Source organism: Budorcas taxicolor, chromosome X, assembly GCF_023091745.1.
Source record: "Budorcas taxicolor isolate Tak-1 chromosome X, Takin1.1, whole genome shotgun sequence".
Classification (NCBI taxonomy): domain Eukaryota; kingdom Metazoa; phylum Chordata; class Mammalia; order Artiodactyla; family Bovidae; genus Budorcas; species Budorcas taxicolor.
This window is the reverse complement of record NC_068935.1, coordinates 125,767,951-125,894,584: the sequence shown is the minus strand read 5'-3', so window position 1 is coordinate 125,894,584 and position 126,634 is coordinate 125,767,951. Positions and strand designations below refer to the sequence as shown.

At 44.6% G+C, this 126,634-nt stretch overlaps 1 protein-coding gene across 1 annotated transcript; it reads right to left on the bottom strand.

The window, feature by feature from the left end:
* Nucleotides 1–30,719: 30,719 nt before the first annotated feature.
* PHKA2 (phosphorylase kinase regulatory subunit alpha 2) lies at nucleotides 30,720–122,474 on the bottom strand. The gene is made up of 33 exons (XM_052663180.1): nucleotides 122,397–122,474; nucleotides 93,717–93,875; nucleotides 90,464–90,511; nucleotides 89,106–89,274; nucleotides 84,269–84,351; nucleotides 81,951–82,031; nucleotides 80,751–80,849; nucleotides 78,832–78,978; nucleotides 77,147–77,200; nucleotides 76,454–76,576; nucleotides 71,620–71,715; nucleotides 67,030–67,137; nucleotides 65,148–65,226; nucleotides 62,634–62,768; nucleotides 61,864–61,973; nucleotides 60,589–60,733; nucleotides 60,252–60,330; nucleotides 55,453–55,622; nucleotides 54,386–54,559; nucleotides 44,927–45,015; nucleotides 43,833–43,966; nucleotides 43,266–43,422; nucleotides 42,484–42,563; nucleotides 42,210–42,288; nucleotides 41,996–42,125; nucleotides 41,792–41,893; nucleotides 37,393–37,511; nucleotides 36,655–36,684; nucleotides 35,560–35,613; nucleotides 33,944–34,114; nucleotides 32,695–32,748; nucleotides 31,632–31,832; nucleotides 30,720–31,269 (listed from the first exon to the last, which is right to left on the bottom strand). The coding sequence occupies exons 1-33, from the start codon at nucleotides 122,472–122,474 to the stop codon at nucleotides 31,099–31,101; spliced, it is 3,708 nt and encodes a 1,235-aa protein (XP_052519140.1). The 3' UTR covers nucleotides 30,720–31,098.
* Between the last annotated feature and the right edge of the window lie 4,160 nt (nucleotides 122,475–126,634).

The following is a 126,634-nucleotide window of genomic DNA, read 5'->3' as shown; positions in this document are numbered from 1 at the left end:
TCCATTACTCTGGGAGGTGGGTCATAGAGGATCTTGCTATGATTTATGTCAGAGAGTGTTCTGCCTATGTTTTCCTCTTGGAGTTTTATAGTTTCTGGTCTTACAATTAAATCTTTAATCCATTTTGAGTTTATTTTTGTGTATGGTGTTAGAAAGTGATTTAGTTTCATTCTTTTACAGGTGGTTGACCAGTTTTCCCAGCAGCACTTGTTAAAGAGATTGTCTTTCCTCCATTGTATATTTTTGCCTCCTTTGTCAAAGATAAGGTGTCCATAGGTGCATGGATTTATCTCTGGGCTTTTTATTTTGTGCCATTGATCTATATGTCTGTCTTTGTGCCAGTACCACACTGTCTTGATGACTGTAGCTTTGTAGTATAGTCTGAAGTCAGGCAGGTTGATTCCTTCAGTTCCGTTTTTCTTTCTCAAGATTGCTTTGGCTATTCAAGGCTTTTGTGTTTCCATACAAATTGTGAACTTAGTTTTCTAGTTCTGTGAAAAATACTGTTGATAGCTTGATAGGGATTGCATTGAATCTGTAGATTGCTTTGGGTAGTTTATTCATTTTCACTATATTGATTCTTCCAATACATGAACATGGTATATTTCTCCATCTATTTGTGTCATCTTTGGTTTCTTTCATCAGTGTTTATAGTTTTCTATATATAGGTCTTTTGTTTCTATAGGTAAATTTATTCCTATTTTATTCTTTTCGTTACAATGGTGAATGGGATTGTTTCCTTAATTTATCTTTCTGTTTTCTGATTATTATTGTATAGGAATACAAGGGATTTCTGTGTGTTGATTTTATATCCTGGAACTTTACTGTATTCATTGATTAGCTCTAGTAATTTTCTGGTGATATCTTTAGGGTTTTCTATGTAGAGGATCATGTCATCTGCAAACAGGGAGTGTTTTACTTCTTCTTTTCCAATCTGGATTCCTTTTATTTCTTTTTCTTCTCATTGCTGTGGCTAGGACTTCCAAAACTATGTTGAATAGTGGTGGTGAAAGTGGGCACTCTTGTCTCATTCCTGATTTTTAGAGGAAATGCTTTCAGTTTTTCACCATTGAGGATAATGTTTGTTGTGAGTTTGTTGTATATGGCTTCATTTTCTCCTTACCTCTGCTATTCCTGCTTTTTTCTTTTTTGTATTTCTGTGATATGTTTTTGGCATTTTGTTTTCAATCTTTGTCATTTTATTTTGTTTTTCCTTTAAGTGGCATATACCTGCATTTTAATTTTTAACTCTTTTATTGGGTGAATTCAGTGTAATTAACTTTGGTGAACTGTTAGACTAGATTTTACTTTACTCATCCTACTTTGTGTTTATTTATTAAATTGTTTTATTCTTTTTTCTAATTTAAGTTGCCACTCATTGCATTTTCCCCCTTATTGATACTTACTATGGATAAATAGACTGTTATATATTTATTTATTTATTTTTGGTTGTGCTGGGTCTTTGTTGATTTGTGTGGGCTTTTCTCTAGTTGGAGTGAGGCTTCTCCTGTTGTGGAGCATGAGCTCTAGGACACTCAGGCGTTAGTAGTTGCGGCTCTTGGGCTCCTGAATGTAGTCTCATTAGTTGTGGCTCACTGACTCAGTTGCCCCACAGCATGCAGAATCTTCCTGGATCAGGGATTGAACTGGTGTCCCTCGCATTGCAAAATAGATTCTTTACCACGGGACCACTAGGAGCCTGGTAAATGGACTTTCAATGGAACTTAGAGGTGTATAAATTTTATCTTATTTTTAAGTCTTTCAGAGAGTTTCAAGTGACAAAGTAGCAGAGATAAATTCCATATGATGTCCTTTTGACTCTAATCCAAGTGATCTTTCCACAATACCAGAGATTTAGAGCAAAGCCAAGAATTTGTAACTGAATAAACATGGCTTATACTTAGGTCAGCTTAGAGTCAGGGTCTGTTCATCTCTTTTAGGGTACATCTGTGAGGTATGTGCATGTCTAATGAGTGAGAACTGAACATCCTGAGTGGGAAGGGTGGCTCCACAGGCTTGGTATGGTGAGAACTGCAGGCCTGTTGGCTGTGTTCTCCAGGAGGATCCTTAGGAGGGCTCTGGATTTCCTCCCCTGAGACCCTGAGCATCTTAGGGCAGGGCAGAGCTTTGGCCTGTATGTCTAAAGGTCTAGGAAGATGATATTCTAGTCCCTATATTGCTTTGGCTTGTCACCAAGGGGCGAGGGCCCCAAGTTATCAGAGTGGGTAGTCTGCCTTGGGCATAGGCCAGAGGCCCTAACCCCAGCAGCAGCTATTAGGTCCCTTCCTCTTCTTCAGCAGTGTCACCTCCTTGGGTCCTTATCCAACCATTACCGCCGGGGGGCGGGCTTAGACTGTCATGGTGGGATTGGAGCCTGTGGCTCCCCTCCTGGGGTCTTTGGACCGCTTGGGAGGGCAGTCATCATAACAGGAGTCCATGAGATGTTGTCATTTTATAAAGCCTTCCCGAGACTGTTCTTGGAGCTCTGATAAGTCATCTTGGGCCAGTAAAAATGTCACATTTCTTTGCTTTTGGCAAGAATCCCAGCTCCTCAGCTTGGGAACACTATTTATTTCTTGCTGCACAGAAACTCCATTTGGCCATTATGTTGGTCTCCAATTAATAAATTAGAGGAGAACAAATTAATTTATCACTTGCAGCATGGTAGATAATATCTTTAAAAGCATAGGGAACATGAGGTACATGTTGGGTCTCAGTGGATGAAACAGCTCTTCATTCAAAAGCACCCAGGGAATCCACAGAGTGGGGCACCCTCCCTCCCTGGCCCCAAGGCCCCTGTGTTTGGTGTGAGGATCTGAATGAGGTGACAGTGCTGGAGCTTGCAGCGTGAATGTGAGCTGAGTGATGAGGGTGGTTGCCTCGTGGTGAGGGAACTCTGCCCCCAGCCTGGTGTGGCTCAAAGTGGCAGATAGTCCCTCTTCGCCTGGTGCACTGCAAATCTCCCAGCAGGTACAACCTGCTTCCCTCTCCAACAGAGTCAGTGTGGCAGGGCCTTCAGGGAGTGCAGGGAAGAGCACCCAATGGGGAGCCAGAAGGGGGCTCTGCCCCATTTGGTTGCTCACATTCGTGAGATGCATTTCCTCACCTGCAGCCATCTTGGCTGCACAGGATGCACGGCAGGCCTGCAGGCTCCCCAGTCTGTGCATCCTGCCTCTGCCAGGTTTCTGGCCTGTGGCCATCTGTACAGCCTGGGTGGCCCTGCTCCTGGCTCCTGGCAGTGCCCCCAGGTCCGCTGCTGGTGGTGGCATTGAAAGGTCACACATTAGCATTTCCGCTGAGCCAAGTGCTAAGCACTTCACACATATTACCTCATGAATCTTCACAGCCACCCTAGAGGGAAATATTATTCTCATCACTACTATTTCATAGACACAGAGAGATGAAGCCAGTCAACTCGGGTCCCATGGTAAGTTGGTAGTGGGTGGAAAGGGCTGTGAGCACCTGCTGGGCCTGGGGTGTGGAGGCAGGTCTGTGTGTGCTCACTGGGTTGCACTTAGTGCTACCTGTTCTGGAGGCTCAGTTAACCAAAACCTGCACAAGGACCTGGCAAGTCCATTTTAACCTGGAGTTTCAACCTCTTGACAAACTTCACTTTAAACAATTGAAATGTTAACACTTGTCGAAATGGCCAGATTTCCCCTCCTTTTTTTTCATGGTGGCCCGGGACATCCACCCCTGGGGTGGGTCTGCTGTCCTTCCTGGCTGCCCAGTTGTACCCTTAGCAGGCTCGAGGCTTTCCCCCAATGAGGGGGAATCAATGTGAGGGATTTGTCAGGGGATCCTGAGCCAAAGTATAAAGACCCCAAATAACCCTAAGATAAATGGGGATTCTGAAGCTGTGTGATGCACTTCCACATCATGACTCATGCTCAGCCAAGGTTTCCGCGAACAATATGTTCACAGTCTGATTTAATTATAGCCTCGCCTCCTGGCTGCCTCGCCAAGTCCCTGGAGCGCAGAAATGGTTTCCACAGGGGCTGTGTGTCACATCCTGCACGGGGACAGCTCTTGAGGGGACATGGGCAAGGAGGGCGCCTCCTCCAACAAGCCTGCAAAGCTTTGTGCAGGGTTTGCATCTCGGGCTTCCCTTTCATGCAGAGGCTGGAGTTGAGATTCGCAAGCGTTAGAGCAGAGGTGTCTGGGGTGATCGATGGAAGGAGAGAAACAAGATTTAGACAAAGCTCCCCCGCGCCGGGGTGGTGGGAAACCCGAGGCTGCCCGCCTCGTGTGGTGCCGCCTCCTCCCCCCCACGTGACTCTGGAGCTTCTGCCTTGGAAGGGGATCCGCTCAGCTCACACAAGGGGATGAGGCCCCCCCGCCACACCCAGTTACATCTTCGATAGCAGACAAAACCAGTAATTCCCATACCCCTGCAAAGTGGGAAAGCAGTAGAGTGCATTTCAGTGGAAAATGGGACATCTGCCTCCACTACTGAGCATTCGGCATAATTCACATGAACTGGCGAACTGCCGTCTGTTTCTTAAGTAACTAATGGTGGCAGAGGGACCTGATACTGGGGCTTCAGTGTTGCCTGATAAAACACAGAGCACCTGATTAAATTTGAATCCCAGAAGACAAATAATTTTTTAATATAAGCATGTCCCAGATATTAGCCTGGGGCATGCGTGTACTGAAAATTGATCCATTGTTTACCTGAAGTTCAAATTTAACTGTCATTCCGTGCTTTTATTTGCTAACTTTAGCAACCCTACTTAGCACTTGGCAGTCACACAATTTCTGCTCCTCTGTCCCTCTACCACTAAGGAGTTCTGAAACTGGGAAAAATGACTTGAGCTTCTATTTCTCTTCATGGAAAATGAAAGTAAGAGCAGCAAGGATGGTGCAGGTGAAAGAGAAGCTGAGCACCTGGTACGAATAGGTTGGGGAAGCAAGGAGCACAGTGCCACTCACATCCCCGTCACCAGGGCACCTGTGTCCCACCCCCTTACCCCTCCCCACTCCATCACTAAATAGAGCTGCTTGCCTGTCCTGTCCCCTGAATTGCCCCAGGCTGATGGAGGTCCCCACCTCCCACCTGCAGCAGCCAGGCACTTGACTTTAGGAGATGCCTGAATGATGTTTCTAAGGTCTCTATGGCCTGTCCCCGGGTCCTTTTAGTTTCAGGCTAAAACTGCCCTCTCAGGAATCCTCTCTTCCTTCATTAGTTTGTATCAGGGAAGGTCCAGACAGAATCCTCAGGGGCTCCTGGTTCCTGTCAGAATCAGGCGCTGATCTCAGCTGCTCTGTGTGCCCAGCAGTGGCTCACTTTCCTTGTTTCCTCACCTGCTCAGCAGTGTCAACTCTGTCTGTCCCCTACATTGTGTGGAAGAACAGTGATGTTGGTTGCCAACTCAGTACCTGTTCTGCCACCACCTTTTTTCCGGTCGACCTGCTCGCATCATTGGTTGGGTATGGCCTGCTCCTCTTTATTTAATTAATCAATTATTTATTTATTTATTTTTTGTAACAAATTCAATAAAGACTTTTTTTTTGATTCATAAATTTTGTGTTTATTTTTTTGCCGCTTTTATTTTTTTATTTTTTATTTTTTTTTAATTTTAAAATCTTTAATTCTTACATGTGTTCCCAAACATGAACCCCCCTCCCACCTCCCTCCCCATAACATCTCTGTGGGTCTAGCTAGCTATTTTTAACCATAAGCACATGCAAACCCACTACCCCAAACAAAAGTCAGGACCCCAACACTAACTAAAACCTCGTCACATGGTCCTCAACCCCATCCCATGCCCATCTTAGCAACTGACAGAATCTTACGAAGCCCAAATGCTTTGTTGCTCTCTCCTTTGCGTTTCTAAAGTTTCATATGCATCTGTTCCTAAAATGTGTGTGTTGAATATTTTAAGAAGAGTGTCATGCTGTTTGTAATCTTTTGGATGTCCTGCTATTTTGTGAAGATTCGTTTACGTCACTGCATCACACATTCATTCATTCTGAATCCTTTCATTCATTCTGAATCCCTCTGAAAATCCCACCACAAGAAGCTATTCTTACGACAGGCAGGTGAAGCCCTTGCAGGCATCTGCCTTCATGATGAGTGTGCCACAGGCATTGCCAACACTTCTTTTCTCACTTTGAAAATTACTGCCATATTGAATTTGCTAGTATCGTTTATTATCTTTGTATTCACATTTAGTTTTTCTGTACTCATGTCCCCCTTTTCATAATACTTTTTATGTTTCTTCTCTTGTGCAAACTAGATGAACGTTTAACTATTTCATTGTCGTTCAGTTGCTCAGTCATGTCCGACTCTTTGCGACCCCATGGACTGCAGCACGCTAGGCTTCCCTGTCCAGCACCAATTCCCGGAGCACGCTCAAGTAAACTCATGTCCATCAAGTCGGTAATGCCATCCAACCATCTCATCCTCTGTCGTCCCTTTCTCCTCTTGCCCTCAATCTTTCCCAACATCAAGGTCTTTTCCAGTGAGTCATCTCTTTGTATCAGGTGGCCAAAATATTGGAGCTTCAGCTTCAGCATCAGTCCTTCCAATGAATATTCAGGGTTGATTTCCTTTAGGATTGACTGGTTTGATCTCCTTGCTGTCCAAGGGACTCAAGAGTTTTCTCCAGCACCACAGTTTGAAAGTATCCATTTTTTGGCACTCAGCCTTCATTGTGGTCCAGCTCTCACATCCGTACATGACTACTGGAAAAACCATAGCTCTGACTATACAGAGCTTTGTCGGCAAAGTGATGTCTCTGCTTTTTAATGTGCCGTCTACCTTTGTCATAGCTTTCCTTCCAAGGAGCAAGTGTCTTTTAATTTCATGGCTGTAGCCACCATCCACGGTGATATTGGAGCCAAGAAAATGGAATCTGTCACTGTTTCCATTGTTTCCCCATCTATTTACCATGAAGCGATGGGACCAGATGCAATGATCTTAGTTTTTGGAATGTTGAGTTTTAAGCCAGCATTTTCACTCTCTTGTACCTTCATCAAGAGGCTCTTTAGTTCCTCTTTACTTTCTGCCTTTAGAGTGGTATATGTGCATATCTGAGGTGGTTGATATTTTTGCCAGCAATCTTGATACCAGCTTGTGATTCATCCAACCCTGCATTTCACATGATGTACTCTTGTCGGCATAGATGTTAAACAAGCAGGGTGACAATATACAGCCTTGATGTACTCCTTTCCCAATTTTGAACCAGTCTGTTGTTCCATGTCCAGTTCTAATTGTTGCTTCTCATCCTGCATACAGGTTTCTCAGAAGACAGGTAAGGTGGTCTGGAACTCCCATTTCTTTAGAAAAATTTTCACAGTTCGTTGTCCACACAGTCAAAGGCTTTAGTGTAGTCAGTGAAGCAGAGGTAAACTCTTTTTTTTGGAATTCCCTTGCTTTTTCTTGCCTGGAGAATCCCATGGACGGAGGAGCTTGGTGGGCTAGAGTCCACGGGTCACAAAGAGTTGGATACGACTGAGCGACTTCACTTTCTTTCACTTTCACTTTGCTTTTTCTATGATCCAGTGAATGTTCACAGTTTGATCTCTGGTTCCTCTGCCTTTTCTAAATCCAGCTTGTATATCTGCAAGTTCTTGGATTTGATTTAGTTCATACCTGAATGGTCTAATGGTTTTTCCTACTTTTTTCAATTTAAGCCTGAATTTTACAATAAGGAGCTCATGATCTCAGCCACAGTCAGCTCCAGGTGTTGTTATTGCTGACTGTATAGAGCTTCTCCATCTTTGGCTGCAAAGAATATAATCAATCTCATTTCAGTATTGACCATCTGGTGATGACCATGTGTAGAGTCTTCTCTTTTGTTGTTGGAAAAGGGTGTTTGCTATGACCAGTGCGTTCTCTTGGCAAAACTCTGTTAGCCTTTGCCCTGCTTCATTTTGTACTCCAAGGCCAGACTTGCCCTGGAGTCTGGGTAACTCTGGGTATCCCCTAACTTCCTACTTTTGCATTCCAGTCCCCTATGGTGAAAAGAATATCTTTTTTGGGGTGTTAGTTCTAGAAGGTCTTGCAGGTCTTCATTGAACCATTCAAATTCAGTTTCTTCAGCATTAGTTGTTGGGGCATAGACTTAGATTACTGTGATTTTGAATGGCTTGCCCTGGAAATGAACTGAGGTTATTCTGAAGTTTTTGAGATTGTACCCAGGTACTGCATTTTGGACTCTTCTGTTGACTGTGAGGGCTAATCCATTTCTTCTAAGGGATTCTTGCTCACAACAGTAGATATAATGGTTATCTGAATTAAATTTGCCCATTCTCTTCCACTTTAGTTCACTGATTCCTAAAATGTTGATGTTCACTCTTGCCACCTCCTGCTTGACCATGTCCAATTTAGCATGATTCATGTGCTTAACATTCCAGGTTACTGTGCAGTATTGTTCTTCACCAAAGCAGAAACAGTGCTCAGTTGAGGATGTGTCTGGTGGTGAATGTAAAGTCCAGTGCTGTAAAGAACAATATTGCATAATAACCTGTTTTGTTACTTTTCCTACAAAGGTCGCTTTTGGCTTTGTTGATCTTTTGAGTATTGATACTGTTGTCTTCTGTTTCAGTACTGTATACTTATTTCATTATCTTTGGTTTTTCATTCTCTAATTTCTTAAAATGAAAACCTAGCTCATCAATCTTGATGTTCTTATTGTATCTTTTTCTATCTTTGTTTGGCTGTACCAGGTCTTAGTTGCAGCATGAGAACCCCTAGTTGTGGCATGTGGGATCTAGTTCCCTGACCAGGGATCGAACCCAGGCCCCTTGCATTGAGAGCAGGAAGTCTTAGCCACTGGACCACTAGGGAAGTCCTTCATTTTTTCTTTTTAATTGGAGTATAATTGCTTTACAATGTTAGTTTCTGCGTATAACACAGTGAATCAAGCATAGGAACACATATATCCCATCCCTCTTGAACCTTCCTTCCCGCCCTCCATCCCCCCGATCTTGGTCATCACAGAGCACCAGCTGAGCTCCCTGCGCTGTACAGCAGCTTCCCACTAGCTCTCTGTGTTACACATGGTGGTGTGTGTATGCCAGTGCTACTCTCTCAGTTCATCCCACGCTCTCCTTCCCCCATGTGTCCACAGTCTGTTCTCTACATCTGCACCTCTTTTCTTGCCCTGTAAATAGATTCCTCAGTACCATTTTTCTAGATTCCTTATATATACATTAATATGATATTTGTTTTTCTCTTTCTGACTTCAGTCTGTATGACAGACTCTAGGTTCATCCATATCACTACAAATGACCCAGTTTCATTCCTTTTTATAGCTAATATTCCATTGTATATATGTAGTACATCTTCTTTATCCATCCGTCAATGGATATTTTGGTAGCTTCCATGTTCTGGCTATCGTAAATAGTGCTGCAGTGAACATTGGGGTTCACTTCAGTTCAGTCACTCAGTTGTGTCGGACTCTTGGCGATGCCATGAATTGCAGCACGCCAGGCCTCCCTGTCCATCACCACCTCCTGGAGTTCACTCAAACTCATATCCATCGAGTCAGTGATGCCATCCAGCCATCTCGTCCTCAGTCGTCCCCCTCTCCTCCTGCCCCCAATCCCTCCCAGCATCAGAGTCTTTTCCAGTGAGTCAACTCTTTGCATGAGATGGCCAAAGTATTGGAGTTTCAGCTTTAGCATCAGTCCTTCCAAAGAAATCCCAGGACTGATCTCCTTTAGAATGGACTGGTTGGATCTCCTTGCAGTCCAAGGGACTCTCAAGAGTCTTCTCCAACACCACAGTTCAAAAGCATCAATTCTTCAGTGCTCAGCCTTCTTCACAGTCCAACTCTCACATCCATACATGACCACAGGAAAAACCATAGCCTTGACTAGACGGACCTTTGTTGGTAAAGTAATGTCTCTGCTTTTGAATATGCTATCTAGGTTGGTCATAACTTTTCTTCTAAGGAGTAAGCATCTTTTAATTTCATGGCTGCAGTCACCATCTGCAGTGATTTTGGAGCCCCCCAAAATACAGTCTGACACTGTTTCCACTGTTTCCCCATCAAGTGATGGAACCAGATGCCATGATCTTCGTTTTCTGAATGTTGAGCTTTAAGCCAACTTTTTCACTCTCCACTTTCACTTTCACCAAGAGGCTTTTTAGTTCCTCTTCACTTTCTGCCATAAGGGTGGTGTCATCTGCATATCTGAGGTTATTGATACTTCTCCCGGCAATCTTGATTCCAGCTTGTGCTTCTTCCAGCCCAGCATTTCTCATGATGTACTCTGCATAGAAGTTAAATAAGCAGGGTGACAATATACAGCCTTGACATACTCCTTCTCCTATTTGGAACCAGTCTGTTGTTCCATGTCCAGTTCTAACTGTTGCTTCCTGACCTGTATATAGGTTTCTCAAGAGGCAGGTGAGGTGGTCTGGGATTCCCATCTCTTTCAGAATTTTCCACAGTTTATTGTGATCCACACAGTCAAAGGCTTTGGCATAATCAATAAAGCAGAAATAGATGTTTTTCTGGAACTCTCTTGCTTTTGCCATGATCCAGCAGATGTTGGCAATTTGATCTCTGGTTCTTCTGCCTTTTCTAAAACCAGCTTGAACATCAGGAAGTTCACGGTTCACATATTGCTGAAGCCTGGCTTGGAGAATTTTTAGCATTGCTTTATTAGCATGTGAGATGAGTGCAATTGCACCGTAGTTTGAACATTCTTTGGCATTGCCTTTCTTTGGGACTGGAATGAAAACTAACATTTTTCCAGTCCTGTGGCCACTGCTGAGTTTTCCAAATTTGCTGGCATATTGAGGGCAGCACTTTCACAGCATCATCTTTCAGGATTTGAAATAGCTCGACTGGAATTCCATCACCTCCACTAGCTTTGTTTGTAGTGATGCTTTCTAAGGCCCACTTGACTTCACATTCCAGGATGTCTGGCTCTAGGTGAGTGATCACACCATTGTGATTATCTTGGTTGTGAAGATCTTTTTTGTACAGTTCTTCTGTGTATTCTTGCCACCTCTTCTTAATAGCTTCTGCTTCTGTTAGGTCCATACCATTTCTGTCCTTTATTGAGCCCATCTTTGCATGAAATGTTCCCTTGGTATCTCTCATTTTCTTGGAAGAGATCTCTAGTCTTTCCCATTCTGTTCTTTTCCTCTATTTCTTTGCATTGATCGCTGAGGAAGGCTTTCTTATCTCTTCTTGCTATTCTTTGGAACTCTGCATTCAGATTCTTATATCTTTCCTTTTCTCCTTTGCTTTTCACTTGTCTTCTTTTCATAGCTCTTTGTAAGGCCTCCCCAGACAGCCATTTTACTCTTTTGCATTTCTTTTCCATGGGGTACATATGTCTTTTTGAATTGTGGTTTTCTCAGGGTATACACCCTGGTTTTGCTGGGTCATATGGTAGTTCTATGTTTAGTTTTTGAAGAAACCTCCATACTGTTTTCCATAATGGCTGTATCAGTTTACATTCCCATCAACAGTGCAAGATTTCCCTTTTTTCCACATCCTCTCAAGCATTTGTTGGTTGTAGACATTTTAATGATGGTCATCTGACCAGTGAGAGGTTATACCTCACTGTGGTTTTGATTTGCATTTCTCTAATAATTTTTGATATTGAGCATTTTTTCATGTGTGTTAGTCATCTGTATGTCTTCCTTGGAGAAATGTCTGTTTAGGTCTTTTGCCTGCTTTTTGATTGGGTTGTTTGTATCTTTGGTACTGAGCTGCATGAGCTGCTTATAGATTTTGCAGATTAACCCTTTGTCAGTTGTTTCATTGGCAAATATTTTGTACCATTCTGAGGGTTGTCTTTTCATCTTGTTTGTGGTTTCCTTTGCTGTGCAAAGCTTTTAAGTTTAATTAGGTTCCATTTATTTTTGTTTTACTTTCATTACTCTAGGAGGTGGTTCAGAAAGGATCTTACTGCGATTTATGTCAGTGTTCTGCTGTGTTTTCTTGAGGTTTTCATATTTTCTAATACAAGTATTTAGGGTATAAATTTCACTCAAAGCATTGTTTTTTCTGTATGTCACAAGATTTGATATGCACCATTTTCATTTACTTCTGGATATTTTGAAGCTGTCATTTGAATTCCTCTTTTGCCTGTGAGTTACTTAGCCATTTTAAAAGACTTGCTACGTCTTGGGATTATTTACATTTTGAAAGGTCAAGGATTGTGGTCTCTAAAGTTATTATAAAATATTGGCTATATTTCCTGTACTGTACAGTATATCCTTGTTGCTTATCTAGTATGTAGTTTTTTGACTGTGGTGGGTCTTCGTTGCTGCGTGTGGGCTTTGTCCACTCTTTGCTGTGCATGGCTTCTCACTGTCGTGGTCTCTCTCTCCACGGAGCAGAGCTCTAGGGCGCCCGGTCTTCAGTAATTGCAGCACGTGGGCTCAGTAGTTGTGACTTACAAGCCCTAGAGTGCTGGTTCAGTAGGTGGTGGTACATGAGCTTAGTTGCCCTGCAGCACAGCACGTGGGATCCTCCTGGACCAGGGATCAAGCTGGAGTCCCCTGCATTGCAAGGCAGACTCCCAACCACTGAATCACCAGGGAAGCCCTGTTTATTTTTATATATAGTACTTGATGCCTGTTCATTGCTTACCCCATCTTGGCCCTCCCCTTTCCCTCTCCCTACTAGTAACCACTAATTACTTCTCTGTATTTGTGAATCTCTGTTTTTTTATATAGATTTATTTTATTTTTTAGATTCCACATATAAATGATTACATAGAGTATTTGTCTCTTTCAGTCGGACTTATTCCGCTAAGCATAATGCTCTCTAGGTTCATCCATACTGTTGCAAATGGCAGAAGTCCGTTCTTTTTACAGCTGAGTAGTCCATTGTGTGTGTGTATTTACCACATCTTCACCCCTTCATCTGTTGATGGAAACTTGGGTTGCTTCCATATCTTGGCTATCGTAAATAATGCTGCTTAGAACATTGGGGTGCATGTATTTTTTGAATTAATGTTTCATTTTCTTTGAATGTATACCCAGGAGTGGGATGGGGCATGGGATGGGGTGGGGACCACGTGACAAGGATCACATCATGGTTCTATTTTTAATTTCTTTGAAGAACCTCCATACTCTTCCAGTGTCTATACCAACTGCTGTTCCTATCAACAGTGTACAAGGGTTCCCTTTTCTTTACATCCTTGTCAGCATTTGTTATTTGTGGTTTTTTAATCTTTATTTTTTATTGGAGTATAGTTGACTTATAACATTGTGTTAGTTTCAGGAGTACAACAGAGTGAATCAGCTATACATATATCCTTATTCAGATTCTTTTCCCATATAGGTTATTACAGAGTACAGAGTAGAGTTCCCTGTATCTGTGTTCTTTTTGATAATAGCCATTCTCACAGGTGTGAAGTGGTATCTCGTGATTTTGGTTTGCGTGTCTCTGATTAGCAATGTTGAGAATCTTTTCATGTGCCTATTGATCATCTGTATGTCTTCTTTGGATAAATGTCTGTTCAGGTGTTCTGCCCATTAAAATTTTTTTTAATATTGAGTTATATGAGCTGTTTATATATTTTGGATATTAACCTCTTACTGGTCATATCATTTGCAAATATTTTCTCTCATTTAGTAGATTGTCTTCTCATTTGGTTGATGGTTTCTTTTGCTGTGCCAAAGGTTCTAAGTTTAATTTGGTCTCACTTGTTCATTTTTGGTTTTGTTTCCTTTGCCTTACAAAATAGATCAAAAATACATTGTTACAATTTATGTCAGAGTGTTCTGCCTATGTTTTCTTCTGGAAGTTTTGTGTTTTCTGATCTTATATTTAGGTCTTTAAGCCATTTTAAATTTATTTATATATATGGTGTAAGAAAATGTTCTAATTTCCTTTTACATGTTGCTGTCCAATTATCCCAATACCATGTTTTTTAATTTTTTAAATAATTTATTTTTAATTGGAGGATAATTGCTTTACAACTCAGTTCAGTTCAGTCGCTCAGTCATGTCCAACTCTTTGCGACCCCATGAATTGTAGCACACCAGGCCTCCCTGTCCATCACCAACTCCCCAGAGTTCACTCAAACTCATGTCTATCTAGTCGGTGATGCCATCCAGCCATCTCATCCTCTGTCGTCCCCTTCTCCTCCTGCCCCCAATCCCTCCCAGCATGAGTCTTCTCCAAAGAGTCAACTCTTTGCATGAGGTGGCCAAAGTACTGGAGTTTCAGCTTTAGCATCAGTCCTTCCAGTGAACACCAAGGACTGATCTCCTTTAGGATGGACTGGTCGGATCTCCTTGCAGTCCAAGGGACTCTCAAGAGTCTTCTCCAACACCACAGTTCAAAAACATCAATTCTTTGATGCTCAACTTTCTTCACAGTTGATTTCTGCCAAACATCAACATGAATCAGCTATAGGTATATATATGTGCCCTCACTCTTGAAGCTCCTTCCCACCTGCCACCCCATCCCACCCCTCTAGGTTGTCACAAAGCACCAGGTTGGGCTCCCTATGTCATGCAGCAAATTCCCACTGGCTCTCTATCTATGGTAATGTATGTGTTTCAATACCACTTTCTCAATTTGTCCCACCCTCTTCTTCCCCTGCTGTGTGTAAAAGTCTGTTCTCTATGTCTGCATCTCTGTTACTTCCCTGCAAATAGGTTCATCAGTGCCATCTTTCTAGATTCCATATATATGCATTAATACTGTTATTCTTCATTCTCTCAGTTATATCCGACTCTGTGACCCCATGGACTGCGGCACGCCAGGCTTCCCTGTCCTTCACCAATTCCTGGAGCTTGCTCAAACTCATGTCCATTGAGTTGGTGATGCCATCCAACCATCTCATCCTGTCGTCCCCTTCTCCTTCGGCCTTCTATCTTTCCCAGCATCCAGGTCTTTTCCAATGAGTTAGCTCTTAGATCAGGTGACCAAAGTATTGGAGCTTCAGCATCAGTCCTTCCAATGAATATTCAGGATTGATTTCCTTTGGGATTGACTGGTTTGATTTGCCTTGTGGTCCAAGGTACTCTCAAGAGTCTTCTCCAACACCACAGTTCAAAGGCATCAATTTTTCGGCTCTCAGCCTTGTTTATGGTCCAACTCTCACATCCATACCTGACTACTGGAAAACCATAGCTTTGACTATATAGGCCTTTGTTGGAAAAGTAATGTCTCTGCTTTTTAATATGCTATCTAGGTTTAGCATAGCTTTCCTTCCAAGGAGCAAGCATATTTTAATTTCATGATTATAGTCACCATCTGCAGTGATTTTGGAGTCCAAGAAAATAAAGTCTGTCACTGTTTCCATTGTTTCCCCATCTGTTTGCCTTGAAGTGATGGGACTGGATGCCATGATCTTTGTTTTTTGAATGTCGAGTTTTAAGCCAGCTTTTTCACTCTCCTCTTTCACCTTCATCAAGAAGCTCTTTAGACTCTCTTTGCTGTCTGCCATAAGGGTGGTGGCATCTGCATATCTGAGGTTATTGCTGTTTCTCCTGGCAGTCTTGATTCCAGCATGTGCTTCATCCATACTGGCATTTCACATGATGTACTCAGCTTATAAGATAAATAAGCAGGGTGACAATATACTGCCTTGATGTACTCCTTTCCCAATTTTGAATTAGTCTGTTGTTCCATGTCTGGTTCTAACTGTTGCTTCTTGACCTGCATACAGGTTTCTCAAGAGGCAGGTGAGGTGGTCTGGTATTCCCATCTCTTTAAGAATTTTCCAGTTTGTTGTGATCCACACAGTCAAGGCTTTAGTGTAGTCAATGAAGCAGAAGTAGATGTTTTTTCTGGATTTCTCTTGCTTTTCCTATGATCCAACAGGTGTTGGCATTTTGATCTCTGGTTCCTCTGTCCTTTCTAAATCCAGCTTGAACATCTGCAACTTCTCAGTTCACGTACTGCTGAAGCCTGGCTTGGAGAATTTTGATCATTACTTTGCTAGCATGTGAAATGTGTGCAATTGCACAGTAGTTTGAACATTCTTTGGCATTGCCTTTCTTTGGGACTGGAATGAAAACTAACATTTTTCCAGTCCTGTGGCCATTGCTGAGTTTTGCAAATTTGCAGGCATATTGAGTGCAGTACTTTAACAGCATCATCTTTTAGGATTTGAAATAGTTCAGCTGGAATTCCATCATGTCCACTAGCTTTGTATATATGTGTACATATACATGTTTGTATATATTTTTATATATGTATATATATATAATGTATATATTCATTGTATTCATTGTATATATAATATAATTCATTAATACATGATTTTTATCTTTCTGACTTCACTCTGTATAACAGGTTCTAGGTTCATCCATCTCACTAGAACTGACTCAAATTCATTCCTTTTTATGGCTTAGTAATATTCCGTTGTATGTATGTACCACAGCCTTTTCATCTATTCATCTGCTGATGGACATCTAGGTTGCTTCCATGTTCTGGCTGTTATAAACAGTGCTGCGATGAACATTGGGGTACACGTGTCTTTCAGTTTTGGTTTCTTCAGGGTATATGCTTAGAAGTGGGATTACTGGGTCATGTGGTGATTTTTATTCCTAGTTTTTTAAGGAATCTCCATACTGTTCTCCATAGTGGTTTTATCAGTTTATATTCACACCAACAGTACAAGAGCATTCCCTTTTCTCCACCTCCTCTTCAGCATATATTGTTTATAGATTTTTGTGTGTCTGTGTTGCAACAGAATTTCATAGAAAAGCCTAGACTATGGTCATTGCACCTTCTGAATTCTGAAATAAATACCCTAATAGTCCAAACTGTGACCATTCTGCTAAGGACCACCTATCCTTTCTCCTGTTCCCAACAGGAACCATTTTCAATCCTGCTTATTGGAGACCATGGATAAAATTGTTGTTTAGTTGCTAAGTTGTGTCCAACTCTTTTGCAACCCTGTGGACTGTAGTCCACTAGTCTCCTCTGTCCATGAAATGTTGCAGGTCAAGACTACTGGGGTAGGTTGCCATTTCCTTCTCCAGATATATTTTTTGGTGATAGCCACTCTGACTGGTGTGACATGATACCTCATTGTAGTTTGGATTTGCATTTATCTAATCATAAGCGATGTGAAGCCTTTTTTCATATGTTTATTAGCCACCTGCATGTCTTCTTTGGAGAAATGTCTGTTTAGGTCTTCTGACGACTTTTTAATGGGTTTGTTTATTTTTCTGATACTGAGCTGCATGCGTGCATGTGCATGCTAAGTTGCTTTAGTTGTGTCTGACTTTTTGCAACACCAAGAACTATAGCTCGCCAGGCTCCTCTGTCCCTGGGATTCTCCAGGCAAGAATACTGCACTGAGTTTCCATGCCCTCCTCCAGGGGATCTTCCCAACCCAGGGATCAAACCCGAGTCTCTTACATCTCCTGCATTGGCAGGCAGGTTCTTTACCACTAGCACTACCTGGGAAGCCTGCTGTATGAGCTGCTTTTATTAATAGATTTTGGAGATTAATCCTGTCAGTTGTTTTGTTGGCAAATACTGCCTACCATTCTGAGGGTTCTCTTTTCATCTTGTTTATGGTTTCCTACGTTGTGCAAAAGTTCTTAAGTTTAATTAGGTCCCACTTATTTTTGGTTTTGTTTCCATTAGTCTATGAGGTGGGTCATAGAGGATCTTGCTGTGATTTATGGTCATACAGTGTTCTGCCTATGTTTTCCTCTAAGAGTTTTACAGTTTCTGGTCTTACATTTAGGTCTCTAATCCATTTAAAGTTTATCTCTGTGTACGGTGTTCTAATTTCATTCTTTTACAGGTATCTGTCCAGTTTTCCCAGCACCACTTACTGAAGAGACTACCTTTTCTCCATTGTGTATTGTTGTCTCTTTTGTCAAAGATAAGGTGCCCTTAGGTGTGCGGGTTTATCTTTGGGCATTCTGTCTTGTTCCATTGGTATATATGTCTGTTTTGTGCCAGTACCATCCTGTCTTGATGACTATAGCTTTTTAGTATAGTCTGAAGTCAGGAAGGTTGATTCCTCCAGCTCCATTCTTCTTTCTCAAGATTGCTGTCACTATATGAGTATTTTGTGTTCCCATATGAATTGATGAAAGTGAAAGAGGAGAGTGAAAAAGTTGGCTTAAAGCTCAACATTCAGAAAACGAAGATCATGGCATCCAGTCCCATCACTTCATGGCAAATAGATGGGGAAACAGTGGAAACAGTGTCAGACTTTATTTTGGGGGGCTCCAAAATCACTGCAGATGGTGACTGCAGCCATGAAATTAAAAGACGTTTACTCCTTGGAAGAAAAGTTATGACCAACCTAGATAGTATATTCAAAAGCAGAGACGTTACTTTGCCGACTAAGGTCCATCTAGTCAAGGCTATGGTTTTTCCTGTGGTCATGTATGGATGTGAGAGTTGGACTGTGAAGAAAGCTGAGCGATGAAGAATTGATGCTTTTGAACTGTGGTGTTGGAGAAGACTCCTGAGAGTCCCTTGGACTGCAAGGAGATCCAACCAGTCCATTCTGAAGGAGATCAGCCCTGGGATTTCTTTGCAAGGAATGATGCTAAAGCTGAAGCCTCAGTGCTTTGGCCATCTCATGCGAAGAGTTGACTCATTGGAAAAGACCCTGATGCTGGGAGGGATTGGGGGCAGAAGGAGAAGGGGACAACAGAGGATGAGATGGCTGGATGGCATCACTGACTTGATGGACATGAGTCTGAGTGAACTCCGGGAGTTAGTGATGGACAGGGAGGCCTGGCATGGTGCGATTCATGGGGTTGCAAAGAGTCGGACACGACTGAGTGACTGAACTGAACTGAACTGGTATGAATTGTGAAATTCTTTGTTTTAGTTCTGTGAAAAATGCCATCAGTGATTTGATAGGGATTGGATTGAATCTGTCTTCTTTGGGTAGTGTAGTCATTTTCATAATATTGATTCTTCCAATCCAAGTACATGGTATATCTCTCCATCTGTTTGTGTTACCTTTGATTTTTTTCATGAGTGTCTTATAATTTTCTGCATACAAGTCTTCTGTCTCCTTAGGTAGATTTATTCCTAAGGATTTTATTCTTTTGGTTGCAATAGTGAATGGGATTGATTCCTTAATATTTTTTTCTGATTTTTTGTCTTAGTGTGTAGGAATGCAAGGGATTTCTGTGTATTGATTTTGTATTCTGCAACTTTACAAAATTCACTGATTAGCTCTAGAAATTTTCTGATCCTATCTTTAGGGTTTTCTATCTATAGTATCATGTCATCTGCAATCAGTGCAAGTTTTATTTTTTCTTTTCCAATCTGGATTCCTTTTACTTCTGTATCTTTGATTGCCACAGCTAGGAGTTCCAAAACTATGTTGAATAATAGTGGCGAGAGTGGGCACCCTCATCTTGTTCCTGATCTTGAAATGCTTTCAGTTTTTCACCATTGAGAATAATGTTTGCTGTGGGGCTTATCATATATATAGCCTTTATTATGTTGAGGTAATTTCCTTCTCTGCCCATTTTCTGAAAAGTTTTTATGATAAACGGGTGCTGAATTTTATCAAAAGCTTTATCTACATCTGTTGAGATTATCATAATTTTAACTTTTAACTTGTTAATATGGTGTATCACATTAATTTGTATATATTGAATATTTGCATCCCTGGGATAAAGTCCACTTGATCATGATGTATGATCTTTTTAAGGTGTTGTTGGATTCTGTTTGCTAAAAGTTTGTTGAGAAATTTTGCATCTGTGTTCATCAGTGATGTTGGCCTGTCATTTTCTTTTTTGTGGTGTCTTTGGTCTTGGTATCAGGGTGATGGTGGACTCATAGAATAAGTTTGGAAGTATTCCTTCCTCTGCAATTTTTTGGAAGAGTTTGAGAAGGATAGGCATTCAGTTCAGTTCAGTTCAGTTCAGTCACTCAGTCGTGTCCGACTCTTTGCGACCCCATGAATCGCAGCACGCCAGGCCTCCCTGTCCATCACCAACTCCCGGAGTTCACTCAGACTCACGTCTATCGAGTCAGTGATGCCATCCAGCCATCTCATCCTCTGTCGTCCCCTTCTCCTCCTGCCAACTTTTTCACTCTCCACTTTCACTTTCATCAAGAGGCTTTTTAGTTCCTCTTCACTTTCTGCCATAAGGGTGGTGTCATCTGCATATCTGAGGTTATTGATATTTCTCCCTGCAGTCTTGGTTCCAGCTTGTGTTTCTTCCAGTCCAGTGTTTCTCATGATGTACTCTCCCTTCTCTAGACATTTGCTAGAGTTCACCTATGAAGCCATTATTTGTTTTTTGCGGAGATTTTTGAGCACAGTTTTGATTTCAGTGTTTGTAATTGCCTTGTTCATAATTTATATTTCTTCCTGGTTCAGTCTTGAAAGGTTGAACTTTTCTAAGAATCTGTCCATTTCTTCCAGGTTGTCTATTTTATTGGCATATAATTGCTTGTAATAGTCTCTTACGATCCTTTATATTTCTGTGTTGTCTGTTGTAACTTCTTCTTTCTCATTTCTTATTTTGTTAATTTGAATCTTCTCCCTTTTTTTTACTTGATGAGTCTGGCTAATGGTGTGTCAATTTTGTTTATCTTTTCAAAGAACCAACTTTTAGTTTTATTGATCTTTGCTATTGTTTCCTTCATTTTTTTACAATTTATTTCTGCTTTGATCTTTATGATTTCTTTCCTTCCCCTAAATTTAGAGTTTTTTCCTTCTTCTTTTTCCAGTTGCTTTAGGCCAACATCACTTTTTGAAGAGACTGTCTTTTCTCCTTTATATATTCTTGCCTCATTTGTCCTAGATTAATTGGTTGTAAGGTTTATTTATTGACTCTATTCTGTTCCATTGACCTATGTATCTGTTTTTGTGCCTATATCATACTCTTTTGATGACTGTAGTTTTGTAGTGTAGTCTGTGAAGTCAGGGAGCCTGATTCCTCCAGCTTTTTTTTTAAATTAGTGTTTTTCTTAATGGCTTAGTATATAATCAAAATTTTAATGCTCCACATGTTCATGGAGATCCCAGTGTGTATTCTCACTGTTCTATCAACTTGTCTATCTGTCCCTCTTATCAAGGTTAATTGTGTCATTTGGTCTTCTGTCCTTGATATTTTATTATGCTGTGCTTGTCAGTAGTCAAGATATATGTTGAAATCTTGCACTAGGAAGATTGATTTATTGATTCCTCTTTGTAGTTCTATCAATGATTCCTTCATATATTTTGGAGTTCCTAATATTTTGTTGGGTATATACATGTTTAACATGGAAATATCTTCTTGGTGAATTTGCTCTTTTATCATCACATAGTCACCTTTTTCATCCTTAATACTTAAAATTTTTGTACTGAAATCTATTTTACCTGATATGAGCACAGTGATAGTAGCTCTCTTTCTGTTAATATTTGCCCAACACATCCTTTTTCATCCTTTTCCTTTAAATCTTTCAAGTCCATATGCTTAATAAAGAGCACATCTCTCCATAGTAACCCGATTTTTCAACATTTGTCTTTTAACTGGTGAGTCTGGAACATCTGATCATGATTCTCTTGTAGATCTTTTTCTAACACCTTCACCTGTATTGTGGTTTGTCTCATCTTGTCTATGTTTCTGCTTTAACCTCCCATGTGGGGAAGTAGGAAGATAGGGGGATGGTTTCAGTTTCAGGCCAGGCTCCAAGTTGCCCGTCCAGCAACCATCCCTCTCCTTCCTTGTTAATAGGACCCAAGTTTATGTCGGGCATTTGGCAGGTGATGTCTCAGAAAATGGCTCCTTCCCCCAGGGCCACAAATGCTTGTTTATTCTCTCATACAGTAGCTCTAAAGCTATCCTGTTAATCCTTATTGTCTTTGCCAGTGATCAGTCTAAAACAGGCATGTGACTCAGTTCTGGCCAATTATGGGAAAGTCTATGAGGGGGCTTGTGGGAAAGATTTCCCTGCCTGGAATGGGTTGAGGGAGAGAGAAAGAGGGTGGGAAAGAGAGAGACTGACTCATGGTGGGATGTTGTCTTTTAAGTGTGTGGTGCTTGGTGCTGTGGCAGCCATCCTGTAACCAGGAGAAGAGGAAGCAACACATTCTGAGGATGATAGAAAAGGAAGATAGAAAGGCATGGATCATTCATGACATTATTGAGCCACCAAATCAACCCTGCAACCTCCTGGCTCCAGACTTCTTGTTAAATGAGGTGATGATTATTGTTTAAGCCACTAATAGTTGGGTAGTCTATGATGTATAGCTGAAAGTATCCTGAGAGATTATGGAGGAATCTGTCCACTTGTACCATCCTGACTTTTATTTGGCTTGTTCTGTTTTTTTATATTTATGTATTTGGCTGTACTGGGTCTTAGTTGTGACATGCAGGATCTTCCTTGTGGCATGCAGGATCTTTAGTTGTGGCATGCAAACTTAGTTGTGACATGTGGGATCTAGTTCCCTGACCAGGGATCGAAACTTGCCCCCTTGCATTGAGTGTGTGGAGTCTTAGCCACTGGACCACCAGAGAAGTCCTTGTCCTGCTTTTTAGAGTTCTGGGAACAGACAGGTCTTCAGAGGACACCACCTGCGCACCCTAGTGCCAGTCCATACTTAAGCAGAAACCATGACAGGTGGGGGTTGAAGGCCTTTTACTCTCCCATCTCTTTTCGTCTTTCACTCTGCATCACACTGTCAAGCTCAGAGGCTGAAAATTCCACAAGTTGTTGTTTTCACTGAGGCTAAATGTGATTTGTGAAAGGTAAATACCCCTGAAAGGGCTGGGAATGACCAATGACCATTAAGGCTTATTTCCTCTAACACTCATTTCTGCAACATGGACCCTCTCAGAGGAAACAAAAGACTGGCTGGAGTGAGGACAGTGGCGGGGAGAAGGCATCTGGGGGCTGATTTTACACAGGAATTTATTGAACGTTTGCTAGTTTCCAGGAGCTTTATCCTCACTATCTGATTTTTTAGAAAAAAGTCAAACATTTACTTAGTACTTACTGTGGTACCAAGTGATAGCCAAGCACTGTAAGAAGTAATGCATTTAGTCCTTGTAACAATCATAGAAGGTGGAGGTGTTCCCATGAGGTTCACTTCTCAGAGGTGTTGGACCAGGTACATGGGTGCCAGCTCTGAGTGGGTGCCAGCTCCGAGGCGGGGCTCTGAACCATTCACGAGCCAGGCATCTCTCATGGTCTTGGCAAAACAACACCATGTCCTGCCAGCTCCCTGGATTAGCCCCAAAGTGCCAACCCCCCTTCCTGCCTCTATCTGCCTGGCTCGCTTGTTGGTCCACAGAGAGCCCTGCCAGGGCAGAGCAGAGGGCAGTGACCTCTATAGAGTATGAGTAACACCTGAATTGGGCTTAACCCAAGATTTGCCAACTTGCGGCCCTGATGGATCTTCTTTTAAAAAGTTTTTAATTCCTATTATCTAATTTTTAATGGTCCTTTGAATCCTTTCATGAGGAAAGGTGGCTCAGTGGAAGGACTTGCTGTCCACAGGCATGCAGCTAAAAACCTTGTCTGAATTGACAGTCCACATTCAAAAGCACTGGGCTGCCTCCCATGGGGACTGAGAGTCTGCAGGCCTCGGTGGGGGACTCCAGGGGGAGGTGTCTAAGCCACTGTCTACTGAGCCTTTGCTACGTGCCAGTGGCTTACACGCATTATCATATGACATTATTGTATGTACATGAAGACGATTATTACATACATTTTCCGTCTAATCTCTGGAACTTCCCAGTGAGGACAGTTTATATAATCCCCATCCTATCTCACAGAGAAGAAAACTGAGAGGCACCAAGAGACTATGTACAGTCCAAGGATGCCCACCTCCAAGCAGCAATGTGGGGATCTGACTTCTTGCCTGACTGACCCCAGAGTGCCCCGGTGGAGAAAGCCAGGGCCCCAGGATGCAGTCAAGCCAGATTTGATGCCTAAAGACAACTGCTGCCTCCATCTCCCAATTTTGTCAAAGGCTCACCATGTGGTCAAGGTCTCTTGGGTGGCAGGGTCTACATTAAAACAGATGCTCTTAAGAGCTTTGCAGTTTCCAAAGCACTAACCATGATTCTTCTGAATTGAAATGATGCTTGGAGAAAGTGGAGCAGGCCGTGGCCTCCCCGCTTTAGCTTGGGAGCTGGGGGCCACTGGGCCTACTGCAGGCCATGCCCAGAGCACTGTCAGTGTAGCCCCGAGCTCTGTGCCCACTGGAGGCCTGTCTGGCATTCGCCCCTCCAGGCGCAACTGGTTCTGAAGTTGGCTGGAAGGCGTCCGGGCTGCCTGTTTGCAAGCATGACTTGGATCATCCTAGGCTGCAGTAGGCTTTTAATCCCTATATGCTAAACCAAGAATTCCCTTCCCCTGCAGTAGTTCACTCCATACCTGCGGTCCAAATTTTATGTAATCCAAGAAAATGTGAGGCTGTGTTCTGAGAGAAGTTTATAAAGGAAACACAGTATTCTTTGCCCAAATCTAGGTAAACATGGAGTCTTGAAACCCAGGCTTTAGTCCTGACCTAATGTGGGAGAATTTATGAAATTCACAAGCCTCTTGTGCCTCAGTTTCCTCAACTGTAAAATCTTGGTGCTGAGAAGGGTCATCTAAGCAAGCGGATGTACGGCGATAAAGTGTGTCCTTTACTAATGTCTGAGGGGTGTGCTGCTCAAGCAGATGTTGGGTTTAAATCTCTGCCACCTTCCTCTGTCTTTCCAGTACACCCGAGGCTTACCACATGTCACACCCAGAGGACAGTCACTTATTCCAGAGAGGACTCACAGCCAGTCCTACTGGCCTCATGTATTCCCACTCTTTATCCTGCCCCCCACCCCATGTTCCCCTGACCACCACCTCCTAGCTCCCTTCCTCCCGAGGATGACTCACTACAGTTCTTGCTTGCTTGCTCCATTGTGCTGTTTTTAGGTTCAGAAAAAGAAATGTGTCAAATTTAAAAGCATAGCACAGCTATTTAAAGTTGAGAGCATGAACCCTTTAGAGCCTGGAAGCCCTCAGCCCCCAATTTTCCTCATGCTTTCTAAGGCCCGACCTGAAAGACAGCTGGGCACTTGCAGATGGTAGAGACAAGGTTTGATGTTCCCTGGGGTGCGGACTGGGAGAATCTTCTGCTGGGGTAGGGAGAGCAGGAGGCTGCGAGCCTCGGGCAGAGCCCCAGGGACGAGGTCCAGCCTGGTCCCCTTGGTGGCCCCTTGCAGGACTCGCAGCCTTGGCACAGGAAGCGTGGCAGTGGTGGGCAGATGGTTGGGTGCACGTGTGTACATTTGCTCGAAAATGGTCTAATGGCCATACAGGGTTTCAAGCCTGAGGGTGAGGAGGCTTGAGGAAGGGGGCAGGAATAGTTTCCCTCCGTTCAGTCATTTGTTTGCCCCATTTTCCAGCTTCAGGAGGAGGCTGTGTGCTTCCCAAAAGGAGTGGAAGGAAGTACAATTGTCCTGGGCACTTGCCTCCTTCCTCTCACCCTCCCCACCCGTCTCTCCAAACCTGCTGTAAAATGAAACCCTTCTCCCCTCTGCCCTCACATGTTGCTTCTCTGGAAAGGCGGGCATTCCTCTGCCTCAGCCCCCCAGTGACTTGGGGTCAAAGTCCGTGCTCCAACACTTGACAGTGCCATTCTGCACCCTCTGGCCCCCTTCCTGTTCCAGAAACGTGGTGGGTGCACTCCTGCCTCAAGACCTTTGCAGCTGGCTATTCCCCTGACCTGGCACATTTTTTCCCTCAGAAGAATGTTCTGGCCCTCATTTCCTCCACGTCTCTGATCAAATTGTACCTTATCAGAGGTCTTCTCTGCTCATCCCAGAGGACAGTCCCCACTGCCCCCAGGCCTCCCTGCCCTCTCTGTCTGCTTCAATCTTGTCCAGCCTCTTATCATCCTGACAAATTATGCATGTTTGCTCATTGGTTTATTGTCTGGGCCAGGACAGGAAGGAGGACTCTCCGCCCCCCTGGCCAAGCTCCATGGAGACAGAGAGATGGGCTTGGTCTCGAGCCCTCCCCTAATACCCCTAGGGTTTGGCCAGCTGTAGGCCAAGGTCCAGTACTGGTTGGTAGATGACATCCTTACACTCTTGACAAGCTCTTGCCCCGTCACCCAGAACACTTCCCTGGCGGCTATCTTACTCTTCCTTGACCCGCGCAGGGAGGGAGGCCCGTGGCACCCCGGGGAGCATTCAGGGCTGCCCTCTCGTCCTCTGGCGTCATCTGAGAAAACAGGGTAGTCCTGGTGAAGGGTGGCGAGTGTGTTCTGCAGAACCTCTGCTGGTGCCATGCTCAGAGGGAACCTTTGCTCTGCGCTCTGATTTGATCCCTCTCCCTGCTGACCTGCTTGTTTTATCTCTTGCTTTTAACTAGGCTATTCCACAGCCTGCCAAGCACAGCGCCGGCCACATAAATGTGGGCTGACAGCACAGAAGCCATCTCTGGCCTCACTCGGGACCTGGGGACAGAAGCATGGGGTGGGTGTGTGTGAGATCACTGCAGCCTACGTCAGCTCACTGCTTTGGGGGTGAAAAGCCCAGAGTCGTTTCTGGAGACTCGGGCTCCAGTGCTCTGTGCGCCACCAGGGCTGCCAAAGCTGGCTGGGCCGTTTTCACTCCAGATGGAGCTCTGTGGTTAATAAGGGAGAGAGCACTGGGTGGGAGCTGGTGCTGAGGGAGGGAGAGGAGCACCAGAGGCCAACTTACCTCCATGGTGGGCTCCCTGGAGCCCAGGAGACAGTGGCTCGGATGCTTGAAAGAACTAGGGGGTGGCTTCTTGGTGACAGCTGGGGGAATTTATGCACACTGTCAGGATACAGGCTTACACTTCGAATCAGTTCCAACTCTTTATTTTTAAATCCCCCAGCTGGCTAAAGACTTAGAAGGAAAGATGAGACAATCATTTGCGTCTTGTCCCAGGCGGGCTGTCACTCAGAGTCCAGGAAAAGGCGGGTGTGCCAGGAGCTTTGCCACACTCCTTGGAAGCTGAGTGGCAGCAGGTGGTCCAGGTAGCCGCAGCGACCCTGCCTGACTCAGTACCATTTCTACTAGAGGAGAGAACCTGGGACTGGCCCAGCCTGAGTGAAGAGGGGACGGTGGGCCGCCTGCTATGCATACCCTCTTCACTCCTGCTGCCCAAACCTCAAAAAGGCACCCCCTGGGGGAGCACCTGTCCTTTGGACAGAGGCATACAAGCCAAGGGTCCTGGCTGTAGTGGACACTTAGTTTTAGATGCTCAGCATCTGATCCCCCTTCCTGGGTCTGGGGTGGGGGTTCTCCCCATTATGAAGCCAGCTCCACCAACCTCCCAACCCAGCTAATGGAACACACCTGCTGGAGCCTGAGTTGACCACTAGTAACTGTGTGAAATCTACTCTGGAGACCCGTGGCAGCCTCAATATTTAGTTTCTGAAAAAGCGGAGGAGGTGGTTTTAGTGACAGTGGTGTAGGTCACAGGGTGTGAGCATGGGAAGGACTGGGGAGCCGCCAAGTCTGTGATCATGTGATTTAGCCAATATCCTTTAAGAAGACACAAGTTTCCTACCCAGCTAGAGTTGCTGTCTGTAGTCTGCAACTAAAAACTGACATAGTGGTGAGGGTGCCCTCTTGGGTGTGTAGCTGGAAAGGTCTTCCAAAAAGGAAAACAGGAAGGTGTAACCGTTGCCCCATGCCCAGTTCAGATGGAGCTTGGGGCCATGCCCTTTGCAAAGCCTGTCTTGCCAGCCACCCGCCACAGGCATCTGCCAGCCACCCTGCTGGGAGGTGCTCCTGTCCTGGGGCATGGGAGGCTGGACAGTGTGCCTCCTTGGGTGTTCTCAAACGCGACTGGCATCTTTTCATCCTTGCCGCACCAGTCCAGTGATAACCGCCCCCAGTAAGTGCCTTCTTGAGCAATTCATTTTTCATAATAGTTGACATACTATAACAAGGCAGAGATGAATCGTGACTTTAGAGTTCATTGGCTCCAATGATTCCCGTCCTTCTAAGAAGGCATTTTTGCCAAAATTGCACATATGCTCCTTAAAAACATACACAGTTTTCTGATGGAATTTTCCCCTCTCAAACCATTAAACCCTGTGTGCATTTGGTTTGAAAATAGTCTTTCTTGCAGTTTCAGGTGGTCTTGTTCCTCAGAAGTGTCTTGGTAACTTGAGGATATGGCTTTTCCTGAACAGCTTTGAGGGAACAAGGGGCCCCCAAGGCTCTAAGAAGGTGGCAGTGTGGCTGTACCTTCCCCTCACCAGCAGAGCTATCCGAAGGCATTGTGGGAACATGCACAGTGCAGAACTGTACAGAACAGATGGCAGGGGCTTCAAAAGCTAAGAATCACCTGAAAGATAATGGCACCGAGGGAGGGGGTGGGAGGCTTCTCTACCTTTTGACAAGGAAGCAGCGGAGACAAGTGATTTGCCAGACTTGCGTGCAAGTCAGCAGAACTGAGATGATCTGCCGTAATTTACATCAAGGCAGGCCTGGCTGCCTGTCTTGTCCAGAAACAAGTGGTAGCAATCAAGTGACAAACTGTTTCTCTTGCCTCCTGATCTTTTTTGTATATAAGGAGCATTTACATCCTCTCTGTCCAGGCAGTCATTGTGTAACAATCTCTCCTTCCATTCCCCGCACCTCAGAAGAGGTGCTGATGCTCTGAGTGACCTCCGGAACAACATGCCCCAGGAGTCACCAGCTTGACTGGAGAGCCTCGCAGCTCCCCCAGCCCGGCTACAGGGAAGCCGGAGGCGGGGGAGCAGCTGCCACTCCCTCCCACTGAGCCCCGCGCTCGTCTGTGGGCCTCTTGCCCGGCTGCCAGATGGGCAGACTGAGGCCCACAGAGGCTAAACAATGGCCCACGTTACGGAGCTGCCGGTGGTGGCGGTGGTGCTGGCTGGGGATGCTAGTCTGTCTGACTCAGAGACAGAGCCGTCCGTGTTGCTGGGGTCCCCTGGGTCAGGGCCAGAGCGAGCAGCAGGTGGGCGGCCAGCTGCTTCTCGGCTGACGGTCTGACAAATATGTCACAGAACCTGCTAAACCCCAGCCGTGGTAAAGGCCTGAGCTTGGCCTCTCTGCTGTGAGGAGGGAGAGAGGAAAGAGTACCCCTGCCCCCCTTCAACCACTGCCACTGTGTGTGTGGACAACGAGCCCCCCAGGCACCTGGGCTCCTGGCATGGGAACCTGTCTGCCGAGGCCACGATGGTGGCAGAACGGGCCTCTCCCATCCCCCTCCAACATCTGTTCCCCTTCTTGGTAGCGTGGGCCTCAGCTGCTTGTGAAAGGGATCAAGCCTCAGAAGCCTGTTCTTTGAAGCTGACAGCTTGATGCCTGTGGAAATGCAGTACTATTTCAGGATTTTATTTGAAAGAGGTTTCAAAAGAGTGAATCGAAGGCTCGGTTGAATTGCTTATTATGGCTCTTCTCCTGGCCGCGTCTCGGTTGGTGAGCCCAAACACAGCATCTGCGGCTTTGCACGTCATCCACAGACAGGTGATGGTTCTAAATTAGCACCTGGCTCATTCTGGAAGGCTGTAACTCTTCCTGAGCCTTTGCTCGAGAGGCAGCCGGGCCTTTAGCAGCTTGTACCTTTACATTCTCCGTGTTTGAAATTGTTCACCAGGGAGGTTATCTGGTCAATGACACGAGTCTTATGTTAAGCACGTGTTGTGTGTGAGCTTAGTCGCTCAGTCATGTCTGACTCTCTGCAACCCTGTGGACTGTAGCCTGCCAGGCTCCTCTTCCATGGGCTGCTCCAGGCCAGAGTACTGGAGTGGGTTGTCATGCCCTCCTCCAGGGGATCTTCCCGACCCAGGGACTGAAGCCAGGTTTGCTGCGTTGCAGGCGGATTCTTTACAGACTGAGCCACCAGGGAAGCGTGTGTTAAAGACACCAAAACTAAAGGCTAAGAAAACGCTCCTATGAAATGTGGGGCCTGTGGCCCCCACCATGGACCCTTTGAGGCAAAGGGGAGCAAACAGGCTTCCAAGGAAAGAAGTGGCAGAGAGAGGAAGGCTCTGGGCACCACGGGAGCTCAGGGGGGCACGGCTCCACCTACCCACACCATCTCTGGGATCTGCCGCACCAATGGCAGGCCTCAGGGTGGTCCCACCTTCCTGTCTCACACCTTATCCCCCCCGTCCCACTGCCCCCACCCTGAGTGCCAAGGCATGTCTCCTGTGTTTTTGTATTTGCACACCTGACACAGCTTCCCACGCATGCCAATGAATGACGGAAGGAACCATCTAGTAATCTGTGGAGAAAGGTTTCACATACTTGCTTCTTTGTGCTCACGGCCTCCAGCCCCAGCCACCTGAGGGCCTTACGGTGAAAGTGCTGCTGGGAGAAAGGCGTGAGCACACCTTGCATTTCTGTGGCATTCGATGCTGCAGACTCACGACACGGCTCCCCAGAACATGGGGTCGTGCTGCTCTCTGCTGGCCATCAGCTCATGTGGGAGGGTGGAGGTGGGGCACAGGCCTGTGCACAGACCCCCTGCCCACAGCAGCCCCCAAACAGCAGCTGGCCTGGCTCTACAAAGAGCTGGTGCCTGCTCTGCCTTTTCTCTTTCTGGCTAGATTGAAAGATGTGGGATTTTTCACAAGGCAGGAGAAAACCCTAATCCACGGGTGGCCATGATAAAATCCTTGAAGACTATGAGCCAAAGTGAAATGGGAGCAATTTTCTAAATCTGGGTGAGAGAGAATTGTCGCATGAAGATAACCACGCCCATAGGACGAGATGCTGAGAAAGCCAGCCAGGCACGAGAAAACCAGGCCCCACAGAAAGAGCTGTTCTATTCAGTAAACAATCTGACCCACAGACAGACCATACCCTGTGTTAAGATGTTCCCTTTGTTAAGGTTTGCAGCTGGGAGGATCTTTCCATCGTGAGGATATGTCACTTACTCACGGAACCTGTTCAGGAACTCCAGAAGAGCTGATTTAAGCTGCCTTTTCACTTCACTCTGCACTTGAGAGACCCACTTCCAATCTGTCCTCAGACTCCAGAAGACCAGATGCTGTGACAAAAGTTTCAGTGAGATGAGTGTAGACGATGACCCCCCTAGTGCTCCTCAGGGGAGCACGGAAGTCGGTGGCCCTTTCTGGGGTTTGGATGTCTACTGCTTTCAAGTGTGTCACTATCATCCCCTCCCTGCCAGGATTCTGATGGGCAAGGCTTTGTTGGGGAAAGCACAGGGAATCTTGGGGAACACAAGGAAGTGCCCACGAGAAAGGGACAGACTGAGCACCGAGGCCCTACTGCATCTGGCAACCTGAATTGGGCAGCAGTTCCTGCAAATGAGAAGCCACCGCTTTCGTTAGGTAGGTCATCGTCCCATAAGCCCCACTTGGAGCACTGTCGTAAAAGAAGTGGCAGATGCCTGTGGCTTGGTCTTTCTCCAGCGTGTCCGTGGCTCCACTCGACACCTGCAGCAGGATAAAAAGGCAGAGGCGATGTGTGAGCAGAGCCGGCTCTCCCAGCCGGACGTGGGCAGTGCAGCACTGATTCTAGGATGAGAGGAGGGCTTCTCCTAGCTCGATTTTGATTTACACGGGGCCAGACATGTGTTGGCTCTAAAACCTATGCTGAAGGGGGCCTGTCCATCTCCAAAGGAGAAGATTTCCCAGTGGCCACAAACCATTTTCAAACCAAATGGTTGACATTTTTCACCATCTGTGAGGACATTTTCTTTGTTTGAGAACCACCTTTCCTACTGGACACAGGATCTCCAGCCTCAACAGAGGTGAATGGCAGCCAACGCAGCTACACTGCCTCTAGGCACACCCACCTGGTCTTGTAGGAACAGCTGGTTGGCCATGTGCACGATCTGGTCCACATGGATGATGCCCCCGATGCTGTTCATCTCTGTGTCCGAGAGCAGCGTCAGCACCATGATGGCCTCCACCAGCAGCTGCCGGTACTCGGGTTGTGGCACTCGGTTCAGCACTGACTCAACGTGGACAGCAAACTTGATCTCCTGCGGGGTCATCTGCCAAGGGACCAGGAAAGACAGGTCAGGAACAAGCTGAGGACAGACAACCCTGTCACCCATGCCACCCGCAGCACCCACTGACTCAGAGAAAACTTGGCTTCCTTGCTGGCCACTTGGCTCATCCTGCTCACAGGAATCCTCTGAAGCAGGAGGCCGAGAGCCAGCCAGCCAGCCCTGTCCTAGCATTAGTCACCCATCCCCATGGACTGTGACTTTCTAGTGACACGACCATGTCTTGTTTTTTCTTTCTTCACTATTCTTCGTGGCATATAGCATGGTGCCTTTGGTGGGGTAAAAATTTAAAAATCATTTTTTTAAAGAATGAAGAGGGGGAAAGAAACCAGGGAAGATGACTGTTGTCAGAGGAGGCTGGTATGGGTCCAGGGAGCTCTTCCCTTACCAGAGTTTTCAGGAGCAATCTAGAGATCTGGAGAGTCCAGATATGCTGTTTCTGAGGGGAAGGAAGAAAGGTGATGCTAATACATGTGGGAAAAAACTGTTACACTTGAGGGTTAAGTGTTGAGAAAGATGTATGCGTGCTACGTTGCTTCAGTCATGTCTCTCTGCGACCCCATGGACTGTAGTCCCCCGGGCTCTTCTAGCCATGGGATTCTCCAGGCAGGAATACTGGAGTGGATTGCTATTCCCTCCTTCAGGGTATCTTCCTGACCCAGGGATTGAACCTGTGTCTCTCGCATTGCCAGGCAGGTTCTTTACCACTAGCACCACCTGGGAAGCCCTGAGATAGGGCCTGCAAATGGTCTGTATGTAATGAGCTTGAAATACAGGTGAGTGGAAAGAGTCCAAGAAATCTAGCACTCAGTGAAAACTCACGGCATGTGGGTTTTTCCTGTCATACCTCTTGCGTGGTCGAGGATGGGAGCACATAACCGTCGATGGACAGACCATGGCACTGGAGGCAGAACACACATTGCACATGTCAGAACCTGATTAAAAAGTGTGCACACACACTCACGTTGCGCTGCCCTGGAAGCCAGTGCGAGGACTGGAACACGCCAGACTGTGAGTTATTTTTAGAGAGCTTGTTCTCACTGCCCACAGGCTGTGTTTTCGATGGAACAGTTCTAAGGAGCCGGCAGGCGTCGTTCAGATCTCACACGAACAACGCCCCAGGGACCTGCTGGGTTGTCCTCTGTGGGAGCTCTGAGTTTCACTCAGCAGCCCAGTCCTGGCGGCTGAGAGGCCCCCTTTGGTGCCAGAGCAAGGGAGATGTGCATGGTTCCTGCTGGCAAAGTGATACTTCTATGCCTTCGCAGGCATCTATTTTTGAGGTTTCTATAATAAGCACCAATCACAAAAGACTAGAGCACATGCACAGACACGCACACGCACACCCGTGTGTATAAATAACAAGCGCTGGCTCTGTACAAAGTGCCGCTTTTTCATAATAAAAGCATCTTGGTATCAAGCCAGCGGGAGCCCGGATGGAAGCATGCGAGGCCCCAGGAAGAGTGGGAAGGTCTTCTAGGAACCATTGAAGGCCTCTGCTCCCATGTGGGGACCAGAGTCAGCTAAGAGGACAGGGAGCCCTCGGGCCTCCTGTGCCCAAGCTTTGATGAAGACCTCACAGGGTGCAGAATGCAGGAGATTGGGGAGGGGGTGTTGTGCACCCTCTTTGGGGTGACTTTTCTCTCCTGGCCTCTCCTACTGTGAAATAAGCTAACAAAAATAACTGAGGAAAAAAAAATCAGTCCTGTGTGGTTCTTGGTTTGCACAGAAGCTTCTGATGGAGGCCGACAGTCCCTCTGGCAGGACACTGGCACGCTCTGGGGTGGAGGAGGGAGAAAGTAGCTGCAGGGACCAAGGTGCGTGGCTATTCCAGGTCCGCTGGGTTACAGCATTTTACCCTGAGCCTTCCTGGCCTTCTCTGCCTCTTGCCTACCTTCAGACTTTGCTATGTTCAGAAAATAGGTCAGAGGTGGCTCTACACAACCTGGGCTGCCACTTTATCTAACTGGTTTGGTTTCTAGCCAGCATTTCTCAACCAGGGGTACTTGGCCCCCAAGGGGACACTTGTCAGCGCCTGGGGATGTTTGGGTGGTCACACTAGGTGGTGGGGGGTGATGCAGCTCAGTAGCCAGGCTCACCTTCTGAAGGATCTTCCACACCTTCTGGTAGAATCCCACGGGGACCCTGTTGATGGCACCGTCCAGCCTTCTCCTGCGCAGCCACTGGCCCTGCCGTTCCCCCCAGCCCATGTGCTGCCCACCTGAGTCTGATGACGATGTGCCCGTGGGTGAGGACGGGGTGCTGGACCTCTGCAAGACAGAAGGGCGTGGCTTTCAGAAGCCTCAGGAGGGCTGCCTGGGGACTAGTCAGAAAGACCAGCTGGCTTCACTGGTTTGCTGACCCAGCTTCTTCCCTGCACTCCTCCAGCTGCCAAGGGGGTGCACTGGTAGAGGCCCCAAGCCCAGCAGAGAGGCCCAGCAGGTCAGGGCTCTGGAGGGCTGAGAACCCCAACTCCACACCAGTGGCTCTCACTCTGTGCTCTCGGCCTCCTGTAAGCAGTGGCGCACAGGTGGGCACCCTGAGTGCAGACGCAGGCAGCCCCACAGCCCAGGGAGAACAAGGCATGGGGACTGCGTCCTCCTGCGGAGCCTGGAGCCTGGTGGTCGCCACGCTGTGGGGCCGGGGCTGTGGGAATACAACACCCAGCAAGCCCTGGGAGGAAGGCCTCAGACCATGGTGTGTCCACCGTCCTCTTCAGCGGCTTTCCATTCTGCCTGTTCTCAGCATGGCGCTTCCTCCACATTCGGGGCGATGACTGCCTCCAAGCTGGGGTACCATCTCCTCCTCACCTCCTCCCAGAGACCGGATTTATTCTGGCCTCTGTGAGGGAAGCGCTGGGGCAGGGCCAGCAGTTCGGCTTCTGCCTCGGGAGCCACAGGCCCGCCCACGAATGCGGAGGCCACGGAAGAGGCTCCGGGGGCCTGAGGTTAGAACGAGGCTCCCTGGGTGCAGCCTCCCTGTGGCCAAGCGTGTGTCCACTGTGCCGGCGACCTCCCAGTTGAGGATGGAATAACCTTCATCCTTGTACATGATCTGAGTTCTGGACTACCTGGCAGTTTTCCTTTCTCAGTGTGCAACCTCAAATTTAAACCTCTGCAGGGCTGGAGGCTTCTTGGAGCACACGTTTTGACTTCATCGGATCTTATTTTGAAAAGGCTGTTAGGCTGGGTTATTCCACTGGGCTCATTACTGCCATTTAAATACGGCAACAATTAGAGACAAATAAAAGTAATTACAGCCATACTCAGTGACTCAGCTGGTTTTCTCCCTCTAGTTTTAGGAGGAAGATTCAGACTTGCCTGTGCAATTAGAATATTTCCTCCAGCTCATCTGGGGCCACAGCACGTACAAAGTGCCCATCGGCTCATGCGGGCAGTGATTCACCCCTGTGGCTCAATAGAAAGATGCATAACCACTGCCCCGAAGACTCCAGAAGCTCCTGGGGATCGGTGAGAAGAGTGTTGCTCACTCACGGCCCACCAAGGAGAGCATAAGCAGAGAACTCAAGATGGAAAAACAAAGCTCTCAGTTCCACAGCTCTGCTTGCTCTCTAGCCTCTCCTCTGTCGTGGTGACAGTCCCATGCTAACACTTAAACCTGTTCACAGCTTGTGGGGGGCAGGTCGGGGGAGCGAGAGAAGGGCAAGGAGAGGATGCGGACACCACAAATGAGGCGGTGGGGATGCATGGTTTACCGCAGACTTGGAGGAGCGCGTGCTGCTGGACGCGGCCTGGCTCACAGAAATGAGCTACAAAACAGAGAGAGTCCACTCAGTCACGTGCACTGACACCAGAGGATGCATGCAGAGAGGAGGAGCATAGAGCAGCCCCAAAAACCGCCGAGGAAGCAAGAGGCGGAGGATGCGGGCAGCGGAAGTTCTCAGACACCCCCGAGGCAGAGGCAGAGCTCCGCTTTCTCTGAGTGTGGAGCGTCCCCGTGTCTAGTCAGTGTGGAGGCAGCTTGTCAAGTTAGGATACAACTTATTTTCCAAAGTCACAGCCTCGAGATGCTAATCTTTTATGTTAATCTTGGAAAGAGAAAAATGTATTTCCTTGATGTAAGTAAGTGGCCAAATACAATACTTACACTGGCTAACTGAACCTAAACCCATGCAAGAGAAACGGTGATCATTCTGTCCCCATAATAAGCTACGACAGCATTAAACAGACTGAAGGAAGCCCTCAGATTCAGCTCCAGTCAACTACCATCAGGATGTGGGCAGCCAGAGGGACGGTGCCACCAAGTGGCTGGCACAGGAAGACATTTGAAAAGTCTGTTCCTTACTTGGAAAGAGCATAAATCCAATGAGAGGGCACATGGCTTTTTTCCCTGGGACTGAACAGGGAATCTGCACGTCAGTAGAGACTCTGTGCTCACAGACAGGACACTGTTAGGAACGGGTCTCCAGTATTTCTTCTATTGCTATCATCAGTGACCACAATCTACTTGTCCCTATTCAGTTCCATTTTTTGAACAGATACTCCTGCGGAGGCAGAACCCATCTCCATCCATCTGTTTCACAAAGTATCTTATGAAACCCAAGAGTTTGATAAATGGATTTTTTTCCTCAAGGCATGGGGCAAGGCCACTTCTCTTGCTTTCGAGTGTGCTCGGCCTGTCCCAAGGGCTGCCTGCCACAGCCTGTGGAGTCGCCTCCACCCAAGCCTGGGTGATGGGCAGAACTGTTCTCCATGGCTTGACACTCTGTACTTATAGCCTCACTTCCCACATTCAAGCCAGAAAGAACATAAAGCACAGTAAAGGAGGAAAGAAGACAGAGATGTTTCACCTGTTCATCAGCACTAAACCGCCTAGTCATCTGAAAGCAAAAATACATGAGAAAATAAAAACCAGTTTCAAATCAAGGCTGCCTTACTACTTGTATCACCCTCTAGAATATCCAAGGACGTGTTGGTCCACCTGCAGGGCGTGACCATTAGTGGCTCACAGGCTCAATCTACTGAGGCCACATTTGAAATGGAGAAAATCCCAGTGCATTTCTCACTGCAGGTCACAGTCAGCAGGAAACTATTTCCTACTGTAGATCACTCTCAAGTCCTAGCATAGTACCCAACCCATTAGGACTGAAAGGCTATTGACTTGCAGTCCTGTGGATCAGTCGAGAAGGAATTTATTATGAATTAAAGGTGAGCACCAAAAAAACACACCTATGGATGGTGGAAAATAAGGAGATCACAAGCATTCCAGTCTATTTCTACACTCCTTCATTTCACTGTTGCACTTGAAGGACACATTGGATGGAGAGAGGATTCAGAGACCTTTTGCAATGGTTGTGGTCCTCTCGAAAGACTGGTTCTTGGCAACAGGCAATCATGGGGCAGGGTATTTTCCGGAATGCTCACCTAACATGGTTAACGCTAAAGACAAGTGCTTGTGGGTGCACATGAGTGGCTCTAGGATATCTGAGCACAGGAGGGCTCCCTCATCCTTTCCCAAGAGGGCTGTGGTCTGCATGCCCAGGGCTTCTCATGCTCTCAGTTGAGCCCAGACAGAGAGCTCTTCTTACCTGTTTCATCTCACTCCTCAGCCTGTTGATGCCACTCCTCTCGGTTTTGGTGACTCCAGTGTGGCCCACCTCGTGGATGGAGACAGCGGGGCTGGGTGTGGAGGAATGAATGGGCCGCACTGCAAGGGAAACACACACGGGGTCTGTAGAAATTATATCGCGTCCGCCCTCAGAGGGACGCATGCATGTGCTCGTTTTTGTCTATCCCCCCCACTCAACTGTGCACTCCCGTTTCCAGGACCTGGAGCAGGGCCTGCGACACAACATGGGCTCAGTACGCATTTGAGTGAATGGGTGACATAGTGAACATGACTTAAGCAGCATGCAGGAAACACTGAGTGGCCAGAAGCCCCTTCAGTGATTTGAGTATGTTGTTTAACTTTTTACGTCTCCAGATGTACCCGTTCCTTGTAGAAACCTGAGCCCACCCAATAAAGGTCCAGCCATGGGGCAAGAGAGGGAAGACCTGGGAGAACAAGCCAACTAAAGGTGAAGACACAGCAGCAGCCATCCCAGAAGGGGCAGGGGGGCTCCACCCTGCTGCAGTGGGCTGTCTATGGCCTTGCCCCACTCCCTGGTGCTCCATGCTGTGCGCACAGTGATCATTCTAAAAGGCACATGGGGGACCATGTCACTGTCCACTCAGACTCCTTTCAGGCCCAGCCCAGTCTTCAGGATAAAGCCTCCCAAGGGCACATGAAGCCCTACCAACTGGAATCCACCCGCCCCTCACAGCCGTCCCCTCCGAGGCAGTCCCTCAGTGCTGGGTGCTGCACCGGTGGCTCCCTCCCGGCCCAGAGGAGTGGAGACAAACCAGGAGCCCAAGGACAGCGGAGAGGGAGGACCCACAAAGATTAGCCAGAGTGGGAGGAGGGACATGGGGAGAGTGGAAAACAGAAGCCAAAGGGGCCTGTTTGTACTGGGCATTAGCTGAAAACATTAATCTCAGACATCTCAGGGTTTAATAAAAATTGAGTTTTCTTATTTATAAAAATTGAACAGTTACAGGTAGGGCCGCTTAAAAAAACTGAACGATTATAAAGGACAATTAACAAATGTTATATGCAAAAAGACAGGACCTCTTCTGGCCTTACTTGCAATCTGACGTACGTATGGTTTCAAGTGACATTACTCTGTTCCTAGTTTCGTAAGCTTCTATAGCTTTATATCTAGTAGCAATTTTTCAGTAATTATCTGTGTCAGACCACGTATATTATTTTGATGAGCAGAACACATTAAATATTTATCTTATATATTTACATTTCAAGGATTGTGCATTTGAAAGGACTGAAAATTACTTTTGGAAAAGGATCCTGAGCGTTCCTCCTTCAGGAAAGGAGAAAAACCACCAAAACACATCTGATTGCATGATGCTGCCTTTGTTTGCCTGCTGGCACCCACTCTAAAGAAAAAGATCTGAAGTACCCAGTGTCCTTATTAAATAAAAAGGACAGCCCACACTGCATTTCTTTGGCTTGATGAAATAAATTCACCAATGTGTCTGCAAATCAGTTCACTTTATTATGAGGAGGATAAATGATAATTGCCTCAATTATAATTAGGGAGCATTTGAGACCAGAATTCCATCAGGACTTGGGCGATTGTATTTCCTAACACTGGAGACAGGGTTCCGGTACAGAGAAAAAGGGAGAGAGCAAGATGAAGATGAAGCAAAGTCAGCAAGGTGTTGTGAGGCTGCAGAGGGCTGTTCTCCAGGCCTACAAAGGGTAACGGGGGTCTGGTTGAGAACTCACTCACCCACACTAAAGGTGGAGCACTCAGGTGCTGCAAAGACAGCCCTCACGTGCGGAACCCCTGGTCACCTCACCCCTTTCTAAGCCCTGTGCCTAAGAGGCAGGCCAGGGTGCGGAGGGGTGTACCATGTCCACGTGCCCCCATGGCTCTCCCAGCAGCTTGCCAGAGGGTCCCAGACCCCTCCAAGTCACAACCTTAAACCTAGGACTCTTGTCAATGTCAGGGAAGTAGGAACCTTACACCCAAACTATGTCCCGAATCAGTGATTACTGATGTTGTTTGTATAGAAGTGGATACACCAGTCAAACCCTCACTGAAGCCATTCCTGACCCCCTCCCCACAGAGGAAAGAAAGCTGAAAGGCAGGGGTTAGCAAACTTCAGAGGCGACCCACTGTCTGTTTTGGCACAGCCTATGAGGTAAGAATGACTTTGTACATTGTTGGGGGAAGAAAACAAACGAATAGTATCTTTGTTGTTGTTTAGCTGCAAAGTTGTGTCCAACTCTTTGTGACCCCATGACTGTAGCCGGGCAGGCTCCTGTGTCTGTGGGATTTCCCAGGCAAGGATACTGGTGTGGGTTACCATTTCCTTCTCAGAATAGTATCTTAGGACACACGCAATGATACGAAGTTCAAGTTTTTCTGTCTAGGATTATTTTTTGGCACCCAGCTTCTCTTTGCTGACGTGTGGTCTGTGTCTGTGTTCATGTTGTGACAGCAAAGCTGAGGCCTGTGACCAAATGGAGCCTGACTGGTTCCCTCTGGCCTTTCACAGGCAGTGTTTGCTGACCTCTGGTCTAGAGGAGGACAGAGCTTAGAAGGGACTTGGTAAGAGAAAGTAGGGTATCACAAAAGGAAACTCAGGGGTGGAGGGAGAGGTGGGAAAGAGGCACTTAAGGAGTTGGGGGGGGTGTTGAAGTGGAGTTTATAATGACCTATGCCCAGCATTTGGTTGTGTTGGGATTTGAAAACATGGTCAGATAGGAAGAAAATAGTTGGGGAGTTGAGAGAGATGCTGTCGAATGGAGGCAGAAAAGCCCAGGCTGGCTGAGGAAGAAGATAACTACTCTGGCTGCAGGGCTGGTGGGCACTGCCTAAGTTCTCTGCTGTCAGGAAGTAAGGACTCAGAGTTTGTCCTGGAAGACAGGGAGGGCCCAATGTTAATAAAAATCCTCCTTAAAGGAGGCACAGGGATTGTGGCTACTGCTTTGTGACCAGAGGGGAGCCCAGGTATGAAGGTAGGTGCACTGCTTCCCCAGTGGATGCCTCTCCAGCAGCTGCTCATCCTGGGAGATCCTAGACCAAGTGCTGCTGCTTTATTTTTAGCGGTTGGTTCCCACAAATGGCGACAGAGCTACGCACACACGGCCAGGGGCGAGGGGCGCAGTCAGTGGGGCGGAGATGGCCACATGTGGGACCAGGGAGGAGAAGCAGCCTGAACAAACCAGCCCTGAGAAGAGGCGCGCAGCCTGGTGGGAAGGGAAGGCTGGAGCTTGGAGAAGGGACAGGATGCTGCTATGGAGAGCTGACAAGGGCTAGATGGGGAAAGGCCTCGGGTGACAGGACCACGGGGGAAAGCCAGGTCTCCAGTGCTGTGGGGCCTGGCCTGGAGGGAGGGAGGCAAGGTCAGCTCCTGATGAGTGAGAGAGGGGAGGAGAACCAGGTGAAGAGTGAGCACAGAAGGAGGCTGCACTGCGACAGGATGACAGGTAGGTACACTTTGGAATATGTTAAACCCACAACATTTTGGAAACAGCCTTCTCAAAAGCTGTCTGAAAACCGGCAGTCCAAGCAGGTCAGGAAGAAAGGAAAGCAAAACGATTCTGTTTCTGGTGGAATCACCTATGGCAACACGTGGGGCAGTGCACTGAGGCCTCTTCCTGCAGCCAGCACAGCTATGCATCTTAGAGATGAAAAACAAGACTAGAGGGAAATGAGCATTCGATCAGGTTCACTGGGCACTAAGCTGGTGCTCATGGTATTGTAAATGTAGTAAGGGTGCATCTAGTGCTTTTTAGTAATTTCACAGGATCATGAAACGATCCTGGTTCCTTTTGAGAAAGGGCTTCCTGTAGCAGCGGATGTTCTACAGTCCATCGATTATATAAAATAAAGGGAATTTAGTACAGAGTTCTAATGCAGTGGCCTGTGAGAGCATCCAGACACTCTGGTAAGTGTGGAACTGAGGTGCACGAGGCCCTGTTACCAGCTAGCTCTGTGACCTTGGACAAGGGAGAGCTGTCTCAGCCACATCCTTCCTAAGAGGGAACCGCAAAGTTCCAAGTCTTCCCTTGTTGCTGCTGTGGTCTACTGACTGCACCCAACGAGTTCAGTATTGGGAGAAATGTGTTCTCATTTCTCCCAGGGGTTGTACTGGTTGGTGATGATTTTTCTCCTCCTTGTTCTAGTTCATCTTCCTTATCTGTGGTGCGAGTGGCCTGGCTGCGTTAGGTTTCTCTGCAGTGGCCCCACACCAACAGGAGTAAAGGAGATCCCCATGGACATCAGGCAATATGGTAATTCTCATGCAGTTGTGAGATTCATTTGCATTTTCATAGGCAGGGATGTATTAGAGTTAGGTATAGGAGGAAGGAAGTGGGGGTGAGGATTACTGAGAAAGAAAAGGAAAGAAAGACTAACTTACTGCTTCTTTCAACACCAAATTCTTTGCCACTTAAGATGTGGTGCAGGAGATTTTTCATATCAAAAGGGCTGAGGTTCATCAAACTTTCAGAAGCTTCTTCTCCTGAAAACAAACATGTTAAGTTTTCCCAGATACAGGACTGGTGGCAGGAGAAGGGAGAGTTGGGTGGACTCAAGCAGTGCGAGCCGCCCTTGAGAATCCCACCTGAACAGTTCAGGCTCCGTGCCAGCTCCGTGGCCATCACCTGAATGATCAGTCCAATTCGGAGCCGGAGCATCTCCACGAACAGGCTGGGCTGTGCCCTGACGTACATCGCCAGGTACACCACGATCTCCTGACACAGACACAGGAGGAGATGGGGTTTCAGAGGCTGGGTGGTGGCGGACACGCCCCTGCTGCCCAGAGACGGCCCACTGACCTGTGTGAGCACGGCGATGCTGATGTCCTGCCCGCTGGCTTCGTAGATGAGCTTCGTGAGCTCCTCAGGGGGAAGAGGCCTAGGAAACAGCAGCAACACAGAAACACCATGCATGGCACTTACGAGCACCTCCAGCCCTCTGTGAAGAGCCCCGTTTTTCAGCTGGCAGGGCTCAAGGGACAGTGTCTCTTAAAAGACTTTTCCTGAACGGGAGATGGTGTTGAGGTGTCCTCCCCACCCCGAACCCAAGTTCCCCCGCAAGCTGAAGACTTACGCAGAGATGGTCTTCTCCCGGGGTTCTGGGGGCAGGCCCACTGTGAGCTGCTTCTGGTGTGACAGCAGGTCCGTGCACGCCTGCATGGTCAGGGAGAGGGCAAGGGGGAGAAAGATCAGCAAAGCTGGTGGGGAAGGGTCACTGGCAATAAATTTTACTTTATAAACTTGACCTATGCTATCATTTATTTGAAAATTCATATACAGATTGCAGGCTGAGCAACCCAGGCTGAGCTGGGTCCCTGTGGTCTTTGTGTCCCCAAAATGTGGCCCCAGGCCTGGCTCTGCAGGGCCTGTGAGTCTTGAGTCCTAAAACACCGATGTTAAGACTTAATGACCATATTATAGTTCTAAATTGCCAGTTTCCCCATTATTCACATATAATAAATACTATAATAATGACCTTGAGTGTCATAGAAAGCAGTTCTGGAATTTGCAGGACCTCAGGGTTAAAATATCCCTGATGACTGTACTACAGATGTGCAGAAATAACAGTGTTCTGGTTAGGAGGGTGCTGGACCACAGAGCATTTTCATTTTATTTCTTAGTAAATCCTTTTCTGCAGCTAAGAAACAACAAAACGAATCAGTCTGAATTTCAACTGCCCTGTCCACCTTCCAAGAGCTGTGGGAGATCAGGGGACAAATGCTCTCTCCATCTGTGTAATAAATACTGTGTTTCCTTTATAAATATGAGGTGCTTGCCTCCAGCTCTCCTAATAGGAAGAGAGCACGGGGCTACAAAGGATAGACAGCCAGCCCGCACATGCGCAGCAGCTCTGACCTCAGCCAGGACCTCCACTTTCTTCCGGAGGAGGCCGGAGATGTAGCGGATCAGGCCCCACTCCTGGTTCAAGCCAGCCTTCCCATAGAGCTCGCTGAGGAGGTTGTGAACAGTGACCCCGTGCTGTCCAGAGAGATTTGTGTCCCAGCTGGGACCCCTGTCAAGAGATGGGAGATTTGTGTCCCACCTGGGACCCCTGTCAAGAGATGGAAAACCCTCCAAGTATGGCCCAGAAGGCTGACAGGCCAGATTCTCTCGCAGTGGAGCTCACTTGGCAGGGAAGGGAATGCATCAGTGGGCATTGTGCCAAGTGCTTGGGCCCTCCCACGGCCTGTGAGCCTCACTTGGGGCCACGGGACCATACTGTCTTCTGTCCATTTGAAACAGAAGCCTGACATCAGGAAACGGTGAGATCCTGGCTTCAGCCAGCCTTCTCATTTCAGCAGGCACAGAAGCGGATGGAGCCTGGGTGCCTACAACCATGATGCAGCTGGCTGCCAGGCCAAGAAGCCAGGCCAAAGCACGGAGGAGACAGAAAGCCGGACCTCGCCAAGGCCCTGCACTTACTTTATTACATACAGAATGTACAGAATGTCTGCTTGGTCCTGTAGGTTCGAACAGTCTTTCAACTGCTCAACCAGCTTTTCACAGTCCACGTCGCCACGGTCATCTCTGGGAAACTGGAAGTCATCTTCAGGGGCCTGTCCATACAAAAGACGAAAAGCAGGGCATGGGGGCTGGGCATGCACTTCCAGAAGATGAGAAAGTGACACACCAACCTGGTCTTGGCACTCTGCTGCTGTGCCATGCTCCAGGTTTTCATGGGATCTTTTGTGATTTTTTTTTTCCTGACCAGTGAATCACTATGTCAGCCGTTGTCTGCAGGAGACTGAACGGGTTAAAATCTGTGTAAATTTTATTTATGTGAAGGTCAAAAATGGGCAAAACCAACCCAGGTGTTAGAAGGCATGCCAGCAGTTACCTGTGGAGGGAGAGGAGGCAACCAAGAGGGGCACCAAGGGCGCTTGTCCCTCACATGGGTCTCTTGGCTTGGTGATAATTCACTTAGCCCTATTCTTATATTTTATATACTTTTTATATGTTAAACTTCAATAGAATATTTTTTGAAGGCAAAAAACAAAATGTGAGTTTCAAACAACATAAAATTGTGGTTAAAATAGTCTCCAAAAGACGCCAAATCTTTCTGATAAAAGCAAAGGAGACTTGGAATAAAGTAACAAATTATGGGAACTAGTGGGGAATATTCTGAGAGTTTCTTCTCCAGAGGAATCTTTTTCTGGTTTCCTGCCCTGCTCTGAAAGCAACCCAGCCTTGGCTAGTGGTCCCAGAGAGGCCAGGGTTGGTAGCAAGTTGCTGCGTTTCCTTTCGGCGGCACAGATTCTGGTGAGTGGCAGAATGTCAGGAGCCTTCTTCACACCAACATATTAAGGTCTGGGTCAAGTTCAATGTGCATACAAACATAAACCACAATCCAGACACCAAAGTGGGTGCACATGAAAACCCAGCTTCTAATCCTACAAGTCCTGCATATCAAGAAATATGCTCTTTCTCTTCAGGCAAACCATTTACAAGAGCTCCTGGGATTACACCAGCACCAAAGAACATTATACTTCTTGAAAAAGTGATCCCAAATACTTTACCTTTTTTAGGAGTGGCTGAGGAGAATCAACGAGATTCAGCGATTTACGGTGGGCACTTAGAACTTTAGTTGGCAAAGCCATGGGAACAACTAGAGAAAAAAAGAATAAAGAGCTCTTCTAAGCAGAAGGAAGGATAAAATTTTTTTTTCAAGAGCTAAGGTGGCTACTCCTTATTCAATACAAACCAAATAAGGAATGATTACTTACTTAATTTCAAAAAGAATTTTTCATGTGGCTAGATCATGTGCTAAATGTGGAAACAAGCAATGAATAGGACAGAGATCTTGGCTTAAGGAATGTTATTTTCACTCTTCTCTCTTAGAATTCAGAGAAAACTACATAGCATGCAGGACTGGAAGGGGCCTTAGAAATGATCAACTCCAACTTCTTTTTCTTTCAGATGTGGAAACCAAAGCCCAGAGACAGTAGACCATTTGCCCAAGGTCCTGGCCACTGTTGTGTGTCCCTTTGCCACCGCAGGGTGTTGGTGCTTCTGGTTTATAACCACCTTTATTTACTTGGAGGGAAGCCCACACCACACAGCCTGTGGGATCTTGGTTCCCTGACCAGGGATAGCACTGAATCCTAACCACTAGACCACCAGGGAAACCCTCTTTTAACCACCTTTAGATGTTATCATTGAGGGGTTTCCCTGGTGGCTCAGACATTAAAGAATCTACCTACAATGCAATGGCTCAGACGGTAAAGAATCTGCCTGCACTGTAGGAGACCCTGTTTCAAGCCCTGGGTTGGGAAGATTCCCTGGAGGAAGAAATGGCAACCCACTCCACTATTCTTGCCTGGGAAATCCCATGGACAGAGGAGCCTGGCGGGCTACAGTACGTGAGATCGCAAAAGAGCCAGACACTACTTAGTGACTAAACAACAATGAGATGTTATTATCAATATTTAGTTATTAAGCTGTCTTTTTCTGCCAGGTTATATTGTATCATCTAGAGAAAATAAGTTTTCAAGGTAAAGATGTGGTGTATTTAAAAATCATCTATAAACCTCCAGGTTATACTAGTGAATTAAACATAAGTTTTAATTTTACTTTCTCTTAAACCCCCAATCTAGAGCCAGACATCCTGGAATGTGAAGTCAAGTGGGCCTTAGAAAGCATCACTATGAACAAAGCTAGTGGAAGTGATGGAATTCCAGTTGAGCTGTTTCAAATCCTGAAAGATGATGCTGTGAAAGTGCTGCCCTCAATATGCCAGCAAATTTGGAAAACTCAGCAGTGGCCACAGGACTGGAAAAGGTCAGTTCTCATTCCAATCCCATAGAAAGGCAATGCCAAAGAATGCTCAAACTACCGCACAATTGCACTCATCTCACATGCTAGTAAAGTAACGCTCAAAATTCTCCAAGCCAGGCTTCAGCAATATGTGAACTGCGAACTTCCTGATGTTCAAGCTGGTTTTAGAAAACGCAAAGGAACCAGAGATCAAATTGCCAACATCCACTGGATCATGGAAAAAGCAAGAGAGTTCCAGAAAAACATCTACTTCTGCTTTGTTGACTATGCCAAAGCCTTTGACTGTGTGGATCACAATAAACTGTGCAAAATTCTTCAAGAGATGGAATACCAGACCACCTGACCTGCCTCTTGAGAAACCTATATGCAGGTCAGGAAGCAACAGTTAGAACTGGACATGGAACAACAGACTGGTTCCAAACAGGAAAAGGAGTACGTCAAGGCTGTATATTGTCACCCTGCTTATTTAACTTCTATGCAGAGTACATCATGAGAAACGCTGGACTGGAAGAAACACAAGCTGGAATCAAGATTGCAGGGAGAAATATCAATAACCTCAGATATGCAGATGACACCACCCTTATGGCAGAAAGAGGAACTAAAAAGCCTCTTGATGAAAGTGAAAGAGGAGAGTGAAAAAGTTGCCCTAGAGCTCAACATTCAGAAAATGAAGATCATGGCATCTGGTCCCATCACTTCATGGGAAATAGATGGGGAAACAGTGGAAACAGTGTCAGACTGTATTTTTGGGGGCTCCAAAATCACTGCAGATGGTGACTGCAGCCATGAAATTAAAAGACGCTTACTCCTTGGAAGAAAAGTTATGACCAACCTAGACAGCATATTCAAAAGCAGAGACATTACTTTGCCGACTAAGGTCCATCTAGTTAAGGCTATGGTTTTTCCAGTAGTCATGTATGGATGTGAGAGTTGGACTGTGAAGAAGGCTGAGCGCCGAAGAATCGATGCTTTTGAACTGTGGTGTTGGAGAAGACTCTTGAGAGTCCCTTGGACTGCAAGGAGATCCAACCAGTCCATCCTAAAGGAGATCAGCCCTGGGATTTCTTTGGAAGGAATGATGCTAAAGCTGAAACTCCAATACTTTGGCCACCTCATGTGAAGAGTTGACTCATTGGAAAAGACTCTGATGCTGGGAGGGATTGGGGGCAGGAGGAGAAGGGGACAACAGAGGATGAGATGGCTGGATGGCATCACTGACTCGATGGACATGAGTCTGAGTGAACTCCGGGAATTGGTGATGGACAGGGAGGCCTGGCGTGCTGCGATTCATGGGGTCGCAAAGAGTCGGACACGACTGAGCAACTGAACTGAACTGAAACCCCCAATAACAGTACAAAAATAATTTTTAAAAAAAGGCAAATCCTAAAAAATAGGGAAGCTGAGCAGAAGACAATAATAGAGTTGGAAAGCCAATGGATAAAAGACAATTGGTTTAGTAGACCCAAGGCAACCAAACCCCAAGACTACACTGGGGAAAACAAGCACCAGTCAAATTTCTACCAGAGAATCCTCAGAAGTTTAAGGAGCTTGCTGCACCATGGACCTCTAGCACCTGCGGGTCAAGGGAGGGTATCCAAAAGAAGGAAGACAGAGAAGAAGCTGTGTGAGAGGCAGTGAGCTCCCTAGAAACCTTCTGCAACTCCACATAACTTGATAACAGCCTTGCTCACCCTGATAGAAGATTAAAGGGTCTCTCTGAAGAGGGTATAAAGGGGGTGGTATTTGAGTCTCTGGAGGGGGTGCTGACCCACATGTCTGAGGCCATGGCTAAATGCCTTGGGGGAATAAGTGACTGTATAGGCAATCAGACCTTTATCAGTTAAGAAGGACATTGCGAAGGAGACTGTAGAACATCTCTGGGAAACCTGCCCTGCCTACACCCATAAACTCAACAGGCCCCACTCACAGGCTTGGAGGGCCTCATGCTGAGCAGATAACCAAGGGACACCCAGCACTGGAGGAAAGACTAATGTGAAAGAGAGAGACCAAAAGCAACAGGAAACATTGACTTGGGGAAAATGGGAGACCATTTAGGGAGAAGAAAACGTAAAAACAAAACCAAAAATCTCTGCCATTAACTTTACTAGAGTGATAAAAATTGTACTGCATGCATGAGACAAGAAGAGATACAATTCAGAGAACAAAGATTTAAACCATGACAGCAAAATAGGAAAAAGTCAATTGAGCAGGTGGAACAAAAGGTTCAAACAACTGCCCTCAGAACAGAGCAAAAGACAGAGAAATGAAAGACAGGACAGAAATGATAAAAGACTTCTCCAGGAGGTCAATATTAGAATCACAAAGTACCAGAGAGACAGGACAGAGAAAATGTAAGGAAAGAAATGAAATCAAGAAATTATCAGAACTGTACAGGACTGAAAAACTCACATTTCCAGACAGACAAGATCCACTGGGCAGCCAACATAGTGGATGAAAATACACCCAGAACAAGGCACACCATTGGAATTTCAGAACCTGAGAGTAAAGAAAAAACTAAAAACTTTGAAAGAGAGTAACAGTTTACATTTAAAGAATCAAAAATCAGAATGGGTTCAGATTTATCAACAGCAACACTGACAGTGAAGGACAGTGAAGGGAGGCTTTCAGAATTATCAAGGAGAATTTATTTCAATCTAGAATTCTATACTCAGCCACTCTCTCATATGGAGAGGGAAAATCTGTAGCTAGGAGAACACACTTGTCATAGCAAACACCCTCTTCCAACAACACAAGAGGTAACTCTACACATGACATCACCAGATGGTTTATAGCAAAATCAGATTGATTATATTCTTTGCAGCAAAGATGGAGAAGTTCTATAGTCAGTAAAAACAAGACCAAGAGCTGACTGTGGATCAGATCATGAGCTCCTTATTGCAAAACTCAGACTTAAAGTGAATAAAGTAGGGAAAACCACTAGACCGTTCAGGTATAACCTAAATCAAATCCCTGAGGATTATACACAGGAAGTGACAAGGGATAGATCTGATAGAGTCACTGAAGAACTATCAACAGAGGTTCGTAACACTGTACATGAGGCAGCGATCAAAACCATACTCAAGAAAAAGAAATGCAACAAGGCAAAATGGTTGTCTGAGGAGGCCTTACAAACAGCTGAGAAAGAAGAGACATGAAAGGCAAAGGAGAAAAGGAAAGATATACCCATCTGAATGCAGAGTTCCAAAGAATAGCAATGAGAGATAAGAAAACCTTCTTAAGTGAAAGTGCAAAGAAATAGAGGTAAACAATAGAATGGGAAAGACTAGAGATCTCTTCAAGAAAATTAGAGATACCAAGGGAACATTTCATGCAAAGATGGGCACCATGAAGGACAGAAACACCAAGGACCTAACAGAAGCAGAAGAGATTAAGAAGAGGTGGCAAGAATGCACAGAAGAACTGTACAAAAAAGGTCTTAATAACTCACATAACCACGATGGGGTAGTCAGTCACCTAGAGCCAGACATCCTGCCTGGAATGTGAGGTCAAGCGGGCCTTAGGAAGCATTACTACGATCAAAGCTGGTAGAGGTGATGGAATTCCTGCTGAACTATTTCAAATCCTAAAAGATAATGTTGTAAAAGTGCTGCACTCAATATGCCAGCAAATTTGGAAATCTCAGCAGTGGCCACAGGACTGGAAAAGGTCAGTCTTCATCCTAATACCAAAGGGCAATGCCAAAGAATGTTCAAACAACTGAACAACTGTGCTCATCTGACATGCTAGCAAAATCCTTCAAGCTAGGCTTCAACAGTATTTGAACTGAGAACTTCCAGATGTACAAACTGGATTCAGAAAAGGCAGAGAAACCAGAAATCAAATTGCCAACATCTGTTGGATCATACAGAAAGCAAAGCAATTCCAGAAAAACATCTACTACTGCTTCATTGACTACACTAAAGCCTTTGACAATGTAGACCACAACAAACTGTGGAAAATTCTTCAAGAGATGGGAGTACCAGACCACCTTACCTGCCTCCTGAGAAACCTGTATGCAGGTCAGGAAGCAACAGTTAGAACTGGACATGGAACAATGGACTGGTTCAAAATCTATGCAGAGTACATCTGCAAAATGCTGGGCTGGATGAGGCTAAAGCTGGAGTCAAGATAGCCAGAAGTATCAGCAACCTCAGATATGCAGGTGATACCACTCCAACAGCACAGAGTAAAGAGGAACTAAAAAGCCTCTTGATGAGGGTGAAAGAGGAGAGTGAAAAAGCTGGCTTAAAAACTCAACATTCAGAAAACCAAGATCATGTCATCGGGTCCCATCACTTCATGGCAAATAGATGGGGGAAAATGGAAAAAGTGACAGACTTTATTTTCCTGGGCTCCAAAAATCACTGTGGACAGTGACTGGATTCATGAAATTAAAAGACGCTTGTTCCTTGGAAGAAAGCTATGACAAACCTAGACAGTATATTAGAAAGCAGAGATATCACTTTGCCGGCAAAGGTCCATATAGTCAAATCTATGGCTTTTCCAGCAGTCATGTACAGATGTGAGAGTTGGACCATAAAGAAGGCTGAGTGTCGAACTGTGGTGCTGGAGAAGATTCTTGAGAGATCCTTGGACAGCAAGGAGATCAAACCAGTCAATCCTAAAGGAAATCAGTCCTAAATATTCATTGGCAGGACTGATGCTAAAGCTGAAGCTCCAATACTTTGGCCATCTGCTGCAAAGTGTCGACTCATTGGAAAAGACCCTGATGCTAGGAAAGATTGAAGGCAGGAGGAGAAGGGGGCCAAAGAGAATGACATGTTGGATGGCATTACTGACTCATTGGACATGAGTTTGAGCAAACTCCAGGAGACAGTGAAGGACAGGAAAGCCTGGCATGCTGCTGTCCATGGGGTCTCAAAGAGTTGGACACAATTTAGTGAATGAACAACAGTTTTCAGACAAACTCCAGGAGACAGTGAAGGACAGGGAAGCCTGGCGTGCTGCCATCCATGGGGTTGCAAAGAGTTGGACACAACTCAGTGACTGAACAACAGTTTTCAGACTTCAAAGGTCTCAACAATTTTACCTGACATAAACTGTTTCCTAGGAACTACTGGATGTCCTCCACCAAATAAGACAGTAAGCTAACCAAGAGGAAAAGCTGAGACACAGAAAATAGGAGAGTCAAGAAGGAATTCTCCAGTATGATGGTGAAGGAAGATTTCAGGATAAAATCTACATCCTGGGGACTTCCCTGGAGGTCCAGTGGTTAAGACTCCACATTCCCGTTGGAGGGGGCATGGGTTTGATCTCAGGCTGTGGAACTAAGATCCTACATGCCGCATGCAGCCAAGTGGAAATAAAAAATCTATATCCTGGACACAGAGGGCAGTCAGGCCAAAACAGTCAGTGAACTTCAGAAACATGCACGCTGAGGGCTACCATCACTGGGCCCTGTTCCAGTGAAACTATTCTAGGATGTATTCGACCAAAGGAATAAATCGAGAAGGGGGAATATGCCAGAATTAAGAAACCAGGAACCCAACTGAAGGGATAAGCAAAGGAGATTCCAAGGATTATAATAAAGAAGAGTCCCAGGATGCCAGGTATCCAAAAGGCCTAGAGAGCAATCAGTCAGGAGGAGACTTCTGGACTGTAAGTAGTGGGACCATGAGTTTCATACATATGCTTGACCTTGTGGAAGTTTCTATTGCATGGCCACTGGAGGGAAGTGAAGCTAATTACAAGGGCAACTGTTATTTTTAGAAAAAAATGAAAAGCAAAAATTATAATGTAGTATAATACTGAGTTGGGAATAATAATTACATACATACAAAGACAGAAATAGTGAATACTGATTTAACTAAACCTTAATACAACTGCATGGACAGGTTAGAGGAAGTGAAGTAGAGGAGTGGTGATTTAAGACAGGTGAATTCCTCACCTGCATAAGAGAAAGGTCACAGATACTGAATAAACTTGATGCATCAAAGACAGCAGCTCAGTTCAGTCGCTCAGTCATGTCCGACTCTTTGCGACCCCATGAACCAGAGCACGTCAGGCCTCCCTGTCCATCACCAACTCCCGGAGTCCACCCAAACTCATGTCCATTGAGTCAGTGATGCCATCCAACCATCTTATCCTCTGTTGTCCCCTTCTCCTGCCCTCAATCTTTCCCAGCATCAGGGTCTTTTCAAATGAGTTAGCTCTTTGCATCAGGTGGCCAAAGTATTGGAGTTTCAGCTTTAGCATCATTCCTTCCAATGAATACCCAGGACTAATCTCCTTTAGGATGGACTGGTTGGATCTCCTTGCAGTCCAAGGGACTCTCAAGAGTCTTCTCCAACACCACAGTTCAAAAGCATCAATTCTTCGGCACTCAGCTTTCTTTATGGCCCAACTATCACATCTATACATGACTACTGGAAAAACCATAGCCTTGACTGGAAGGACGTTTGTGGGCAAAGTAATGTCTTTGCTTTTTAATATGCTACTAGGTTGGTCATAACTTTTCTTCCAAGGAGTAAGTGTCTTTTAATTTCATGGCTGCAATCACCATCTGCAGGGATTTTGGAGCCCCCAAAAATAAAGTCTGACGCTGTTTCCCCATCTATATGCCATGAAGTGACGGGACCAGATGCCATGATCTTGTTTTCTGAATGTTAAGATCTAAGCCAACTTTTTCACTCTCCTCTTTCACTTTCATCAAGGGGCTTTTTAGATCCTCTTCACTTTCTGCCATAAGGGTAGTGTCTCTGCATATCTCCCAGCAATCTTGACTCCAGCTTGTGTTTCTTCCAGTCCAGCGTTTCTCATGATGTACTCTGCATATAAGTTAAACAAGCAGGGTGACGATATACAGCCTTGACATACTCCTTTTCCTATTTGGAACCAGTCTGTTGTTCCATGTCCAGTTCTAACTGTTGCTTCCTGACCTGCATATAGGTTTCTCAAGAGGCAGGTCAGGTGGTCTGGTATTCCCATCTCTCTCAGAATTTTCCACAGTTTATTGTGATCCACACAGTCAAAGGCTTTGGTACAGTCAATAAAGCAGAAATAGATGTTTTTCTGGAACTCTCTTGCTTTTTCCATGATCCAACAGATGTTGGCAATTTGATCTCTGGTTCCTCTGCCTTTTCTAAAACCAGCTTGAACATCTGGAAGTTCACGGTTCACGTACTGTTGAAGCCTGGCTTGGAGAATTTTGAGCATTACTTTATTAGCATGTGAGATGAGTGCAATTGTGCGATAGTTTGAGCATTCTTTGGCATTGCCTTTCTTTGGGATTGGAATGAAAACTGACCTTTTCCAGTCCTGTGGCCACTGCTGAGTTTTCCACATTTGCTGGCATACTGAGTGCAGCACTTTCACAGCATCATCTTTTAGGATTTGAAATAGCTCAACTGGAATTCCATCACCTCCACTAGCTTTGTTCGTAGCGATGCTTCCTAAGGCCCCCTTGACTTCACATTCCAGGATGTCTGGCTCTAGGTGAGTGATCACACCATCGTGATTATCTGGGTCATGAATATCTGTTTTGTACAGTTCTTCTATGTATTCTTGTCACCTCTTCTTAATCTCTTCTGCATCTGTTAGGTCCATACCATTTCTGTCCTTGATTGAGCCCATCTTTGCATGAAATGTTCCCTTGGTATCTCTGACTTTCTTGAAGAGATCTCTAGTCTTTTCCATTCTATTGTTTTCCTCCATTTCTTTGTATTGGTCTCTGAAGAAGGCTTTCTTATCTCTCCTTGCTATTCTTTGGAACTCTGCATTCAAATGGGTATATCTTCCCTTTTCTCCTTTGCTTTTTGCTTCTCTTCTTTTCTGAGCTATTTTTAAGGCCTCCTTAGCCAGCTGGTTTGCTTTTTTGCATTTCTTTTTCTTGGGGATGGTCTTGATCCCTGTCTCCTGTACAATGTCATGAACCTCCATCCATAGTTCATCAGGTACTCTATCAGATCTAGTCCCTTAAATCTATTTCTCATTTCTACTGTATAATCATAAGGGATTTGATTTAGGTCATTCAAAGATATGTAAATATGAAAAGAAACAACTAAGAGTTGAAAAGTGGTTGTCCCTAAGTAGAAGGACTGGGGGAAGTTAGGAGGGGAAAGGTAAGGCAGTAAACAGCTGCACTTTGTTGCCTTTAGGATCCTTTGACTTGTACATTATGCTCACACATTACTTTCATAAAAGAGGTTATTTTAGTAGGCAGAGAAGAGTTAATAACATACATGGAATTTCCAAACCCTTTGCTTTTGCCATCACGGAAAGTATATCCCGAGTGGAATGGATAGCACTGAAAACCTGGTTGTCTTCTGTCTTCTTACAGAGAGCTGGCAGATAGCACTTCGAGGATGTGCTCTGCAGAAGGTGGTTGATATACTGGTCAAGCTCATCCTGGCTTTCTGTAATTAACAGGTAAGAAAAAGAGCCAATGAAAACAAGCTGCAGAAACAACCTAAATGCATAAAAGTGATAATGTGTAGCTGCAAGTGCTGAACAGATTTAGCAGAAGACAACATTTTGATATAGATACTTGACTTCAACTCTGCCTCTAGAAAGGGAGAGATTTACCTAGATGATGCATGTGTTTATAAAGTTATTGTTTGGAAAAACTTCATTCTAAAAAAAGAAAAATACAGGTCAAGATGGTGTTTACATCACATCATCCCAGGATGAGCTGAATATGTAGACAATCTGAGGGCCAGCAGTCAACATCCAATCTTTTGGTTTTCATTTGTCCTGAATGAGCTACACATTATGGTATGCCCCACAGACCCAATCCCAAGTCCTATCTAGAAGTGAATAACAGGTCACTTCAACCCCAAACTTTGCTCAGTTTGAGAAATGTTATATACATAAGAGTTCATCACTTACATCCAATCGAGCCACGACCATTCTACCACTCCTTTGAAAATTCAGGAAATGTGTTTCTTTATATTTTGTGAAAAGTCTCCATTCCTAAAACTCTTTGTCCCTCTAGGTTTAAAAGAAAGCCTCACTTTCGCAGTTTAGGTTTTTAAAGTGGCAACCTGCTCCAGTATTCTTGCCTGGAGAACCCATGGACAGAGGAGCCTGGTGGGCTACAGTCCATGGGATTGCAAAGAGTCTGACATGACTGAGCAACTAACACTTTCTTTTATTCATTTTAATACATCAAAGTTTCTGAAGACTTTTTTGTTGTACTAATCATTTGTTACCAATCATTTTTCTGTGCTTGAGTTTTAGGGCAACTTTATCACAATGGCAAGGTTTAAATAAATTCAGGGACTGCCTACAAAGGCATTCCAAGCCATACCTTGATTATAGGTGTCTTCCAAATATCCTCCCAGGTCTGAATCACTATCAGGACTGAAGGTCCCTTCACTGGCATCATCAAACAACTTCTCATCACAGTCTGGATCCAGGAAGGTCAGATACGTGTAGAAAGAGGTGGTGAGAAATTCCGAAAGACTCCCTAATTTTACTCTGCCAAGGAGACACTTTGTTAGAGATATAGGTGGACGCAGACAAACTTCCATGATGAATCATCCAGAGACGATTTTCAATAACTAAGTGGCGTTTCTGCCAGAATCCATAAATATGTCACTTGCAGACTGCCCCATACAAGTAGTCCAGCCAAGAAACGAAAATGAAAATTCAATAGCAAGTATGAAGTGGAAGCACACAGCATATTAGAAGCCAAAATGAATCATACTGATTTCTTATTCCCAAACCCAACACAAATAGAAATCTATTTTACTGAACCAAAGTTTTACAAAACATATTGAGAGAACCACTTTTAAACGAGCCAACCCTTGAGGATTTTTTGCCCTGAAACAACTAGACCAGAACAAAATCACAAGAAATGATTCTCTGGGTGCACTAGTGCTAGCTTTTATGAGTCCCTGTCACACAAGGCCCAGGGAGGAGAGTGGGGGTAAATGTTGGGAGAGTCACTGCTCTGAGCAAAGTTCTCTCTAGAAGGAATGTAATGGGCGGGCCATCTCCAGAAGGGGACACTGGCCCAGAGTTGCCCTATCGTCAGCCTGGGAAAAGTTCCACAAAACCTCTGGGAGCAGGGTTTGGCAGTATGGGGTTCTTCTACAAAGGTAGCAGTCTCCAAGTTCTTGCTTCCCAAGCTTGGGATGTCTACCCTACAGAAAGAGAGCCAGCACTATGTGGCTCTCTAACATTATTCTTAAAATGTTAGATCTGGAGGCAGAAAACTATAAGCTGCCTCAGAGCTACCAGGGTCAGATTATGACTGGTTTAAATGGCTTAGTTGGAGAAGAGTAAACAGAAGCAGGCAATGCAAATGAATTCACAAGTGTGTGAGCCTCAAGAAGGCAAGAAGCACTGCCTGAGAGTGAGAAAAGCCTTCTAATCGAGTAAAGGTGAAAGTGAGTCTCTGAGTCCTGTCCAACTCTTTGGGACCCCATGGACTATACAGACCATGGAATTCTCTCGGCCAGAATATTGGAGTGGGTAGCCTTTCCCTATTCCAGGGAATCTTCCCAACTCAGGAAACAAACTCAGGTCTCCCGTATTGCAGGTGGATTCTTTACCAGCTGAGCCACAAGGGAAGCCCAAGAATAACGGAGTAGGTGGGTAGCCTATCCGTTCTCCAGTGGATCTTCCTGATCCAGGAATGGAAAATGGAACCGGGGTTTCCAGTGCAAAGACATAGAGGAAAACAATAGAATTGGAAAGACTAGAGATCTCTTCAAGAAAATCAGAGATACCAAGAGAATATTTCATGCAATGATAAGCACAATAAAGGGCAGAAACCGTAAGGACCTAACAGAAGCAGAAGAGATTAAGAAGAGGTGACAAGAATACATAGAACTGTACAAAAAAGGTCTTAATGACCTGTTTAACAATGATGGTGTGGTCACTCACCTAGGATCAGACATCCTGGAGTGTGAAGTCAAGTGGGCCTTAGGAAGCATCACTACAAAGCTAGTGGAGGTGATAGAACTCTAGCTGAGCTATTTCAAATCCTAAATGATGATGCTGTGAAAGTTCTGTACTCAATGTGCCAGCGAATTTGGAAAACTCAGCAGTGGCCACAGGACTGGAGAAGGTCAATTTTTATTCCAATGCCAAAGAAGGGCAATGCTAAAAAATGTTCAAACTACCACACAACTGTGCTCTTCTCACATGCTAGCAAGGTCATGCTAAAAATCCTTCAAGCTAGGCTTCAACAAGTGTTTAAACTGAGAACTTCCAGATGTTCAAGCTGGATTTAGAAAACGCAGAGGAACCAGAGATCAAATTGCCAATATCTGTTGGATCACAGAAAAAGCAAGAGAATTCCAGAAAAACACGTACTTCTGCTTCACTGATTACACTAAAGCCTTTGACTGTGCAGATCACAACAAACTATAGAAAACTTAAGAGATGGGAATATCAGACCACCCTACCTGTCTCCTGAGAAACTTGTATGCAGGTCAAGAAGCAACAGTTAGAACTGGACATGGAACAGTAGACTGGTTCCAAATTGGGAAAGGAGTACGTCAAGGCTGTATATTGTCACCCTGCTTATTTAACTTATATACAGAGTACATCATGTAACATGCCGGGCTGGATGAAGCACAAGCTGGAATGAAGATTGCTGGGAGAATTATCAATAATCGCAGGTATGCAGATGACACCACCCTTATGGCAGAAAGTGAAGATGAACTAAAGAGCCTCTTGATGAGGGTGAAAGGAGAGTGAAAAAGCTGGCTTAAAACTCAACATTAAAAAAACTAAGATCATGTCATTGGGTCCCATCACTTCATGGCAAATAGATGGAGAAACAATGGAAACAGTGACAGATTTTCTGGGCTCCAGAATCACTTCAGAGGGTGACTGCAGCCATGAAATTAAAAGATGCTTGCTCCTTGGAAGAAAAGCTATGACCAACCTAGGCAGCAAATTAAAAAGCAGAGACATCATTTTGCTGACAAAGGGCCATATAGTCAAAGCTATGGTTTTTCCAGTAGTCACATATGGATGTGAGAGCTGAACCATCAAGAAGTCTGAGCACCTAAGAATTGATGCTTTCAAATTGTGGTGCTGGAAGACTCTTAATAGTCCCATGGACTGCAAGGAGATCCAATCAGTCCATCCTAAAGGAAATCAGTCCTGAACATTCATTGGAAGGACTGATGCTGAAGCTCCAATACTTTGGCCACCTGATGTGAAGAGCCGACTCACTGGAAAAGATCCTGATGCTGGGAAAGATTGAAGGCAGGAGGAGAAGGGGATGACAGAGGATGAGATGGTTGGATGGCATCACTGACTCGATGGACATGAGTTTGAGCAAGCTCTGGGAGACGGTGAAGGATAGGGAAGCCTGATATGCTGCAGTCCATTGGGGTTGCAAAGAGTCAGACACAACTTAGCAACTGAACAACAACCAGGTGGGTCCACAGGATAGAGTCTGGCATATACAGTGAGTTCAGTTTTTCAAATACCCTCAGACTTAAAAAAGAGCCAAAATGAGATTCAATTTTAATTATGAATTACTTAGTAGGAATCGTGGAGCCTAAGCATCCCTCTTTCTTTCCATGGATCTGTGAATTGTTTGCCATACTCTGTAACCAGGACCCCCTCCCGACTCCTGTAAGCCCCCATCCAGCTTGACACGGTGGTTAAAGTATTTACATGGCACTTTGGCACCTACTCATCTTGTGCCCCTGGCTCTCTGAGCCTACAGATCCTTGCATACAAAACAGGAATATTTGCTCGAGTCAAAGCAAAGGACAACGTGAGATGACACATAAAGAGACAAAGAATACACTGCATGCTCAAACAATTGTACACAGTATCCTTTTGATGATATAAGATTTCAGAAAAAGAATTCATTTTGGAAAACAGTCAATTACAGGCGAGTGGTATTGTCTGTCGGTTATGACACCATATGCCAGGTGGTAACTTATCCAAGCTGGAGATGAACTGTACACAAGTGGATGCCAACTGCAGTCATGGCGCCAGCCCTGGGATGTTGATAGCAGAATGCTGAGGAGGACCTCGCTGACAGTCATGAGAAAGGCCAGGAGAAGCGTGGAGCAAGGGCCACTTCAAGTGTACAGCAAACCCCACAGCAAGTTCAGTGAGCAGAGGTGCCAGCCCTGGTGCTTAGAAATAATACAGTGACTCAACCCAGAGGACATCAGGCTAAGTGAAATCAACCAGTCACAAAAAGGCAAACACTAGATGAGGCCACTTAGGAGAGACACCTAGAGACAGAAAGCAGAAAGCCCCTGGTTGTCAGGGCCAGGGGCGGGGCAGATGGAGAGTGGTTTCAGGGGTACAGAGTTTCAGTTTTACAAGATGAAAAGAGCTCTAAGAGACTGGTTGCAAACAATGTGAATGTACTTAATGCAACCGAACTGTACACTTAAAATGGTTTAGGTGGCAAATTTTATATTACATATAGTTTACAATTTAAAAAATTACCACGGCAGCAGGGTCCCTGGAATGGGAGGATGTGAGAAGAAAGGCAAACTTCAATTACCAAACACTTCTAGCAACTGGCATTCCATCAGGGACCCAATGGCAGCCTCCCCGACCTCAGGAAAGGCCACATGTGACTTGAGCTGGCTGCATGCTGAGGCTCTCCTGGGGCCCTTCTTGCATATTCCAGGAGTTTCACGGAGATCAAGACACAGAGGCTACAGAGAAATCCTCTACCTTGTGACAGGGGTGTCCCTGGGAGGTGAGCCCCCATCCCTTAAAGTGTTGGCACACTCAAGGAGTGATCTGATTACTAAGCACCTACCAGCCCCAAGGCACTGGGGGTTTGCTAGCCCACCTTTTTCAGAAACAGACTCCACATTCCACACATGCATCTCAAGGGGGACACTTCAGAGAGACTTGATTCACTCACAGCTCTATGCTCCAGGCCTCCTGGCGCCCATAAAAGCTTCACAAACACCCAGCAAATACTGCTTAGAGATAATTCCAGTTTCATATGGGTAAACCGAATTAGATGTTTTAACTTCCTTTTTACTCGAAAGCTCCACACTTCTATGTTCAGCAGTGGATATGAAAAATGGGAGAAGGGCAGTAAAAGGCTTTAAGAAAGGTCAATGTTACTTTTGTTTTCTAGAAAAAATCACAAATTACCTAGCTCCTCCAAAATATCCATCCTCTAGTTTGCGAATTGTAGCAAGAACAGCAGAATGAATATCTGAGCCATCATTTGCTAAAAAGAAAAAAAAAAAAAGATAAATTAGTTCACTTCATCTGGGAATACTTCGTTTGGGTATGTGCTGAAACGTGTTCATCAACACCAACCAATTAAAGTACGTATAGCATAGGAGATTCCCAACCTCAGTACCCTAAGTGCTCAGAATCCTCTTTGGTACCTAGCTCTGTCCATGGGACTCATTTTAAACATTTTGCAAAGATTAAAGACCACCTATGGGGCATGAGTCAGGGCAGATCAAGTTCATGGACTTACTGAGCATGGTATGCGTGATGGGGAAGGTGAGCGTGGGTCTGCCCGTCATCCGCCAGCAGGTGCACAGGTAGGCCAGCTCAATCCTCAGCATCTCCACGATCATCTCGTTGTCCAGGGCCAGGTAGAAGTGATGCTGGTCGGTGAACTGCAAGTCACAACAGGCCAGGTTCAACACTGTCCTGCCTTCCTCTCCACACAACCTCAGCTGTCATTCACTGCAGCACTAATCCTTGCATTTTGTTTCCAGAGAAGAGACTCAACCCTGGCTCCATTGTGGGGCTTTCCTTGTGACCACACCCATCGATCTGCCACAGCCTGGAGCCAGGGCTCCATTAGCACTAAGTGTGGGAGGAAAGGGCGCTAGGCTAGGTCTATTTATAGCTCCTCAGATGGGGATTTAAGGACCTAGCCCAGCACTGCTGTCCCTGAAAGGAAATCAATAACTCCTTAATTCCAGTTGCGGTCCAGGGCTGCTGAGCTCAGAGATGCTTTCCTAGTGGGGCCGCTGAGAGCAGGTGAGACATGGAGACTGTTTACCTGACTGACGGCCTGGTTAACGTGAACTATGGGCACTGTTGCATCGTGTCCAGGAAAATCATACTGCTGCCCTGGCCTCTGGACCCACGCACACTCTACTCTGGTCTAAACTTCGTTATGAAGGGAAATAACTCTCAAGATTTGAGCAAGCAGCACAGGCTGGATGAGAAAGAGCAACTTGATGTGACTGACCCATGAGCCCACGGCCAACTATGTGCCCAAGTAGTTGGGGGGCTGTGCCTCCTGCTGACAAATTGATCCCTTAGTTGGCCTTTCTAGCTGCTGAATGGATAAAAAAGGCTTCATCTGCGTTCCACAGGGCTAGTTTCCTTTGGAAACAAAAACTCTAAAGAAAAGACCCATAAAGCAATATATTCAGAATCTCATCAAGGGGGCTGGGGCCTGAAAACTCAGACTCCCAGTGTGGGAGTCCACTGACAGAGGCCCTGCTGACAAGCTGAGAGTGTTAGGGGGCACGAGGGCTGTAAGTGGCATGCACTAGCCAATTTTTAAAGTGTGTGCACTTCATACTGGAAGCGATGGCATACTCAGAGCTAAGCAGCATTTACTGAGCACCTACCATGAGTAAAGGACTGTATTAGGTCTTGGATGTCATCTTTTGTTTGTATTTGACCACCTGCATGCACATCCTGCTGTATTCAAAGTAGCTCGCCAAACAGAAAAAGAGAGCTTAATAAACAAATGCTTGTTGCTTTGCTACTGGCCTGCTCTTCTCACCTGGGGTGTGAAAGTAAAGATCTGGTTCCTAATCACGTATAGTTTTGATGTCCCAAGGACACCAATGTGCCGATACGGTCGCCCACTCAATTTCATATTCTTATTCCGTCCTATGTAGAAAGTAAAAGAAAAATTCAAGTTAGAGCAGGCACAGTGACATCTAATCCAAGTGATTCTGCCTAAGCCTGAACTTACTGATATCTTAAACAACTCACTCTAGGGTTTGGTTTTTCCAATACTGTTATCCTTCTTTGGGACAAGGATGAATTAAGAATCCCACTCCCTTCTTTTCATGCATATATAAGAACAGTACCCAGTAAAACATCTATATGGAATAAAACTATTAAGAGGAGTTTATTGTTTACTTTTTATTTATTTAGTATGGAACCATGATCCTAAACAGTCAGATTTGAGATAGAGAGAATACACCTCCCATTTTAATGGGTAAATGAGCATTTTTTAGACCATGGAAAAAAATTTAGAAACATTATCAAAATGCAAATGACTGCTTCAGTTGTGAATTTCCAAAGATGGCTCCTTATTTTACCACATATCTGACAAATCACTGGCCACCTGTGGTGACATCTCCTGAACAGACATGAGAGGAATGTGCTTGTCCGGCCATTTCTCTTCACATCAAAGCAATCAAACTACTTTGGTGCTTTGCCCAAATCTTTAGAATTTACACATATCATAGTTTCCCCCAGACCCCAAACCTAGAACCAAGATGCAACCTCCCCAAAAACACCCTGCTACTTCCCCAAACCTACCAAGCTTGGCATATATGTGACTAAGGATGCGGCCTGGCTGGACTCGGATTGGATGAATGTCAGTGATACTCTGGACGTTGACCCCATGTTTCCTCAGCAGCTCCTTAATGTGGTTGTTTTCTGCCAGAACAGTGACTGTGAACAAGAACGTAGTGTCTACATTAAGACGGTGGCCCTTGTCCCCTCACAGACACTCGCTGTTGTCTGCTCTTGTCTCTGATCTGTCTTAGACACATGAGCAGGCTTGCCACAGGCTGGGAGGTTTTGAAATGGACAGCACTTTTCCTGTCGCTCTTCCCAGTTCTCTCTGGCCTCATCTCCCCTCAACACCTACACTGCATATTTAACAAGTGCCCTCAACGTACAAGACAGTCTGAGACCAGCAGAAATGGCTTGCAACAGGTCACAAGCCAAATTACTGACGTCCTGCCTCTCTGACTGATGGTGAGGAGCTTTATACACTCAGGAGAGAGGGAAGGGTGGACCTACCTGTGGGCTGGTGGTAGTGGGGCAGCCTGGCTCACTGGGAAGCAGAGCACACGGACCCCGCTGGTGGGCAAGAGCCACTCCAGAGGTGGGTCGCACACCCCAATGGGCCGGGCTGGGGCCCATCTCCATGGAGCGAGGCTGGGCATCTGGCTCTCTGGCAGGCAGGGCTCTGGGATGTGGGGTTTGAGATGGGCTTAGACCCCATTCCTGCTGTACCAGTACCACCGGCTTTTAAGAGAAGGGATCATGCATTGACAAAGGGAAGGAGTGTCAGGGAGGGGGCTAGAAAAAGGGAGCTGGCCACACAGAGAGTGGCCACTGTCGGGTCCAGCTGCATAGAGCCTGCTAGGAACTGGAGTAGTTTGGGGTGGTGTTGAGGCCAGAGGAAAGACTTCTTTACTGCTGATGTAGCCCCCTGAGCCCTACCACTGAACCCTGAGGCCAGTGACTCCTGAAGCTATGATACCTACAAATGCAGCTGAGACCTTGTACTTACATAGCATGTGAGACTTCTCCAAAGTATGTTAATACCCATGACCTCATCTGAGCCGCACAACAAGGCTGTGAGGGGAACCTGCAGTTACAGCTTAACAGAGATGGTAAGGTAATCCCTGGGCCCCAGCATGGGGACATTGGCCATGCAGGAGTGGGCCAGCAGCTACCCTTCACATCCGTCTCTCTGGAAGCTTCCAACACCATGCAGAGGTCCACATGGATCACAGCCACACAGCGGTCACTGTGTGAGAGTAACTCTTTCAGAGGAGACCTGTGAGCCTGCTGATATGACAGAGCCACACGCAGAGAAGTTTCCAAGACCGGACTGCCCATTCCTCCAGGCCACAACCTCTGATATTTTCTACTCTGTTTTCTTCTGTTGCATTAAAAAAAAAAAAAAAAGGTGCTCAGGCTCCATCAAGCTGGCCAGCCCGCAGTTGGAAAAGCGGCCTTGTGGACTGAAGGGATCACTTGGCAGCATGCGCTCCAGTGACAGGCAGAGACAGTGGGGTCAGCTGTGGGTCCCTCACATGTAAGAAGGGGATGATAACCATGATCATCACAGTTTCTACCTCATCAGGATGCTGTGATGGTTGGGCGTGTCTCGGCAGGCCTGGGACACAGCACTGACTGGTGATGACCTGCCTGCACACGACCTTTGCTGTAACCCGGGCAAGTGCAGTGAAATGCATCTGTGGCCACAGATAGGGTTCCCTTTCATTTTCTCAATAATTGCTTTTGTTATATTGAGTGTGTGTGTATCAAGCAATACAGAAGCTACAAAAATAAGGCTGCTATCCTTAAGAAATGTACAGTGTACACTAGGGTACACAGGCATAGATACAATGCGCTGATACTAGCTGGTGTATAGGTCGCTCTCTGAGGCGTGTGCACTCCTGGACAGTCCCCCCGGGAGGGAGAGTCCCCCCTGGGAGGGAGAGTCCCCCCTGGGAGGGAGAGTCCCCCCTGGGAGGGAGAGCCTGAGGCACAGAGAGGGGAAGTCACAGGGCAGTCAGAGCCAGCACTGCATGGAAGTGTTGGCTGGAGAGGAGGGGAGGCAGGTGAGAACATGGACCAGCGGCTCTGGAAAGAAGTCAGACCTCCAAGGGAGGAATGAGTGAACTCTCACTTGGGTTTTGAGTTTTCAGCAAGGTCACATTCTACTTTTTAAAGGATAGCAGTTATGAAAAATGATGCTCAATGAATCACTTGTGCCCCAGTTGCAATCAAGGTTTAGATTCCAGAAAACTGCTGGCTAGAAACCAACTCTGAGATTAGGAGCTGCTGAGTTATAGAACATACTTCACAGAACTAATATATGCTAAAGTATATCCATACACAGTCTTTAAAAAAATTAAATGTGGGTCATCCCAGTGCACCAGCCCCAAGCATCCTTTGTATGGCAAAACCAATACCGTATTGTAGAGTAAAATAAAGTAAAAAATAATAAAAAATAACTAGATAAAAATTAAATGTGCTGTAAAAATCGCATTGGTTTTACAAAGTTCAATATGAATACGAAACACAAACCTTGTACGACGACATCAGGTTTGACCGAAGTGGAAAATCTTCTGTTCAAGGGATCAATTTCACCAGCAGCAAGGAATCCCTAGGAAAACAGGAGTATTAATGCCATGATACACTGATAAACTAAAAGTTCACGTTAAACCTAAGTTTGGAAATAAAATATCTGGAGGCTCAAGATCTTCAGTATTTTAGTCCTTTATATTTTTCCAAGGCAATTGCTTTTCTCTGAACATATTGTGCACTATAGCATTTAGATGGCACTCTATCGTGTTTATAGCAGCCAGCTCTCCAGGGTAGTCAAACACGCCAACCTTGTATGAGTGGGAGAATAAGGGTAACTCGTGCTCCCTGACCCTCACCCCGCACCAGGCACAGTGCTGAGCTCTGTACATGCACTGTTGCACAGTCCTCCTAACGGGTAGGCACCACCATTCACACCACCTTACCGGGTGCCTTGGCCTGAGAAACCAATGCACTGAGAAACCAGGAAACCAAGGCACTGAGCTCAGGATGAGGGGCAGAATGAGGACTTGGCCCAGAGCTGACTGTCCTGAAACAAAAAAACACCCCCCCCTCCTCCCGTTGGCAGAGTACTCTCTGAATGTGGCTTTCCTCACATGATCTATAAATGACAGGTACCCTAAGACAGGGGACCAAGGTGTTCTGGGAGTCCTGAGGACAATGTGGACCTTATGCTGGGCCTACATGAGGGCCCTCATTGTGGGAGGAGGAAACAAAAGCAGAGGGATTTATTCCCGATCTCACTGATACAGAAATCAGAGCTGGACTGTATCAGAGATGATCAAACCCAACCTCTTCACTCTAAAGATGAAGAAACTAAAAAAAAAAAAACAAAAAACTACATTTAAACAAAAGTTGTAGAACAATAAAAAAGTAAATAAAGATGAAAAGAGTGAGGCTCAGGGAAGTCAAGAGACCCGCCCAAGTTTACAGAGGTAGTCAGAGGCAGGGTTGGCTTTCCAAAGGAGGTATATGATTTTCCCCTACTTATAAAGAAAAAAGTATAAGACACAGCTTGCACTTCCAAGGACATGTCCATGACATTGCAGAGATGATCGTGTCCATGAAACTACTACTCCATCTCAGCACCTAAGGGCCACTTGCACTGTGACAGCTTTACCTGGGTCTTCTCTCACATACCTGGAACTCCAGTGACATCCAATCCACTGCTCCCCAGGCTTCCCCCGACCACCCTCCCCCCCCACCCCCACCCCCCCCCCCCCCCCCCGCACCCCTCCCCAGGGGTCCAGACACTCAGCTGAGCAGGATCCTCCCAGGAATGAGGAGCCAAGTGATAAAAAGCACTCACACTTAGGACTGTCACAAAAGCATTTGTATTTTAAAAACGTAAGCCTGGGGGTAAAAAGTTGTTTCACAAGAAGGAATGAGTCAGAGGCAGCAGGGGTATTATGGCCTGAGGGAACATCTGACACAAAATTCACTACAGAAAACCAGCCACTGCCCCTTCCTGTAGAGAGCACTGTAGAGTCAAGACCATGTGCAGCAGCTTCCCAAACCGTGTTTCTCTCACATGTGCGGACCTTGGCCGAAAAGTTTCCAGCCTCCTCCTGACTGTCCACTCACCCACGTTCTAGCCACAGATGGGAAATGCTAGTGGGAAGGGGTGTTGGGGGAGAGACAGGGAGTGCTTGGCTTGCAGGTGACCCCGAAATTGTTTACTGTAAGGGTGAATCCAAGTCCAGGCCTTCAGCCTCAGAGCCAACCCCAATCAGTTGACTTTATCGCCATGAAGATGCAAAGGACATTCACAGCCACACTGAATAGAGAGCCCCTGTGCTCCTCCAGGGTCCTTTGAACTTCCAATCAGATAGTTTCCAGGCAATGAAGCCCTCAAGTCCCTTACCTCTGCCAAGAGGGAGCTGAGGATGTACAAGGACTGACCCCACAGATGGGGCACCTTCCCCAGGGGAACTCTATCCACCGTGTGAGGATTCTTATACTCTTCATCCACCTGGCAAAGAGAGGAAAACCCCAAGTTAGAACATCAGAGGATAAAACAGCCAGTGGGGAGTGCACAGAGGATTTAAAAGTGCTACTCGTTTGATTCTCCAGACCAATTCTGTGCAAGAGCTGGGACAGGGAGGCCAGGAAAACTGAGGCCCGTGGGGGCCACGTGGCTAAAAGCAGCAGAGGTGGGACTCCAGGCCAGGCCTGGTTGCAGCAATGCTCTGCCCACAAGCACACTGATGGCAAAAGGCAGAGAGATAGGCTCTGAAAGTCAGGCCTGCCTTCTTTAAGCACAGCTCTGGGCGACAAGAAATTTCAGATCTCATGCTTATGTTTGGCTGTATTATGGGCACAATAATCCAAAACATCAGTCAACAGCCGTGGCAGTGTAGTTCTGGATGCTATGTCAGCTTTCTATCTTGCTCTCCTCAGGTGTTCATGAACTCCGTGTGCCTATGCAAGAAAATTACCAGAAGGTGGCGCTATTCATTGAGGAAAAACAATTATACTATTCAGTTCAGTCAATCGTGTCCACCTCTTGCAACCCCATGGACTGTAGCACGCCAGGCTTCCCTGTCCACCACCAACTCCCAGAGCTTGCTCAAGCTCATGTCCATCGAGTCAGTGATGCCATCCAGCCATCTCATCCTCTGTCGTCCCCTCCTCCACCTGCCTTCAATCTTTCCCAGCGTCAGGGTCTTATTAGATCACTCATTTTCCATCAGGGACTCAAAACGCTGAATCCACTGGGGGCCTTTGACTCATTAAAACAAGCTACAGTTCTCTCTGACGAGCAGTGCTGGCTATATGTTGTAAAAGTCGGTCTGGAACCTTCTCTGTTGTCAAGTCCATGCTGACCTTTGGGTTTTTGATCATTACAATGTTTGTTGGTTGAGGGTTGGAGAATTTCCTTCTCTAGAAAACAAACCAGTTGAAGGAAATAGAAAACACATCTTCCTCCAAAGGAAAAACAACATTAGGCGAGTTATTCTCTGCTTGTGGATTAATAACATCAGTGATGTTAATATGAAACTGAAAGGGAAAGTTGCTCAGTCGTGTCCGACTCTTTGCAACCCCATGGACTACACAGTCCGTGGAATTCTCCAGGCCAGAATACTGGAGTGAGTAGCCTTTCCCTTCTCCAGGGGATCTTTCTGATCTAGGAATGGAAAATGGAACCAGAGTCTCCCGCACTGCAGGCGAATTCTTTACCAGCTGAGCCACCAGGGAAGCCGAAGAATACTGGAGTGGGTAGCTTTTCCCTTCTCCAGGGGATCTTCCCAATCCAGGGATCAAACCCAGGTCTCCCGCATTGCAGGTAGATTCTTTACCAGCTGAGCCACCAGGGAAGCCCAAGAACACTGGAGTGGGTAGCCAATTCCTTCTCCAGAGGATTTTCCCAACCGAGGAATCAAACCAGGGTCTCCTGCGTTGCAGGCAGATTCTTTACCAACTGAGCTATGAGTGAAGCCCATGTGAATATATTCAGTAAATTTTTAAAATTTTACTGTAGTTAACTAAGACAAACTTAAGCTTGTCAACGGAACAGAATTAAATGTTATGAGTAATCAAATAGGATAAAAAGTGGAGGGAGATTCTCCAAAACACTGCAATGTAAAATTAGAGAGAAATATTTTCTTTCTATAGAATGTTGAATGTTCTGCAGTTTGCAGGATTACTTTTACAGTCAGATGGTACATTAAAACTTTTTGAAATGTAAGTAGTGTTAAGAAAGACTGCACAGATCTGGAATGGGAACAGGTCGATGCAAAGAACAGAAGACAGCCCAGTTCTGCCCTTCTTCCACCCACGGCCAGCTCCTGCCTCCCCGTGGAGGTGCGTCTCCCTCTCTCCACCTCAGTCTTTCCAATCAGCTTGCAGGTCCTCTAAGGCACCAAGCCTTTGCCACCAGCACGGCACTCCGGTATCTGCCCTCAGTCCGTGTACTTGCTCCTCCCATCTCCCTAGCCTGCAAGCCGGCAGAGGGAGAGCTAGGATCATGACCCCTCTGTGCCCCAGCACCTAGCGTGCTGCCCGACCCAGAGCAGCTGCTCCAAGCACGTCTGCTGGGCGCGCTTGCCTGAGTCTCAGGCTGTTCAACGGAGGCCCCGTTGGTCAGTGGTGCCTTGCAGAAGTATGTCCGGCTGTGGAAATGAGTGATGCTGGAACCCAGGCCGGATGCCGCCTTGGCCCAGGGCTGTGGCTGCTCCAAGAATGAGGCCCTTTTTCTAATTTGCACAAAGGTGCCATAGGGGTCTGGGTGGCTCTGTCTGCGGCAGTCTCTCCATATTACTGATGGGATGGGTGAACCTTCCCAGCTGTCATCTGGAAGCAGCCAATACAAACTGTGCTCTAAAGAATATTCAAAATCAGTGCCTAGCCGATGTGTAAATATACTGGATTAAACAAGGACGCTGAAATGACAAGTATAAGCATGGAGGTCAGATGAGAAAAAGTTGCAGAGTAACCTTTTACACCGTGCAGCCAGAACTGTTAATATTCCCAAGAAAAGCATATAACACCTAGCATTTACTACAGTCAGGAAATGTGCCTTTTAGTGGAACATGGATGGATGGTTATCTCTACTATAAAATAGGTAAAATACCCTTGAAGCTATGCAGTTTCCCTTGCTCTGCTTCCAGGTTCCAAATTACCTCCATGACTAACTTAGTCTTGTCAAGTACCTCAGTTCTGGAAAAGGGGCAACCTGAACACACAGTTGCTAGGAAGTAACTACCTAGCTCCCACCGTCAGCTGCACCCAGACCCCCAACAACACATCCACATCACACATAGTAAAATGAATACATTTGCAGGAAATCTAGGCCTTGAACAGTCAGAAAGGAAACAGCCCCTGCAGGCTCCATGGTTTGATCTGTACAATGACGGACTCCACCCCCCCAGAAAATGCACCACCCACTGGGAAGCAGGGTGCGATTGTCAGGAGGCCCTGAATCAGGGTCTAATTCCAAGCAGAGCCCAGTGCTGTCTGAGCTCTGACAGATTCCACAGCCTCTTTGAACTGAGGCAGATAATTTCCAAGGCCTTTACCAGTCCCCTGACCATGTGCTTGTGGGCCTGATTCTACCACAAACTCCTAGACCCAAGCTGCTATGTGACTGCAGGGTTATGCTCTAGTGTAGGCCCTGTCAGCTGGAGGATGAACCTTGCTCTCTGAAGTCTCTTCTGCCCCAAAATGTCTTAATGAAGCTTTAAAGCAACAGGAACATTCAAGAGAGAATAAGCCTTGAAATGAGAATTCTTCTCTGCATAACATAAGATATGTACAGGGAAATCTTCCCATTAAGATATATCAATCCATCATGACCCAATTTAGGAAAGTGAATAGAGCAAAACTACCTTTGGGCATCTTCCTGGAATGGCCAGTTTCTCTTTTCCTGATATAGAATGGCTTCTAAGTGATCACTCAAGCTCTAGCTCAGGAACTGTGTAACTGAAAGGAAGAGATTCTGAACTACCCCTGTACAGGCAGACCTCGGCTCCAAACCACTGCAATAAAATGAATATAAATGGAGTCACACAAAACTTTTGGTTTCCCACTGCATAAAAAATTATGTTCACACTATACCACTATATACCAAGGTCTGCCCTGGTGGCTCAGATGGTAAAGAATCCACCTGCAATGCAGAAGACCCAGGTTCAGATCCCTGTGTTGGGAAAATCCCCTGAAGAAGGGAATGGCAACTCACTTCAGTATTCTTGCCTAGAGAATTTCATGGACTGAGGAGCCTGGCAGGCTACAGGGTCACAAAGAGTTGGACATGACTGAGCGACTTAACACTTTTACATACTGTAATCTATTAAGTATGCAACAGCATTATGTCTAAAAGAAATATTCCTATCTTAATTTAAACATACTTTATTGCTAAAAAATACTAACCATGACCCAAACCTTCATCAAGTTCACGAGTAGTAACATTAAAGATCACTGATCACACATTACCGTAATAATGGAAAAGTTTGAAACGTGGGAATTACCAAAATGTGACAGAGACATGAAATGAACAAATACTATTGCAAAGAAGTCAATGAAGGCTTGCCACAAACCTTCCATTTGTAAAAGTAAAAAATAAAAAAGAATGTAAAGTTACCTGCAAAGTGGCAATAAACCAAGGTATGCCTGTACATCTCTTCCCCTCTCCCAGGGAGATTTTGTCTGGTTTCTTTTTCCATAGAAATGTGTAACAACATGGTGCCCAACAGTGTTCTGTGATTTTAGGGCCTGCTTGGTCCTGAGCTCGGAAGAAGGACAGGTACCCTCTGAAGGTCCTCAACTAACGCCTCCCTTGGGCAACCTCCAGGTCGAGCATGGCTCCAAATCCGTAACTTCTGTGATAAACAGCAATGCTACCCAAGACTCAAGAAACCACTTCTGGAGAAAAAGTGTTAGGTCTGAAAGAGGAATGAAAAATACCAAATGGCCAAGCCCAACTCACTTCATTCTAGATAATGAAGTACACGGTTACCTTGTCAGGCGGAATGGCGTAGAGTTCGGGCAACAAGTGGACCCCGTTTTTGCCTCTGATCAGTATCCCCTCCAGGGCTTCACGGTATTCTTGGACCTAGAAAACAGCAGCATGACCCATGGGGTGAAAAGACAGCACAAGACAGAAAACAGCTCTCTGGGCAACAAACAGATTAGAAGTAGCACACAGGGCTAAGAAATGCACAAACAACCTGCAGCTCATGGAGTGCAAGAGGAGCCCGGACTGTCGCTGATATCAAACATTAGGAGGAGCGAAAAGCAACTGGTCTTCTATGTGTTGTTTTTCATTCATGATTTAAATAGTTCACTCTTAACTTCTCACATAGTTCAATTTTGTCTCATCAGCTAGACTATAAGCTTTTTGGAGTGGAGGCCAGATCTTAAGCAGTATATCCTATTTCCACCTGTTGGTAGTCTTCTACTGAAAAAACGCTCAAACTTGCTCAAGAAATGTTTGCTGAACGAATCAGATGTGAAGAAAAGAAAGTGTGTGTATTATGATCCATGTACCCCAATACTTAGGATGTGCCACTCAGGAAAAGCTTTTGATGTAAACGCTTCTATTAAATTTAAAAAGCAGTGACAAAAACCTATGCATTAAAAGGGAAATGGTGAGGAAAAAACCCTTAACCAGCCACCTAGCTATTTAACACATTTCATCTTTGGAGAGTCAAATGCCTTTCAGATCTCATGTTCTTTTCTTCTTACATTTATGGACAGCAAAGCATAATGGGGTGCATCACTTTTAAAATGAGTGGAAGAGACAGCATGGGGGGTAAGAATAATAAATCCTGTGAGACCTACAAAATAAGGTACTAAGCATAGGATTTTCTGTCTCCTTGGCCTTTTGTTTCTGGTAACTGTCAAACTTGTTCATAATTGAAATTCCAACTCAATCTTTTTAAGATCTGTCAGTCCTGGGGTAAAAAGACAGAAAACATAAGACCCAAGAAAATCACTAAAGCATAAAAGTCAACAAAGAGGGAATATTAATATTTCAAGCTTACTGCCACTTCTGAAACACTTCAGCATTCAACAGAGGCAGCTCTCAAAAACTAAAATGAATCTTAGATTGTGTCTCCTATGCCAGCACACACACACACACACACACACACACACACACACACACACACACACACACACACACACACGGCTGATTTGCAGTGTTGTACGGCAGAAACCAACACAACATTGTAAAGCAATTATCCTCCAATTAAAAAACTAAGGTCCTACTGTATACACAGAGAACTTTATCAATATCCTATGAAAAACCACAATGGAAAAGAATATGAAAAAGAATGTGTGTATATATATATGTGCAACTGAGTCACTTTGCTGTATAGCAGTAATTAACACAAGATTGTAACTCAACTATACTTCAATAAATAATAAAAAAGAAATCTGCCTTGAACAAATGAACACTGTATTAATAAATATTCATTTAGCACTTAGTATATACTAGGAATGGGGCATATGCCCCAGATGGATACAGACCATCTCTAGCAGGGTTCTTTGACAGCTAAGTGGGAAATACACTGATAGGTGCCAGGCTGTTATAAGAGCTGTGGGACATATATAAAAGCTTTTAGTTTTTCTCAAAGAAGAGACACTTAAAATGAATCAAATGAAGGGGGAGGGGAAGCTGAGGGTGGAAAGCATCAGTTCAGTTCAGTCGCTCAGTCGTGTCCGACTCTTTGCGATCCCATGAATCACAGCATGCCAGGCCTCCCTGTCCATCACCAACTCCCGGAGTTCACTCAAACTCGTCCATTGAGTCGGTGATGCCATGCAACCATCTCATCCTCTGTCCTCCCCCTTCTCCTCCTGCCTTCAGTCTTTCCCAGCATCAGGGTCTTTTCAAATGAATCAGTTCTTTGCATCAGGTGGCCAAAGTATTGGAGTTTCAGCTTCACCATCAGTCCTTCCAATGAATATTTAGGACAGTTGCTGGGTATTTGAGAAGACAGGACAGACAGCCTGGCCTGCCCAAAGGCCTGAACAAGTTTTCATCTGCTTGGATCACAGAACTCAAGAAAGGAAATAATTAGAAATTGGACTACCGTGGTGAAAACAAGGGCCAGATCTTCTGGGACCCTATAAAATGTGAAGAGCCTGTATCTCATCACAAAGGTAATCAGGAAGCCATTCAAAGCTTTTAAGACAAGCAGTAGCATCATCTTTTTCTTAATAAGATCACTCTGGTGATGGTATGGAGAAATAGCAGGAAGCGAGGCTGTGGGCTGGGACATCCGTTATGTGGCTGATACATTAAATAAGATATTAGCTAAGAGAGGGCTTCCCAGGTGGGCTCAGTGGTAAAGAATCAGCCTGCCAATGCAGAAGATGCAAGATCGATCCCTGGGTCAGGAAGCTCCCCTGGAGGAGGGCATGGCAACCCACTCCAGCATTCTTGCCTGGAGAATCCCATGCACAGAGGAGCCTGGCGGGCTACAGTCCACAGGCTTGGAAAGAGCTGACTTAAGCACTGAGCATTACCACACTAGCTAAGAGTAGCCTTAAAGATGGCAAAACCACAGCTGGCCAGAAAAAAGCAGCAGCAACAACAAAACTCGTCTGTGGGAGACTGGCGCCCCCCACCCCAGAGAACCCCACCTCCTAGTTCTCGAGCCTTTATGCCGTGTCCTCCCCTTGAATGACTTACAATAGAAAGCCCTCAGATGTAGATACTGGGTTAAGCTAATCAACAGAGAATTTCCTGTCACCTATTTTTTTCTACACTAAATTGAAATTTGGTCCTTGTGTCCTCAGATTAAAGAGGAAAAAAAAAAAAAAAAAAGACCCTGGCATCTACCCCTGCCAAGGTTCTACATGGTCAGGATATTATAGAAACCATACTTATTTCTCCCAGCCTGTGGCCCTTCCACATTTAATATCTAAGTGTTTCAGCCAAACAGATAATGATTGAGACACTCCAATATGGAAAAAGGTAAGACACTTGATCCCTGGGGCTTACCTTGTGGCTCAGCTGGTAAAGAATCTGCCTGCAATGCTGGAGACCTGGGTTCTGTCCCTGGGTTGGGAAGACCCCCTGGACAAGGGAAAGGCTACCCACTCCAGTATTCTGGCCTAGAGAATTCCATGGACTGTATAGTCCATGGGGTCAAAAAAGAGTTGGACACGACCGAGTGACTTTCACTTTCACTTGATCCCTGCTGCTGCTAAGTCACTTCAGTCATGTCCAACTCTGTGCAACCCCAGAGACGGCAGCCCACCAGGCTCCCCCGTCCCTGGGATTCTCCAGGCAAAAACACTGGAGTGGGTTGCCATTTCCTTCTCCAATGCACGAAAGTGAAAAGGGAAAGTGAAGTCACTCAGTTGTGTCCGACTCCTAGTGACCCCGTGGACTGCAGCCTACCAGCCTCCTCCATCCATGGGATTTATCAGGCAAGAGTACTGGAGTGGGGTGCCATTGCCTTCTCCCGCTTGATCCCTGGCTTATTCTAAATAAAACTGCTAAAAAAGAATAAAAATTTTAACAACGTCTGCCATTCTACATGCCCCCTCAGGCTACATCTTTGTCTGTAGTTTACCAATCTTGGGCCTGTGAATGCCTTGACAGCTAACTGCTCAGATCACAGTGTTAACCTGAAACCAGGATCAAGAATATTTTCAAATGAGTGCTAAGCAGTTTCATTCCTCAAGTCCTAGTTGTGTCTATCCCCCTTATAGGCAGAAGTATCCAGAGGGGGCTTTGTCCTCCTCCTCTTGACATGGAGAAATGATGAAAACATAGCAGGGACTGAAACCAAGGGTAATCATTAGTCAAATCTATTTTTACCTGTAACAGGCCTTCACTAATCAAGGTGCTTTTAAGACTCACATGTCCTCCAAGCAGCACATAGCCTAAACCATGTTTGCTCGAGTTGTTTCCCAGGAACTTGGAGTCAACTATGTCTCGTTCCAACTGAGCTGGTTAAGACTGGTTAGGACCACCCACTCTCCAACAAGGCATGGGCGACTGTCTGATGACTTTGGGGCATCAGGGGGCTGAAAACTGCACCCTCAGAGCATGCTAAGCACCTCCATTTTGGAATGTGCAGAGACCTGTGGCCCAGTTACAGTTGGGCAGAATGAGAATTACCACTCCTTTTTCCAGCCACCTCTCCCCAACTTCAGGCCACTGTGCTGCTTTATTCTTTATCCCATAAATACCCCGAGCCTTAGTCTTCACGCAGGCAGACCTGAGACTTGTTCTCCTTGTGAATAAACCCTCTCTTTGTTGCAAACCTCGGCATTTCAACATTTTGGCTTGCTGTGCTCTGGCAAAATAAACCTGGTTTGGCAACACTAGCCCTGAAAAAACCAAATGCAACAGAAGCGACACTTTGCCAGTTTCGGGCCTAAAGCCTTAAGAAAGCTTGGCAGCTTCTGATTTTGCATTCTGGGAAAAGATGACCACCATGTAAAAAGCTTTACTGTCCAGAGACTGCAATGCTGTGAGAAGCCCAAGTGGAGAATGAAGACCCAGGCCAACAGTCCACCTGAGCTCCGGGCCAACAGGCAGCATCAAGCTGCAACCACGTGAGGGAGGCCGGTTCCTGCAGCCGTACTGATCCCAGCTGACACTAGAAGCAGCAGAGAAACTTGTCCCTGCTGAGCGCTACCCAAATTACACAGCACTGAGCAAACACAATAGCTGTTTTAATTCACGAAGTTTTAGGAAAGGTTGTTGGCAGCAACAGGTAACTGACACAGTGCCCCTGAATTTTTACATAACCCTATGTTCTAATAACTATCAGCACACCATTGCCTGAAAATGCTGATTATCAGCACAACGCCCAGCATTTTCTCACCTGAACAGCATCACCATTGAAGACTCCATCTATTATGAAATAAGTCCAGAACACAGGCCATTCACATTCAATGTTTTCAAAGAGCTTGAGTTCAGCAGGGTCATAATGCAATCGGTTTGGGTCCTGGAACCAAACAGGTAAATGTTCTAAAAGGTAGTGTCAGATTACATACATAATACCACTGTGCCTCACTGGGTGGCCCTTGCTTTCTGACTCAGGGCAGCTTTGAGACTGGTATGATTAGGATTCTGCTGAAATGAGGAGGTGCTATTTTTGCCAGTTATCCATGGTAAAATTTCAGAAAAGTAAATCAAATGTACACATTACTTGGTAGTTTATAACAAATATGAAGAAATTTGACTCTCGCAGTGCTGGGCAGACTGTTTTATTGACATCATTTTATCAGTCACTATGGCAAAGGAACCAAAGGAGGCCACAGGTGGCCTTTTAAAAAACATGTGAGCGAGAGAACTGTTTGTCCTTGTCAGCAAGCTGGTTTTAAATCACCAGCTTGCTGCTCTCCTAATGATCTTACTACTCTATTGCCTAACTCCAGCTTGCTAACTCCAAAATTAAGACTTCTTTCCAATATTCTAATGTGTAAGTTTTATAATCAACAGAGGGAGAACGCCACAGTGGCAACTTAGACATGAAGCAGTTAAGGAATCAGAAGAAACAATCTTTAAATACAACCTCTCTTGGGGTTTTATAACCATCTCGAAGGAAGCGACAGCATCCATAACGCCCCTAAGAAGACAAAAGGAAGCATTTGATGAAACAGAAGAATTTTTTTATCTCTTTGATTCAAGTCAGCCCTTTTTGTAACAACAAAGTGCTCACTGCTATCAGTACAAAAACTCATCTTTAAGTAATAAGCAAACCAAAATAAGGTTTGATCAGTACTTGGAAGGGAATGCCAAAACTTTCCATTAGAGTGGCTGTCAGGGCTGAGAGATTAATTACTCCATGGTTCACAGAATGACTATCCTTTCATTCTGATTTGCTGTATTGTGCAAAGATGCAAAGGGACCCTCACTGCTTGGAGAAGGCACCCATGGTGATATGTGGACTGATTGGACTGCTTCTACTTGAAAGACCGGAAGGCCACAACGTGACTCCAGACTCATAGCAGTCAGGCTCTGGATGCAAAGAAACCTGCATCCTGCAAGAAGTGGAGTAGGGAGGTGGTAGGGCTTCCTGTGGCTTAAGGCCATGGCTGCTGGGTTTCCTGCTGCAGGCTTCAGTGTTCCTCTCCAGCTTCTCGGGTGCCAAGAAAGAAGGGCAGTGGCAGTGCTATCTGAATCTGCCTCCCTTATCCCTGGATTGCAGTTTTGGGTGTCCATTCTTCAGTTAAGCATTTGGGGCTGTTCTAGCACTGGCCATGGAGGCAAGTGCACTCCCAGTGGCCAATCCCATAATGTCTGGGGTGTCCTGGAAGCCCAGTCTAGAACGTGCTCCCCTTGAAATGCTTCATTCTCTACATGAACTCTCTGCCTACTTATACAAACTAAACAGGTTCTGTTTTTACTACTGGCTAATTGAGGCAGTGCCTTCCGGGGATATGGTTGGAGACCCTTTACCCCTTGGTTTCCAGAGGCTAAAAGCATTTTTCACCAAATCTAAGTGGGATCATCAACATGCAGATTGTGGTTATCATTTCACTGATAACTTCAGTTGGCTAGAGGATTGTATAACCTTCTCAGTTTGGTGTAATGTGTCATAGTTTCTGCATCTGACCTCAGAGCAGGGATTTTAAGATTTTTTTTTAATGTGGACCATTTTTAAAGTCTTTACTGTATTTGTTACCATATTGCTTCTGTTTTCTGTTTTGGTTTATTGACTGTGAGGCATGTAAGATTTTAGTTTCCCAACCAGAGAGGAACACTGCACCCCTGCACTAAAGGTGAGGTCTTAACCCTGGACCACCAGGGATGTCCCTGGGATTTTTAATCTCAGTTTAACTTGGAGATCTTCAAGTCCCCAGAAATCATGTGTCAAGTTGGAGGATATTGGGACATGTGCATTTTTTTCTGACAGGGACTGTAGCTTTCATGAGATTCTTAAGGGAGTCTGTCTAGGATCTCTAAAGGGTTCAGAAGCTCTGCCTTAGAAGCACAGGAATGATACGAATTGAGGTTTAAATGTGCCAGCTGGAACTGAAACTCTACTGCGCAAGAAAAGAACCTGGGCATTGATGGCTCAGAGACTTTGTTTTCTCCTCTCCATTCTCAGCCTTGGGTACCTCCATCTGTCAGTCCACTCTGATACCAAAAGATTGACTGCAGGGACAGCCCAGGCTTGAGTGAGCTGCTCCACGTCACTATCTGGAAGGGGCACTTAACACAGGGCAGAAGGGTACCAGTGTGACCAATGCTTACCTGGAGCTTGGAAATAATTTCATTTTTGGTCACATTCACAAGGTTCACATCTTCCACTGCGAAGGCCGGGAAAGAAATAATGGAAAGAAGCCCAGCATCAATCTCTTTTGACGTTGAGGCTCTTGGCAGCATGGAGAACAGAATAGACTGAACAAAAAACAAACAGGTGTTAACCCTGGAAGCACTAACAGTTACATACAGGATCTAGAGACTATGACTTGACCCCAAGGGAACATATGAATGAGTTTACCAGTTTTTAGAGTTTTTGCCTACCAACATGGCCTCTGCTGGGTGACCGCACCTACCCAGCCCATGTGTCCTGCTCCTCACAGGAGAAGAGGGTTCGGGAGAACAGTGCTATGCCTAGAGCCCGTGCTGAGAACTGGCTCCCTTCCTTCTGTACCTTCTGTTGATACTGCTGGGCCTTTAGGGCACGCAGGGGAGAACTAAGGACTACCTCATTAACAGGTTAGCGTGTCCTGACTGCAAAGACAAAGAAGAACACACATACAAGACTAGCAGACAGAAATGCCTGGCTTCTGTGGAGGTGACCAGCTGGACTGGATAACTCAGAAACCACCTAAAGGAGTCAAATCCAGAAGACCACACCAACAGGCAAAACACTTTGGTCCAAACAGAATTATTTTAATCCTAGAAAGAATGGCTTACTTAGTGGCACTATAACATGGCCTCGATTATAAGGTGGTTGGATTAGGCACTGTAAACTAAAGCAAGGTGAAATTATAAGGAACAGTTTGGGAAGGAAAGGGAGCTAACCCTGTGATCTAACATGTACAGACATGGGACTAGATTCCTGCAAGCACAAGCTTATTAACTCTTCCATGTGAAGAAGGAATTCGAGAACTATGTCCAAATCACACATGAGGACTCGGAGACGTAGAGACTCATGCTGATGGGCATGCAGCTAGTCTGCAACAGAGCTGGGATTCTAACCCAGGCCCAGCTAGCTACGGAGCTCATGCCATCTCCACTGGGGACTACACATCTATTAAGAAGCATACCAGCTTAACTTTATTAAACCACACCCCAAGAAACAGCAGATTCCCCACTAAGGACTATTTAATGGGGGAAAATGGAATGAGCTAGAAGGGGGCTAAATATGGGGGGAGCCCTTCAGCTTCAGAACAAAGCTTAATTTCTCTAGCCAACTGGCCCCCAAGCCCAGTTCTTTAACTAGTCACTCTCTCTAGGCTCTCTCTGCCTGAAACAAACACTACCACTGGAAGCTCTCTGCATACAAGTTTGTATGCCTCTCACTCACACAGCCCTAGCATAGTGCCTGCATACAGTGAGCCTCCAGTAAATAAGAGTTTGCTGATTTGCCAGCAACTGCTGACCTATTGTCTGATAAATGGAGCCACCTAATCTGCCCCAAATCACCCCTTTCTCTAACATGTGTTTCATGGAGGTTTTACTGATTTGCCATTTCTCCCATATCATCTCTCCACCATTCATTTTGCCACTACCCTCTAACAAGATTCCACTACCCGCCCAAGTGAACTACTGCTTGTCAACCATCAAATCTGGGGACCTCATGAAATAAACCTAAGAGAAAACCATCTACATGCTCAAAAAAACGTAAAATTGACTTTGCCTCCAACAGAACACAGTTGTCTTGATCGCTGACTCCATACAAACACCACCGCTGTATCTTATGTTTGCACAGTCCTTTCTGGCTCACAAAGTACTCTGACAAATTAAGCTGATTAATTCTGATTCTCGTGACTACCTTGTGGGGGTAGGTCCTAGTATGCCCATTTTATGGATGAAGGAACTGAAGCTCAAAGAAGCCAAGAGCCACCAAGCTAGGAAGCTGGGGAATCTGAACTGGAGCCCAAGTCCTCTCTGCCATGAGTCTCCGTCTCTACTCTCTGGATGTGAGAACCTTGAGCCATCACCTGGCAGTGTTCCACCTCATCCGGCAGGACGTGGATTACAGACTTGCGACCTCCATGGGCTCCAAAAAGGTCCAGTTCATCAATTGCTTCAAGGGCTGCCTACAAGCACAAGTACGAATTACTGAGTATGGGTAGTACACATACACTCCTATATCTTGTACTTCTTTTTCATTAAGCAATCGAGCATATATGTTTTCCCACAGGTGATGAAATTCATCTTTAAAATCCAGCTAAAGTATCCTATACTCGTGTTCTATCCTTATTTTCAGAGCTTTCCTGTGTTTTGCCTTGTTGCAGGAACAAGATAGAGAAAATAGAAAACCATTTCCCAAAATGAAGTTAGTATTCTACCAAAAAGCAAAATACTAACAACACAGCATCATGCGTGTAAGGCGTGGGGGGCTAAATTCACCTATTTCAGTGGTTAACTTCTAACAGTAGCATGTTTGGCACTTAAGAAAGTAAACGTTTTTAGTATTAAGTATGTTTTCCATCGGTTGACCTTAACAGAGAATATTTATTGTTGCTTTAAAAATTATAGTTCTGGAGTCTTTACTCTGTAAAATTCTGCTTCAGCCTTGAGGAAGAGGAAATGGAGGAGGCATGCTAAATATCTAAGGCAAGAGACGTCAACTGGTGGCCAGCTGGCTGAAATTGCCCCATGGTCATGTTTGGTTTGGCCTGAGGAAGTTTTTAAAATGATCTTAAATTAGAACACCTTTACAAAGTCTGCAGTGTCCTCAATACATGCCATTCCCCCCCATTATTTTTCTATCTCGCTGGCTTCACTTGTTTATATTATGTGCCTGACCTGACCCTGTAGACTCTTAAACATGTGAGCCCTGCCCTACAAAATGCTCATATTCTTCAGCCCTCTTTATGACCCAGGAAACAAGACTGGACATCATATATCCAGTTTTTTAGATAATAGCAAGAGCTTAGATGCATGGGTGATGATACTGGATAATAAGGAGCGAAATGCACTGATTTTCAGGCACATGCAGATTTAGGTGTAGGAAACCTCCATTCTTTACCTATAATTTCAGTTGGTTGGGGTACATGGACCACTTGAATTTCATACTTGCTGTTGACTTTTGAAAAATAAGCTAACCAGATCAAATCCAAACCCCTAAGGATAAGAACCAAACCAAAGCCATTAAAGAGGCATAGGAGGAAGAACAAACAAGACCAGACTGTCACCTTGGCCATTCCTACAGAGCTTGCATTCAATTCTGGAATACCCTGATTAGTCTTATCTCCACGTTCCCACATTCCATAATCCTGTTGGAGAAAAAGGTGAAGAGAGGTATTAATAGATGACAAGTACTATGGAAAAATGACTCCTTTATGTCACTGTAGGCATCATGAAATGTGACTCTCTCTTCCCAAAGGGTACCAAATTCATGCCTTTACACACTCAAGCTGTATTCTTTCTTGATTTCAGTTTATTTGACCTCTGGTTAGAGTTCTGGAAATAAATACTCAAGTAGAACAAAAATGCATGCGAAGACACTCAGTTTTCTTATTTCTAAAAGTTAATCATTTGTAAGAAACTCACGATTTATAGAGAACAAAATATTTTATCTTAAAAGGCTGACCTTTATTCACCTAATACGTCTAAACTTGCATTAAACTGTAAGATGGAATAAAGAAGAAATGGGTTATAACTGGGTGAAATCAACCAAACTATTTAAAATAATAGATTACCTTTTGAGAAAAAAATGCTCAGCAGTAATGGGTGCAAAGTCAAAACTGAGGCTCAGAACACTAAACTTGCCTGGTATTTTGAAATGAATTAATATGAATTGGCTTAGGATAGCCCGTCCACATAGAGGACTTGATACATACATACTTAACTTTTGTAGCTCATATTTTCACTGAAGAAATCCAGGCACTGGATACCATTTTGAAATAATGCTATATACAGTATTTTACAACCCAAGAAGAACAGGACCAATGCCAACATTCTGGCACTTATCATTATTAGAGAAAGATGAACATTTTCAGAATAAGACATTTCAGACTCAGACACACTAGAGTGACTTTAGACTCTTCCCTGCCATGCAGGCCTCGTGGCTGACTCCAGGACCCCTTCCTTCAGTCCTCTGCACAGTGGGGCCTTTCCATTCCAACCCGTCCTCATTCCAACCCTGGAGCCGATTGCCTGACTCATCCTTAGAAACTGCTTTGATCAGCTTGCTCCATAGCACGAGACTCTAACCTGACAACCTGTTTATTCCCTAGTGGATCATGTTCAAATCTCTCTCTCTGATGGCCTTACCTCTATGATCCAGCCCCACACTTCCTGCCTGTCCACAATTCCTACTATTCTGGAGCACTCAGCTGTCACCCTAAGACACCCTTTACTCCCCCCTCTCTTTCCGCAACCACCCCTCCCCTTCCCCCACACTCACAGCCATTCCTGATACTCTCGCACCCCTTTCCCTCCTCCTGCTTATCTGAGCCCTACTCATCTACCAACATCCAACTCCGGTTCCACCCTTTCTACAAAGCCTTCCCCAGTTTCTTCAGACCAGGCTTTGTCAACCTCGGCGGTACTGACATTTGCAGCCTACTCATTCTCTGTTGTAGGGGGGCTGTCCTGTGCACTGGAAGGTGTTCAGCTGCATCCCTGGCCTCCACCCTCTAGATGCCAATAGTACCCGCTCCCCTGTTGTCAACATCGAAAATGTCTCCAGACATTGCCTGGTTTCCCTGGGAGAGCCAAAGACTGCTCCTGGTGGACGATTACTGCTTCAGACCTGGGGTCAGCAAGCGCTTGCCCTGGCACCGACTCCGGTCTGCTACACCTGTGATCCAGAAATAAGGTCTATTTGGGCCACAGCTGCACTCACGAGGTCAAAGGTTGTCTATAGCTGTTTGTGTGGTATCAGTACAATGGCAGAGTTAAATAGCAGCAAGAGAGACCACAGAGACTGGAAGAGCTGAGAAGATTTACTCTGGCCCTTTCCAGAAAAAGTTTGCTGATCCTTGTTGGTAGCTCTTTATTAAAAACAAAAAGCAAACTCTAGCCTTTCATTACTGCTCTTCTGGCCAGCTTTGCAGTTTAGCTGTTCTCTACAAGTGTGTGAGGCTCAGCTCTCGGTAGCAGACAGCAGCCTGGAGGAACTGAGTGTGTAGGTATTTCCACCCATCACCTAGCCCGGGGCACCTGTCTGGGTCCAGCCTCTCTCCCTGTGCGCTGCCTCGGACACTGGTGTTGCCCTTCACCCTGATTCAGGCTCCCAGTACACATGCCACAGGGTATTTGAGGATCTTATTTAAAATGAACCTAATGAATTCAAACAGAGCATATGGCACATTTCAACAACAAAAGCTCCCCAACTGAGTTCCTGGACACAAATGTGCAGTTTATGTGCAGAGGTGACATAATCTTATACCTCTAATCTTGCTAACCTTCGGGTCAGCCCCAGACAACCTGGCCCTCAAACAGCTGTGTGATTTTTATCCTTCCTGACACTGTAACACTGGAAAATAAACACTGGATTTGAACTTACAGCAACTTTATACGCAGCTTCTATGTAAAAAACAAGATTCTGTATGAAGGCCACCTCGTCAAGAGTGAAAATAATACGTAAGCCTACAAAAGAAAAACAAACAGTTTACGGAGTTATGCTGTAAAGAGAGAGCTGCCAATTACAAATGACAAATCTTATACTAGAAAATAAATTATATACCCTCATTTGCATTTTTCTTACTAGGGCATCAAAAATTAAGTATGAAGTCAGTCATAACAGTTAATGTCTAATTCGGGAAGGAAAGAGGGGAGGAAGCAGGGAGAGCAGGATAGGGAGGGAAAGATGGAGGAAGGAAGTGAGACGGTAACAGGCAGGAAGGCCAGGGGTCTCCAAATGGAGGAAATAGCCTGCAAGTGTCAGGCATTTTTATCTCCCTTAAGCGGCAGGAAGAAACAAACTAGCGATATTTTTTTTCCTTCTCTATACAAATTTAAAAGGAGGTTTCTCTTAAAATTCTGTGTTGCCATGACACCTGGTTTCACCTGAAGTTAACCAATGCGTTTTTCTTATGGAAATGTTTATCTTAAGCTATGCTAATGTACTATGCATTTACCCCAAACTGTCTTCAAATCGGTTCTACCTTTTGGCTCAGAACCTACTTGATAAACCAGTATGTTATACTCCGATATCGTTCCTCATGGTGCTCTGCCCTTCTTCAAGATTCAAGCTAATCCTTTTACGGCCCAAGATGAACTATTTGGAGCCAAGATTATCCCAAAATACATCCTATGGGTGAGGGGCCTGGTGCCATTCTAAGTTTTGAGACATTCCTTTCTTTCATTAACAGACTGCTGATGACTATATAACATCCAGCTAAAGACTAGCAGGGGGGTACTCTTTCTGCCCCCTTCTGATGCCTACGTCAGAAGTTTTCTCTGTCGCCTTTATACTTTAGTAAAACTTTATTGCACAAAAGCTCTGAGCGATCAAGCCTCGTCTCTGGCTCCGGATTGAATTCTTCTCCTCTGGGGGCCAAGAATCCCGGTGTCATAATTCAACAACAACCTTTCAGAAGGGAGGAAGGAAGGAGGGAAACAGGATGGGAAAGAAGGAGGGAGGTAGTGAATAAGGGAGGGAAGGAGAAAAGGCAAAAGGAAGGAGGGAAGGAAGAAAGGTGATAAGAAAGGAGGGAAAGAAGGAAAGATAGAATGAGAAAAGGAAGGAAAGAAGAAGGACAAAAGGGAAAAAAGATATGAGGGAGGGAGGGAGGGAAGGAAGGAAGGAGGGAAGAACAGAATAAGGAGAGTAGGAAGGAAGGAGAGAAGAAGGGAGGGAGGGGAGGAGGGAAAGAAGGAGAGGAGGAAGGAGGAAGGGAGGGAAGGAAGGATGAGGCAGGAAGGGAGAATGGAGGGAAGGAGGGTAGAAAGGAAGGAGAAGGGGCTGGAAGGAGGGAAGGATAGGAAGGAAGGAGGGAGGGGGTAAATAAGGAGGGTGGGAGGGAGGGAGGAAAGGAGTGAACAGAGAAGGGAGAGGAGGAGAGCAAAAGGAAAGGAAGGAGGAAGATGAGGGCAGGAAGGAAGGAGGGAGGGAAGAAAGGGAGGAGAGAAGGAAGGAGGGAAAGAAGTTGAGAGGGAAGGACAGAAAAAACGAAGGGAGGAAGTAGGGAAGAAAGGACAGAGGGAAGGATGGAAAGAGGGGAGGAAGGAAGGAGGGGAGAAAGAGAGGGAGGAGAAGAGAGGAGGACAGGACAGGAAGGAGGAGGAGGGCAGAAAGGAAGGAGGAAAGGTGAGAGGAGGAGGGCAAGATGGAAGGAAGGAAGGGGGCTAGAAAGGAAGAAGACAGGGAGGGAGGGCAGGCAGGAGGGAGGAAGGGAAGGAGGGAAGGGGAAATAAGGAAGGAGAGAGGGAAAGAGGGAGCGATGAAAGGAAGGAGAGAGAGGGGGAAGGAGAGAGGAAGGGCGAGGGGAAGAGAGGGATGGAATGAAAGAGCGAGGGAGGGAAGGAGGCGAGAAGGGAACGAAGGAAGGAAAGACAAATGGAAGTAGATATGGAAGGGGGAGGAGGGGAAGGAAAGAAGGAAGGCGGCAGGGAGGGTGGGAAGGAGAGAGGGAAGGAAGGTAGTAGGGAAGAAAGGAAAGAAAGGAAGGGTGGACATGAGGAGGATGGGAAGGAAGGAGGGAGGGCAAGGACAGAAGGAAGCAGTCAGGGAGAAAGGAGGAAAGGAAGGAAGGAAGGAGGGAGGGAGGGAGGGAAAGAGGGAAGGACAGGACAGTGGAAGGAAGGAGGGTAGAAAAGAAGGGAGGGAGTGAATGAAGGAGGCAGGAATGGAAGGAAGGAGGGAGAGGAGGAGTGAGGGAAGGAAAGATGGTAGCAGGGTAGGAATAAGGTGAAGGAAGATGGAAGGTGGGAAGGAGGGAGGGAAGGAAGAAATGAGAGAAGGAAAGAGGGAGGGATGGAGGGAAGGTGGGAGAGAAGGAGGGAGGGAAGGAATGTGGGAGGGATGGAAGGAGGGAAGGAGGGGGAATGGAGGGAGGGAAGGAAGAAGGGAGTAAAGGAAGGAAGGAGGGAGGGAAGGAAGGAGGGCACAAAGTGGAAAGGATGGAAAGATGGAAGGAAGGAGGGTAGAGAGGAAGGAGGGAGCGAGAACAGGGTGAGAGAGGGAGAGAAAGGAGGGAGGGAAGGCTCATGGGAGGGACAGAAGGAAGGAGGGGAGGAGGGAGGGAAGGAAGGATGCAGGAAGGAAGTAGGGAAAGACGGAAGGATGGTAGACAGGAAGGAAAGAAAGAGGAAAGCATGCAGAGGAGGAGGGAAAGAGGACATAAAGGAAAGACGGAGAGAAGGAAGGAAGGAGGGAGGGCAGGAAGGAAGAAAGAATGGAAGGTGGGAAAAGGAAAGAAGCAAGGGGAGAAGGTAAGAGTGAGAAATGAAAGTAAGGAAGGAGGGAAGGATAGGGAGGAGGCTAGAAAGGAAGGAGGGAGGATGGGAATAAAGGAGGCAGGGAGGGAAGGAAAAGAAGAAAGGGAAGAGAGAGAAGGAAGGAGGGAGGAAAGGAAGGATAGGAGGAGGGTAGGAAGAAGGGAAGGAAGGAAGAATGGAAGGGGAAGAAGGGAGGGAAGGAAGAAATGAGAAGGAAAGGAGGAGGGATGAATGGAAGGAAAGTGGGAGGGATGGGAGGAAGGAAGCAGGGAGAGAAGGAAGGAGGGAAGAAGTGGAAGAGTAAAGAATGGATGGATGGAAGGAGGGAGGGATGGAAGCAAAGAGGGAAGGAGGGAAGGAAGGAGGGAAAGAGGGAATGAGGGAGGGAAGGAAGGAAGGAGAGGAGGAGGGATGGAAGGAAGGAAGGAAAAGGAGGGAAGGACAGGATGAAGGAAGGAGAGTAGAAAGGAAGGAGAGAGGCAAGATAGAAAGTAGGGAGGAAAATAAGGAATGAGGGAAGGATGAAAGGAAGGAGGGAAGGAAAGAGTGAGGACAGAAAGGAGGGAATGAAGGAGGGAGCCAAGGAAGGATGGAAGATAAGAATGGCTCCACTTTTGTCTGTGTGCCTAGGAGGAGAAATGATTGAAAGAGATGTGGGGCCTTCATATACGTATGGGATTTGTGCAGAAAGATTCCACAGAGCCAGCATTTTAGCCCAGCATAACCACTGTCTTATCCTTGAGTAAAGCGCAGGGTGGGTATTTTCCCCCAATGGCCAGGTTGGGAAAGGAGAGCCCCCAACCACAGGCAATGGCTCTTCAACTCATGGAAACGCCAGCTCTCAGCACCTGCCCAGGAGGTGCACCCATGTACTGAAGCAGGCAATAACCAGGAAAGCAAGCTTGAATGTACAGCTGGTTATGACAAAAACATGTAAAGTATGAATTCTTGAAACTGGTGTGGGTAAGATACATACTCTTACATCACTTGGGGGTGTGTGTGGTTAACTGGTAAAGTAAAAAAGAAAATGCAAGTGAAGTCATTCAGTCACGTCCAACTCTTTGTGACCCCATGAGCTATTTAGCCTACCAGGCTCCTCTGTCCATGGATTTTCCAGGCAAGAATACTGGAGTGGGTTGCCATTTCCTTCTCCAAACTGGTAAACTGTTCTGCAAACAATTTGGCAATGAGTATAAGTAGCCTTTGAATGATATCAAACTAAGAGAAGGAAGCAAATAGATATGAGGGTCAAAGTTTGTATCGCAATACAGTTATGATAGGTAAACAGAAGAATAAAGGAATAGTTTAATTATGGAATATCCATTGGTAAAGTCACTAAAATTGTTTATGAACACCTTTAATATTATGGGAGAAATGCTTAAGTTATAATGCTATGTAATGAAAACACTATATGCATACCATATGACCTGAAATATGTTTTTTAAAATACAGTGAAAAAAAAACCTGGAGGAGACACATTCAAATGACAATTATCAGTGAGATTTTTTTTCCTTTGTATTTCATTATATTTTCCAAACCATCTACAGTGAGCTCATCTTAACTTTCATAACCAAAACATCCTTTCCAAGTCCCAGGTTTATTCACAAAGCCAAAACACTATTATTTCCTGATTTCTCCTATTTTTGGAGTTTCACCTTTGCAGTCTGAAGTAAATGCAAAGCCTTTAACCCAGGAGCATGAATTTACGGGACTGGAGGGAACAGCTCTGCGACACAGCAGCTAAGCGGCCTAACTCAAGGCCACCTGGTGCACAGAGCAGGCGCAACAGCCCTGGTCCTGCGACGGCTCAGGAAGCTGACTGTCAACAGAGCCACAGAATCAGGGCATATAATGTAATGCAAAAAAGCAGCTTATATTGAATACTGGTCAATGCCTGCCCCTCCCCGGCCCCTTCTGGATGGTCACTCCCAGTTCAACGGGCTCCATCAGGCCTGGCTCACCGGAGGCTGTCATCTGGGCCAGAAACAGGAGGAAGAGGGAGGTGGCATCCACCTGGAGGTGGCCCCACTGGTCGTCGCCCACCACAGTGCTGCAGGTAGCAGTGTTGTACTTGGCGTGCAGGCTGTCCTTGGTACTCTGAGTGTGCTTGAACCTCTCCACTTTATCCACCTGAGGAAGACAGCAAGCCGGCTGCATGGCTAAGGGGTTCATGGCTGGCAGGGTCATTATCTTGGATTTAGACCTTTTATCTGTTACCTCTGGGAGACAGAGGGATGGAAGGTAGGGGACGAGTGCTCACTAGTGAGCATCACACAGAGGGGGTGGGGGTGTGTGTCTCTTCCTGCCCATCACCAGAAATATCTTAGTCTACTGGGATTTTAACAAGCTCTGCAAGCTTGAGAGGTCAAGCCAAAGGGTTTCCTTGTTTGCTATTTCCAGCATGAGCTGTGACACATAGTAGGAACTCAATGAGAGGGAGGCAAGGAATGAGGGAAGAGGGGAGGAAGAGGCCCTTTTCTTCCTCTGTAAATTTCTTCTTTAAATTTCCAATCCTATTTCCTTATGTTGAAAAGAAAAGAACAACGATGCTTTTCAAAACTAATGGGAATGTGCCAATCAAAGGTGGGGACTGTACCATATTCATCTTGGAATCTGTACAGATTCTAGTACGATGTTCTGTATAGAGTACATGCTCAAGAAATTGTTCTACCTCTCACTGAAAATACCAGTAAATATTACTGTCAAGTTTTAAAAACTCAAGCATTTCGACTCAAAGTGAAAGCAGCTCAGTCATGTCCGACTCTTTGTGACCCCATGGACTATATAGACCACGGAATTCTCCAGGCCAGAATACTGGAGTGGGTAGCCTTTCCCTTGTCCAGGGGATCTTCCCAACCCAGGGATCGAACCCATGTCTCCTGCATTGCAGGCGGATTCTTAACCAGCTGAGCCTCAAGGGAAGTCCAAGAATACTGGAGTGGGTAGCCTATCCCTTCTCCAGTGGATCTCCCCAACCCAGGCATCGAACTGGGGTCTCCTGCATTGCAGGTGGATTCTTTACCAACTGAGCTATGAGGGAAGCCCTGAAAAGATTTTGAGAAAGTATTCTCTGAGTCTGGTTCTACCAACTGAGCTATGAGGGAAGCCCTGAAAAGACTTTGAGAAAGTATTCTCTGAGTCTGGTTCTATGCTATATTAAAATTACTGAAGATCATTTTAAAAGGAGAAAGTAAGCTAAATTTTTTCAATTTCTCGTCTTGAGAAGTTCAAAACACTCTAAAACTGATGGTTGTCACCAGGAAAATGATAAAGCACCCACTCAGATGACCCAAAAATACATCTGTCATTTTCTGCCTACCTGTCTCATCATGCACTGGAGAAGACCTCGCATCAGTTTCACCACATTCTGTGGAAATAAAATGGGATCAGTAACAAGGCCAGCTTCCCTGCTCCATGAAAACAACCTCCTCCCCACATGACAGGTAAGCCAGTGCTGCCTGGAACCTTCCCCAAGAAGGCATATACAAGCACTTTGATTGTTTAGGTTATTTCTACTTCTCCATTCCATCACAAAGAAAGAAAATCTTGATGAAGTGACTTATCTCAAATAAAGATGTTGGACCAGATGGTATCTTCTGGTGCTGAAATCCTGTGACTCCTGCTATTTTATTCAAGACAATTTTTATAAGCCTAGTACCTTGGAGCTTTATGTCTCAATTTTTAGTAATTTATCTTTGTTATACTAAGGATGAATTAAGTCCACCCTGCCTGCCCCAAAGTAACGATGCTTTGCCAAAACAGCCATTTGTGACACCATTACTGGACTATTGAGTAAAGTTCTTACAAAATGCAAGTAGTTGCCAAGGTTTGTTAGTAATACATATTAGAACCAACTATGGACCTAGAGAGTGTCATACTGAGTGGAGTCAGTCATACAGAGAAGGAGAAATATCATATAACAATAATTATTATAAACAATAATAACATGATAATCAGACATTCTATTCTGGTATTGTACAAAACACTTTACTTAGATTCCCACTAATTCTTGCAACACCCTTTGAGGTAGGTTTTATTATTTCCCCACTTTACAATGAGGAACCTGAGGCTGATGAATCAACACTGCTCAAGTCTCTCAGCTGGCAAGGGGTGGAGCAGAACAGAGCTCAGGCCCTCTGACTCCGGAGTTTGAACTCCTTGTCAATACATTATATTGCCACTCTCTTCCTCCACAGTTCAGGCCCACTGAAAAATGGTCTTCATATGCCCTATTAAATCCACTAGAAAAAGACTTCACAAGTGGCTAGAGAATGGGGTATTTTTAGGTCAAAGTTAGCTGGCTGAAAGAACTTCCTTCCCGGGGCCATTAGCATCTCCTCTCTTACACAATGAACATGGTTTGCAGGCTAAGACGTAGTGAAGGGCCACCAAAGATAATTATGGGAGAAAAGTCTGAAATGGATCACCCTTCAGATTCTTCATTCTCTAAAATCCTAGGATTCTAGAGCATAATCTCACTTTATGTCAGAAACTCTTTTGATGCAGAAAATATTACCTCATAATTAAAAGGTATAATTAACAGTCAAAATTAATATTTCCTACAGTGTGTAGCATAAACATTTGCGAATTGACTTCCCCTCAAATAAGGTTATTTTCCATTGTGAAGAGGCCCAGTGGTTCCCAACTGGGGGTGACATTAGCATCCCCCGGGGGTGGGGGAGCATTTAGAAATGTGAGGGTGGAGGCATTTTTATTGTCACTCTGATGGGGATGGGAGCTATACGCATTTAGTAAGTAAGGACTAAGGATGCTACGTGTCCTGCAACGCATGGGACAGTCTCACACAATGAGCAGCTGTACTGTCTAAGCCCCAAATGGAATAGTGTCCATGTCGAGGATCACTGGAAGATCCAGTGTTATTAACCACACTAAACAAATCAAACAATGTGGTCTGTTTGTGCCTCTCTATTGTCAGTCATAGAGCAGCAAATCTAGTCAACTCTAACCCAGATCAGAAATTGCTTACAGAAGAGAGGTTGTGGGGTGTGTGTGAGAGAGAGAGAGAGAAAGAGAGAGAGAATAGCTAGGCATAGCTTAACTTGGATTTTACGTCAGGAGGATAGAAAATTTGGAGAACATGAATATCAAATTATTACAGTTAAATGAATGATTCACTTATGTAACTGCCATCCAAGTTCTTGGAGGAGCATTCAATGCTTGCTGTATGCATTTTAAATACTACCCCTTAGCTCCAAGACGAGGTGATTTCATCACCTCATACTTAGCACGTCTAGTAAAATGGTCCTTTCCCTGCTCGCACAGACAGGCTTCCTCTCTTAGCTTCCCTACTGCTGACAAGGCTGCCTGCCACTCAGGCCCACTTTGTTTATGATAGGGCCACAAGAATTCTCCCTGGCCTGATGACCCACTGGCTGTGTGGGCCAATAAGCAGTGTGCAAACCAAAGACAAATCCCAAAGGCACTCATGCCATGAGAATGATACGTCTACACATCAATGCTCCTTGTAGGGTAAGGGAGGTAGAGAAGGCAAGGTTAGGAAAAAGAATGAGACCAGCACTTTAAGGAACAGATCACCTTTAATGAGGCGAGAAGGGGCAGCAGTCAGATTAGTGACCTGCTGCCCTAACCCAAGAAGAGAGTAAGTATATAATAGGCATATATGTGGAAATCTACTGTCTTAAGGGGGGCCTATTCTTCTCCAAGGTTGTTCGGAGTAATTATCTCTTAAATGGCTGGGGCAAGGAATTCTGGAGATCGCCAGAGGCTGGACCAGCTGGGAGCTGGGTGTAATCAACCTTAATGTCCATTTGTTTTCTTCCGGTGAGAGAGTTCTTTATTTTGCATAGAATGGTAGGGAGGACCGGGAGGGGAGTTTTAACTCCAGGCTATTTTGAGCCATGTAACTTTCCTTCACTCCTTACTTCAACGCTATTACTCGGAACACTGAAAATACCTCCGTGCTCAGGGGCAGATTATTTTCTTACATACTTACTGATGGCAAGTCTTGGCTTTGGTAGGTATGCTGGTTTCTGATTTTGGAACGCAATAAAGGACTTCATTGTGCCGTATGATAACATGGGTATGAAAACTGGACAATATCAGCGTGGTTCAAAATTAAAGGGTACTGCAAATTAATAAGACTGCTTTGGAATGATTCAAACTAGAAAGGCATTTTGCAAAACTGTTTTAAGTAGTGGCAACACTGTTTGAATAAATATCCTTTCAACATGAGGACTCCACAGAGCATACATTTTGAAATGTGGAGTTCTAGTGTGCTGCTTTAAAAATAATCATGTTAGTTTATAATGACATCTCCTACGTGAGTATGTATAAAACTGACAGAGCATGTGTAAGAGAAATGTAGCTAGTTAGAAATTTGGATATCCACTCAGCGTGACTGTTGTTTTTTATGGAGGGGGGAAAAAAAACTCAAAAGGGGAGACATGAGAGGTTGAGAGACCAAATATCCTACAACAGAAACGGAGGCGACGCCTGCACCAGGCTGTTTTGCACACAGTTACTTCCTTGTAGGCTTTTCAGTCCAAGGAAAAGGTGCTGAGCGCCAGGCCAGAGCTGCCAGTCAGCCTTACCTGCTCCAGCTCGTAGGCCTTGGCCTTGTCCTCGTCGCGGTCGGCGTTCTTGCGGTAGGCCATGCCCAGGCCCCACACGGCCAGGATGCTGTAGATGTTATCCCGTACCCAGGCATCCTTCTGCTCGTGACTGGCTGACATCAGCCCCGTGATGGGATTCTATCAGAGAGGAGACATGAAGTGACAGCACCACCTTTCATCCAGCACCTGGGCCAGGAACGCTCACCTTAAGCGGGGCACAATGAGGACTGGGACGAGAAATGAAGAGCCCAGAGTTCCAACCCTTGCCCTGGTACCACAGTGTGATCTTGGGTGGGCAGTGACATCACTTTTCTAGGTTTTGGTTTTCTGCATAATGAGGATATTAGACTAAAAAAAACCTCTAAGGCACCTTTTAACTTGTAGTACTTGTTGTTTTGCTTTCAGATGAGACCATACTGTTGTAAGTGACAAACAGAAGAAACAGCAAACAGAAAAAGCCTACAAGGCTTTTACAAACCTGTGCAGTATGGAATTAATTCTTCCTCTCCTGTCGTGTTTCCACTTCAACTGGTAAAGCACTGAACATGAGAGCAAGGAGCCCCACTTCACCACTCCAGCTGTGTGTGCCTGGGGAAACTGCCTGCCTTAAAAAGGAGGCACTGAGCAAGAGGCCATCGGGGGGGTCCTATGGAGTTATGATATCACCAGTATGTAAAAGGACAGCTGAGTCACTAAAAGCCAGACCTTCACCAAAAAGTATACACAAACGTTCATAACAGCATTGTTCATAATAGCCCCAAAGAGGAAACAACCCAAATGTCCACCAACTGATGAATGGGTAAACAAAACATGGTCCAAACAATATTATTCCTGAAACAATATTCCTGAAATATTCAGGAATAAAAAGGAATAAACTACTAATACAGGCTACAGCATGGATGAACCTTGAAAATATTATGCTAAGTAAAAGCCAGTTACAAAAGTCTACATACTGTATGATTTCAATTATACAGAATGTCCAGAATAGAAAATCTATAGAGATAGAAAGTAGATGAGTAGTTGTCTAGGGCTGCAGGTAGGACTGGGTTGGAGGAAATAGGGAGTGAGTGAGTGACTGCTAACAGGTTTTTTTCCTTTTGGGGGGTGATGAAAATGTTCTAAAATTGACTGTGGTGATGATGTACAAATCTGTGAGTATGCTAAAAAAAAAAAAACATTAAACTATACATGCTAGATAAATTGTATGGTAAGGAAATTATATCTCAATAAAGCTATATTTTTTTTAGAATCTAGTCCTAATAAACTTTGTGCCTAGAAATAAAATTGATAAGATAGGAGAAGAGTCACATAAATATAAAGCCTCTGTTGACTTTTCCTGAAATTATGCACAGAAACATGTATCTAATAAAATACATCATAGCAATCAAAACCTTGCCAGCTTAAAATATTACTCAAAAGAGTACTAAATTATTTACAAAAGGGTTCATTAAAAAACCCTGTTGGGGGACTTCCCTGGTGGGCCAGTGGTTAAGAAGCTGCCTTCCAATGCAGGGGACGCAGGTTTGATCCCTGGTCAGGAAACCAGATCCCACATGCCCACAGGACAATTAATTCTGCATGCCGCAACTCGAGAAGTCCTCGTGCTCTAGAGCCTGTACTCGGCAACAAGAAAAGCCCATGCACCATAACCAGAGCCGCCCAGTCGTTCTGCAACTAGAAAAATGCCCCTGTGGTGCAACAAAGAGCCTGTGTGCTACAACGAAGACCCAGCGCAGCCAAAAGCAAAACAAATGGAACCAAAAAAGCAAGAAAACAAACTCTGCTGAGTACTTTCAAAGTGAATGCCAAGGTAACTAGGTGAAAAAATATTGGCATAGTTTCAGATAGTCCCACCTAAGGAACTAAATATTTGACTTTCTCCTTTAACTAATCTATGCCCTCTTCAAAAACATCTAAAACACAACTGATACTCCTTTAGGGGAAGCAGCATTCCATGTATTGACATTGTTCTACAGCCAACAACTATAAACCAATGATATCAAAAATCAACCAAAAAACAACAAAAAAACAAATATCAATCAGAAGTGAACTGTAGGAATGGCTGAAGGAAGGTACAAGTCTTTTCCCAATAGTGGACTCCTGGAGTTCTTTTTTAAAAAATTACTGGCACAAACAAGGTATATCATAAGCATCTTTATCTGTTCTGGAGCCATCAGGAGATCCAGAGGAAGAACTCGGCCCCTCCCTGGTGTACTTATCAACTGTGAGTCAGTTCTGAGACAAACAGCCTTCCAATGACACAGCAGTGACCGCCTACACAAAGTGCCAAGTGTGGTTTGGATTATGAAATGTCACCGTCCTGTTACCTGAAAGTCACCTCTTTGATTCTTTAACTGCTGAAGTGGAGCTAGACTGTCTGAGCCTCATTCCACTACAGAGAAGCAGTTGGGGTGTTTCAGGGGATCCCCACATTCAAAACTGCACATATAAGCCATGTTACATTAGGGTACTGCTGCACTCATCAAAAGGAGCACTTACTACTAGGAACTGAAAGCCTGGTCTCCCCAAGATTAATATGTTGAAATCTAATTCCCAGTGTGACAGTATTTGCAAGTGGGGCCTTTGAGAGATAATTAGGTCATGTGGGCAGATTGGTCAAGAATGGGAGCACTCTTAAGGAAGAGGAGGGAGAAGCTACAAGGAGAGCTACAAAGAGTCAATGGTAGTGTCCCAGTGCAGTAGCACAAACCTGTGCTGAGGCTTAGCACTCCTCCTGCAGGAGAACTGACAATGACATCCCTTAACTGTAGAACAGGTGGACCAACACATGAGCCAAACGTAAACTGTGCTTTCAGCAAAAGCAAAGGGCGAACAAGTGGACAGCTTGTCTTTCAAATCCAGTCATTTGTAGGCCCCTCTCCAACATTTTCTCATTTCTATTTAGGGGAAGTGCTGTTCCTAACTTCTATTTATCAAAGAAGAAAAAAAAGGAAAGGCCCTGAGGCCTAGAATAGATTGGGCCCAGGCTTGACCCCCTATACTGCAGTCACAGACAAGAAGAAAATGTTGGTGGCTTACATTTCTCATCCATGCCTTGTGTCCATCCATGTTCAGCTGTGGTTCTGCTCTGCTATCTTGCCACTAGGAGCCAAGCTAAGTCCCCACCCTGACCCCCGGCGCACGCACGCACGCACACACACATGCGCACACGCGCACACACACACACACGCACACACACACACACTGCCCATCTCATACCAGAGAAGACAGACACAGTAAACCATGAGCACCTCTACAGGTGCTCACCAGAACTGACACATACCACTTCCTCTCTCATCTCAGTGATGAATGCAAGTCACATGACCATTCCTAAGTTCAACAGGATAGGGATGTGGAAGCCTCTCCCAGAGATGAGAAGCAAATAAATGAATAATCATTATGTGAATAACTGAACAACTATGCTGTCTTGATGACCTCACCTGCCAGCTGTGAAGCACAGGAAACTCTTCTGTCTTCCACAGCCCACCAATTACTGAATCTAAAGTGCCCAGAAATTAATATGGTAATAAATTATTGGCCTTTTGCTTTTGGACTTATGAAAAAGTGCTAAAGTAATAAACTGAAACCCTACTCTTTAGGGTTTGGGGTTTCCCTTGTGGCTCAGCTGGTAAAGAATCCGCCTGCAATGTGGGAGACCTGGGTTTGATCCCTGGGTTGGGAAGATCCTCTGGAGAAGGGAAAGCCTACCCACTCCAGTATTCTGGCCTGGAGAATTCCATGGGCTGTATAGTCCATGGGGTCACAAAGAGTCAGACACGACTGCGTAACTTTCACTTCACTTCACTCTTTACAGTAGCTAGAAGAGGGGGAAAGAGTTGAGATATTAATGTCAGATAAAGCAGACATCACAGCAAAGAAAATGACCAGGGATATAGAGGGATGTTACATAATAATGAAAGAGTCAGTTCACTCTGAAGACATAATAATCCTACATGTGTATGTACCTAGACAAGAGGCAAAGGGATACACACATAGTGACTAGGACAGAATAGAGACTGGAAGTAGTTCCACACAAATATGACAAATGTCTAAACACAAAGTATATCGGAACATTTAAACATCCACATGCAAGAAAATGAACCTCAATCTAAATCTCACCTCTTACACAAAGTTAACTCAAAATGGATCACAGATCTAAATGTAAAATGTACACTTATTAAACTTTAAAAGAAAAACACAGAAAAAAAATCTTTACGACTTAGAATTAGGTAGAATAAGCCATTGGAGAAGGCAATGGCACCCCACTCCAGTACTCTTGCCTGGAAAACCCCATGGACGGAGGGGCCTGGTAGGCTGCAGTCCATGGGGTCGCTAAGAGTCAGACACGACTGAGTGACTTCACTTTCACTTTTCACTTTCATGCATTGGAGAAGGAAATGGCAACCCACTCCAGTGTTCTTGCCTGGAGAATCCCAGGGACGGGGGAGCCTGGTGGGCTGCCGTCTATGGGGTCGCACAGAGTCGGACACGACTGAAGCGACTTAGCAGCAGAATAAGCCATGATACCAAAAGTACCATGTATAGCAGAAAAGTTGATAAACTGAACTCTTTCAAAATTAAAAACTTTTGCTCTGTGAAAGACATTTAAGAGATAAAAAGACAAGCTATAGACTGGAGAAACTATTTGCATGTCACTTACTCAACAAGAATATAGAATATAGAAAGAACTCTCTCTCAAAAAAAAAGGAAAGAACAGTCAAAACTCAATAGTAAGAAAACAACTATTGAAAAAACTGGTTTAAAAAAAACCTTGAATAGACACTTCACCAAAGAATATATATAGATAAACAAATAAAAGAAACAAATAAAAAGAAGGCCAACATTAGCTATTAAGGAAATGCAAATTAAAACAACTGTGAGATACCACTACATGTCTACTGAATGGCTAAAAAAAAAAAAAAAAAAAAAAAAAAAGATAATAATGCCAAACCACATGATCATCTCATTAGATGTCAAAAAAAGCATTTGACAAAATTCAACAGCCATTCAAGTTAAACACTCTTACCAAAGTGGACATGGAGGGAGCATATTGCAACCTAATAAAAGCTATTGATGACAAGCCCAAAGCCAACATAATAATGGTGAAAAGCTGAAAGCCTTGTTAAAATCTGGTAAAAGACAAGCATGCCCACTCTATTCAACATAGTACTGGAAATCTTAGCCACAGAAATCAGACAAGAAAGAGAACTAACAATATCCAAATTGGAAGAGAAGAGGTAAAATCTTCATTATATGCAGATGACATGATTATATATATGTATATACATATAAGCCTTAAGACTCCACACAAAAACTACCAGAATAAACAATTTCAGCAAGATAGCAGGATACAAGATTAACATACAGAAATATGTTGCATTTCTTTACACTAACAATGAAACATCACAAATGGAAAGTAAAAAACAATCTCTCTTAAAATCACACACACAAAAAAACTAGGAATAAACCTAACCAAGGAGGTGAAAAATTTACATGCTGAGAACTATAAAACATTGATAAAGGAAATGGATGATGATTTAAATACATGGAAAGATATCACGTGTTATTGGATTGGAAGAATATTGTTAAATGGTCATACTACACAAAGCAATCTATAGATTAAATGTAGGATTTATGCGATCTCTCTCAAATTACCCAGGACATCTGTCACAGAACTAGAACAAATAATCCTAAAATTTATGCGGAACTAGAGAAGATCCAGAATTGCCAAAGCAAGCCTGAGGAAAAAGGACAAAGCTGGAGGCATAACTCTTCCAGACTTTAGACAATACTATAAGCTTACAGTAATCAAGAGAGCATGGTACTGGCACAGAAACAGACATATAGATCAGTGGAACAGAATAGAGAGCCCAGAAATAAACCCCCATACCTACAATCAATTCATCTTCGGCAAAGTAGGCAAGCATATACAATGCAGAAAAGACAGTCTTATCAGCAAGTGGTGCTAGGAAACCTAGACAGCTACATGTAAAGCAATGAAACTAGAACACTCCCTCGGACAATATACAAAAATAAATTCAAATGTCCTAAAGACTTCAACAAAAACTTCCCTAATATGGGGAAGGAAATAGCCACCCAAGTCCAAGAAACTCAGAGTCCCAAACAGGATAAACCGAAGGCGAAACAACCCAAGACACATATTAATCAAACTAACAAAGATCAAACAGAAAGAGCAAATATTAAAAGCAGCAAGGGAAAAGCAACAAACAACACACAAGGGGATCCCCATAAGGATAATAGCTGATCTTTCAATAGAAACTCTTCAGGCCAGAAGGGAATGGCAGGACATACTTAAAGTGATGAAAGGGAAAAACCTACAACCCAGATTACTGTACCCAGCAAGGATCTCATTCAAATATGGAGAAATCAGAAGCTTTACAGACAAGCAAAAACAGAGAATTCAGCACCACCAAACCAGCTCTTCAACAAATGCTAAAGGATCTTCTCTAGACAGGAAACACAGTAAAGGTTTATAAAAACAAACCCAAAACAACAAAGTAAATGGCAACGGGATTATACTTATCAACAATTACCTTAAATGTGAATGGGTTAAATCCTCCAACCAAAAGACAAAGATTGGCTGAATGGATAGAAATACAAGATCCCTATATATGCTGTCTACAAGACACCCACCTCAAAACAAGGGACACACACAGACCCAAACTGAAGGGCTGGAAAAAGATATTTCATGCAAATAGAGACCAAAAGAAAGCAGGAGTAGCAATACTCATGTCAGAAAATAGACTTTGAAATAAAGACTGTGACAAGAGACAAAGAAGGAAGCTACATAATGATGAAAGGATCAATCCAAGAAGATATAACAATTATAAATATATATGCCCCCAACATAGGCGCACCTCAATATGTAAGGCAAATGCTAACAAGTAAGAAAGGGGAAATTAACAATAACACAATAATAGTGGGGGACTTTAATACCCCACTCACACTTATGGATAGATCAACCGAACAGAAAATTAGCAAGAAAACACGAGCTCTACATAATACAATGGACCAGTCAGAACTACCTGACATATATATAGGGCATTTCACCCAAAAACAATGGAATTCACCTTTTTTTTCAAGTGCACACGAAACATTCTCCAGGACAGATCATATCCTGGGCCATAAATCTAGCCTTGGTAAATTCAAAAAACTGAAGTCATTTCAAGTATCTTTTCTGATCACAATGTGGTAAGATTAGATGTCAACTATAGGAAAAAAAAAAAGACTATTAAAAATACAAACATATGGAAGCTAAACAACATGCTTCTGGATCACCAACAGATCACGGAATAAATCAAAAAAGGAAATCAAAATATGCATAGAAACAAATGAAAATAAAACCATGACAACCCCAAACCTATGGGATTCAGTAAAAGCAGTGCTAAGAGGAGATTCATAGCAATACAAGCCTACCTCGAGAAACATCAAATAAACAAACTAACTTTACACCTAAAGCAACTAGAAAGAGAGAAGAACCTCAAAGTTAGTAGAAGGAAAGAAATCATAACAATAAGAGCAGAAATAAAAGAAACGAAGGAGACTATAGCAAAAATCAACAAACTAAAAGCTGTTTCTTTGAGAAAATAGACAAACCATTAGCCAGACCCATCAAGAAAAAAAAGGGAGAAGAATCAAATCAATAAAACTGGAAATGAAAATGGAGAAATCACAAGAGACAACACAGAAACACAAAAGATCATAAGAGACTACTATGAGCAATTATACACCAATAAAATGGACAACTTGGAAGAAATGGACAAATCTTAGAAAAGTATAACCTTCCAAAAGTGAACCAGGAAGAAATAGGAAAATTTTAAAGACCTATCACAAGCAAAGAAATCAAAGTTGTAATCAAAAATCTTCCAACAAACAAAAGCCCAGGACCAGATGGCTTCATAGGTGAATGCTACCAAAAATTTAGAGAAGAGCTAACACCTATCGTACTCAAACTCTTCCAGAAAATTGCAGAGGAAGGTAAACTGCCAAACTCATTCCATGAGGCCACCATCACTCTTAATACCAAAACCAGACAAAGATGCCACAAAAAAGAAAACTACAGGCCAATATCACTGATGAAATAGATGTAAAAATCCTCAACAAAATCCTAGAGAACAGAATCCCACAATATATTAAAAAGATCATACATCATGACCAAGTGGGGCTTTATCCCAGGGATGCAAGGATTCTTCAATATTCACAAAATCAATGTGACACACCATATTAACAAATTGAAAGATTAAAAACCATATGATTATCTCAATAGATGCAGAGAAAGCCTTTGGCAAAATTCAACACCCATTTATAATAAAAACTCTCCAGAAAGAAGGCATAGAAGGAACATACCGCAACATAATAAAAGCTATATTCCACAAACCCACAGCAAACACTATCCTCAATGACGAAAAATTGAAAGCATTTCTTCTAAAATCAGGAACAAGACAAGGGTGCCCACTCTCACCAATACTATTCAACATAGTTTTTCAAGACCTAGCCACAGCAATCAGAGAAGAAAAAGAAATAAAAGGAATCCAGATTGGAAAAGAAGAAGTAAAACTCTCCCTGTTTGCAGATGACATGATCCTCTACATAGAAAACCCTAAAAACACCACCAGAAAATTACTAGAGCTAATCAATGAATATAGTAAAGTTGTAGGATATAAAATTAATCCATAGAAATCCTTTGCCTTCCCATACACTAACAATGAGAAAACAAAGACACATAAGGAAATAATTCCATTCACCATTGCAACAAAAAGAATAAAATACTTAGGAGTAAATTTACCTGAAGAAACAAAAGACCTTCCCTCATAGCTAAGTTGGTAAAGAATCCGCCTGCAATGCAGGAGACCCTGGTTTGATTCCTAGGTTGGGAAGATCCGCTGGAGAAGGGAAAAGGCTACCCACTCCAGTATTCTTGGGCCTCCCCTGTGGCTCAGCTGGTAAAGAATCTGCCTGCAATGCGGGAGACCTGGGTTCAATCCCTGGGTTGGGAAGATCCCCTGGAAAAGGGAAAAGGCTACCCACTCCAGTATTCTGGCCTGAGTCAGACACAACTGAGCAACTTTCACTTTCACTTTTCACATATAGAAAACTATAAAACACTGATGACAGAAATCAAAGATGACACAAATGGATGGAGAAATATACCATGTTTGTGGATTGGAAGAATATAGTGAAAATGAGTATACTACCCAAAGCAATCTATAGATTCAACACAATCCCTATCAAGCTACCAATGGTATTTTTCACAGAACTAGAAAAAATAATTTCACAATTTGTATGGAAACACAAAAGCCTCAAATAGCCAAAACAATCTTGAGAAAGAAGAATGGAACTGGAGGAATCAACCCGCCTGACTTCAGACTATACTACAAAGCTAGTGTCATCCAGACAGTAAGGTACTGGCACACAGACAGACATATAGATCAATGGCACAAAATAGAAAGCCCAGAGATAAATCCACACAACTATGGATACCTTATCTTTGACAAAGGAGGCAAAAATATACAATAGAGAAAAGACAATCTCTTTAACAAGAGGTGCTGGGAAAAACTGGTCAACCACCTGTAAAAGAATGAAACTAGAACACTTTCTAACACCAAAAATAAACTCAAAATGGATTAAAGATCTAAACATAAGACCAGAAACTATAAAACTCCAAGAGGAAAACATAGGCAGAACACCCTGACATAAATCACAGCAAGATCCTCTATGACTCATCTCCCAGAGTAATGGAAATAAAAACAAAAATAAACAAATGGGACCTAATTAAACTTAAAAGCTTTTGCACAATGAAGGGAACTATAGCAAGGTGAAAAGGCAGCCTTCAGAATGGGCGAAAATAATAGCGAACAAAGCAACTGACAAAGAATTAATCTCCAAAATACACAAGCAGCTCATGCAGCTCAATTCCAGAAAAATAAACGACCCAATCAAAAAATGGGCCAAAGAACTAAACAGTCATTTCTCCATACAGATGGCTAACAAACACATGAAAAGATTCTCAACATCACTCATTATCAGAGAAATGCAAATCAAAACCGCAATGAGGTACCATCTCACGCCAGTCAGAATGGCTGCCATTAAAAAGTCTACAAACAATAAATGCTGGAGAGAGTGTGGAGAAAAGGGAACCCTCTTACACTGATGGTGGGAATGCAAACTAGGTCAGCCACTATGGAGGTCAGTGTGGAGATTCCTTAAAAAATTGGAAATAGAACTGCCGTAAGACCCAGCAATCCCACTGCTGGGCATACAAACCAAGGAAATCAGAACTGAAAGAGACATGTGTACCCCAATGTTCATTGCAGCACTGTTTATAATAGCCAGGACATGGAAGCAACCTAGATGTCCATCAGCAGACGAGTGGATCAGGAAGTTGTGGTACATATACACACTGGAATATTACTCAGCTATAAAAAAGAACACATTTGAGTCAGTTCTAATGAGGTGGATGAAACTGGAGCCTATTATACAGAGTGAAGTAAGCCACACAGAGAAACACCAATACAGTATATTAACACATATATATGGAATTTAGAAAGATGGTAATGATGACCCTACATGCAAGACAGTAAAAAGACACAGATGTAAAGAACAGACTTTTTGAGTATGTGGGAGAAGGCAAGGGTGGGATGATTTGAGAGAATAGCACTGAAACATCTATATTACCATATGTAAAATACATGACCAGTTCAAGTTCGATGCGTGAAGCAGGGCACTCAAAACTGGTGCTCTGGGACAACCCAGAGGGATGCGGTGGGGAGCGAGGTGGGAAGGGGGTTCAGAATACCGGGACACATGTGCACCCGTGGCTGATGCATGTTGATGTATGGCACAAACCACAATATTGTAAAGTTATTAGTCTCCAATTAAAATAATAAATAAATAAATACATTCAAATGTCCCAAAGACTTCAACACAGACGTGATATCAAACTCCTAGAAGAGAACATAGGCAAAACATTCACTGACATAAATTGTTGCAATGTTTTCTTAGGTCACTCTCCCAAGGTAACAGAAATAAAAGTAAAAGTAAACAGAACCATATCAAACTTAAAAGCTTTTGCATAGTAAAGGGAAACATAAAAGACAACCAATGCAATGGGAGACAATACTTGCAAATGATGCAATCAACAAGGGTTTAATTTCTAAAATATACAAACAGCTCACACAACTCAATAACAAAAAACTAAACACAATTAAAAAAAATGGGCAGAAGACCTAAATAAACATTTCTCCAAAGAAGACATACAGATGATCAATAGGCACATGAAAAGATACTCAACATTGCTACTTATTAGAGAAATGCAAAATTAAAACTATGATGAGGTATCGCCTCACACCAGTCAGAATGGCCATCACTAAAATGTCTACAAACAACAAATGCTGGAGAGGATGTGGAGAAATAGGAACTATCCTGCACTGTTGGTGGAATGTGGACTGGTGCAGTCACTACAGCAAACAGTATGGAGACTACTTAAAAAGTAGAAACACAGTTACCAAATGATCCAGCAATCCCATTCCTGAGCATATATCCAGAGAATACTATAGTTTGAAAAGGTACATGCACCCTAATGTTCACAGCAACATTATTTACAATAGCCAAGACGTGAACTCAACCTCAACGTCCACCATTAGATGAATGGATAAAGAAGATGTGGTATACACACACACACTACATAAACACACAGTGGAATACTACTCAGCCATTAAAAAAGAATGAAATAATGCCCTCTGCAGCAACATGGATGCAACTAGTGATTATCATACTAAGTGAAGTAAGTCAAAGATAAATACCATATATCACTTATATGTGGAATCTGAAAAATGATACAAATGAACTTATTTACAAAACAGAAATAGACTCTCAGACTATTATTAGACTATTATTAGGTGACTAATTTATGGTTACCAAAAGGGAAAGAAAATTAAGATGGATAAATTAGGACTTTGGGATTAGCAGATACAAACTGGTATATATAAAACAGATAAATGACAAGGTCCTGCTGTGTAGCACAGGAAACTATATGCAGCATCCTGTAATAGGCCATAATGGAAAAGTATATAATAATCACTTTGCTTATACCAGAAACACAACATTGTAAATCAAGTACACTTCAGTAAATAAATAAAAATCTAAAATATTAGAAAAAATAATGTCAAAACTAAGTGTTGACAGGGACACAGAGCCACTTGAATCCTCAGACATTGTTGGTGGGAGTGCAAAACAGTGCTGCCAGTCTAGCTATGTGATCTTGGGCAAATTACTTAACTTCTGTGATCTCTGGTTCCCTTTTGTATAAAAAGGAAGGTTCAAAGCAGATTGGAGAGCATGGGTTCGTGTCCCCTAAAGCCCTATACTTATTCCTGTTCTAACGGAAACACTGTAGCCTCTGCCTGTCCAGTACCTGTTCCTCCTTTTTCTGGTAATGGCCTATAATTTTCCCTGCTGTGACTGTGTGGTTCGGGGGCGGTGTGTGCATGCGTGCGTGCATGCGTGCGTGTGTGGTGTGTGTGTGCGCGCGCTGATTCCATTATTGCCTGCCCCCTGGCCATGACCCCAGCTGCAGGCAAGGACATGTGACCCAGCCTGGCCAATCTAGGCACAATTCAGGGATGTGCACATGACCCAGGCTGGACCAACTGAGAGCCATTCTCAGTCAGGACTCTCTCAGGGGCCATTATAGAAAAAGCTCTTTCTGCAGATGGCACCAATCTGAAAGGATAAATCTGCAGCTGCCAAGGGACCACCTCTGCCACCACTTAGGAGACCCTGCCAGAGAATAAAGGCCACTCTGAGTGAAACGGTGTCAAGTAATGCAAAGAGATATACTTGATCATTTGAGCTCCTGAATCCAGCCATGCCTGAATCTAGAACAGTCCCTTGGACTTTTCAGTTATTTGAGCAATCAATTCTCTTTCATGCTTAAAGGTCATTTAAGGTGGGTGTGTCACTTACATCTGAAAGAATCCTGACAGATACGACCGTGAATTTTTATTAAATGGCCATGGTGAACTAGATACTGTAAAAAAAACACTTGATGCCATTAAAGAAATCTAAGATTGAGGCAATATTAAGGCAAAATACAGAAGACACAAGCTAGATGGTAGCATCGAACTACTTAATTTAACATGTTCAATTTCTAGCTGGAGGGCACAGAGATGAATGCACAGAGAGGATAGACTCCTTTCAACCCCTCCATCCTAAAACAAAATCGGAGTAGCTCCTCACTGATCTCTCTGCCTCTAGTACTGGTTCCTTCCAACCCATCCTCCATAAAGGGAGGTCACAGAAAGACCTAGAATCTCAAGACTTCATTGCTCTGCTCAGAATTCTCCAACCCACAGGACAAAACACCCAGATATAAATCCATGCACCTATGGTTAATTAATATATGACAAAGGAGGCAAGACTACACAATGTTCAACAAATGGTGCTGGGAAAACTGGATAGCTACATATAAAAAAGAATGAAATCAGATCATTCTTTAACACCACACACAAAAATAAGCTCAGAATGGATTAAACACCTAAATGTGAAATCAGACACATTAAAACTCCTAAAGGAAAACATGGGCAGAACACTCTGACATAAATCATATCAGTACCTTTTTTCAAGTCATCTCCTAGAATAATGGAAATAAAAAATGGGACCTACCTAAACTCAAGCTTTTGCACAGCAAAGGAAACAATAAACAAAATGAAAAGACCACTCACAGATTGGAAGAAAGTATCTGCAAATGATGTGACCAAAAAGGGATTAGTCTCCAAAATTTGCAAACAGCTCATAACACTTAATAGCATCAAAACAAACAACCCAATCAGAAAAACAGGCAGAAGACCTAAACAGACATTTATCCAAAGAGGATATACAAATGGCCAAGAGGCACATGAAAAGATGCTCAACATCGCTAATTATTAGAGAAATGCAAATCAAAACTACAATGAGATTTTCAGCTCACACCAGCCAGAAAGGCTACCATCAAAAAATCCACAAATAATACATGCTGGAGAGGATGTGGAGAACAGAGAACCCTCCCACACTGTTGGTGGGAATTTAAATTGGCACAGCCACTTATGAAGAACACTATGAATAGAGCTACCATTGACCCTGCAATCCCACTCCTGAGCTTGTATCCAGAGAAAAACATGATCCAAAAGGATACATGTACTCCAGTGTTCATTGCAGCACTGTTTACAATAGCCAAGACATGAAAGCAACCTCAATGTCCATCAACAGGATGGATAAGAAGATGTGGTACATATACACAATGGACTATTACTCAGCCATTAAAAAGAACGAAATAATGCCATTTGCAGCAACATGGATGGACCTAGAGAGTGTCACACTGACGGAAGTTAAGTCAGAGAAGGACATCCTTTATATGCGGAATCTAAAAAGAAAGGGTATAAAAGAATTTACTTACAAAATAGAAAGACTCACAGACTCTGAGAATGAACTTACGGTTGCCTGTGCTAATGTGCTAAGTCGCTTCAGTCATGTCTGACCCTTTGTGACCCCATGGACTGTAGCCCACCAGGCTCCTCTGTCCATGGGATTCTCCAGGCAAGAATGCTGGAGTGGGTTGCCATGCCCTTCTCCAGAGGATCTTCCTGACCCAGGAATCGAACCCAAGTTTCCTGTGGCTCCTACACTGAAGGCAGATTCTTTACCACTGCTATATTAAAATGGATAACAACAAGGACCTACTGTATAGCACATGAAACTCTGCTCAATGTTATGTGGCAGTCTGGATGGGAAGGGAGTTTCAGAGAGAATGGATACATGTATATATATGGCTGAGTCCCTTCACTGTTTACCTGAAACTCTCACAACATTGTTAGCTGGCTTATACTCCAATACAAAATAAAAAGTCAAGAAAAAGAACCCACACAAGAATTCTCCAACCCAATGATAAAATCAAAGTCCCTCAGGCAGCCATACAAGGCTCTTCCTCTCACATAGCCTCACTACCCATACCGCCTTCCCTACTCCCCCAGAAAACCTGAATTAATATTTCCTGTACGTGCTCTGCGCTCGCACTTCTGGGCCTGTGCACACACTCTTCTTTCCACCTGTAATGCCCTCTAGCAAACACCTCTCCTTCATATACTCCCTTCTCCATGAAGCCTTCCTGAAGCTCCCTTTCCTATGCTCCAAGGGACAGAGGTCAGAGGCCTCCAAGCTGACTCCTACCCTTGGTCCTCTTTCCTTTGGATTAAGAATTGCTATGTTCATGCCACCACCTTGCTCAGTTCCAAGGGAGGAATACATTGTTTAACAATTCAAACAAAATACTTAAAAGAAGCCAGGATAAACGTTGAAAACACATGATTACTTGTTCCTCCCACCCTTCCCCATCGCCCCTATGCTAGTAAGGCAAAACAGAATGTGACAATTTCTATTACAAAAACTGGTTAAATTCACTTAGTGTATGGGAATTTTGTTCTAGCAACTGCTGCTTGAAATGTTAAAGGGGATGGGGAAGAGCAATGCCTTGGGCTTGAGAGTTTTAAGCAGGAATTATAATAGCATTTGTTCTAAAATGATCGCATCTATAATTGAGACTACTGGTTATGTGAGTAACCTTTATTTTTTCCTTTAGTTTAAAAGGTAGATTTTGCATAATTTGGTATGTAAACCTCAGGCTTTCAGAGAATAATGTTGACAGCTTAAGCTCCGACATGCAGCAGGCCCATGTTTTACCTAGGGAGATCACAGGTGGGCAATTCTCACTTTCAAATCATGTCTTTTTCTAAATTGCTGATGAAATTTCCCCCTCTGGGTTTACAAATAATGCACAAGCTGCAAGCTGTCCTGGCCTGGTGCATTTTTATCATCTCCTATGACTGAATGATGGCTTATAGGCAAACAAGCTGGGTTGGAAGGCAAGGGTTACAGGAATCCACTTCATTCTAGCTTCATTCCAGAATCCAGTACTCATCTTCAAACTTGCAAAATTCACAGAAACCATTCTGGGCCCCTTAGCTACAATCAAATGTGTAAATTACTTTACCACTCTTTAAGGAGATTTTAATTCTTTGCCTCTCTCGCCAATTCCTTAGCCTGAGGTGTAGTCCTTAGCCTGATGTTGTGGTAACTTACAGAACAGATCCAAACTCAAGGGCTGTGAGAATCCTCCTAGCTACACCTAAATCAGAGGTGTCAAAGGATGATTGGGTGCCACGCTAGCACCCTTTCACCTGAACAGGAAAACTGCAAATGTCCCTATTTGCTATTTTCAATAAGACTTTATTCTATTAGGCTCAGGCTACCCTGGTGGCTCAGTGGTAAAGAATCCTCCTGCCAATACAAGAGACATGGGTTCCAGTCCTGGGTCTGGAAGATCCCCTAGAGAAGGGAATGACAACCCACTCCAGGATTCTTGCCTGGAGAATCCAATGGACAGAGGAGCCTGGTGGGCTACGGTCCATGGGGTCACAAAGAATCAGACATGACTGAGGAACTAAACAATAAAACGGGTCGAGAGCATGGTGGCACCACACACGTTCCTCTGCCTCTGGGCTCTCCAGCATGTCGGTCAGGAGTCCACAGATGGGCTTTGTTAGGGCACAAAGCTAGAGGTCCTCGAGACTCCTGGAATTTTTTTTCCTAGAACTTTTTTGTGAGCATTCTTCCCAGAAGATATTCAGCCATCATTAAATTCTCAAATGGGTCTGTAACCATTCTGATTAAGAACCACTTCTCTAAATGTAATTTTATGAACATTATGTTCTCCCCACCTATTATTTTGAGGCAGATGTGATATTTACTTCACTCTATTAGGGAATGCAACGTAATTTGGTATTCACAGCAATCTGGTGTGTCTTAAGTATTTATCTCCACTCTTTGGGCTGTTTCCAACAAGACTGAGTACTTATCATGGGGCTGTCAGCTCAGAAAAAAGGATGACCTTGAAAAGGTCCCCTCATCTCCCTTAAAAGACACTTGCTCCTTGGAAGAAAAGCTATGACAAACCTAGACGGCATATTAAAAAGCAGACAGATTACTTTGCTGACAAAGGTCCGTATAGTCAATGCTATGATTTTTCCAGTAGTCATGTATGGATGTGACAGTTGGACCATAAAGAAGGCTAAGTAATGAAGAATTGATGCTTTTGAACTGTGGTGTTAGAGAAGACTCTTGAGAGTCCCTTGGACTGCAAAGAGATCCAACCAGTCCATCCTAAAGGAAATCAACCCTGAATATTCATTGGAAGGACTGATGCTGCAGCTTCAATATTTTGGTCACCTGACGCAAAGAGCTGACTCATTAGAAAAGACCTTGATGCTGGGAAAGACTGAAGGCAGGAGGAGAAGGGGATGACAGAAGACGAGTTGGTTGTATGGCATCACTGACTCAATGGACATGAGTTTCAGCAATCTCCAAGAGATGGTGAGGAACAGGGAGGCCTGGCATGGTGCAGTATATGGGGTTGCAAAGAGTCGGATACGACTGAGCACCTGACAAACAACTCCCTTGGCTGAATTCTTCAACTGTAAAAGCAGACTGGGTGATCTCAGTAGATGATCTTTTGGATCCTTTGTTTGAAAATGAACGTTCAAGGATTTTCACTGAAGTACTCAAATGTTTTTCATCTGTCAGTAAAATATTTAAAGGCTGTCCTGAAAAAAGCACACCAAAAGTCCTCCTCCTGGCTGCCCCTAAACAGAACTGAAGTGGGAGATGGCAGAAGGCAGAGCCTGGGATAATACCAGGAAGGGGAAAATGTTATCAAGTGCTCCTTTCTCGAACTGACACACAGACCAGATAACCATCAGTCTGACTATGGACTAAAAGTGTCATTTCTGCCCCTTTTCAACTCAGTGCTGCCCAGAATGCTTGTGTGTGCCCTGGTCCACCACTATTCTCATTCCCATCGTGACTATTAAATAAATTCCTCCTAGAGTAAACAAAACTAAGAACAACAGATGACAGGTTGCAGCAACTCTGGATGGTAGAGATCTGATTAATAACAACAGCAGTAGTTATTTATTAACTGCACATACTACTGCCCATACTACAGCACACAGACTACATGGTAAGCATTTTATTTCATTCATTCATTCATTCATTCAGTCAAATGTTTTTAAAATCTCTACAAACCACCAGGTATTAAGGGCCAAGGGGCTTCCCTGGAGGCTCACTGGTAAAGAATTCACCTGCCAATGCAAGAGACACAGGTTCGATCTCTGGGTCGGGAAGATCCCCTGGAGGAGGGCATGGCAACCCACACCAGTATTCTTGTGTGAAAAATTCCACGTACAGAGGAGCCTGGAGGGCAGATACGACTGAGCACACACGCACATGCTAAGTGCTAAGAATAAAATGGTAATTAAAAAGAAATCCTTGGTTCTGTGCAGTGGACTTTATAGTCTAGTGGGAATTCATTCATTTTAAGTCACAGAAGTAAATGTAAAATTCCAACTCAGTCAAGTGCAGCAAAGGGGATGTGTGTCATGCTGTGAAGGTGTCATGGAGGGAGGGCTTCCCCCGAGGAGCCAAGGTAGAAGGGAGGTTAAGATGTTACCCAGAGTGAGGGTCAGCAGGAGGGCACACCTGCTTTGAAGACGACCACTTTGGCTGCAGTCTGGAGAAAAACTGGGAGGGGACTGAGAGTGGCTGCAGAGAGAAGACAGGTGGGGAAGCTAGTACAGGGATAGAATGTGGCAAGGCTGGTGGCTTAACGTGGAGGGTGGTGATGGTAGAGCGGAGCAGAAGCAGCTGATGGAGTCGAGAGAAAATCAGCTGAGCTTGGTGATGAAGTAGATACAGGCCGGAAAGGAAAAAAGAAGGGGTCAAAAAGACTCCTGGGTGGCTGACTCAAGGCTCCACATGAATGGTGGTATCCAGATATATAGGGAAAGATCAAGAGTTTGCTGTTGGGCATAAGACATGGGGGGTGGTTTTCTTTCATTTCTCCCCTCCTGGTATGGCTCTTGATAAAGAAGCCAAGTTTTTAAGTCAGCTGAGCCAGCTGTTAACCCTTTACCAGAACACCTCTGGTGGTGAGAAGCTGGAGAGCTAGGCTACAGCTAGACTGCAACGTTTGGAAGAACACTACATTGTATTCTAGGAGTTATGAAAGCCATGGGAAGGATGTAGGCAGGAGAGTAGCGCAATCTGGTGCCTGATATAAGGATGCTTACTCCTGGGGACGAGGGGCCAAGAGCGGAAGCAAGGAGCAATTGGGAGGCTAGAGGGACAGTCCAGGTAAGAGATGATGGTGGCCTGGACTAGGGTAGGGGCAGTGGACAGGCACAGAAGTGGATGGAGCTGAGACAGATTTTGGTGATCCAACTCATCAGTACATTCTCTCACTTTTTGGTGGGCCAAGAGGGAACAGAAGGAATCCAAGTTGACTCTTAGGCTACTCCTGCTGCTGCTAAGTCACTTCAGTCATGTCCAACTCTGTGTGACCCCATAGACAGCAGCCCATCAGGCTCCGCCATCCCTGGGATTCTCCAAGCAAGAATACTGGAGTGGGTTGCCATTTCCTTCTCCAACCCATGAAAGTGAAAAGTGAAAGTGAAGTCACTCAGTCGTGTCCAACTCTTTGCAATCCCATGAATCGCAGCACACCAGGCCTCCCTGTCCATTGCCAACTCCCGGAGTTCACTCAAACTCACGTCCATCGAGTCAGTGATGCCATCCAGCCATCTCATCCTCTGTCGTCCCTTTCTCCTCCTGCCCCCAATCCCTCCCAGCATCAGACTATGTTTATTAATATAGCCTTAATTTTTACAATATAATAAGATCTCAAACACATAGGAAAGCAGTGTAATCAATACCCACCACTCAGACCCAACAAAGGAAAGCATTCCACCATAATACCAGATTCCTTTCTTTTTAAAAAATAAAATGTTACAGATAAAGTTGAAGCCTTTTTTTCCTTTTTTAATGTGGTATTACATTAATAGATTTTCTTAAGCTTCCTTGTATTACTGAGATAATCTTTACTTGCTTATGATCTATTTTTAATACATTGTTGGCTTCACTGTATTATTACCTTATACTTTACATCAATATTCATAAGTGAATTTCCTCCATTAATAATATTTCATAAATATTATGTCTTATTTGACTATGGTATCTTGGGATATTGGCCACATAAAAGGAGTTGGCAGTTATTCCTCTTTATCTTTTATCTCAAAGAGTTCATTTCAGATAGGGGTTATTTGCTAATCTCTTGCTCCTCTCTCACTACACTGTACTCACCACACAAAAACCCCATCTCTGGCTAAATGTAACTCTGCCTGCCACTTATGTTTCTTATGGAAGTGCTCAAATTTTCTATGTCCTAATTATTTCTCTGCTTTATCTATAAAGCACTATCTGAGAAAAAGGAATTTAAAAATTCCCACTATGTTTATGGATTTGTTAGCAGTTAGGTCAACTTTTGCTTTATATATTTTGAAACTATTGATATGTTGTTAATATTCTGTGTGTTTAAAATTGCTTTCTTGGTGAACTATCCATTTATCATCTAGTAATACAACAGTTCTGAATTCCTAATAGAATTATTTTAAATTTCAAAGTCTCTGCCTGTTAGTATAAAATTACACAAACTTGTTTTTGGTTAGCATTTGTATAGTATATCCTGCCTCACTAATTATATATTCAACCTTTAAGTATCCTCCGTTTTAGGTTTGTCTCAAATCACATATATTTACAACTTTTAAAAAATTAATTTCTATTATCTGGCTAATTCAAAAATTAACATTTATTGAGATTACTATTATAGACTTATTTTCATCTTCCTATTTCGTCCTTTGTGCTTTTTAAAAAAATTCCCTCACTCCCCAAGAACCCCTCACTGGAGAAGGGAAAGGCTACCCACTCCAGTATTCTGGCCTGGAGAATTCCATGGACTACAGCTGGACACACAGAGTCGGACACGACTGAACAACTTTCACTCACTCACTCACTCCCTCCCTCCCCAAGCACCCTTTTCCTTCCTTCTCCTGGAGTGATCAAATTTTCTTTATTCTCCTATTATTTTTAATTTTTTTCAGGTTTTCTTTTTAATTTATTTTAATGGGAGGCTAATTACTTTACAATATTGTAGTGGTTTTGCCAAACATCGACATGAATCAGCTACAGGCGTACATGTGTTCCCCACCCTGACCCTCCCCATCCCATCCCCCAGGGTCATCCCAGTGCACCAGCCCTGAGCACCCTGTCTCATGCATCGAACCTGGACTGGCAATCTGCTTCACATATGATACTATACACATTTCAATGTTACCCTCTCAAATCATCCCACCCTCGCCTTCTCTCAGAGTCCAAAAGACTGTTCTATACATGTGTCTCTTTTGCTATCTTGCATACAGGGTTATCGTTACCATCTTTCTAAATTCCATATATATGCATTAGTATACTGTATTGGTGTTTTTCTGACTTACTTCACTCTATATAATAGCCTCCAGTTTCATCCACCTCATTAGATCTGATTCAAATGTATTCATTTTAATGGCTGAGTAATACTCCACTGTGTATATGTACCACAGCTTTCTTATCCATTCATCTGCTGATGGACATCTAGGTTGCTTCCATGTCCTGGCTATTATAAACAGTGCTGTGATGAACATTGGGGTACACGTGTCTCTTTCAATTCTGGTTTCCTTGATGTGTATGCCCAGCAGTGGGATTGCTGGGTTGTATGGCAGTTCTAGTTCCAGGTTTTAAGGAATCTCCACACTGTTCTCCATAGTGGCTGTACTAGTTTGCATCTGCACCAACAGTGTAAGAGGGTTCCCTTTTCTCCACACCCTCTCCAGCATTTATTGCTTGCAGACTTTTTGACAGCAGCCATTCTGACTGGCGTGAGATGGTACCTCATTGTGGTTTTGATTTGCATTTCTCTGATAATGAGTGATATTGAACATCTTTTCCTGTGTTTGTTAGCCATCTGTACGGCTTCTTTGGAGAAATGTCTGTTTAGTTCTTTGGCCCATTTTTTGATTGGGTCGTTTATTTTTCTGGAATTGAGCTGCATGAGCTGCTTGTGTATTTTGGAGATTAATTCTTAGTCAGTTGCTTCATTTGCTATTATTTTCTCCCATTCTGAAGGCTGTCTTTTCACCTTATAGTTTCCTTTGTTGTGCAAAAGCTTTTAAGTTTAATTAGGTCCCATTTGTTTATTTTTGCTTTTATTTCCAATATTCTGGGAGGTGGGTCATAGAGGATCCTGCTGTGATTTATGTTGGTTGTTTTGCCTATGTTCTCCTCTAGGAGTTTTATAGTTTCTGGTCTTACGTTTAGATCTTTAACCCATTTTGAGTTTATTTTTGTGTATGGTGTTAGAAAGCGTTCTAATTTCATTCTTTTACAGGTGGTTGATCAGTTTTCCCAGCACCACTTGTTAAAGAGACTGTATTTTCTCCATTGTATATTCTTGCCTCCGTTGTCAAAGATAAGGTGTCCATAGGTGTGTGTCTTGATGACTGTAGCTTTGTATTAGAGCCTGAAGTCAGGCAGGCTGATTCCTCCAGTTCCATTCTTCTTTCTCAAGATTGCTTTGGCTATTTGAGGTTTTTTGTATTTCCATACATATTGTGAAATTATCTGTTCTAGTTCTCTGAAAAATACCATTGGTAGCTTGATAGTCTCCCATTAAACTTATGTTTTCCACTTAATTTTAATGTTAAGACTTAATCTTGACTCAAAATATATAAAACTTCTACCTTCCTTTTAACATAAGGGCCTTAGAATGCTTTAACTCCAGTTTCCTCCCATTCTTCTGCCATGTTATTTCCCAGTATTTAATTATATCTTCTTTCAACCTTCCCTCAAATTAGTCTTTATTATGATTACAATTTTTTCCACACTCCATGTTTTAGTTATCCTATTCTCATTTTAAATTCTATTATGACTAGATAGCAACACTTACTGTCCTGATCTCTTGTCTGCTTTTTATACAAAATTATCTGCAGTTACAGTGAACAGTGCCTTGATCATTCTTTTTCCTTTTTTAAATATCTACTTATTTATTTGGCTGTTCTCAATCTTAGTTGTGGCATGTGGGATCTAGTTCCCCAATCAGGGATCAAAATCGAACCCCCTGCATTGGGAACGTGGACTTTTAGCCACTGGACCACCAGGGAAGTCTCTATTTTTCTTTCCTAACCATATTCTTTTATCACCACTCTGTACTTAACACTTTTATGAATGAGCCTTCAAATAGAGCTGATAATTGAAAAAATGTACAAAGTTAGTATTTCTTCTCAGGGTCAAAATAAATCTAGGAATTTTTAAAGATTTTTTAAGTCAACAAATACTTAAAAGATACTTTGAATACTTTGGAGATAACTTCTTCAGTTCAGTTGCTCAGTTATGTCCAACTCTTTGCGACCCCATGGACTGCAGCATGCCAGGCTTCCCTGTCCATCACCAACTCCTGGAGCTTACTCAAAACTCATGTCCATAGAGTTGGCAATGCCATCCAATCATCTCATCCTTTGTCATCCCCTTCTCCTCCTGTCTTCAATCTTTCCCAGCATCAGGGTCTTTTCAAATGAGTCAGTTCTTCACATCAGGTGGCCAAAGTACTGGAGTTTCAGCTTCAGCATCAGTCCTTCCAATGAATATTCAGGACTGATTTCCTTTAGGATGGACTGGTTTGATCTCCTTGCATCCAAGGGACTTCAGGGAGTATCTAAGCAGGTACTCCTTAAAGTTTATATTAATACTTTCAGTACATTCAAAACCAGTCATGCAAAAGGACCCTTTTATAAATACAGCTCTTTCCTTCTTTGCCTTAAATATTCAAATAAAGTTTCACAGTAAGTACATCTGACAAATGACTAGAGGAAAATATTCTCTCACAGACACAGGAAAAGGAAATTAGTTGATATGCCAGATGATATAAACGAAGTATTATCTCAAACTAAAGAATAATTATGAGTTCAATATATTTAATGTTAAGTGATTTCTAATAAGTGAAATCAAAGTAAATTGATCGCAATTTAAAAAGCTCAACATCACTGATCAGAGAAATGCAAATCAAAGCCACAATGAGATACGACCTCACACCTGTCAGAATGGCTAACATAAAAAAACACAAATACCAAATGTTGGCAAGGATGTGGAGAAAAGTGAACCTTTGTACACTTTTGGTGAGAATGTAAATTGGTGCAGCCACTGTGGAAACCAGTATGGAGGTTCCCTTAAAAAACGAGAAATTGAACTACCATATGATCCAGCAAGTCCACTTCTGGGTATATATCCAAAGAAAAGAAAAACAGTTAATTTAAAAAGATATATGCACTCCAACGTTCATAGCAGGATTATTTACAATAGACAAAGTACCTAAGCAACCTAAGTGCTCAGCAATTGGTGGATGAATAAAGAAGATGTGGTGTATACATACAATGGAATACTACTTGACCATAAAAAATAATGAATTCTGCCATTTGCAACAATGTGGATGGACCTAGAGGGTATTAGGCTTAGTGAAATAAGTCAGAAAGAGAAAGACAAATACTGTATCTTATCATTTATATGTGGAATCTAAAAAATAAGGCAAACAGATGAATAAAACAAAACAGAAACAGACTCAGATATAGAGAATAAATTAGTGATTATTAGTGGGGAGAGGGAAGGGGAGGGGCAAGATAGGGGTAGGGAATTAAGAGGTAAAAACTACTTTGTCTGAGACAAACTACAAGGATATATTGTACAGCACGGGGAAATATAGCCCTTATTTTATAACTTTAAATGGAAAACAAAAATATTGCATCATGAAGTTATACACCTGAAAGTAATACCGTAATCAACTATATTTAAAAAAACACATCAGAAACCGAGGCCAGCCTTGTATCAGTTGACAGTAAAAACTGCCTCATAAACATCTGCACCTTTCTATAGAAGACAGCATAAACCTATCCAGCATAAACTTTAGAAACCACTCGTTTACAGTCCAGCTCATTCTTTTTTTTTTTTTACTGTGGTAAAAACGTGCCTAACATAGGGCTTCTCTGGTGGTAAAGAATTCACTTGCAAATGCAAGACACATGAGTTCAATCCCTGATCCAGGAAGCTCCCACACGCGACTAAGCCCATGTGCCACAACTATTGAGCCTGTGCTCTAGAGCCCACGAGCCCCAACTACTGAGCCCGCACGCCCTAGAGCCTGTGCTCCCCAACAAGAAAAGCCACCGAAATGAGAAGCCTGTGCACCACAACTAGAGAGTAGCACCAGCTCTTCACAACCAGAGAAGAGCCCGTGCAGCAATGAAGACCTAGCATGCCAAAAATAATTTTTAAAATATGCATAACATAAAATTGCTCTTTCCTGTTTACTGACTGGATAGGCGACCTAAGATCACTCAGAAACGATGAGGAGGCCCTAAATGGGTTAGCACTCTACAGCTGTGAAGACTAGCTATTGGGGTGGGATGGCTTGGAGGTTGGGGGAGGTGGCAACAGAAGTTCCAACAGGAGTTCCAACAGAACTATACTTGGAGTGTTCTGATTAATCAGGAAAGCTCGACTGTGCAGTCATGAGAAAAACAGGGCAAACATGAGTCTTCTCACCAACTACCCCCAAAATAAATACAACTAAAGGCTCAGACAACTGTTTTTTAATCATTAAAATGTTGGAGAGGAAAGTTCAATGCTACAGATTTGCTTTACTGGGGAGACAGTTCTTTTGCTCCTGAGGGAAGGTAAGCCTGGATCAATAGCTGGGTCATTAGGAAGGCCCAGAGCCTGCAGAAGGTATTTCATCACCAAGGACATAAAGGTACTTTTCATGTGCCTGGAGCACTGCTTCATGCCAAGGAACAAAACTGATGAGGTCTCTGTGCTTAAGGATCTCACAGAATCCAAGGGGAGACATAATTATGTTCAAAGACCAGAAAGCAATTAGTAGCTATATCAGGGCCCCCAGGAAAGGGAGCATCCTGGACCAGGGTGGTGAGGCGAGGACTTGTGGTCTGAATATATGTGGCCTGTATCAAAATTAGGGCCTCTTGGGTGGTACAGTGGTAAAGAATCCTCCTACCAATACAGGAGACTTGGGTTTGATCCCTGGTCTGGAAGATCCCCTGGAGAAGGAAAAGGCAACTCATTCCAGTATTCTTGCCTGGAGAATAACATGAGACAGAGGGAGCCTGACAGGCTATATAGCCCCTGGGGTCACAGAGAGTCGGACATGACTCAGGGACTAACAACAACGTATCAAAATTATACCACCACCAACAGCGCTGTTTACTAATGCCTAGTAGGTGGGGAGCACCCCACTCCAGTACTCTTGCCTGGAAAATCCCATGGAAGGAGGAGCCTGGTAGGCTGCAGTCCATGGGGTCGCGAAGAGTCGGACAGGACTGAGCGACTTCACTTCACTTTCACTTTTCACTTTCATGCATTGGAGAAGGAAATGGCAACCCACTCCAGTGTTCTTGCCTGGAGAATCCCAGGGACGAGGGAGCCTGGTGGGCTGCCGTCTATGGGGTCACACAGAGTTGGACACGATTGAAGCGACTTAGCAGCAGTAGGTGGGGAGAGCAGGTGACATACTGAGCACTAATCACAGGTGTTAATTATCCTCATTTTAGAGGTAAGGGCCTGGACTCAGGTGGGAAATGGTTACACCTGTAGTTGAAGGAGCTAGAGATTAAACCCAGGTGTGACATAATCACCAAGATTGATCAGTTCTCCTTAAAGCTCCTTCACAGTAGTGAATGGCAAGGATTTTCAACGTGGATTTTTAAACCACTGTGTATAAGTAATTATAATCTACTTCAAAGAGGAGGGCAAAAAAAGTCACCCCCATTTGCTGGCCTACTTCTTCAGTTCTCAACCTGAACATCATCTCTTCCAGTACTCTTTCATGCTCCTCAAATGGGGCAAAGTCAAAGTGAAGTTGCTCTGTTGTGTCGGACTCTTTGCGACCCCATGGACTGCAGCCTACCAGGCTCCTCAGTCCATGGAATTTTCCAGGCAAGAGTACTGGAGTGGGGTGCCATTGCCTTCTCCAGGCGATCTTCCCGACCCAGGGATCGAACCCGGGTCTCCCGCATTGCGGGCAGATGCTTTACCGTCTGAGCCACCAGGGAAGCTCACCTCAAATGGGGCAAGGCTCCCAAAATAAGAATCACAGCCCTTCATGTGCAATTTCAAAAGCCAATATGCTCTAAAAACTTGAAGTGTTTTCATAAGTTTTCAGCAAGCTCATTTGATGGCAAAATGCTGACCTGAATTGGTGTGAAACTGCTTTCCATATTTACTTTTCCTACTCAGTGATAATCTCCATATTCTGATGTGGAAAACAATAATGTGTTTGATTAAGGGTGCTGCCTAGATTTCATGGCAGTTACTAGGGAATATTCAATATATGTTTACCACCCCAAATCCAAACATTTCTGACTTGCAAACCGCATCTGATGTCAAGAGTTTCAAACAAGGGACTGTGGACCTATCCCCTACACATGAATCTCACTGCACTACAAGTATCTACTCTTCTTTGTAGGCCCAGCACCAGAGTGCCTTGCACATAATAGGCAGACAACAAATATTTCCTGAATGAAGAAACAAGCCTGTGAAATGGGCTATAGGGAAAAGGGTCAGTGCCTTGGGAGTGACCAGGCCTGTATCATGGAATGCCACTTCCTTCTCTGACATGGAGGTCCTATAAATAGTTGCTGTTGATTGAAGGCAAGCAACACAGCTGCTGTTTTCAGGAAGAATAAAAATAGTCCAGGGGTCTTACATGTTGGGCCACACATAACTTCAGCTGAGTAATACAAAACAGGAGATATTCAGATGTCAGACCACATGAGAAGCTTCACAGATCTCCTCCAGCTTGAGCGAACACCTGCGTTTGGGTCTAACCCTGCTACCTGCAGTTACCTTTTTGGCCTACAGATTTCTCATCAGTAAAATGAGGGCATACTATCATGTAAGAATCGAATCGCCAGTCTATGTCCGACGCAGGATACAGCATGCTTGGGGCTGGTGCACGGTGATGACCCAGAGAGATGTTATGGGGAGGGAGGTGGGAGGGGGGTTCAAGTTTGGGAACGCATGTACACCCGTGGTGGATTCATGTCAATGTATGGCAAAACCAATACAGTATTGTAAAGTAAAATAAAGTAAAATATAAATTAAAAATAAAATAAAATGAGGGCAACAGAGTAAGCCCTAAGGCCCTCGCAGGTGGGTCTCTAACAAGATAATTCAAGGGCGGAATAGCAGCCATCGCCACACAACCGGGAGTGGGATACACACCCCAGAATTTCTCTCCTCCCGTCTACTGTCGTCACAGTCCAGAGCTCACCATCCTCATTCAGTGTGCTGTCCAATCTACACACACCTCCTTCCATCCGAAAGAAGCTGAGTCCATGGAAAAAGACGCATTTTGTACCCAGGGCATCGAAAGGGCTCCTATCTTCGATCCCAAACAGTAGTCAAAGAATCCCGTGAAGTGTAGTCCGAAAGCCCTTCGGTCCCCTGACTCGGAAAGTGGACGAGGTGGGAATGGGGGGTGAGGAGTAACCACTGGCTAGCAAAACTGGATTTAAAGAAAAAAAAAAAAAAAACCCTCATAACTGCAAAGTCTAAGGACACGAGAGGGGACTGAGTAGGAGAATAAGTGCCTCGAGAGGGCAGTTCGGCGTGGTCCTTCCTTACCTGGTAACAGAGGATTGTTTGCTGCACCAGCCGCGCGTATCCGTCTAAACGGACCCCGGAATTGCTCCTGCTCCTCATCTCCGCGTTGCGTCCGACCCGTTGCAAGGAGGCGGGTCGCCCGGGCTGCGCCCGCCGAGCGGGCCTGGTTCCCAGTCACAGCCTCGGTCAGTTCTCGGGATGGAGCCCGGTGGTAAGAGGTAGGGACTTTAAAAACGACAGAACCAAAGTATGACTGGAAAGCCAGCCAGCTAGTTTTCTTACAGTAGAAAGGCGCGAAGGTGGAGATAGGGGCTGGCACCACGGCGACCCCGCCTCGACCAGGCCCGACGCGCTCCCGACGCTCGCGGGTCCCTGGCAACGCCGCGGGAGAAGTAGGGAACTGGGTTCCGGGCGTGGGGCAGAAACGGTCTGCAGGCGCTCGCGAGGCGGCCTCGAGGCCGGCCACGAACTCTATCCTTCCCGCCCGCCGCAGCACACTCACAGTCCCGCCCCTGGCCGCGCCCCCGCCGCGGAACCGAACCCCCCGAGTCCCGGCCCGCGGGGGAAGGAAAACGAAGTGGCCCGCGAGAGTAGCGGGGAACTTGGCTCCGGGCGGGAACCAGTTTGCCTCTCTGAGCCCCTTACCTCGCCGCCAGCAGCCGGGGCTGTTGAAACAGGCCCTTCCGTCGCGGGCATCTGGAGGTCCCGGACCCGCCCCCTGGACCCGCCCCAGGCCCGCCTCCCGCTACGCCCCCGAGCGGAGCGCAACCCGCGAAGCCGGGCCGGAGGCGCAGAACACCTCTAAAACGCTAGGACGGTGGCCCGCCCTGCCCTGAGATGAGCTCACAATCGCATCCCTGGCCCCGCCCCCTAACACCGCCTCCAGATCCGCCCGCGCTGCGGAGCAGCAAGCTGAGCGTTGGGGAGATAAAGAACTGGCTGCGGGCGGGCGACGAGGCTTCTCAAGCGGCCATAGGGAAGGCTCCTGGTGGGGAGAAATAGGCCCGCCCACCGCTGCTGCCTGGGCACCCCTCCGCAGGCCAGAACAGCTCTGCCCTGGCGCGTCTCTGCCCACGAGCGGAAGCAGACTAGTGGGACCCAGAGGGGAGAGGGGAGGGACAGACAGGGGCAGGGTAGGGTACCCCAGCTGCTCACCGCGCCTGCAGCCTCAACCCTAGGCACCTGTGAGAAGCTCACCTGGCCTGAGCTGCGGTCCACCTCAGGCCTACAACTTGAAACCTGGCATTCGTTTTTCGTGGCTGATGATTACCCAGTTTCTACCATCTTTGGCCCACTACTCATTTTCTACCAAAATCTGGTCCCATAATCTGACAGTTCAGCTAATAGCCTTTCCTAAATTCCTTTGCTACTCTCCATGCATTTACTGTATGCTTGGTGGACAGGGAGGCCTGGCGTGCTGCAGTCCATGGGGTCGTAGAGAGTCGGACACGACTGAGCGACTGGACTGAACTGACCCAGTAGACCTCCTCCTCGCCTTTCTGAAGCCTCGTTTCTTTAAGGGCCCGCTCAGTTCTTATTAGTCATCCCCATACTCTTAATTCCCATGTTTTTTTAGCAAGAGTTTAGGTCTTGGAATCTGTTCAAATTGAGTTCAAATTCCAGTTCTGCCATTTACAAGTGGTGTGAACTTTGGCATATTTTACCTGTTTGAAATTCAATGTTCTCATCTTTAAACGGGAATAATGATAGCACCTACCTCCTAGGGTGGCTTTGAACAAGAGGATGAATATAAAGCACTTAGCGCCATACTGGCTCATAGAAAAGTACTTCATAAATCCTAGTTTAATCATCATTTGACAACAATGTATTGCCTTGTATTGTTTCCATGTGAGGCATGTTTTTCTAACTGGATGGTAGTTACTCATTGAAACAGTCTTTGGTATCTCCCACTGTGCCTGGTACAGTGTTGAGCATGTAGTTATAGCTCAATTAGAATTGAATGAATGAATGAATGAAAGAAAATCAGTCATATTCAGCTGGGTCCCCTATGTATCATCCTTAACCAAGTTCATTTTCTAAATTCCGTAACAAACTGCGTCTGAGCAACTGAACGGAAACTTGCCTCACTCAGCTAAAGCACCAAAGCAAGTAGCTCACTTTTTTCTTACTTGTTGTTATTCAGTCACTCAGTCATGTCCAACTTTTTGTGACCCCATGGACTGCAGCATGCCAGGCCTCCCTGTCCTTCACCATCTCCCAGAGCTTGCTCAAACTCACGTCCATTGAGTTGGTAATGCCATCCAACTATCTCAACTTCTGTCATCCCCTTCTCCTCCTGCCTTCAGTCTTTCCCAGCATCAGGGTCTTTTCTAATGAGTCAGCTCTTCACATCAGGTGGCCAAAGTATTAGAGCTTCAGCTTCAGCATCAGTCCTTCCAATGAATATTCAGGATTAATTTCCTTTAGGATTGACTGGTTTAATCTTGCTCGCCAAGGGATTCTCAAGGGTCTTCTCCAACGCCACTCAGCCTTCTTTATGATCCAACTCACATCCATACATGACTGGAAAAACCATAACCTTGACTAGATGGACCTTTGTCAGCAAAGTGTGTCTCTGCTTTTTAATATGCCGTCTAGGTTTGTCATTGCTTTTCGTCCAAGGAGCAAGCATCTTTTAATTTCATGGCTTCAGTCACCATCTGCAGTGATTTTGGAGCCCAAGAAAATAAAGTGTGTCACTGTTTCCACTGTTTCCCCATCTATTTGCCATGAAGTGATGGGACTGGATGCCATGATCTTAGTTTTGTTTTTTTTTTAATCTTAGTTTTTTGAATGTGGAGTTTTCTTACTATTGGCTCTTAAATAATGCAGCAATCCATGTGATGTGCCTCCATGAAGAATTTGCTATGGTCAACAACAAGGGGTAAATAAAACTAGACATTAAATTATCACCATGAAATCTCTTGGCATGTATGTCCCCTTACAAAACTCTTATGTATACTGTATCTAAAAGTTGGAATCATTACTGCCTTTGTTCACATTGAGTTCTTCTTCAAGAGTCCATTTTGCCGCCACAGGGGAATATAACTGATGACCTTTATATATTACCTGTACATTTCCATTTAGTACAAAAACATTTTCAGTTTCTTGATCTCATTCTCTGTAAAATCTGCTACATACATACACCTCTTTTGGTGTATAGCCAGCCTGCATTCTTAGGCTTTGGTCTATGCTTTAATGTGGCTTTCCTGGTGGCTCAGTGGTAAAGAATCCACCTGCAATGCAGGAGATGCGGGTTTGATCCCCAGGGATGGAAATGGCAACCTACTCCAGTATTCTTGCCTGGGAAATTCCATGCAAAAAAAGAGCCTGGTGGGCTACAGTCCATGGGGTCACAAAGAGCTGGACATGACTGAGCCCACACGCAGCAGCAGCAGCATGCTTTAATGTATATTATCATATAAGCTGTGTTTTTCAATAAGCTTGAAATTCAGGGCTAAAACCAAAAAGAAGGAAGGCAACTACTCTTAAGCTTTTAAATTTCCAAGCAAATTTCAGTGATTCTTTTTGGACTAGAAGCTGTGCTATATAAAAACTAGACTCATATCTTAGTATTCTATGTTCCTGAGATATGAAACCTCCATATGTTGGTCCTTCTATTCACGAAGGCTTTCTCTGGTTGAGTCCCACTAGAAACTTGTTTCCAAGTCATTTCTCAAATGTTCGCTAAGAATCAGATATGGAAGGTGATGGGGTATGTTGTTCTTTCTGAAGCTGATTCATGGTCTTTACAAAGATGAAAACCCAAAACTGGACCCTGGGGTAGCACCATGTATAATTTCTCTGGCCCCAACCAGAGGGTCTGCCCATTGTCCTACCACAGGGGGCTGCTGCCAAGGAAGTTTCCAGAAAGCCACAAGTCAGTGTCCAAGGCGGAAACCAACAAATGTTTCTCCTGGAGGGTTTAAGTCTTTGACTCTAAAGAAAAGCACTCCATCTTAGGAGAAGGTCCATTCTGAATTAATTTGCTGAAAATAGCCAATTTGCCAAATTTAGTGATTTCTATGACAGTTTAATTTTAGTTGGCTGGAGACCATTTTGTTTTTTTATCATAATATTTAAAAGAATGCTGAATGTGTCTCTACTCTAGGTTCCTGCAGCTACTTTGAGAGGTAAAGAGAGAAACACCAGGGAGTATGAGATTTCTTCACAGTGGGGTATATATAAATATACTTAATATACTCTGGAAATAAAGTATTCAATGTTTGTCTGCCCCACCTTTTTGCTGCTGTACCTAG

Coding starts and splice junctions, on each gene's coding strand:
- PHKA2 (XM_052663180.1), bottom strand. CDS start 122,474: ATGAGGAGCAGGAGCAATTCCGGGGTCCGTTTAGACGGATACGCGCGG. Junction 60,331..60,588: donor CATCACGCATACCATGCTCA/GTAAGTCCATGA, acceptor TTTTCTTTTTAG/CAAATGATGGCTCAGATATT. Junction 37,512..41,791: donor ATTTGGTGTTGAAAGAAGCA/GTAAGTTAGTCT, acceptor TTTCCCTTGCAG/TGCGGCCCATTCATTCCTCC.